Source organism: Zootoca vivipara, chromosome 5, assembly GCF_963506605.1.
Source record: "Zootoca vivipara chromosome 5, rZooViv1.1, whole genome shotgun sequence".
NCBI lineage: Eukaryota > Metazoa > Chordata > Lepidosauria > Squamata > Lacertidae > Zootoca > Zootoca vivipara.
Window position 1 is genome coordinate 61,971,103 of NC_083280.1, and position 144,179 is coordinate 62,115,281.

At 42.5% G+C, this 144,179-nt stretch overlaps 2 protein-coding genes across 7 annotated transcripts; one reads left to right on the forward strand and one right to left on the reverse strand.

Annotated features, from left to right (window-relative positions):
• Nucleotides 1-3,404: 3,404 nt before the first annotated feature.
• On the forward strand, nucleotides 3,405-9,716 carry LOC118096249 (vertebrate ancient opsin). Its single transcript, XM_035137803.2, has 5 exons — nucleotides 3,405-3,931; nucleotides 6,676-6,886; nucleotides 6,967-7,084; nucleotides 7,773-8,012; nucleotides 8,543-9,716. Exons 1-5 carry the CDS (start codon nucleotides 3,565-3,567, stop codon nucleotides 8,771-8,773), a joined length of 1,167 nt encoding a protein of 388 aa, XP_034993694.1. The 5' UTR covers nucleotides 3,405-3,564; the 3' UTR covers nucleotides 8,774-9,716.
• Nucleotides 9,717-23,659: 13,943 nt separating this feature from the next.
• On the reverse strand, nucleotides 23,660-107,725 carry CFAP46 (cilia and flagella associated protein 46). Of its 6 annotated transcripts, none has more exons than XM_060274836.1 (61): nucleotides 107,636-107,725; nucleotides 103,214-103,291; nucleotides 101,068-101,192; nucleotides 100,841-100,972; nucleotides 100,361-100,425; nucleotides 98,500-98,664; nucleotides 96,256-96,379; nucleotides 93,757-93,851; nucleotides 92,599-92,700; nucleotides 91,601-91,700; nucleotides 89,772-89,870; nucleotides 88,887-89,077; nucleotides 88,006-88,234; nucleotides 86,791-86,911; nucleotides 82,600-82,723; nucleotides 81,753-81,880; nucleotides 80,564-80,715; nucleotides 76,961-77,100; nucleotides 74,785-74,997; nucleotides 73,213-73,429; nucleotides 70,902-71,051; nucleotides 70,202-70,309; nucleotides 69,321-69,502; nucleotides 67,044-67,175; nucleotides 65,010-65,178; nucleotides 64,544-64,622; nucleotides 64,305-64,443; nucleotides 63,122-63,305; nucleotides 62,096-62,255; nucleotides 61,352-61,512; nucleotides 60,380-60,499; nucleotides 58,369-58,437; nucleotides 58,120-58,281; nucleotides 57,326-57,474; nucleotides 55,484-55,582; nucleotides 54,864-54,984; nucleotides 52,784-52,930; nucleotides 52,155-52,355; nucleotides 50,938-51,050; nucleotides 50,333-50,515; nucleotides 48,476-48,611; nucleotides 47,528-47,716; nucleotides 46,501-46,689; nucleotides 44,678-44,818; nucleotides 43,416-43,595; nucleotides 42,146-42,316; nucleotides 41,504-41,601; nucleotides 39,175-39,347; nucleotides 37,531-37,727; nucleotides 36,022-36,134; nucleotides 34,999-35,189; nucleotides 34,032-34,196; nucleotides 33,518-33,588; nucleotides 32,057-32,117; nucleotides 31,316-31,351; nucleotides 30,442-30,541; nucleotides 29,836-29,948; nucleotides 28,701-28,782; nucleotides 27,512-27,648; nucleotides 26,265-26,348; nucleotides 23,660-24,417 (listed from the first exon to the last, which is right to left on the reverse strand). In XM_060274836.1, the coding sequence occupies exons 2-61, from the start codon at nucleotides 103,260-103,262 to the stop codon at nucleotides 24,287-24,289; spliced, it is 8,157 nt and encodes a 2,718-aa protein (XP_060130819.1). In that variant the 5' UTR covers nucleotides 103,263-103,291; nucleotides 107,636-107,725; the 3' UTR covers nucleotides 23,660-24,286. The 6 variants fall into 6 exon arrangements, with proteins under 6 accessions (XP_060130819.1, XP_060130821.1, XP_060130820.1 ...); XM_060274838.1 differs by having other exon boundaries at nucleotides 103,214-103,294; XM_060274837.1 differs by having other exon boundaries at nucleotides 103,214-103,312.
• Nucleotides 107,726-144,179: the final 36,454 nt, after the last annotated feature.

The following is a 144,179-nucleotide window of genomic DNA, read 5'->3' on the forward strand; positions in this document are numbered from 1 at the left end:
AAGAAATCATAAAATGAAGGGTAGCAGAGCTGCAGTGGCGTTGCTGTCAAAGGTCTACTCACCCAACCCTCCTCCATTGTTTGAACAACAACAAAAACCAATGAGGAAACTCACTGACAATGTGAGCAAATGCTTTCCTCAGGTTTCACCTCCACCCGAGTCCTAGAGTCTTAAGTTCTCTGCAGAGCGAAGGCTTTCATAATGTAAAACTGATTGGCCCATGAGGTTTTTCAGGATATGTGGCCACACTTCAGAGTTTGCACCCCATCTCATTAGAGGCCATCACCTTGTGAGACCAATAGACTCGTCTCATTTATTCAATTTTAGCTTCATGGAGTAAATCCAAGAATAAGTCATATCTTGCTGATTTAATATCCTGTTTCCTCTAGCACCTCTCTCCAGGGACTAGTAAATTCAGTTCATGTTTTCAAACTGCCACATACAATTATGACATTGGATATCATTTAGCACAGTTCTCTCCTGTTGCATTTTGTTCTGCAGCTGTGTTGGGTAAAATGATGATATTCACACTCAAGTCTGCTGCCCTTTAGCTATAAGCTCAGGCTCAATGGATTTGTTGACTACAGACAGATCCCCACACCATAAATTTAAAGGCACATCTAATGCACATATAAAGCACATGACTTTCCCAACAGAACCCCGGAAGTGTCATTTCCCCCTCACAGAGCCAATTCTGAACTGTAGAACTGGAAGGGACCTTGAAGGTCATCTAGTCCAACCCCCTGCAATGCAGGAATATTTTCCCCAATGTGAGGCTCAGACCCATGCCCCTGAGATTAAGACCTTAACATGTTACAGTTCCCAGGGTTCTTTAGGGGAAACCATGTGCTATAAATGTGTGTGTTGGAACTGCTCTAAATTTACAAAATATTTGCAAAGTAATGCTGTTGATTGCAGAAGAGGTTAATCTTTCAAAGAACCTGCAGGCCAAACACTGAAAAGTGTTCTCTTTATGGCATGAATACTAAACCAGGATCACAACCAGGCAAGAAGATAGAGACTGGGCCAAAATGAACATGCAGGTTCTGAACCATTCTGGAATTTGCTGGGATCTATAAATTGTGACCAAATTGTTTGAAATGGCTGGGGAAAGAGGCATGTTGTTTCAGAGGCAGATTCTTCTGCTATCTTTCCAAAGAGCAATACTGTGCCTCGCTTTCAGAGACTGTGTTCAGTGAGGTTGTTTAAAAGTGCTAGGACAACTGTGCTTGAATAAATCGATCTATCCATTGACCAATTAAAGGTGGCCAAGAGGGGGCCTGGCATATGGCTGCAGGGAGGCTAGTTTAAAGTCTAGACAGAGAAGGCCCCAGCTGAAGATGGATTGGGATACAAAAGGCCTCTGGTGCAAAATTTAGATGGTGGGTGGTCCTCAGTGCTGCCTCTCTCTGCCTCTTCTGGGCTGTGCTCTTTCCAGTCAAGCTCCACTACAAGCAGGTAACTTTACCATCTACATTGCTTGCAATTCAATCATTTCAAATGCAGCAGTTACAGTAAAGGTAAAGAGACCCCTGACTGTTAGGTCGAGTCGCGGACGACTCTGGGGTTGCGGCGCTCATCTCGCTTTACTGGCTGAGGGAGCCAGCGTATAGCTTCCGGGTCATACGGCCAGCATGACGAAGCCACTTCTGGCAAACCAGAGCAGCGCACGGAAACACCATTTACCTTCCCGCCAGAGCGGTACCTATCTATCTACTTGATATCTATCTGATGAAGTGTGCATGCACACGAAAGCTCATACCAAAATAAAAACTTAGTTGGTCTTTAAGGTGCTACTGAAGGAATTTTTTTACTTGCACTTTGACGTGCTTTCGAACTGCTAGGTTGGCAGGAGCAGGGACCAAGCAACAGGAGCTCACCCCATTGTGGGGATTCGAACCACCGACCTTCTGATCGGTAAGCCCTAGGCTCAGTGGTTTAGACCGCAGCGCCATCATAGCTGCCAAGTTTTCCCTTTTCTCGCGAGGAAGCCTATTAACCATAAGGGAAAATCCCTTTAAAAAAAGGGATAACTTGGCAGCTATGAGCGCCACCCGCATCCCATAGCATTTACAGTAAGATAAAGGTAAAGGGACCCCTGACCATTAGGTCCAGTCATGACCGACTCTGGGGTTGCGCGCTCTTCTCGCATTATTGGCCGAGGGAGCCGGCGTATAGCTTCCAGGTCATGTGGCCAGCATGACAAAGCCACTTCTGGCGAACCAGAGCAGTACACGGAAACACCATTTACCTTCCCGCTGTAGTGGTTCCTATTTATCTACTTGCATTTTGACGTGCTTTCGAACTGCTAGGTTGGCAGGAGCTGGGACCGAGCAACGGGAGCTCACCCCGTCACAGGGATTTGAACCGCTGACCTTCTGATCAGCAAGCCCTAGGCTCAGTGGTTTAACCCACAGCGCCACCTGGGTCCCGAGCAGTTACAGTATCATCTCTAAAAGGAGTCTGGTTACACCTCTGTGTAGGACAATGCTCTGAGCTTTCAGTTCCCATCAGTTGTGACTAAAGGGATCACCAGCCTTTTGGAACCCATTTGCTAACCAGAGAAACTTGCAGACACTACGTACATACAATGCAGCAATCGTATGGCTATTGATATTCACCCTACGATATGAGATTCCAGTAATGCAGGGGGTCGACCTCAGGTCCCTTCCAACCTTACAATGCTATGAAGCTATGAGTCTATTGAAAAGGGGGGTGGGGTTTTATGATCACGAAAAGGTCCGAGGAGCATATTTGTTCCCTCTAGAAATCAGAAATCATTTTATTAAAACAAATTGATTGAATGCACTGCTGGAGGAAAAGGCAACAGACATTACAAAAAGTAATGTCAGTGTCACCTCTATGCAATGATTTACTTTAAAAATCAAATTTTGCCCAGAAATTGCCACAATTTAGTTGTAGGCATTCGGTGTCGCTGCCTTAATGGTGCCAAAGAGGTTTGTTGTGCCTCATTATCTACCTGCCCAGGTATCAATCCAATTGCCTTTGTGATGGTGTCTGGTCATCCTCCTTTCCAGCAGATCTGGCAGAAAGAAACCTCCACTCTGTTCCAATTACAGCTGTGAGAGAACAGGAGGAAGGCGTTTCTCCCCCCCCCCCCGGGCTAATGAAGAGAAGGTTCCTTCTCTCTAATTCTCGAGAGCAGGCAAGGCATGTCTGCCCGAGCCTCCTCATCTCTCCCCTGCTAGAGCAGCTGCAGCCAGGGCCATCCCTGCACTGCTGTTGGCTGCCTCACTGAAGAATCACAAGGAGGAAGCCCTTTGCTCCTTTAATCTTGCTGGCAGGGAGACGGTGGCAGCTGCAAAGAGAGAAAAAGGAGGAGACCAGATGGCTTGCCAGAGACTCCCTTGCTTGGGCATGATCCCACCACAAGCACCAAACTCCTTTCCATTCAGAACTTTAGTTTGCAAGACTGCAAGAGTGTTGTTCATTTGTTTTTAAAGAAACCATACTATAAAGAAGAAATTCCATTTTAAGAAGATGACCGTGGTTGATTAGGTGTGTTGTGGCACACTTTGTGTTCTTCTGTGTTGAAAGACAGAAATGGATGGTCTGATGGGAGAACCTGAAAATGGATCCTTTCTGATAGATCCCCCAGCAAGTTCCTCACCTTTTGATCCGTTCTTGCAACCCCTGGACTTCATCGAACCCTGGAACTTCCACCTTCTCTCTGCTCTGATGTTCTTGGTGACTTCCTTGTCCCTCTTCGAGAATTTTACCGTCATCTTGGTGACTCTGAAATTCAAACAGTTGAGGCAACCTCTAAACTATGTCATCGTGAACCTCTCTGTGGCCGATTTCCTGGTCTCCTTGATTGGGGGCACAATCAGCTTCTTGACTAATCTGAAGGGTTATTTTTTCATGGGCCACTGGGCATGTGTGCTGGAAGGATTTGCAGTCACGTTCTTTGGTAAGTGAAAAGGTTTCTGAACTTCCCAGCCCTCGATGTTACACTTGCAGATGCGTTTAAATAACAGTGCAATCCTATGCATGCTTATTCAGAAGTCAATCCCATTGAGTCTTACTCCCTCATAAGACTGCATTGTTAGAGCCTGCAGGCAAAAGGGACCTGCTCACAGACATGTTGTACCTTGGGACGATTGCCGAGTTCTTTTGCGCTTGCTGTTACTGAGCTTTTCATTCTGAAGATAACACAGCAAGGTTTGCTAGCAGCTATCCATTTATGAGATTTAGCAAAAGCGCCTTTGTGATTGCTAATAGGGATTTATCTCTTTGCATATATTGGAAGAAATCCTGTGTGCTACAGAACCCAAACTTCAGGGTCAGGGGGAGGTATGAGGCATGTTTTCTTGGGGGACCTTTTATAATTTCAAGAGATAATGTTGAAGCGTGTCTCCCTGAAAAATAACGGTATTGTAACTCAGGGCTATTAACCAATTAAAGTGCTCTTCGTTGATTAAGTGTGGTGCTTCATCTGGTTAATTGGTCAATTACTCTGCATCTCAGGTCACCCAAAGAGGGCTCCTTCTGCTAGCCAATGAATCCTCACAATCTTCATATTCTCTGAACACACTTGCACCTAGCCTGTCAAATAGGATTCCTAGGTGAAATCTAGCAGTTAATTGGTTCTATCTTTGTGCTGTCCACATGGCTACTTCAGGGCAATTACTGTATGCTGGATTGCAAACATAGGAAGCTGCCTGTTAAGTGAGTCAGACCACTAGTCCAGTACTGCTTATGTTCCCATTGGGATTAAATTTGGGACTGTCCCATTTTACATAGATATATGTATTTCCAGTTTCTTCTCATGGTAATGCCATGAAGTTGAGGACTAGCAACTTAAGGCCACCAAGGGAACTTCAGAGTTGTATGGGGGCCTTGAACCCAGAATTCCTTTGCCCAAATCTAATATACTACCCACTTTACAACAGCACACTGGGTCTTGGTGATGGTTGTTCCATAGGGACCTGTGCTTCAAATTGCCTTTGGAAAGGGTCCTCTGACAAGCTATTTCCATCTGCAGGTCAAGAGCAATAATGCTTTCCTAGGACAATCATCACATCCTTTTTCAAGCACCCTCAGGGGGATGGCAATGGGAGGTCATTGTCCCCGAATCTTCTAGCAATAATAACACTGTGACTGCTGGCAAAGAGTGAACTCTTCCACAGTGCAGTGGTCCTAACAGAAAGCAAAGAGGTAAACAGCCAATGTAAATATAGCACCTATATTCTGTAATGCACATTTCAAGAACAGGTAGGAGGGGTTAGGAGAAGGTGGCTTGTGACAGGCTGGACTAGCCAGTGCCCCTAGGCTATAACTCCTGCAGGATGTGTGACTTATAGGGAGAAGATACTGGACTGGGGTAAAGTTATTCTTCAATCACTTCTCTATTTTGCTCAGCAGGAACATCTGCCTTCCTCTACTGTCACTGGAGCATTTCAGTGGCATATTACTGTACCTCCCGAACCACAACCTACCCCCTCTCCTACCATTCCTAAAATGATTCCTTGTAAAGGCTGAGCAGCTTGTACATGCTGAAAGGAAGCTCTGCTAACTGGGTGCATGAGCGACATGTGGTTGGCAGTGCTTCTCGCAACGTAAGGTTAATCAGTGCACAACACACAGAGTTTATGTATCTAACTGTTATTGGCTGATTGCATTTATATCCCACTCCCCCCCCCCCCCAAGGAGCTCGAGGTGGCATACTTGGATTTCCTCTCCTCCTCATTTAATCCCCACAACGTCTCTGTGAGGTAGGTTGATCTGAGAAGCAGGGACTGGCCCGAGATCACACAGTGAGCTTCGTGGCCAAGTGGGGAGCTGAACCCTGGTCTCCCAGGTCCTAGCCCGACACTCTAACCACATCACTGCAATGACTCTTTTTGTACATGTGTCCAGTGTAGGTTTCCCATTAGATGTTACAGACCAGTGCAAGCAGCCCAGCTGATAAGTTACTCACACTTCTGCTTTCCCTGTAACATCCAACAACCTCTCCCCTTGCATATGTCATCACCATGCAACTGAACTTAAGTTCCTTCATGCCCCCTTTATTTCAGCAGCATCATAAAACACAGACAACTCTCCCCTTTAGAATTAATGGCATTTTAAATGGGCTGAACTGTGCCAAATGGCTTCCAATCCTGGAAAGTTCTGTGAATGCAGAATTCTAAGCATCCCATTTCTCTGGGCGCTCTGCCTCCAATTCAGATCAGATGCATTGCCTTAGTTTTTATAGCCCCAGAAGAAGACATTCCAAGCAGTATTTGGCCACCCCCTGGGCTGAAGAAAGCAGGCAGGTGTGGACTAGCTGATGGCAGACTGAGGTGGTGAGAGCAGTGCCTCATTTGTCCTAAGGGACCAACCTGCAGATGGTCCCTTGTCTCTCTAGAAAGGAGAGAGAAAACCCTTCTGCTTTAAGCCCTAGAGAACTGCTTCCTGGCCTGACTTGGTACAGGAATGTCCATTTGATTGGGGATTTGAACTCAGATCTCCCTGGTCAAAGTCCAGCACTCCATCCAGTGGGAAATCTGTAGCTTTCTAAATGTTGGACTCCCAACTCTCATCAGCATGGCCAGTGGTCAAGGATGCTGGTGTTTGAAGTGCATCATCATCTGGACAGCCACAGGTTCCCCATCCTTGCAATATGTTACACCAACTTCTTCTTCCCCCTAATTTAGCTCATTCTCATTGCAGGAATAGTTGCCCTCTGGTCCCTTGCTCTGCTTGCGTTTGAGCGCTACGTTGTGATTTGCCGCCCCCTGGGAAACATGCGCCTCAAGGGGAAGCATGCAGCTCTGGGAGTAGCCTTTGTGTGGGTTTTCTCCTTCATCTGGACCATCCCTCCTACAATGGGGTGGAGCAGCTACACTACCAGCAAGATCGGGACTACGTGTGAACCCAACTGGTAAGGCAGCTCGGGGATGTGGCACTTGTTTGATAAGCCCTAATCCGGCAGAACCTAAAAACCTCGTGTGGTTTTTATAGGTATTCTGGAGACTACAACAACCGTACTTTCATTATTACATTCTTCACCACCTGTTTTATCCTGCCCTTGTTGGTGATTTTGATATCCTATGGAAAACTGATGCGGAAACTTAGAAAGGTAGGTGAGAACATTTGCAAGAGATACGAATCCCTCTGAAGGAGTGCTTTGGCGCTGGTGGGCTTTTGTGTCAAAGGGTTAGATTTTGTATGGATCAAGTTTTCAAACTTTGGGATCTTAATTAGTCATGCATATTGTGCACATCTTAGGCTGCGATTTGATTAGTGCAGATTCCTAGGCCAGCAGCGTGTTGAATATGTCTAGATGCTCAGCTGAGCAGCAGAAATCTGAACAACGTCACCTGTGCAGCTGATTCAGGGGGCTATTCAGGGGGATGTTTATGAGTACTGCAGATCTGGTGATGGCATTTCCATCATGCCGAGGGTTGTGGTGCTGCAGTATCTCATGTCATGCCACTCCCTTTTGCAAACAGTGCAATTTGTTTCAGCTTGGTTCATCTTAACAACAGCATCTATACAGTTGCAAGAATTGGCTGGGTGCCTGCCTAGGTTCAAAACACAGAGCTTACAGCACTCTCCAGCAGCAAGGAGAGCACAGGCAAAATACTCTTGGGCTTCAAACATGTGCTCTAAACTTGGAGTTTGCTTAGATATGTCCTCCCTGAAAACAAATAAACTGGGTCTAAAAAAATCCTACTGGTATCCCTGCTTGCAGATGTCATCTAGGTAGAAAGCCCTTACTTTGCTCATGCTTTTGACGAGATCTCCCCCCGCTCTCTCTTTTCAAGGTTTCAGATACTCAAGGCAGACTGGGCTCTACAAGGAAGCCTGAAAGACAGGTGACCAGAATGGTTGTCATTATGATCCTTGCGTTTTTAATTTGCTGGTCTCCTTACGCAGCCTTTTCAATCTTGGTCACCACCTGTCCTTCCGTCGAACTGGACCCTCGCCTCGCTGCCATTCCAGCTTTCTTTTCAAAAACGGCCACGGTGTATAATCCAGTTATCTATGCCTTTATGAACAGTCAGGTACTGCACACCTCCTCTTTGGGTATTTAAACCAAATTGTTTCCTAGTCCATGGGGAACATTTCTGGTTTGTTTTTTTCCATTCCTGTTTTAACAAATTGTTTCTGTCCACTTACGTGTTAAATTATTGCTTCACTCCCATGATTTATAACATCTTTTATTCAGCTTGTTATATGCGCTATCGATTCTGGCTTGCATTCCAGAATATATTTACTTCAGAGTAACTCTATTAAAATCAGTTGCAGGGTTTTAGAAAATGTGGGATGAGGACTGTCCATGGATATTGGCCACCATTCCCCTTTCTGGGAGAATCCTCCGATTTAGGAGATGATTAGGCTTGGCCCGTTATGTTGTTTTAGTGGTTCATTTTAGGCATGCGTACCTTCCTCTTTGAACATGCAGCATAGAAACAAAGAACTGTAGAATTGGAAGGGACCCAAAGGTTAATCTACCCCAACTCCCTGCAATGCTTTCCCAGGGCACCTCACATAATTTCAGCACAACAATAATTATTTGTGATTTCATTCCTAGTTCCGGAAGTGTCTCGTCCAACTGTTTCGATGCAGAGGCCAAGATATTGCCGACTCCAACGTGAACCCGATTTCAGAAAGGGCAGTTGTCTCACACAGCAAAAATGGCGGAGAGATGTCCACAGCGGCACCACCTCTTACTGTCTTCAGCCGGAGAAGCGAAGATGAGCAAAGCAGCTGCCATTCTTTTGCCCAGCTGACCATTGCAGAAAATCAACTTTGTCCAATGTGAATGCAACTCTTCAAGATGATGAGCCAGGGCTATTAACTGGGGATGGGGAACTTGTGGCTCTGTAGATAATGTTCGATTATGATTCCCCCTCCCCAATCCTTGACCGCTGGCCACACTGGCTGAGGCTGATGGGAGATGAAATCCGACAACATCTGGAGGGCCACTGGTTCCCTGTCCCCACTGTAAACCATTCCATTGTTAGCATTCATTTTCACAAAATGGCAGCCAACAAGAATGTCAAGGCCAATTGCTTAGCATGCTCTATTAGCTGGCAGCGTTATGAATCCATTTAAGCTACAATAATATGCACACTTACCTGGGAATAACTTGTAAGTAGGTAAACATAAGACTGTGCTGTTAGTGCTTTTCCCTCAAACGATTCTAATGCACATGCTTTAGCATCAACGTAACATTTGGAAGATACCATCTATGTTATGGACCTTAAGAAAATAACAAAGAATTGTTCATGGAGAGAGTTTACTACTCCAGAGTCTTAACATCACTCTTTATATTTTCTGTATTTCTTGTTTCACTGAAATTGTTTGAAATTGTTGGAATGGCATTTTGCTTTCCTTCTTCATCTACAAATGAGGTGGATTGATATTTTCAGAGGAGAGGAGAGTCTGAGGTGTAACAGTTTAAGAAATTCTGTATGTAACATAAACATGCCGTATTTATTTTTGCAAATACTGTTTTGTCATTCTGCACATCTTCCAAGGAGCTCAGAGAAACAGACTGCTCCCAATTTATCCCCACAACAACCCTGTGACGCAGGCTCAGTGATAAGTGACCTGACCCAAGGTGAGTTTCATGGCTGAGTCAGGATCTAAATCAAGTAAATCAATAAAAACACTTAACTGAGGTTCTGCCTCCCTAACATAAAGCCTGTTCCTCTCTGTTCATTGTTTCCCCACTGATATCAGAATGGAGATTGACCCACCACCCCAGCGCTAGGAGCCTTTGGGCGGGGGGGGGGGGGAGTCCCCAGTAGTGCAACTTACAAAGTCATCACCAAGCCTTCAAAAACTGGTGAAGTGATTCAGCACTCAGGAAGGAGATGAAGGCATTGGGAGAACTAAGTTTCGTTAACTCAGTTGTTTCCCCAGGCCACCCCCAGTCTCCCAATCTGTCTGCTTTAGGAAAACAACTACTGTACAGTAATGGGATTTCCTTCTTGCAATTACATGGACCTAGAGCAAGTCAAATGGTGTAGTAATTATATGTTTTTACTTAATCAAAACAGGGGCAATTTTGTTTTTGAAAAGTTATTTGGAGCCGGTTTCCATCTTTCTCCATCTCCCTACCTTTCATCCCCCAAAGTCCATGATTTCATCAAGTTAGGTAGCTCGGAAAGCTACATCATCGCTCAGCAGGTTTCTGCCAGGAATGGCTGAGCCAGAAACGACAACTGGTTACAAATGATTCTGTCATCCATGCTGTGTCTACAGTGTGTGTTTGTGTACATGTACACACACACACACACACACACACACACACACACACACACACCCTCTCCCCGATGCCATAAACAATTTCCCAATCTTTGACCATATGTAATTTTGAAATCATTTGAACGCCTGGAATTCTTTTCAAAACAATCCAGTCTTTAAACCGAACAGTGTTCAAGATCACCCTCAAACATAAGCTGACTAGGAATAATTTCATCAGCGATTTGAGTCACACACAACAACTCAATTATGTCCTGTTATTTCCTCCCCATTGAAAGGTGTGCCTGCTTTGCTCTTTTTCTTTAGTTCAGGATATATGGATCATGCAGAGGACATGAAGGCCACATAATTTACAAAGTCTGGCAAGAATGTTAATTGCATCAAGGGATAATTGGGCTAAGTGGTATATCACGGATGATGCTCACTGTTTCCTGTTAATAAATGGCGTTTTCCAGGATAGCAGAACCAAACTCACTTTGAAGAACCCCGAATTGCCTTAAATTCGAAGAATCATAGAAGTGTGTGTGTGTAGTGTAATTTGAGACAAACTCTCACCTCCTCATCAATGCAAAGAAGCCTTTACCTTTTCTGATTGTTCATATTTGTCAGAGTTGAAAATCCCCATTCACAACGTTAACAGAGCTGTAGAAGAATAGCAAGGTGTGGATACTGTTTCCGGTTTTTAAATTTCCATACTGTACTATACTACACTACACTACACTGATATGTTTAAATGTTTCTTTGATTGTCCTTGAATCTTCCTGCCACACCTTTTGAGATTGTCCCCCCCCCCCCGTTTCCAATTAACTGTTTAAGAGCACATTCGGAAGGACTGCAGCCCCGTTGTAGAGCACCTGCTTTGCATGCAGGTCTCAGATTCAAACACCAGCATCTCCAGGTGGGGTGCAGAAATACCCCCTGCCTGAAACCCTGGAGAGCTGCTTCTAGCCATTACAGACCCATGGAATGACTCCTGTGTATAAGGCTGTACACACAACACACCATACATTTAAAGCACAATCCCCTCCCGCAAAGAATCCTGGGATTCTTTTTTTTGGGGGGGGGTATGTGCTTTAAATGTATGGTGTGTACAAAGTGTAAGGCACTTTCTTGTTTCCCTGTGTACCAGTATAACAAAACTCTAAGCTCAATGGAGAAGGCGAGGGAGCCCTCTTGTGGCCAATTCAATATTTGAGTGGGGGAATACATCTGTCTGTCTCTAGCTCACACATGCGCTCACACACACATTTTCCCTTGTGTTAAGAATAATTTTCTTCTACAGATATACTCCCTCGGGTCAGCCAGTCGCAAGAGTGATTAACTAAAAGAAATCATAAGATGCTGTAGCAAGGATTAATATTTAATTATCTTTTACCTCTAGAGAATATGTAGAGTGATTAGATTAATTGCTTGTGACGCTTATTAGAATTACAATAGCAAGGGCTTGCATGGGGTGAAAGCCGAAACATGAGTGCTCAGAGGGCTTGTGGATATTACAGACTGGAGAACAAAAGTCCACTTAAGTACAGTGTTCGCATAGAAACAAAGCAGACATTGTACCTCCGCTGTTTCACTTGATGGATGAACATCATCATTAATTGTTATGAATTATGAGAACAATTTGATTCGTGCATCGCCTACACCAAAGCCTCCAGGTGGCTCACGGAACTTACAAAATCACAAACGCAATATTTAAAATGCATAATTGCATTTCACAGACGACATGAACAAACAACCTTCTCTGTTATATAACTTACACATAAAGCTAAGAAAAAGATGTTAACCCTAAAACTGTTACCAGTAAAACTAACTGAACTACTAAAAATTATTGAAACTTAATGAAAGGCCTATGTGTGTGTGTTTAGTTTGGAGTAAATGGTTATCTTTGGAGGTTATGGCTGCATCCGCACAACAGTTTATTCCATTTACTTGATGTTTCCCTAACTGCTATTTCCACATTATAGTTGAGCTTCTCATGATGTAAAAGCCACTTCTGTAGACATAAGCAGAATATCACGCAAGTTTAGCACTCTTACTGGAAATGAGCACTAAACTTGCGCTATATTTCTCTTTATTTCCAGAAGTGGATTTTACATTGTGTGGAAATTAATGCTTAAGGAAATGACAGGAAAAAGGAATAAACTGCCATGTGAATGTTACTTAGTCCCACACCCCCTCCTGGAAGAGAATTTCAGGCCCCACTCCAAGCCATAGCTCCGTGACACAACATCTGGCTTGCAAGCAGAAAATCTCTGCTTCCATCCCCAGCATCTCCAGGTAGGATTATGAGAGAGACATGCCTGAAGTCCTGGAGAACTACTGCCAGTCAGTGCAGACAATATTGAGCTAGAGGGAACAATGGTCCGACTTGGCACAAGGCATCTTGCTAACTTCCTCCACCTCCAATTTCACAAAGGGTATGGAAAAACCTGGGCGGTCATTTTCATTCAGGCCTGTTGAAAATGTCTCCTGTTCACAGTCTGATGTGAGCGGGGTTTCTGCTCACCCTCATTCAGAAAGCCCTTGCTGCTGCAGTCTCCCACAAGGCTTCTCAGAAAGGCTTCTTCAGTCCCTGGCTGAAGTCCCAGCAGCATCAGGGGAAATACAATGTTGTGAGTGTTGTGTGCAGGCGGTTTTCTCACAGGGAATTATGGGACTTGTGTGAAAGAGATGCTCATGTATCCTTCGTACATGTGAGCATAACAACAAAATTGCTTATTCCTTCTGCAATATTTTCCAGCAGATACTGGGCAATGTGGAGGGAGATCTCTGCCCTGCACCAGATTTCCTTCTGATGAAAACAATTTATTTGGTGAAGCTTTTCAGCATGAAGTATGAAGCTGATTTTATTGTATCCAGCTATGCAGCTAAAATCCAGCTATGGATTTTATCATTCTGTTATGCCCTGTTTCTGAGTGTTATTGTAATGCATTTTTAAAAACATTGCTAGTTCCCCAGAGCATTTGTAAAATGAAAGACAGCATGTAGTAATTTTTAAAAACAAAATATCTGTGAAGATGTTTCTGATATACATCCACTTGTTTTGATGAGCTTGAGATAAATTAGATCATGATCAGTGAAACAACCTATTCACCAGACCCTCCAAGTGTCCCTATTTTCTAGAGGCGTCCCAGATTTAGAGAAGCCGTCCCGGTTTCTGATTTGATCCTGGAATGTCCCACTTTTCCTTAAGATGTCCCTATTTTAATTGGAGAAATGTTGGAGCCCTGAGCCATCTGAAGGCAATCCTGTATAGGAAAGGTGTTTTTTTTAAGTTTAATGTTTTATTATGTTTTTATATATGTTGGAAGTGGGTAGCTTCCAACGTGTATAAGATGTGGGGGGTATAAACAGTAAAATTATCATTATGGAATGGGACGTCCCTATTTTCATCAGAGAAATGTTTGAGGGTATGCTATTCACACAAGTCTTTGCAATCAATTCAATCATTCCTCAGTAGCTGTAGCAACTGGATGCTCATACAAACACATAGTAGGACTGACTCATATAAGGGAATTGCCTATCACCAAACTTGGAAACAAAGAAACTGATATGTAATGCTACATAATTTGGTTTCTATTAACTTTTTTAACCCAGTATAGTACACAGCCTAAAATTAGTCTCCAGCTTTGTGAATGTAAAACACTGCTATGATTCTCTTCACTTATGCCTTCTACTTAACCACTAGCTTGTGTGTTTCACTTAAGGTTGAAAACAGATCTGCAGAACTGATGGTATTTATATTTCTTAATGTAGGGAATAAACTCTGTGTATGACAGATATTCCCTCAGTATGGTATTTTAATACTAAGCAAACAAAAAATAGTATAAGATTTATAGCAGCAAGGTGCCTTATTCTTTTTCAAAAATTGGATGATGACCTAATATTATGACTTTAGCATGCTAAAAAGTTGTGCAGTGGAGTGGGAAAAGAGCTCATACAGGGATACCACCCCATACATGCATGGTAGTGCTAATAGTCACAAGTGATATTAGCTTACTATTTTTTTTTAATATTTCTGATTACCACCTCAGTCATGTGACAAAGCTATAGTCAGTAATGGAGTATTTGATATAGAGTTCTGCCACATGACGAAGATGGTGATCAGAAATTGCACTGATTTACCAAGGAACATTTCGTGGCATTATGCACAATTTGCTAAATTAGCATCCTGCAGCTACAACCTCTTTCTGTTTCTCAAGTCGGTTATTTCATTTTAATGATGCAGCCTAGACAAACCAACTGACCTCCTTATAAATCTACCATGACATTAGAGGATAATTACTTTGTGTTTGTCTTTAAAGAACATGTCAATGGTAATCCATCACACGGCTTGTTTACAAGGGAAATCGTGCTCTCATTTTGTAGGAACCATACGTAATTGCTATTAGCAGTACTCTGCACTTAGAAGTTTGCACTGAGCTTTTCTATCCAATACTCTGCTTTAAAGATTTTGGCTGCTTCCTTTCTCCCAGGCAGCCGGGTTCCATCTGAACAGTCTCCAAAATGACAAAATGCTATTTTTTGTCCCCGAGATCAGTCTCTCCTACCGCAATGACATGGACAAAGGCCATTTAGAAATGGACCAAGACCATTTAGCAATGACCTTTGCTGAGGTAGATATTCTTTGGCAATATGAGAGTAACACATTGACACAACCTTCATTCAATAAAGCTGCAGAAAGCTTGAGAAGCAGAGGTGAAAGCAATGGGTGAGATACCCCTAATCATTTATTAACTTTTTAACACTGGGACATAGGAAGCTGCTTTTTTATGAGTCAGACCATTGCAACTCTGTATTGTCTACATTGACAAGCAGTGACACTCCAGAATTTCAGACAGGGAACATTTCCAGCTCTACCTGGAAATGAGAGGGATTGAACATAGGACTCTTGGCGTGCAAAGTAGATGCTTTACTACTGAGCTATGGCCCTTCCCAAAGTCCGGGCACAGAGAGCCTATGGTTGTGCCCACAAAAACTTCCTGGAGAGTGAAGGCATTAGATTTTTGCCTAGAAAACAGGCACTTTGGGTTTTATGGCTTAAATACATAAGCTTAGTGCTGATCAACTTTTCCCCCATTGCATGTTATGGACACTTTTTCACATTTGTTGCAGAAATGGAAAAATAATGGATGCCGCACCAACATTTAATAATACCATGGTTCATATGCCAATTTTAAATATCAGGGGAATACAGAGAGGCACTCTCAGTGCTTGTCTTGCAACTCTGGAGACCCACAAAAAAATTGAGCCTAACCATTTTTCGGAACTGCCTTTTGGGGACTTTGGCACAGAGGGGGACAGTAATGTTTATAATTTGAGTGTAATTATGCTGATTTTTTTATTATAAAAAACTTAATTAATATAAGGATCAATGCTCCTGTTCCTAAATCCTTTGGGGATGTAGAAGCTAAAAATATAAATTCTCTAGGGAATCCTTGCTGCAATTATAACCCCGGATGTTTAAAAACCAACATTTCTAAGTAGTCAGAAAATAATGCCCCTTCAAAAAAAAACAAAACTCTACTACTGCTTATTTTAGTTCTCAGTAAGAGGGTTTTGCTGGGTTTTTTTTATGGTATTCACACTGAAACCTCACTTTGTGATAGTCACAAAGAGTTAAAGCCTGCAGGAGAATTTAAGGGCTCTTTGGTAATTTGGCACATCAGTTTCATACCAGCTATTACTAAACTGCATCAAGATATTAATGTAGTCATCTCTCTTTAGTCTCAATGAATTGCAATAAAAATGTCAAACAGTTAGATTATATATGCCATCACAGCCGTATTTGATTGAGTAGAGCTGCAGGCCACGTCCCTTGAATCATACTGATGAAGAATCGGAAAGGCCTGGAGAACTCCACTGTGAATTTATTTCAGTGGGTGAGGCCATTTTACATTCTCACTGCCAGTAATACTGGTATATAAAAAAGAAGGGGGGTGGGGGCGGAAAGCCAATTACACAGCTGGACCTAATGGTCAGGGGTCCCTTTACCTTTACTGAACCCATGTAAGAAAGGACATCCTTTGATGTTAATAAAGCAGAGTAACATGCAAGCTAAATACACATGGGGCAAATTATTCTGTTGAAAGAAAATATAAACATTTAAGTGGAGGGGTAAACTCAAGGGAGTGCAGCTACGTGACTTTTTTTCCAGAGCAGGAGTGATGATGTCCTTTGCTAGAGAAGCGGGGTAATCCCTTGCTCTGATTTATTAGGTCTATATATTGCTTTATATGAAACGAAGTCTCAACGTTATTTGCAATATATTTTTTAAAAATGAACTAAAAACTTCATGAGAACATATTAAAACAATGCACAATACCAGTACAATTGCAATTAAAAGCACACACTAAAAATCAGATTAGCAACACAGTCATTTAAGATGTCTGTATGTCTGAAAATTTTTTAAACATTCTGACCTGGTGCTGAAATCATAGTGCAGTTGGTGCCAGGTGGGCTTCCCCAGGGAGAGCGTTCCAAACACAAAGGGCTGTCACTCTTGTCTGCTCACTATGCTTGGCACTTGTTTTGGTGATGGTATCCAAAGAAGGGCCCAGATGATGAATGTAGTCTAGGCTCGTTCATATGGTAAGATGTGCTCCCTTAGGTTTCTGAGTCATATAGCGCTTTGAAGGTCAAAACCAGCACTTTGAATTGAGCCCGGAAACAAATTGGCAGCCATCACAGTCAGGCTAGAACCAGAGTAATATGTTCACACCTTCCTAGTTTGGCGGCTGCTGCATTTGGTTCTAGCTGAAGTTTCTGAACTGTCTTCAAATGCAGCCCCATGTACAACATATTGCAGTAATCCAGCCTGTAGGCTCTCAGAGCACAGACAAGAAGCAATCCTTCTCTCTTCCAGACAAAGTCACAGCAGGGCCACTTGAAGCTGATAGAAGACACTCCATGTCCTGCGTTGGATGTCACTTCCTCCCCACGGCGGAAGGCGGTCCCTGTACTTCACCACTGAATTATCACCTTGTCCAAAATGGCCCTGAAAAACTTCTATCTTATCATAATAAGGAAGCTCTTACCAATCAGGTTAGGATACAAAGACTAATTTGCAAAGTTCTCTTATTTTCACCCAGCAAGTTACTCCAGTATGGCACATTTACAACACTGCAATTTTGTAATATCTTCTCGGAAAACTACCCATCACACAAAATTAGGCTCTTGTCCTTTAATATTATTAATAAAATTCAATCACGGGCCCCCTTCATTCACTTTTTTGAAAGGTTAGATAGGTTTAAGCAGTGCAATTTTTTCTCCTGCCGAAATATATTATGAAATGCCATTACTGTTGTAAAACCTAATTGATAATGTGATTTGTTATGTTGCTGAGACATAATTCAGAAAGTTATTTTAAAGGCTTTGATACATGAACAGCACTAACTGTTTAATATTTCTTGTGTGAATAGACACAATGCATCAGGTTTGAAAAAATGTGTTGCTGTGTGAATGAAATATTTCTGGAAGCTTTTATTCTTGTTGTTTGGGTTTTTGCCAATGGCTTTCTAGTGGAAAGCTCGTATTTTTTAAACTGTTTCTGTTAGAATGTATCCATCAGTCTTAGTGGATTTGTGTGTGTGTGTAGATGTGTTAACAGAAAGGAATAAATAAAGGTTTAATAGGTAATTAAAATATAGTAGCACATTTTAAAGAGCTTCATTTCTTTAAAATAAAGCTAAATTTTATGAGCAATATACTTACTTGTGGTACATATTTCTGACTTCTGCACCGTATGACCATAGCTGCCAAGTTCTCCCTTTTTTTAAGGGAAATTCCCTTATGCTGAATAGGCTTCCTCACGAGAAAAGGGAAAACTTGGCAGCTATGCGTATGACCCTGCAAAATGGTTGGCTTTAAATTTACGTTCAGGGTATTTTTCAGAATAAGTGTTAACAATAGTTGTATCTATTATTTGGAGCACCTTAGCAAAATATTTCATTTTTTGTAGGTTTACAATATTCATGGGACTCTTAAGTAGAAGCATTGTTTGAGAAGTTATTTCTGAAAGCCTTATGTAGTGGCTATGATTTTGAAAACATTTACAGCTCAATCTCTTACTTGTCTGTTCAGAAGTAAGTCTAGACATAATTCAATTGGGCTTACTTCCTCCCAGATAAGTAGTTATAGAACTGCATCTTTACACAGTTATGATTCGAGTGATTTCATGTGCATTTACTGCAAGTCAATAGACATAGTGTCAGGTCTATTTATGTTAGTGGACTAATCAAAAGGAATGTTGAGCATTCCTATGTTGAGCATAGGCCTGGGCGATATATTAATATATCGCCCAGGTCCGGTATTGGGGGGAAAGGACCGTGATGACAGCTTCACTCAACGGTATATCGCTGGTGAAACCATCACCACTCTTGAGTCCCTCTGCCTTCATCGCCCAGAGCGCTGAGGGCACAAACTAACTGGGAGCTGGAGGCAGAGGAACTCAAGTGGTGGTGGTTTCAGCAGCAATAATACCGCTGGTGAAACTGCCACCACACTCTCTCTCATTGCTCTCCCGTCCCCAGTGGAGCCTGACCAAGGAGCCCCAAGTCCCCTGCTGGTCGTGCACAAGTGGCAGGGGACTCGGGGCTCCCTCAGCTGGGGGCAGGAGCCTTTCCACCCGCCAGGTGAGCAGCTGGCTGGGGTAAGCTGTATTGGCTTCAGCCTGCGAGGCGCTGGGGTGAAAGCACCTCAGCTCCCATGATGAGAGTTGCAGCAGTTTTCCCCGGCACCTTGCCAGCTGGGGCCAATGCAGCTTTTTTCAACACTGCAGTTTATTGCCAAACGACAATTTTTGGCTGGCAATACACAGCAATGTTGAAAACCCAACATTGCCCAGTCCTAGTGGAGCACCACTTGGGTGCTCCTTTTACAGAGACTTCACTGAAGACTTGAACTTCAGCACAGCAGGTTCCATAGTGATGGCCACCAGTTTGGATGGCTTTAAGAGATTCATGGAAGATGAGACCAAGGCTACTAGCTATGGTGACAATCTCCTACCTCCACTGCCAGAGGCAGTATGCCTTTGAATTCCAGTTGCTGGGTATCAGAAGTGGAAAGACTGCTATTGCACACAGGTCCAGCCTGCAGGCTTCCCATAGGCATATGGTGGACCATCATGAGAACAGGATGCTGGAACAGGTGAACCTTTGTCCTGATCCAGCACGATTCTTATGTTTTTAGGATGCTTTAGGGGAGATTCCTGAATTGCAGGAGGTTGGACTAGATCAGTGTTTCCCAACCTTGTGCCTCCAGCTGTTTTCAGACTACAATTCCCATTGTTCCTGACCACTGGTCTTGATGATGGGAGTTGTAGTCCCAAAACATCTGGAGGCACAAGGTTGGGAAACACTGGACTAGATAACCCTTGGGGTCTCACTTAACTCTACAATTCTATGTCATTTTGGGCTAAGACACAATCAATCTGTGTAGGGTAGGGTGTTTACTGAGAAGCCATAAAAAGGCTAGTAGATATATCACCGACAAGCAGCATTTCTCCATTTGCTCATCCCTGGGTAGTCTAATGAACTTAAATCAAATAATAAATAACATAGAGAGCTAAAAATGTGTAAGTCAGTGTTATACAATGGTTTTTTTTTTTGCAATGGTGGTGGCAGTACTTCTTGGCCCCATTCAATACTGGGCATTACTATCTGCAACTTTCTCAATTATGGATGTGCTAGTCCTTCTAGGATGGGATCCCAAAACTGATCTTTTGGCCCCATCTATGACAGAGACGGGACGCGGGTGGCACTGTGGGTTAAACCACAGAGCCTAGGGCTTGCCGATCAGAAGATCGGCGGTTCGAATCCCCGCGACTGGGTGTGTTCTCGTTGCTCGGTCCCAGCTCCTGCCAACCTAGCAGTTCGAAAGCACGTCAAAGTGCAAGTAGATAAATAGGTACCACCACAGCAGGAAGGTAAACGGTGTTTCTGTGCGCTGCTCTGGTTTGCCAGAAGCGGCTTTGTCATGCTGGCCACATGACCTGGAAGCTGTACGCCGGCTCCCTCGGCCAATAACGCGAGATGAGCACCGCAACCCCAGAGTCAGTCACGACTGAACCTAATGGTCAGGGGTCCCTTTACCTTTACCTTATGACAGAGACAAGGCAAAGGAGGGCATGTGCTTTCTATGGATTTGGTAACTACATAAAAAATTATATCACAACAGGACGCATAGCGAAGTATTATTCATATTCTTTCTTTCTTTTAAATTCTCAATGTGCATTTCTAGACATTACAAATCTGGGTCTTAGATGTTGCAGTAGTGGGGTACCTTTTAGCTGGCCTTTTTATCTATTCAAGATTTTCTAGATTGTGTGATACTATGTGTGCTTTCTACACTACCTTCACGAAATATAAATTCCAGGCATTTCTGCGTGTTCCCCTATTGTATTACTGACAAACATTTCCAGTATCTTGTGCTCAAGAAGTCAAGATTCTCAGTCTGTAGTTTCCTGGATCTGGACATTACTCTTTATCAGTGCTTTATGATAAAGTAGGGCTGTCAGGCCATGAAGAAATTTTTGGACTTACTCATCCATCTTTTTGACAGAGGATGCTGACGTAGTTGCCAAGGCCAAAGCATCTATTATACATGGGAACATTTTGGGGGAAAACACTTTGGAAGATTAAATATTTTGCACCAGCTGCATAAAGAAAACGAACATTTGCAACCTTTCAAATTAGCTCATTATACCTTGATGTTAGGCCGACGGACAATCACCCTTAATCTTTGCTTGCCTGATGCCTGTTTTCTTCATCACTGTAGCGTTTATTTTTTCCTTTTAAAAAAATACAAAAACCACTATAAGCAGCCAAGACACAAACCTCTCAGATGATGAGTACTGTCTGTAACCTGTTGCTGAAAACCTATATTCTTTTCCACCTTCTCATTCTGTGATGTTGCTTGGCAGCATGGGCATTTTTATTGGGCTCACCTACATTTTCAAGGAAGCTTATTGTTCATAGTTCTGGAAGTTGCTATTGTCTCTCTGTGCATGAAGAAGTAACATCTGCCTTCATTAGGAACACAAGGAGCTGCTATAGTCAAACTATTGGTCCCTCTAGGTTAGTATTGTCTACACTGAGTGGCACCAACTCTCCAGGGTTTTAGTGGTATTTTCCAGGCATTCCTGGAGATGCTGGGGACTCACTATGGGACCTTCTGCATGCAAACCATAAGCTGTACCTCTAAATTATGGTCCTTTCCAGGTTTTTATTTTGGGGGCAGAAACATTTGAACAGGAAACATTGCCAGGAAACGTTGTTTCTTCCTTTTCAGATGATAGCCACAATGTTCCTTTACAAATGATTGAAGCTATTTCCAAAAAACATTACATTGCAAAATAATTCAATTAACTTGAAAACAGAAACAAGGGAAAATATCAAAATGAAATGATAACATAGTGATGAGCAAAAGCATGCATGCTTCCAAGATACATTATTTTATAGTGGAAGTTCATTGGACTTCCCTCTTCTGATAAGCTGGCTTGTGGGGGGGGGGGGTCCTGTGGAAAAGTGAAAGTGCACTTATTTATATCCATGGATGAACTTTCAAAAAGGAATGCTACAGATGTCATGATTTCTTAATACTACGCCACAAATCCTTATCAGTTTCTAATTAACTTTAGCATAGCAGGAGAGCCAAGAATACTATTTTTCGGTGACATGTTAATGCCTTTAAAATGAACACAAATAATTTATCGTGGGGAACAGGCATGCCTGGATTGCTAAGAAAGAAATATTCAGAACTTTTGGGAGATTAAGTGGTAAATGGATTTTTGCAATTTCTCTTGATGTTATGTTTTTCCTATTAAACCCCAGGAAACAGAACAGTAAAGAAAATGCAGAATTTCCATAGGAGACTGTCTCTAAGATATATGTTGATTTAAAGTTAATTTCAAAACTTTGGCTGATATCACTGCAGTTCACAACGTGTGGTTTTATATTCTTTAAAGCATTACAAGAAAAATAATGAACAAGATTGCCAGTAAAACAGCACATTGGCTTGGATCCAGAGAAGACCAATAGGAGTTCCAGTCATACAACAGGGTTTGTCTACCTTTTTGCTGCAGCTATTCCTGACAGGAGAGATGGGGGAGAAATTAGATGCAGTTCAAATTTAAAGGAGAACCTACTCAATTAAAACCCACACTTCTCCACATTTTGTAATGCATTTGGCCAGGTAATGTGCATCTGGCCAGGCAATGTGTACAAAAATGCACACACTAGGGTAAAATGTGAATTAAAATGCATATGTTCATGAAAATAACATTTGAAATGCATTATATTAGGGGGAATTGCTGTGCAAAAAAGAGGTAATATTCCATACAAACATTAACAAAAATTTCAGAGTGATGGGGGAATGTAGAGAACAAAACTTAAGACTGGAATAATGAGAAAGTGAAACTGGCAGATTCATCTATCCTTACCTGGCAGTCAGGGACCCTTCAGAATGGTGCTTGATGCATTGCGAGAGTGCTGCAGTTTCAGGGGAGAATCAATGGAAATTCAGCACCCCCTTCTTGTGTCAGCAAAAGTGACTTGCACTTATACAAGTGGCTTTCTAGATCTCACAAATATCTTTAAGACCCTGACTGCGATGGAAACGCCATTGATTAGTTCACATTTCAAGTGGCAGCAGAACTTGGACCAAACACTTTAGATTCTGAGGCAGGTCTTTCCCAGTCCTGCAACCCGAGATCCTTTAACAGCAGATGCTCAGCTTCAAATCCGAGGCTATTTGTACATCCAAACACGCATTCTTCCACTGAACTGCAGAAGCACCCAAGTAATACAGCAGAGCAATGCTATGGCTTATCGACTGTATGTTACAGTGGTACCTTGGGTTACAGACACTTCAGGTTACAGACTCCGCTAACCCAGAAATAGTACCTCGGGTTAAGAACTTTGCTTCAGGATGAGAACAGAAATCATGCGGCGGCAGTGGCGTGGCGGCGGTGGGAGAAGAAGAAGAAGAGAAGAGTTTGGATTTGATATCCCACTTTATCACTACCCTAAGGAGTCTCAAAGTGGCTAACAATCTCCTTTCCCCTCCTCCCCCACAACAAACACTCTGTGAGGTGGGTGGGCCTGAGAGACTTCAGAGAAGTGTGACTAGCCCAAGGTCACCCAGCAGCTGCATGTGGAGGAGCGGAGACGCGAACCCGGTTCCCCAGATTATGAGTCTACCGCTCTTAACCACTATACCACACTGGCTCCATTAGCTAAAGTGGTACCTCAGGTTAAGAACAGTTTCAGGTTAAGAACGGAGCTCCAGAACAAATTAAGTTTTTAACTCGGGGTACCACTGTATTTGTAAGTTACAAAGTATACATCATTTTTGAAAAAGTATATGTATCCATCTATGCAAAGCAATGCTTCCAACAGCGACATGTCTTTGAAAGTACAATGACTGACATTTCCCCCAGAACTGGCCTTGTATTATTTTGGTTGAGAAACAAAGCCTTAAACTTGAATGCAGTGATTACTCAGATAAATGACCCACCACACATATGTCTAAACCCAACAAGCACACTTTATTTGTAACCTCACATACATGATATTTACACAGTTGGTCTGCTACTGTTGATATAGATGGTTGTACGAATGGTTACTGAAGCAGCATGCTTCTGTTTTATAGAAGCATACAAAACTGGAACAAACGGGTGCTTTCCCTCCTAGGTTAGCATACTAAACTTGTTTTGAAATATAGTGTTGCGACCGCTAGGTGTCAGTATAGTGCTATTTGTACAGCTAATAGTACTATGGCGGCATGTAGTAGTGTCACACACACAATTTAGCTTGTGAGTACACATAAAGGGGAAAACAGGCCTCAAAAATCTGCAGTGAAAAGTCCTGAGCAATTGGAAACGTTCAATAGCAAAAAAACATTTGATACATATTTAAATTGAAAAGAGCCACTAAGCACAGCTCAAACTTTTATAAACTCTTTTTTTATCAAACTACAGTAAAAATAGTTTTACTTCACAATCTATCCATATATAGATCCCCATATTTCCATACTTTCCATATTCCATAAAGAAATTGGTTGTGAATCACACAAACATCATGTTGGGCAACCCATACAGAACGGTATTACAAGCTGATGGCTGTGGGGCAGGATGCACTAGCCCACCGGGACTTTCTCTCTGGTCTTCTTTCTTGTCCCCAGCGGCATCCAACTCCGCTAGAAACACAGTTCAGAACAAATAATTAAAATTTTCTTTTAGCTATAGAGATATTTTAAAGAAACAGAGCACGATCCTGTTCAAGTTAAGCAGTTTTAAGCAAATGCTTTTAATGGAAGAGTTTTAAACATGCACCCAACTTTCCTATTGACATCAAATGGATTTAAAGGGGCTTAACATTGGCTGAATGGTGCCCAGAGTTTTAAGGTCTACTTGCTTAAATACCTGTCTCTTTAGGCCTGTTCAGGTGCTACATATAGTGGAGAAGGAGAACTCTTAACATAGTTTTAGTCCTGGACTATATATACATTACCATATATGGATATACACTTGCCTATCCATATATTCATTTTTCATATAACAGTGTTCAGAAATCCCTGAAATCCCCAAGAATGTAATCGGATCTAAAATTAGCCCATAAAATAACCCAGTGACCAGAAACTTTGCTAAAAATTAAAGAACTGTCTGAATTAAATGCCACAAAGCTAGATACTATCAAAGGGTAGCTAATCCTAATGTTAACTGTTGGGAAACCATCTCTTCTACCTGACAGAGGAAAATATTATTGGCTACATACATACTATAACTTTAAAGGCACTGTAGTTTACCCCTTACAGAGAAACTGTTACCAGCAACTCTTAACAAACTACAGTACTCAGAATTCTTTGGGAGGGGGGGGGGGGAGGAAATGTGCTTCCAACAACCTTTGACAGCAAAAGGCTTCCCCGTCTTGAACTTACAGAAACCTCTGGTTGCCGGTGACAAGTAAAAATTTCTGTTACAAATATCTAGTCATTTCCCCCAGGGCAGCAAATAAAGGTTTGGGCAGCAAATTTTAATTAGGAAAACAGAGAGCAGAGATGGCGTTAATCCCCCTTCCCTGGTGCCCAAGGACTGATTTGGGATCCCTATGTCTGTTATTAATTTCTTTTCAACTGTGACAGAATCTAATTCTGGATCTCCTGTATCACATTTAGCTTGGACCTTTGAGTCCTTTTTTGTAGTAAGTAAATCAGAAAAATGTTGGCATTACAGCTGCGTATAGAAATATAATTTGGTTATTTTGATGGCTCAGCACAAACCCAGTATTCAGAGGAGCAACTTTTCTTAGCACTGGAGCTATGTACAGATATGCTCCTTTGGGGAAAAACAATACCTTCCTTATGGGAGACATTTCACTCTCTCTTTTTCACACACACACACACACACACACACACTTTTAAATATATGCATCTTTCAGTATGTGTTTTTTTAAACCCTGCTTGGTGTCTTCAAGGGATGCAGGTGGCACTGTGGTCTAAACCACAGAGCCTAGGGCTTGCCAATCAGAAGGTCGGCGGTTTGAATCCCTGTGACGGGGTGAGCTCCCGTTGTTCGGTCCCTGCTCCTGCCCACCTAGCAGTTCAAAAGCACGTCAAAGTGCAAGTAGATAAATAGGTACCGCTCCGGTGGAAAGGTACACGGCGTTTCCGTGTGCTGCTATGGTTCGCCAGAAGCGGCTTAGTCATGCTGGCCACATGACCTGGAAGCTGTCTGCAGACAAACGCCGGCTCCCTCGGCCTATAGAGCGAGATGAGCGCCGCAACCCCAGAGTTGTCCGCGACTGGACCTAACGGTCAGGGGTATCTTTACCTTTACCTTGGTGTCTTCAATATGGGGTTAGCAAATTGCTTAGATGAGAGTGATACCATTTCTACTAGCAAGCTCAGCAGTTTTGGTGCTTGTAATATACAATATAATGGCATTTTAACCAACTAAGAAAATGGTGAGAAGAAAATGGTATAAGATTTTGATCTGTTCACACTTCAATCTGTGTACTTTTATTTTAAAAATGTTTAAATCTTACTTTTAGGAGGTTCATCCACAGCACTCTTACTCCTTTGAAGAAAACGAACAGCCTGTCCAGTTGTCTTGCCTACTCTGATAAAATCTGCAAAGAAACACAGTACAGTGGTACCTCGACTTACGAACAACTCAACAACCAAATTTTTCGACTTACGAATGGGGCAAATGGCCGCGCGCTTACCGAAAGGAAACCGCGGCGGTTTTAGATAGGGATTTTTCGACTTATGAATTTTTAGATAGGACTGCTTCGACTTATGAATTTTTCCGTTTCCAATGCATTCCTATGGGAAATCGCGTTTCCAATGGTGCTTTTCGACTTGCGAATTTTTCAACCTACGAAGGCGCCTTCGGAATGGATTAAATTCGTAAGTTGAGGCACCACTGTAGTTTTATAATTGAACACACTCAAAATAAAACATGGAAGCAGAACCTGCAGTTTTCTTCTACATTTGCAAATGTATTAACCAGAGTTAGGTGCATGTAAGTCCACTGAAGTCAATGGCTTTTTGAAATCCTGTGGACCAAGCTATACTTCAGATTATTTACACATTTAAGAAGTGAGGTTAAACTGGTCACATGCGTATTCAAGAAAAAGCAATACTGAATCCCTAATTGGAATGTGTTCCTTATCAGATCAAGGTCCTGCACTGCCTTCTTGCTAAAAGTTGTTCTCCAGCTACTATTTGCTGTAAACAGTAAGTACTATTTGGGACAAATAGCAGCTGGGGGAGTTTTGATAGGAAATCAGCCCAAGGCACAAATCTGGATTGGGAGCATGTTCCCACTGCTCTAGACCCCCAAATGTCCCTATTTCCCAGGGACAGTCCTGGATTTACAGGAGCAGTCCTGGTTTATGATCCAATCCCAGAATGTCCCACTTTTCCTTAGGACGTCCCTCTTTTCATTGGAGAAATGTTGGAGGGCATGGTAGGATATCCCTATTGTCATCAGTTAAGTGACCTGAACTAAGGAGATAAGTAAAACCTTTAGTATAAATCTGAAGGCAGCCCTGTATAGGGAAGTTTTAAAATGTTTTATTATGTTTTTATATATATTGGAAGCTGCCTAGAGTGGCTGGGGTAACCCAGTAGGGCAGGGTATAAATAATAAAATGATGATGATGAAATATCCCTATTTTCATCGGAGTATAGAAGCTTCATTTGTTCACATCTAAGCATGGTCACTAACGTCACCATTGAGAAGAAAAGCATTAGGCTCAGCTGTTTTATGAAGTTTGCTATTACACACTTTCACATAAGCTTTCCATTTTTGTTGCATTCTCTTCCAGGGACGTATACCATTGGTTAGCTATGACAGAGCGCACTCCAACAAGGCTCAGAGAGATTGTTGTCTCTGTTGGCTTTTCCAGAGAGAGGCGTGCAGAGCTAAAAAAATAAAATAAAAATATGCAATGAATGGCATTCTTGAATGACCTGAACAAAAGAGACAAAACCCGTTCATTCAAATTTCATCAGTTCACAAGAATATAATGTGAACGGCATTTTTCTTATTTTTTTCTCACCAGCATGTCTGGCATTAAATATTTTATTTATTTTCTACAGTATCTTTATAGAGTTCTCTGGGTGTCTTACAATAAATAAGTTTAAAAACAATTTAAATACAAATCACCACCACCACCACCACCATTTTATTTGTATGCTGCCTTTCCATAGTTAAATCAATGCTCAAGGCGGCTTACAACGTGGCAAGAATTGCATAATTACCAACATAACAAAAGTCATAAACAATAAATAAAACACATCAAAAGGTACACAACCAAATGGAAAACAATTTCCACATAAATAATAAAATCTAAAACTAAAAATGCAGCATTAATATCACAATTTAAAATGACATAGATAAAAAATAAAAGCAATTAAAAAACTAAACAAAACAAAAAACGGAGCCCTCTTTGCGCAGCAGCAGCAGCAGCAGCAGCAGCAGCAGCAGCAGCAGCAGCAGCAGCAGCAGCAGCACTCCTTTATGGAGCCTGTCAGGCCCCACCCCAAGCCAGGTGGAGAGAAGCAGGGCATAGAACATATAGGGACTGTGGTCCTGAGATTGGGTTTAGCTGGCGTTTAGGGGGCGGACAGAAGCAAAGCCTGCTCCACTCTGGTCTGCTCCCTTATCACACCCACGCAGACTGGCCGGTTTGAACTGTGTGGCGGGAAAGACCCACCACACCGGGGAGGCTGGCTGGCTAGCATGGCATTGCTCTCTGAGGCCCAGAGTCTGCCATGATGGGCTGCAATCATCGCCCACCCTGGGACTGTGTGAGCGGCCATTCTTGACAGCAAAGAATGAGGAATTTAGGATGCAATCCTATGCACTCTTTCCTGGGAGTAAGTTCCATTGAACTCAGTGGTGCTTACTTTGGAGTAGAGGATGTATAGGACTGCCTTGCACACAATGACTTTAAAACTTATGCCGATCTTACCTTTTAAACCCATCGAGGTTTATCACTCGTGCAGTACTTGGTTTTGAATGCACGAGGTCTGAAAGTATCACCAACTGACACTCTGTGGGAAGGGAAACAATAATATGAATGTTAGCGTTTTGAATCCAAAGATACATGAGCAGAAAATTGCTTGTCTAACAAGGCTTTAATATCCCACATTCCTCACTGCAAACCCCTGTGAAATTATCTAAAATGGTATGGTGTGGGCAGTGGAATTTAGGCGGAAATTGGGGGAGGCAGTGATGGACATTGGGAACCCCAAGTTTCAAGAAGTATTTTAAAAACCTTGATAAAAGACCTTAAGGGAACAACTCCCTAACAGTCAATAAGGACTGAGCGTGCTCAGTGGTTGCGGAATGCTGATCAACCAGGGGTAGATAACAGAAAAGCTGGTGTGGTGGCTGTGGAACAAAATGTAGCATGTTGAAGAAGCATGGCTGATGGACTGGAACAGTGAATGGGAACACTGCAAAGGGCCACATTTTGTTTCAGGTCACAGCCATTAACTGCTATGTTTGCCTTGCTAGTACTGCCATCAAGATGTAATAAAACTGTGCAGTGTTGAACAGTCAGTTGTTAAGGCACATCATCCCAAGACCACTCCATGGAACAGAAATTCGCTCCATTATTCAGAAAGTGCGCCTCAAGGGATGACCCCCCTCAATACAGGGTTGTAAGTACCCCATCTAATGTAAATCTCATGCTGTGGGAGATACTAGTGGCTCCTTTCTGACACCTTAAAATTCCCAGGCCACATGAGAGAGGCCCAATCTGTGCCTCCCTCCTCCCTACATCAGTGGTGCTCCTATTCCAGAAAGACAAAAGCTGACAAGGGGATGACGTGCAATTTGGGTGCCTTCCACCTTGCCCAAGCTTCTGATTTTACCTATACAGTACTATGTAAGAAGAAACCATGCTTACAGCAGCTTTTGTGTTAATAATGTAATTTACACAGGGACCACAAATTAAATCACCTTCAAATGACAACTTTTGCAGAAAGCTGATCTAACACTTGTAATAACATAACCAAATATTTCAATCTGAGTACTGTAAATAGAATTTTGTTATGATCTGCAAGGAAAGCAAACAGCCTTTTTCAGCTTCATAAAATCACCTGGGAGATTCATAGCAACTAATCTTTCAAGTAACGTATATAAGAGAAATCTTGCCAGTCCAGAGAAGATAAACGCACTGCAGTTATTCAGTAAGTGTTCCCAGTCTGCTTGACTAAAAGGGGAAGGTAAAAAAAAGAACAGTCAAATCTTTAATCTGCACTGTGTGCTATTAAATTGTATTAGCATGATGTTCTGCTACTTTAAGTAGCTCAGTTCAGCTCTAGAAAATATTACATTTAAAGAAATATGATCAGTTTTCATCAACTATGTGCCCTAGTGCCAGGAATACAGTCATACCTTGGAAGTCAAACGGAATAATAATAATAATAATAATAATAATAATAATAATAATAATTTATTATTTATACTCCGCCCATCTGGCTGGGTTTCCCCAGCTACTCTGAGCGGCTTCCAACTGAATATTAAAAACAATAGAGCATCAAACATTAAAAACTTCCCTAAACAGGGCCGCCTTCAGTTGTCTTTTAAAAGTAAAATAGTTGCTTATTGCCTTGACATCTGCTGGGAGATGCTATGTTCCACATATTAGGCACTTGTTTAGGTACTAAAAAATGTGCAAAATTAAGAGAAACAAGCTTACATACCTTGCAAATTGCGTGTTACCCATAATTCCATCCCAACGGAGTGTAAACGGCTCAAATTTCTCTAGGAGTGTCTTAAATTTTTGTGCAGGATTATCCGATTCTGAGCATACAATTTTTTGTCATTAGGAACATAGGGTTTTCCAGTGCTTACACACCCACCCACCCACCCACTCTGCATAATTTTAAGCAGCTGTAGCTTCTAAAAAGAGTATTATTGTAGCTTTGTAAAAAAGCCTACAAAGGTTAGTAGCCTACCAAAAAAAAAGTTACGAGCCTGCTAGCAGGGTAGTAGTCTGTGTTTTCATGCTGACCACAGAAGACTGGCAGACTGGAAATGCAGGCTTCTAGCAACTTAGGAGAGTAGGGTTTGTTTGTTTGTTTTCTAGTTTTTCTTTAAATGCCTTCTAGCCAGTGGAGGGCCTGGATTCTTCTCCGCTAGCCTGCTTTGTTTCCATGTTGGTTGCAGAGGAAGGATTTTTCTCTTTCCACAACTAGCACACTAACCAAGCAAGCTGAAGGAGTAGGCTCAGAGTGATCTGTTGTTCCTCTGCCAGCCTGCTCACTTGCCTATGGCAGCAGGATGATTTGTTCAGAGCAAGACTACAACACCAACTTTTTCAGATATTACAGTTATCACATGGAGCTTTCTGCATGCAAAAAAAAGGAACTTTAAAAAAGTGACTTTCTTTAATATATAAAATAAAACCAGGTCATTCTCTTTCAACCATAAACTAGCCACTTTTAAACCTACATATTAGGTGCATGGTGTTTGAAAATGGATTCACTGATGTTGAAAGAAAGGAAATAAGAGTTCTCGGTTGATTTCTACTACAGCTATTGTAACGGCAAACAAGTTATAATATACAAACTTTACCTCTGTCGGTTACATCATTATATGGATCCACAACATCTGAGACATACCATTAAGAACATGCAATGAGGGGCGTCAAATTTAAATATAATCAACTACATACGGTACAACTCCCCCCCCCTGCCTCCCCAGTTTCGATTGGGTGCAGGAACCAGAAATAAAGCCAGTGGCACCCTCAGCACCCAATCCTCATGTGCCACCTTTTGATATCTTCCCTGAAGAAATCACCACCAGCAGTTCCCTCCTTCTGCTTACCAGGCCCCCACCTTTGTACCTAAGCAAACTCTTTACCCTTCCTAAGCCAGTAGCATCCAAGCTCTCTTTCCCAAGAGGACCTCCATAGTCCTCTCACATGATGAAACCACTTTCCTTCCATCTTTGCAGCTTAAGTATTGTCTAAAAAGCAAGTATCTTTTTCTACTGTCTGAAGGTCTCTCTCACACCAATTCCACACCATTTCCTCTTGACTGTAAAGGTTAGCAAACTGAAAGCTAGACACTTTCCAAACACTTTGACACTTGCATTTCTGCAGAATTTGGTAGCAACAACAGTAGTAGTAGCTGGCATAGGGAAGTCAGTCCGATTGCCCTACAAGCTTTCCTAGCTCTGAAGACGATTCAGTAATTGACGCATGCAGTAGCAGTGATGTGGCTCGATTGCTGAGCTCAAGGAAACGGGCAGCTCAGATGTAAAACTCACGATTTAAGTATTCCATTTTCTAATCAATAACTTCTGAAAGGATACATTTAACATTATGTATATCAATTGGAAGGCAGTTGGGTGGCAGAACACGGTTAAGGTTAGGCTGTTGAATAAGAAACAGTCTTAGCTTTAGTATGAAAGAACACCCACAGCACAATTCTTAACTTTTTTTCTCAGAATGAAAGTCTAATAAGTTCCATTGGGACTTACTCTCTGGCAAGCATGCTCAGGACTGGAATCCTAAGTAGGACCCATCAGTACTGCATAACACTGTTTTTGTCATAATAACATGGAAAATGCTACTGTGTATAACTTTTGTGGAAGATCCCAGTGGCCACAAAAATCATGTCAGAGTGTGGGGAAGTAATATGAATAAATTTCCTGATCAACACTACTTCTCACACAGGGATTGCTCACACTATTTTGCTGTCCAAGGTAGAAATTAATTATATGCTACCGCCCCCCCCCATCTTTCTTAGGACTTTATTGATAGTATTCTCCTATTGTAGTCCCTTTCCTAAGATGACTTGGGAATAATGGGAATGCATAGGGGAGGGGAAGGAGGAAGAACACAAACAGCCTCCATGTCTCAGACCTTGCTGTTTAAAGTAGGGGTGGACAATCTGTGGTTCTACAGATGTGGGACAACAAGTCCTATCATCCCTGACTAAGGGTGATGGGAGCTGGAGTCCAACCAGAGCTGGCCAACCATTTGGATGCCTGAGCTGAAGGACTAGATTGTGCTTCCTCCATTACATGTTCTAGAACCTACTGGACTGATAGCCGAATCTTACTTCAGCACCAGTGATGGGTATTATTATTATTATTATTATTATTATTATTATTATTATTATTATTATTATTATTATTACCCCACCCATCCGGCTGCGTTTCCCCAGCCACTCCCAAGGATAGTAGTCTAGCTTAGGGTGTGAAGATCAGGCTGCCTAGCACACATAGCTCTATTTCCCAGCATCTCACTCCTGATGGCCGCCTGAGGTGTTTGTCTCACTGTGCCTAATGGTAGGACTGTCTCTGAGTCCAACAGAATCTAGAAGTCCACAGGTCCCCCACTCCTGGTTGAAAGGGTCTAGGATGGAGTGAAGAATTATATTCACCCTTGAAGAATTTCCCAAGATTTTTGACAACTGCCTATATTATCTATTGGGTTGGGACAGACTATTGATCCCCTTTTCAAGGCAACTTTATTACTAAAAGTATTCGCAAGGAATATCAACGTGTGCTGTTTCTCCAGAAGTGCAGCAGGAATTTATGATCAACAATGAGAAGTTGTGAAGTTTATAGGTCTTGTTTTGCAACAAAAGGTATAACAAGACGAAACAAGGATCCATGCAAACACAATGCATTATACAACTGCTTCACTAATATGCATAATAAAGTTAAAATAAAACTATTTGAAAGTTGCAGAGTTTTTGGATCTCTAACAGGGCATTATGATATAGCTTAGAAATGCATCAGATATTGTCAAAAATATATACTTACCACTTTCATACCCCTTTTCTGTTCACCTTTTAGCTTTGATTCTCTTCTACCACCCTTTCTGAACTCATTTTCTGAAAATGTTAAAAGCACAATCATCCTTAGAATAAGATATGACACCCTCTCCCCAATCCCTGCAATGTTTTCCAGAGATTGACATACTTCTCATGGCCATCAATATATGTGAATTACAGAGATGGTCTGAAGGCTTATTACAAGTAATTCTTCTGATAACCAACATTTGCATTCTAACATTAATTGTATACACAGGTTCAAACACCACAAGACTTTTTCACAGGAGTCTCTACATAAGAATAAGAATAATAGAATCATAAAACTGTAGAATTGTAGAACTGGAAGGGAAGCTGAGACAATTAGTGGTGGGGTACAAGGCTGCTCCCTAAGCAGAAATGTAAAATATTTTATCTTGATACCAACTATCATCAAAATTCAAAGGGATTCAAAGTCTATATCTATCTAAGATTATATTTTCAAATATATATCAACATGTCTGTACCTGATTCGTCTTTACGCAAGCGGTTGTAGAACATTTGGAGAGAAAAGTCTCTGGACACAGAACTTATTGTATTTTCTTGAAAGATATTCAGACCTTCCAAAGGAAATTCCAAAAGACATTTGTCCACCAGTAGTATTATGCATTCTCCTATATCTTCAATGCCAGCTGAATGTAGGAAAAATGGGGAAGACAAATAATCCTCAATGAAAGAATAACAACTGTTCTTAAATGGGAAGCATTTTTTTCTTCTGCTCAAATAAACTGACTCTGTTTTCATCCTCAATTAAGATGAAGAGATAAATGAAGTCTTTTTTTTCTTTCTTTTTCTTTTTAAAAAACACATTTGGGAAGCCCCTGGGAAAATCATGCAGAATATAGGACTTCTTGGTTTGGAGGGAGCCAGTGCCATATATTAATCAGAAGTCAACATTTCTTTCTACACCCAAATATAATGGCTACATACAAGCACAATAAACTGAGTCTTGGGTTTGCACACTTCCTCTCTTGCTTCTTGCACATGCAAAGAGAGGAGATTAGAAGTGTCTGCTCCTAGTTTGAGGCAAGCCATAGTTCGTTGCCTCATCCACACCTAGAAATCTGTCATTTGCTCAAACCATAGGATGAAACCATTATTTGGGGTTCTGGTTTGTGAGCAACCTATGGTTTGCATAAACCAGGAAATGAAATTTCTATTTTCCTCCCAACATGCATGGACTATTGGGAAAGGGGAAGAGGATTCACAAGCATGCAATGGTTTGTCATCATGGTTAAATATATCTACTGATGGGCTAGAAACAAAACAACCTGCCTTCGAAAGTGCATAATTACAAAAATCAGAGATAACTTATGCAAACCTGAGAATACAATACTTTATATTTTGAAATTTTGTAGCTAACTATTTATCAAGAAGATAACTTTATTGGATAATCTGACACTATATATATATGCTTTAGAGCTTAAGACATACCTGGAGCTGTACTGGCTTTCTCCTTTTTATTTTTTGCTTTCCCTGCCTCATTTCCTTTGCCTTTTCCTGAGCCATCTGCTTTAGTTTTTCCTGGACTACCTTTTTTGCCTTTTCCTGAGTCACCTGCCTTAGTTTTACCTGCATCACCTTTACCTTTTCCTGAATCAGCTGGAGAGACTGCTGGACTTGGCCTGAGGAGGCAAAGACCAGGTCTTAAAAATATTGTACAGCATATAATTTTTTAAAGAACAGTAACAGGAATCAAATACTTGCAGTTTGTTTCATGTTACCCGCAATAGGAAAATCAGTACTCACCTGGCTTTATCATACAAGAGAAACACACATTCTCATAGTTTTACTTAAGGTTAACATAGACATGCGTAGTTCTGATGGTTCTGATGACCTGAGTAAATTGGTATAAAATTACAGATGCTGCTTCTACCTCCAGGCAGCAGGTGCTACAGGGACCAAGATGAACCAAGCACATCACTGGCAGTAGTGGCTACTGGAACAAAGATACCTTACTGTGACACTGCCAAGGCCTGAAAAAATGAGGTTCCAAAGATTGTCTGACATGTGTCTTTTCAGAGGAAGCAGAAGGCCCCTTTTGGTGCAGATTTGCTCCTGCACTTCTATAAGAAATTTCTTTCATTAGGTTTGACAGGTTTTTCTTGTAATGGTCTATAAAATGGGGTACTGTTTGCAGTTCTATCTGTTCAGAATGAAAACAACTGTGCTTTTGTCAGCTTCCTTTACTGTGATATCAGAATTGCTTCAGAGGCTGGGAACAACATTTATTTATTAATTTTATATACCACCCTTCATCCAAGGGTCACAGGGTGGTTTATAGTATAAAAACACAAAAATACACATCATAACAACAAACAAAATACTAACCTCCCCACACTATTTAAAAGGACAGAGATTGTTTAATTAGCCAAAGACCTGGGAGAAGAGGAATGATTTTGCCTGGTGCCTAAAGATATGTAACAAATACTTAAGAGAAAACATTAAAAAAAATACCTCAGCTCAGAGAAATCAAATTGTGACAAAACAGGTTTCAGATATTCTTCTACTTCTCTCATTATACCCTGGAATTCTGATATAAAATGTTCTTCATCTTCCTTTTCTGTTTCCTATGATATAAAGTAAAACAGTGACTGATTAATTTATTTTAAAAAATAGTTAGAAGGCATAAGAATATCAAAGACAAAAAGGACAATTGAAAAGCCAAATAGAAATAGAACAGTCATGGAAGTTTAGTAACTTTTAAACTATCCCAGGTCGAAACTGGACAATCACCTTTAAACAACGTTACACCTTATTTTTTATGTATGTGTTATTTTATTTGATAATGTGTTCTCTAATGAAAACACTGATGCAATAGCTGTAATACTGTATTTATAAAAACATCCACTAGAATAGTAGCCATCAACCTGTTGGGAGCAGGGACCCATCTTTAGCCAAAGCATACTTTTGGATACACAATTTTTAATTGTTTGTCTTAATTAGGATTTAGGCAGTGCTGCCGTTATGACTTAATTTAGATCTGGCTGTCACCCAATGGTTGGTCCTGACTACAGGCAGTCCAAGCATTGTACTGGCCTGTAGTCTGCTTGGCTGCTCTCTTCGTGAAGCAGTCTTGCTTGCAGTGGATTTCCTTTTGACCAGTTTGTATTTACTTTTACTTCTGCCTCATTGAGTCCCATGCACGTATTTTTGTAATAACATTATAATAGTATTCATTAGGACGCCATTAATAACAACATTATTTTCTAAAAGTTAAAAGGCCAGATTCGGAGCACCGTAGTTAAAAATAGCAAAGTGGGAACTGAAGCAAAATGGTGCAGGTGATGAGTGCATCAAATTGGGATCCGAACCAGTGTGAAGAATCAGATGACATACCTAGTTCTGATTCTGTAATAAAAACCCTGGAGCCTAATTTGATCAGTAGAATGTTTGATATCTGGTGGGCGGGGCTCCGGAATTGGCCCCTCCCTTCATTGTGTTCCATTAAGTTTCAAATAAGAGGGACCAACTGTCTTTTCTTGTTTTCTTGCCTCAGACTTGCCTCCTGTTGTTGTATTTAGTTTCTCTCATTATAGTTATTTTGCTTATTATTTCTTTATTATATTCATAATAATAAAATATATTATATTATTATTATTTATTATTAAAGCTTAGTTTACATTTACGTGAGTGCCTTAATTTTCTCCAAGAAATAGAAACTCTGCTGAGGAGAGGTGTGGAATGTCCTAAACTGCGTGACTGAGGGGAAATTCCCAGATTGATTTTGTTAATCACTCCCCACCTCCACAACAGACTCCCCAGTTGAAGACCAATGCCCTAGGGATAATAAAAATAGTAATTTTATTATTTATACCCCGCTTATCTGTCTGGGTACTAGTTGACACTATTATGGACAACAACTTACGCTGTATTCACAAGAGGAAAAAGTAGTTATTAAATATTACTCTACTATCTCAGTACATCAGGTGTGAAAACACCAATATGAACAAATGCAGTTCTTACAGTATTTTTTCTTCCTGTTTCTACTTTGATGACTGATTCTTGCAGCTTTTGAAACTCAGTTTTGTCTTCATGGCTTCTCTCTGGTGATGTTTGTCTCCGAAGACGCCTCATCCTTTCAGCTTTCAAAACCTTTACCTTCTCCAGCAAATTCATCAAAGTATTAGAATTCACCTGGGATCGCACAATTTTTGCCTGCACTGAAGTAAATTAAAATACAAACCTATTAAAAGCATTTTGACACTTGCAATGCATTGTAATTTTTTTAAACATGCAATGCATCTTCATTTTCCATATCCAGGCATACAGAAAGGATCCAGGCACGAGAGAGCATGAATTATTGCAGCAGTGGTAGTGGTGTTAAGTAAATTAGGTGATGTTATAACCTTTGTGAACCAAGATAACTACAGTGGTACCTCGCAAGACGAAATTAATTCGTTCCACGAGTCGTTTCGTGTTGTGATAATTTCGTCTTGTGAAGCACGGTTCCCCATAGGAATGCATTGAAATTTAATTCATGCATTCCTATGGGGAAAAAAGAAGCGCAAAAAGAGAGAGGCGCCGACTAACCCGCCACGGCCAAAAGTCTTCAAGGCTCTGGGGAGGGGGAAGCAGGAGGAGGGCCAGGGGTCTGGAAGGAGTCCGGAAGCCATTTACAGAGATGGGAGAAAGCAAGGCCGGAGCCGCAAGGTCTCCTCCCGGCGCAGCCTCCGCTCCTTCAGGCGCTGCCGCTGTTTCTGCCAAGGGCCGCCTGGCGAGCCGCGCTGCTGCTCCTGCCGGAGCCGTAGAAGCCACCGAGGAGGGCAAGGCCGGAGCTGCGGAGGCCACCATGAGCACCACCGCAGGAGGCAGAAGTGGTGGCCGTGGACGTCACCGGCGGAGTCCTAAAGGTGGAGTCCTAAAGGTAAGTGGTGGCAGCGGCAGCAGCAGCCTCCCTTCCCCTTGCGAGGCTGCTTCATCTTGCGAAGCACGGCCATAGACGGCTTCATTTTGCGAGTTGTCCAAAAAAATCGCAAAACGCTTTCATTTTGCGATTTTTTCGTTGCGCGAGGCGTTCGTCTTGCAGGGTACCACTGTACTCATTGGGGAGGCATGAGTCATGGAGCTGGCATGATTCAATCCTAATCCTTCACTGTGGGTACCAACCTAACACTTCACTGGGAATTCAAATGGTTTAATTCCACAGGATGAGTTGTATTTCTACTCAAGACTACCTGTGGCTAAAGGTTTTTTGGCAGCCATGAAAAATATTTCCATGTTTCAGCAAGAAACTGAGGGGAGAGCAAGTGTCCTCACTCTGAATGGGTAGGTGGCACTGGGACTTCATCATGCTCATGACATGATCCTCCAGCTGGCTGAGAATACTGTTCCCAACTAGAAGGTGCACTTTAGAAAGTGGAGCTGGAGCTGCTGCCAATCACAAAGCAAATAAAGTTAAGTGGAAGAGGGCTCTTATAAGATATAAGATATCTTTATTGTCATTGTCCCCTTGCGGGAACAACGAAATTACTCGTTTAATTACTTAAGGGCATAATTTGGTTCCCTCAAAAACAGAACATTTTTGCCCCAAATATTCATGTGTGAAGTTTCAGTCCAGCCCAACAAAAGAGAACCATAATTGAATCTGCACTTCTTAGAAATGCTTACAAGTTGGTTGATTAGTTTTTCCTTTTTGTTGCCCACTCTTTTCCTTCTGCTGCCCACTCTTTTCCTTTTGCTGTCCACTCTTTTCCTTCTGCTTTTCCTTTTCCTTGTGGTCCTTTTGTTCCTTTGGACTGGTCAATTTCATTTTCTCAAGGAGTGCGCCATACAAGAAAGATCTAGTGAAGAAAACAATCAAATCAAATTTTCCAGAAGACCGTTTCCTCTCAGATAATGCCTTATTCCCTTCTTATCCAACATAAACTTATAACTGAATGTGATGCAAGTACCTAACCACCTCAATACTTCAAATGATAATAAGTTATATGTATGTGCACACCCCACTTTCTGAACACAATGCATTCCCACAAACTGTTCGTTTGGTGAGTGTTTACAGAATGAGCGTATGATTGCTATTATTTCCTATGGGAACATTTCTAATCTGTGATCTCTCTCTCCCCTCCCGCCATGGTTTCCTCCTAAAATGGCTGTAGCCAAACGGGAAAGAAGAGACAAAGGGATAACTGATTTGTCTGTTCCCTCCTGCTCCCTGATTTGTCCGGTCTCTCTACCCAGTTCCTCTATCCATGGCTCCTTCCCCAAAATGGCTGCCGCCATATTGCACAGGCAAACAAGGAAGTGGGCAAACTCTGAATCAGCCATGTATGTAGCAACGTTTGGTCATAGTTTTTATGTTTATGTGTCTGAAATTGCAGGTAGTGTTCTGATAGTGGGACCTGTGAAAAAGTCTGTGCTACATTTTTGAGATTCTTAACTCTACTTTCCCTGCATTTACTGGGGCAGAAAGGAGAATTCCTTGGAGAAACAATTAAAACTGGGAGAAGGTGCTCAAGTGAAATGGGTGGTGGATGGTTTCTGTCATGTTTTTTAAAACCCCTTTCTTCACATTCATAGCTAAATATAATAGATCGGAAATACTGTGACACGCTTCCCGGCTTTGAAATAAAAATGGAAACGAATGCAAATAAATAAATAGTGGTACCTTGGGTTACAGATGCTTCAGGTTACAGACTCTGCTAACCCAGAAATAGTATCCTGGGTTAAGAACTTTGCTTCAGGATGAGAACAGAAATCGGCAGACGGCGGCATGGCGGCAGCAGGAGTGGTACCTCAGGTTAAGAACAATCTCAGGTTAAGAATGGACCTCCAGAATATATTAAGTTCTTAACCCGAGGTACCACTGTAAAATGTGATGGTGGAAAGCCAGAGGACAAATACTATCCTCAAATACCATCACTGTTAACTGTAGTCATCCAACAGGGAGCACCTTATCTTTAAAACATGTGACAACAAATGCACCTTTCTTCAAACCCATCTTTTCAAAGTGGGAAAGGACATGAAGTGCAGGAGACAACCATATATACCGTAGTTAAAACTGCTGGTACACAGCAGCTGCTGGAAGCCGCTGAAGGAAAAGATGTCACAGGAGTGGCAAAGCGATATTGAAATGACATGAGTGCACAGAGGCAGCCAAGAAGCAGTTTGGGACGCAACAGACAGGTGTTCAGTGGTGGGTTTGATTCTAACAAAGGCTAAGCACAGCTATTTATCTTTGCTTACACTATAATCGCCATGTTTTACTGAAACAGAAGCTGAAGAGCATGGCCCTATAAAAATGAAATACTTAACCATGGTGTCTTTTCCTTTAAACATGAGTAAGATTTGGGTAACACTGCTATGGTGAAGGATTGGCTACAAACCAGAACCTAAAACCATGGTTTACCTCAACCTTCTCCCACCTGGTGCCACCCTGATGTTTTGCTGAACAACTTTCAGGAGCCCCAGTCAGGGATGATAGAAATTGTAATCCCAAACACCTGGATGGTACCAGGCTGAGAAAAGCTGATTTATGCCTTTGCTGGTGTCTTTCTATCAACAGCCTCAGAGAACAGGGCTTGACCAGTTAAAGCAAATTAGATATTTGAGATCGTAAACAGGATGAAGTAGCAAACTATGACTTGCACTAACCAGTCATGGTTACTTTTTATGCCTGTACCAAAGCAATGGCATATAGAATAGTTACTCTAACAGCAACGGCTGGTGGGGGACTGCTTTCCTGAAATTATCACCTCTGCTATTGCTCTGGTGTGTGAGAAGGAAGAGGAGTGAGGTGGCAGCGGTGCCAGCATGGTGTTAATGCAACAACAGAGCCAATCCGGCATTCCTGCTAGTACATTTACACCATGCTGGCATTACCCCTCACCCTCTTGGTAAGCCCAACAATGGTGGTGATTGGAGGCCAGGTAAGCACCGCCACTCCACTGACTGCAACTGTATTGCTAAAGAGTTCCAACATGAGAACCTATATTCATACCTGTCTTCTGAATGCTGGAGAATCATTACATGAAAATTTGGTGGTAATTCATTCATGATGTTAAAGTGTTGTGGAGAAATGGAAAGATTTCCCCACGCCTATGCAAAAAAAGGTAATAGTGAATAAATTTTCAGACCGTTTAAAACGTAGCTTTAATCTTTTCATGACAAAGTGTCAAAGTAGTAGCATGGCTGTGTTGTAGAATTCTTATAAGCCATATTTTTGTGAAATATACACCAGTGATTCAGTTCCCTCCTGCTCCTAACCATCTGATGGTGCTGCAGTAGGGCAGTAGCCCTGAGAGCCCAACTTGTCATAACACAGTACTCTGCAGTGCCACCTGTGAACTACAGTGCATTAGAAAACATACAATACAAAAAACAGAGCAGGTTGCAAAAATTATAACCAATTTTGCTCAGACAATCTACCACTGCTTTTTAATTCTTCCCTCCAACTTTTAATGCTCTCACCTGCTTTATATTCCAATATATACAACACACACAAACAATTTGTAAAGGCAAGAGAATAAATGATCATATATGCTCCAAACAGGTGTTCCATTACAGCTAGGGATCGTTCTCAGGTCCTATAGATCCCCAGCTAGATGAGAAATTGCAATTTTATTTTAACTGACCAAGTTACCTTTGAGATTGCAGCCAACCTGTGCTCCACATTTTTGAGAAGACTGCATGTAACATCTCCTTTTTGTTGCAAGTGGTGCTGCAGATGCAACATTGCTGCCAGCTGTGATTTGCTGGTGTTCAGTGTAGCTGCTAGCATGATATTTTTCATCATCAGTGATGCTGAACAACTCTGCAACATTTTAATACAAGTCTAGTTTGGCAAATGTTTTAAAACAGATTTCTAATGAAAATCCTTTCAAGAAAGCATGAAACAAAGTGGCCCCGATATGGTGATTATTTACATTCACAGTAAAGAAGCCCTGACATCAAAATATTAAGAATGGGTTTTCTCAACTATTCAGCTTCATTCTGTGGAATGATCTCTACATAAATGTGCTTCACTGAAATGCCCCCCCCCACGCATGTTTAAATGATATTTATATAGTTGACCAAGGAACTATTGGTGTAAAGAAGGGATAGTACTGGTGGTGATAAAGCTTCTGCCAGTGATTGGTTGAGCTAAATTAACATCACTAGGGTTGAAGGGTGAGGGTGGACAAATTAAAAAATGGGTGTCTGGCTACCACTGACTGATCTGCTTTGATCTTACAGAGAGGGGCAGGGTGGGCAGAAGTTAAGGGGAGACTGAAAGTAGGGGTCAAGTACCTGAGGTGGTGGCAGATTAAGGAGACGACAAAAAGAGACAAAACGCACAAAGCATTTATCGAAAAGTTGCTTAAACTGGAGATTTCAGCTAGTCATTTTTTATGGGAAAGGGCTTCAGGAAAAGTTTTAGGAAGACAGAAGGAATTTTTCACTAATTAATCATGTGGTCGGGGGCTATCTGAATGTCTCCTTTTCCCTCCTTCTCCTTGTCACCAAGCTGCCCTCCCCTTTTGACAGCCCTGGATCACTCCAGGTGGATCCAACCCAACTTTAGGGTGATCCAGGGATGCCCACACCCCACTTTGGTTGAATCCTGTGTTGACTTGAGTCAGCCTGATCTTAGGATCTGGCATTTGGTTGGATCTGGTGCACAGCCCCCAAAATACATGTTCCAAAACATTGAACCACTGATAGTCGATTGCAAGTGTTATGCACAAGGCTTAACTTATGTTTGCTACATATTTAAAGTAATAATTATATCACATGCGACTAGAAACCATCACGTAAAAGAAATGATTTTATTTAGTAACATCACCATCTGAATTCACATGTTCTTAATACTTTTAAGATTGATTTGGCTGATTATGGTACTAAAGAGCTAATTGAAGTAGTTGTTGCCTCACCTGATAAAGGGCCAAAAACTGGCTTGCTGAAACGGAGTCAAATCGTCCAAAGCACTCCACCATTTCCAAGCTAGCAGCAGCCAGGATATCAATCATGTTATTATTCATTGCAACATTAATGCTCTGCATCAAAACCTCCGTTGACTGAAACAGGTATCTTTGGGTCCAAGTCTGTTTCCTCTATATAGCAAAGATCAGAATCCTATGTATTCAATATTGCTAAAACTACATAAATCCAACATAAATAGTAGTTTATCACTTCAAAGAAGATTGAACATTCTGATCTCATATAATAGTTCTTAATGGAAAAGATTAAATGTTTCTAGAGAGGGCAAATGGGCATAAATTGAGTTTCAAACTGGGCTCCCAGTTATGCTGTTTTGTCCGTCAGAGCATCCTATTAGGGCTCTATTAGATTCTGTTTTCCATTTAGCTCAAAATAAATACATGTTCCTGTTGGGCTTCCTTTTTCTGACTCTTTATCCATGGAACAAAAATACAGGAACAAAACATTTTATAAATGAGGAAAGTGATGAAAAGGTGATGCAAAGTAATTTAAAATGATTAATATGAGAACTGCAAGATCAATATGAGCTTATATTCCTTTTTAAAAATTACTTTCCAAAAAAAGAAAGGAAAAGGTCCAGTTCTTATTTTCATCTCATTTTACAACAGACTTTTAGAAACCAACATACCAAGAAATCAAAGAAATAAAATACAAAAAATGGAAAATTATCAGCAAATAATTTTTCAGCTTTTTCCTCCACAGCTTGTTCAAATTCTTTACTATTTACTTTCTTAACTAAAATTCTACTTTATGCGTTATCTTATAAAAATATTCTACAGTGAAGTGGAAGTGTCCTAAACACTTTCCCTTCACCGTCTGTCTTTATAGCACTCACCTGGCATGCCCTAAACTTAGAATTTACTATATATATATATATATATGTATATACACATACATACACACAGTGGTACCTCGACTTACGAAGGCGATCCGTTCCGCGGCGATCTTCGGAAGTTGAATCCTTCGTAAGCTGAAGCGTCCATTTTGCGCATGTGCAAAGTGCAATTTTGCGCTTTGCGCATGCGCAGCTCACACGCACTGCTTCTGCGCAGCAAAAATACTTCCGTGTTAGCGGACTTTGGAAGTCGAAACCTTCGGAAGTCGAGGCATTTGTAAGTCGAGGTACCACTGTGTGTATATATGTGTGTGTGTGTGTGTGTGTGTGTAAAGTACATAGGTTATCACATAAATGTACCCTTAATTCACTTGCTTTCCTCCTGTATTCATCAAGCTGTCTTCTGGTAAGTAGCAAACACGGAGTTGGTGTTTCACTTTCATCACATTTTGCTTCCAATTCTGGTGAGGGGGATTTCTCAAGGACAGGTTTAGGTTCCTCCTGTCCATCCATCACAAAAGAATTAAACAAAGCATTGTCAAAATGTAATGCATGAAATGTGTGAATACACACACACAGCCCAGTCCTAATATAGTATGCAATAATATAGTATGACTACACACACAAGCTCCTCCTTTGTCTGATGTGGCACTCTAGTAACAACATGGTCCCTTTAATTAATGGGTAGTCAACCTGGTCCCTACCACCCACTAGTGGGCGTTTCAGGATTCCAGGTGGGCGGTAGGGGGTTCTACGGCACAAGCTGAATCTTCCTTCCATCAAGCACTGGTGGGTGGTACGGAAATGTTCACCATCAAGAAAGATGCATTAGTGGGCAGTAGGTATAAAAATGTTGACTACCCCTGCTTTAACTGGCATTTGAATGTGTGTCAAAATAACAACATGGCATTCAAAAGAACATCTGCCATGCCAAGAACCAGGACTGCTCATATATAAATGTTTTGCAAAGGGTTTCCTATTCTTAAATCTGCTATATCTCTTATTTTTATGCTGAATTGGGTTTTTTTTTTAAAAAAATAACCATTATTTCAAGTAGAACGAAAATTTGCAGTTCAGTTGGTAACTAAAGGAGGTCTATGCAGACTAGACCAGTGCAGTCACTTTTCCAATTTCTATCTTTGGTTTCCTGCTCAGTTTTAACACATGGCATAACCAGGAAAGGATTTAAACGTTTGCTTCAGCTTCCAACGATTGACCAATGTACTACCAAAACACAGAATTCGAATCTTACCCCAAATCCTTCTCCAGATCATGCATCTCTTGGACTTTGTTCTGGAGTAATTCCCAACCTGATGCCCTTGGATGTTGTTGGACCCCAACTCCCACAATCCCTGACCATTGACACTGGCTGAGGCTGATGGAAATTGTAGTCCAAAATATATGGAAGACCCAATGAGGACAAGCAATCTATTTCCCTTAAACATGAGGTTTCAAGCAAATTGAGCATGATCTTAATTACAGTACTTGAGAACTATGACACCAACATGCCTCTGTATTACTTTTTACTTCAGGGCAAGGTGTTGTTTGGTCTTGAGAGTCTCATGGACTGCAAGAAGATCAAACCTATCCATTCTGAAGGAAATCAGCCCTGAGTGCTCCCTGGAAGGACAGATCGTGAAGCTGAGGCTCCAATACTTTGGCCACCTCATGAGAAGAGAAGACTCCCTGGAAAAGTCCTTGATGCTGGGAAGGATTGAGGGCACAAGGAGAAGGGGACGACAGAGGATGAGATGGTTGGACAGTGTTCTCGAAGCTACCAACATGAGTCTGACCAAACTGCGGGAGGCAATGGAAGACAGGAGTGCTCTAGCGTGCTCTGGTCCATGGGGTCACAAAGAGTTGGACACGACTAAACGACTAAACAACAACAACACGGGTGGTTTCTCTTGTTGGCACCCAGCCACCTCCAACCCCATGCCCTCTTTATCACACACACAAAAATGATTATTTATTTTCAATATCTATATCCCACATCTCCACAAAACCCCCCACATTTATTCCAAAACTTATTCCAATTTGTAAAATCACGCGCACACAATCAACACAGGACACAATAATACACCAAATAAAAATGTGGAATAAGCAGAAAACAGATTCCTGAAGTTGTTCATTCCCCCTCTTCCATTAACGGTTTGATTAAATGTAGGAAAAGTATGCCGTACCGCTGCCTTTTCACTCCAATGAACATCTGTAAAGATGGGGTTTGTGTGATCAGCCATTAAACGCAAACACTTCCCAGTGAGATAGAGGTACTTGGCTCTGATATCAGGACAGCCAGCATAAAGACTCTGTAGGCTCGTTAGCTGAGCCTGGGCATTATGGCCAATTGTGAGGCTGAGTTTCATCCATGCCTGTCAGAATTCAGAAAACGTGAAATAAAACCAATATGCAGGAAACTGGTAACATTATGAACAACAAAAATGATTCAATGCTTCAGAAACTGAGCACAGTGGTACCTTGGTTCTCAAACGCCAAAAACCTGGAAGTGTTCCGGTTTTCAAACATTTTTCGGAAGCTGAACATCCAATGTGGCTGTCGGCCATTGTTTCTGGGGCACCTGCACCAATCAGAAGCTGCGCCTTGGTTTTCAAACTTTTAGGAAGTCAAACAGACTTCTGGAACGGATTAAGTTTGGCATTTTTGTTTTTGCTATTTATTTTGCATTTTTGTTTTTGAGGCATTTTCGGTTAATTTGTTTTTGTGACCGTGTGGAACCTAGCTGAGCTACTGATTGATTGATTGATTGTGTGACTGTGGAAATGGATAAAAGCCCCCCATCCAAACAATGACAATCATCAGCGCAGGTAAGAAAAATATTAATTTTAATTTTTATAATCTACAATACAGTACATTGATTATGGCTTTCATTTTATGGATCCATGGTATCGTTAGATAGTAAAATTAATGTTAAATTGTTGTTTTAGGGGTTGCTTTTAAAAGTCTGGAATGGATTAATTTGTTTTGCATTACTTTCTATGGGAAAGCGCACCTTGGTTTTGGAACACTTTGGTTTTGGAACGGACTTCCAGAACGGATTAAGGTACCACTGTACTGATGATTCTCTAAAATTTGCTTTGACAGAAGTCACAGCATAATCCTATGCTGAAGTAAGATCTATCATTGTCACATTCCCAAGTAAGTTCATATACGATTGTAGCCCAAATCACAGGAAAGCAATTAAACACAAACCTGCTCAACAGAAGCAACATCAGGCGTAAACCTCACAAAATCCTCGATAATCTGCTCAATCTGGTCTGCTTTGGCCTCTTTCCGTTTTTTCTCAATATTGATGAGAACAAAAATATCCAAAATGATCTCTATAAATGTCACTTTCATGCTAGCCAATTTTCTCATCAAGGGAGTGTTTATATTTTTAGTCTGAAATACAAAAATAAGACTGAGTTAAAAATAACACTTCAGATTCTAGGACTGTGGTGCATGGCAAGATGAAACACATCAGGGATAGAGTGAGAAGAGTGAAAATCTTGCACCTTGAAGATTAAAAGGCCACTGCTTTCTTGGGTGGGAAACACAGATCTGTTAAATAAAAAAATGAAGGAAAAAAAGAATAGAGAGGGGAGGATCATTTGTGGCTTTTCAAAGTGACACTTATTACTGCATGTAAAATTTACAAATGTGAAGGCTGCTGACAGCCACAAAGACCTGTCCAAAATTCCTGCCAATGCTTGTATTCAATGTACTGTAGCTGTTCTAGGGATTCACCCAACTCTCTGGAGCAGATTTGGGGAGGGCAGGGGCAGCATGCTGGGGCAGGAGAGGGAGCAAAGTCCTGATGCGTTAGCAGGAATCATTGAGCAGGCTTCCACTAGCACAACAATTTAGTTGAATATGACCAGAAATGTCCCCAATTTAGAGTTGCAATAAGGAATGCAGATAATGACCATTGAGTAACTGCCTCCATTGGTTTATCTCTGTATTTTCAGATGTTCACCAGGTTTGGACGGGACTTTGAACGCTCTCATTTGACTGTCAACAGTCTCTACATTTTGCAGTCTCCGCAGTGCAGTCTTATACATGTCCACTCAGAAACGAGCTTCACTGAGCTTAATGGGACTTACTCCCTATTAAATTTGCGCAAACTACAAGATGATTTTAAGACACAACTACCTTACCTACCTCATTAACTGGAATCACATTATTAATATATCGAAAAAGCTCTTCCATTTGTGATACTGCTGCTTGGGCTAACTTGTAAGCATCCAGGTAATGGCTCTGCTTGTCTACCTTGTATACTGCATGTTTTCCGAGAATCCTGTAAAAAAAACCCAACAACATTTAAAAAATTTCAAAAATGGTATTTAGTCCTTGATAATTTATCTATTTAGAAAGATAACCAGATAATGTTTTTTCTGCGGTTTTACCAGCATGTGCCAGTTCTGTGCTCAAAGAGATAACCACCATTCAGTAACGGCAACCAAGTAAATGATACAAGTATTTTATTTTTTCAAAAATGCCAAGTGTGTGTGTGCATGCATGCATGCACTCACACATGTAAGATGTTGATCGAAAGTGTCCACAAAGGAAAAGTTACTTCTGTGCTTTCGCATTTCCGGATATTGTACACCACTACTTTCAATCAATATTACTATTACTTCCATTTATTCAATAAGGAATGGTAAATATTAGAGCTGCTACATGCAGCTTGTGATCCAGCAAATACAGTGGTACCTCTGGTTAAGAACTTAATTCATTCTGGAGGTCCGTTCTTAACCTGAAACTGTTCTTAACCTGAGGAACCACTTTAGCTAATGGGGCCTTACACTGCCACTGCAGCGCAATTTCTCTTCTCATCCTGAAGCAAAGTTCTTAACCCAAGGTACTATTTCTGGGTTAGCGGAGTCTGTAACCTGAGGTACCATTGTAATATGAATGGAGCAGGTTTTTGAATCCAACAAAGCTTAAGAATCGTTTGTGCTCATGGCCTAGGTGGCAAACTGCTAAGTCACAACAAAGCTCCATGTGAACACAGCCACATTGTTCCTCCACTGGACCTGCTGCTGCCCGGCTACCTTGAGCTAAGCCAGGGGTCAGCAAACTTTTTCAGCAGGGGGCCAGTCCACTGTCCCTCAGACCTTGTGGGGGGCCGGACTATATTTTGGAAAGAAAAAAAAGAATGAATTCCTATGCCCCACAAATAACCCAGAGATGCATTTTACCAGTAAATAAAAGCACACATTCTACACATGTAAAAACACGTTGATTTAGAAGACGATTGGGCCGCATCCGGCCCCCGGGCCTTAGTTTGCCTACCCATGAGCAAAGCTATGACTTCCCTTAGCATTATGTGCAAAACTGTGGTTTGTTTCTCTCAAGCAAACCATGAGTAGTAAACCAAGAACAAAGCTTGATTACAGCTGGTAGTTTGTCTGGAGCGAGACAAACCATGAACCCAGCTTGCATATAATTGGCAGTGCAGCAGCAACAGGACTGGAGGAGGAGGAGGAAAGAGGTCACAATTTCCACTGTGAGGACCTGCACATTTGCATAAGCATGCTTAGCCATGATTTGGCTTCCCGTTGCATGTGAACCAGGCTAATGTGGGTTGGCTTCACACACATTTTGTTGCGTTGCAGCCACTGCTTGTGCAATTTGATTCAGATGCAATAAAGAAGTTCTATTTTTGTTGTAACTATTTAGACTCAATGTAGAAAAAGCAAGCCAGAAATAATCAGCATGTGGGTTTTTTTAAAATATGCATGGGCCAGTCTCCAAAGATCTGCTCATCATGTGCCAAAAATGCTTTAGATTTGTGTGTGTTCTTAACAGCACGCAGCTTCTTTCCTATACTGCAAGACAAAAGAACTTTGAAGCTGAAGGTAGTTGCAAGTGGTTCAAGAAGTGGCATGGATACCTGCTGCAGAGAGGGAGGAAATCTACTTTGTGACCGTAAGTTCTTGAGCTATCTTAAAATTGTCCTTTGGGTCTCTGCCTACTTACATTCAAATAAATAATCAAGGACTATTATGGACTTACCTGTGAATATTTGCACGTACCAGCAAAACCTCAGTACTACGATCTTTATACCGGTGAGAAAGGAAGTCCTTCTCAATGTGAATTAATTTGTCATAAGGCTCCAGCAACAATCTTGCTAAGTCATTCGCATGACTACTAGCATTGATGAAATCTTGACCAAACTCTACATGAATATATGCTTTCCTGCATAAAAGAGTATATTAATAGTATTGGGTAAAATATCTCAATAATGTATGAAATATTTGATCAAGTAAGTATGCTGTACTAATACACTTTTTTCTTTGTTTGTTTTTTAGATTTCTATGACTAATGCTAAGAGAAAAGCATAGTTTTATATTTATGCTTGGATTATGCTGTGTTTGCATTAAGAAAAGCACAGAGAGTTAAAAAAAATTACAGTGCAATCCTAAACATATTTATGCAAAAGTAAATCCCATGAAGATTTCAGTGGGGATTACTGTCTGGAAAGGGTATATAGGATCATATACCCAGGACTAAGTGGGTATATGAATGGAATTCATATACTGACTGAATGGAATTGCATTGTTAGTTAACAAACCATACACAAAACGTTATAATAAATGTTTTAACTTGTAATTAATTACCTGGCTTCAAGGATTGTGATTATAATACCCAACTCAGCTTCGCTGTTGGGTCTTCCCAGCAATAATGGTCTCAATGCATTTACAGTTCTCTGCAGAAAATGGCCAGACTGTACCTATGAGAAAGCAGAATTGTTCAAAATGTTTTAGGCCAGGTATTTATTCTATCCAGAGCAAATCCATTCAATGAAAACACAAGCTGTGTTTTACTGAAGAGCATATGGCTCACCAGGTATACCTTAATTAAATATAGCTACAAAAGGAGGATACTGTGATCTCTACATAAGAAAAAAAGGTTTTTAAAAACCAGAAGGTTCTACATTTAACTGATTGGGAACAGTGTTCATAGTGCTATCAAGTTCAATATATGCAGTGCTTTTTTCGGGGGGGGGGGGGAAATGCAGGGGTACGCATATCCCTAAACATTTCATGAATCTTTGTACTTTTGCCCATTTACTGTATTTATTTCCCCCGATTTGAACTGTAAAATGGTGATTTTTCTTGAGTCAAAATGAGAGTACCCCTAAACATTTTTTTTTTAGAAAAAAGCACTGAATATATGTCTTAGTGGAAAATTGCCAATGTGAAGCTCAATACAGTCACTTTTGACTTCAACTCAGGAACTTCTAAAAAAGGAGGGCGTTGCTTATAAAGGAAGTCGAAAGTAAAAGTCAAGAAGGCCAAATCTCTCCAAGGCCAGGGGGTGATGTTATTAAAAACTAGTAGAAGCTCAACTAGAATATATACTGCAAATCAGAAAAAAAGTATTACCAAGGCCAAAAAGAAAAATGAAAAGGTCAGGGTGGTTAACAGAGTCAAGCACGCTGTCAGAGGCAAGAAGGTACCTTTTAGAAAATGGGAGACTTTACCCAAATAAGAAGAAGAAAAGGGAACCGGAACTTTAGAAAATAAACGCAAGCTAACAATAAGAGATGCAGAAGAAGAAGAAGAGGATGAGGGAGGAGGAAAAAAATGTATTTCATGAACATACTGCTAAAAACATTAAAATACACACATCAAAAGTGTGTTAAAGGGCAGAGGGGGGGGGGAGAGAGACAGCAGAGAAGTTGAAGGAATTATTTGCATCTGCATTCATTGCAGAATACGTAGGACAGATCCCTGTGGTTGAACAAGGTTTCTCAGGAAAGGTGCCTGAAGTACTGAAGTAAACATCAGTGACAAAAGACAAAGTGAGATAAATATCCAGATCATTTCCTTACCATTTTCTCTTTTCTTTCCTCATCTTCCCCTAAAATTGCATCTGTGAGACACAAAGTGCTATTCAGCCAAAATTTCTCATTTCCACCTATCAATTGTGCCTTCTCGAGCAGTTCTTTAGCTTGTCCATGGTTTTGTTCCAAGTTAGCTAGCACAGCTAGAAGATAAAGGCACCGCGATACAGTACATAAATCATTCGTTTCCTAGAAAAAATGGTATTTCAGGTAAATGAAATTGTAAGTTCAGTCTTACCAAAGAGCCCAGTGTTATGTATTTAGAACAATGAAAAACAAACAAAATCGAGAACATGTAAAACGCACCTCCTAATTTCTACAGGAGTTTATTAGGAGAAACTCAGACTAAAATGACATTAATTCTCATGCTAATTTCTTTCTTTCTTTTTTTTTGCAAATTGCTGCAAAATATGGAGAACTGAAAAATGAGAAACTGAGAGAACGTTCCATCGCTACCTGGGAGTAAGCCGTAGGACTTCTCTAAGATTAAATTTGAATAAATAGTTCAAAAGAAGACAACTTGAAAGCTGGGAAGGAGCACTGAGAGAATCTTATGACGATGCCAGTGCATAGGGGACTGTATCACATTCCAGTTTGGGATCAATTTTCAAACTTACCTGAGTTGCATGGTGTGCTTCTGCAAGTAGTAGCCTTGCTGGCTGATATAAACCTAATTTCATGAGAACTTCAGCTTTGTCTATCCACAAGTAGGGGAAAGAAAGCCCACTTAATCCCTTTTCAGTCACAGGGTTCAGTTCCAAAATCTGTATTAAAAAAGAAGGAAAGAGTGATTCTAGAATTGCAATTCCATTTAAGTCAGCATTTAATTCTAAAATTGGCAAAAGGGATTATGTTTAGCATTCCAATTCCTTTTTTAAAAAATCTGAAATCTGTTGCAAAGCCCGATGAGAATTATTATTATTATTGTTTTATTATTTATACCCCGCCCCAGCCACTCTGGGCGGCTCCCAACAGAATATTAAAAACACGATAAAACATCAAACATTTAAAGCTTCCCTAAACAGGGTTGCCTTCAGATGTCTTTTAAAAGTCAGATAGTTGTTTATTTCCTTGACATCTGATGGGAGGGCATTCCACAGGGCGGGTGCCACCACCAAGAAGGCCCTCTGCCTGGCTCCCTGTAACTTGGCTTCTTGCAGCAAAGGAACTGCCAAAAGGCCCTCAGCACTGGACCTTAGTGTCTGGGCTGAATGATGGGGGTGGAGACGCTCCTTCAGGTATACTGGACTGGGGCCATTTAGGGCTTTAAAGGTCAGCACCAACACTTTGAATTGTGCTCGGAAACGTACTGGGAGCCAATGTAGGTCTTTCAAGACCGGTGTTATGTGGTCTCGGCGGCCACTCCCAGTCACCAGTCTAGCTGCCGCATTCTGAATTAGTTGTAGTTTCTGGGTCACCTTCAAAGGTAGCCCCACATAGAGCACATTGCAGCAGTCCAAGCGAGAGATAACTAGAGCATGCACCACTCTGGCGAGACAGTCAGTGGGCAAGTAGGGTCATAGCCTGCATACCAGATGGAGCTGGTAGACAGCCGGCCTGGACACAGGATTAACCTGTGCCTCCATGGACAGTTGTGAGTCCAAAATGACTCCCAGGCTGCACACCTGGTCCTTCAGGGGCACAGTTGCCCCATTCAGGACCAGGGTGTCCTCCACACCTGCCCACCTCCTGTCCCCCACAAACAGTATTTCCACCATAAGCCAGCCACCATAAGCCTGTGCTTAGGTACGTAGTGCAAACGCCTCTAAAATCTGCATAACAGGAGGCAGAAATAGGAGGTGCATGGTGATAGGAAATGCAGTTCTAAAATAATGAAACAAAGTATGGGGTAGGTGAGTGAACAGCTGAGGAAGAAGCAGCTGAGGAAACCAACAGAATGTCCTAACACCAGACAGGACAAGAGGCCCAGAGAGGGGATAGTGAAGATACTCGGCACTGTGACTCCAGAAAAATAGCTGATGGAGAGAAGGCCACCTGCAACAAGTTCCTGGAGAGGCAGATCTTAAGCAAGAGACCTGAATCATGGAAAATTCCAGCATAAAAATGGTATAGAATCTTGGGTTCAGTGGAGGACAAAGCAACAGGATTCTAGTTAAAGATGTGTGGTGTATCACCAATTACTCCCCTTTAACCAAATCAGCTACATTGGGAAATGCCCTTGTGAACATGTACTTTTCCTTAAGAGTTAATAATAAAAGGAAAAAACTCGGAAAAGCCTCAAACTTCCATCTCTACAAGAGCCACCCGTTTTCGCTCACTGGGCCCCGCAGCAATTAAGGGATATACTGCTAACAATGGAAGCCATAGTTTACTGCAGGGGTCAGCAAACTTTTTCAGCAGGGGGCCGGTCCACTGTCCCTCAGACTTTGTGGGGGGCCAGACTATATTTTGAAAAAAAATATGAACAAATTCCTATACCCCACAAATAACCCAGAGATGCATTTTAAATAAAAGGACACATTTTACTCATGTAAAAACATGCTGATTCCTGGACTGTCTGCGGGCTGGATTGAGAAGGTGATTGGGCCGCATCCGGCCCCTAGGCCTTAGTTTGGGAACCCCTGGTTTACTGCATGGCATTCATTCAATTGACCTTGTTTCTAAAAGCCATAAAGAGTTTAAAGGCATCAAAATGCCTTCTCACTTTGATCTATTTGCAAAGTGAAAGTAAATTACCTTATCTTTTGCAATAAGCAATTTTTTACTACTATCAGATGGCTTTAAACTGGCAAGTCTGGTATCCTTCAGCATGTTCTGTATGGCATTCTCCTTTTTAAATGCTATATCTTGTCTAAACCTGAATCAGAGAAAAGAGAAGGGAAAACAATTTTGCAAACAATAACAAGCAAAACAACAATGAGGATCAACATGTTAACATGGAAAGTCATTACTGAGATGTCCATGGGGCCACGTTAATCATTTTGTTAATGGGCGTAGAATAACTTAAATTCAGTTATGCCAGCACAGTGCAAAAAGCTGCTGCTCTTAGAGGAAACAACTGTTATGCTTACACTGTAATACATCCAAATCCAGGGAACGATGAATCCATCTATAGAACCCTCTCAAAAAGGTTAAAATTCCACTCAGCCACTAAGGGGGGTGACTGGGGAGCTGGATACAATCCCCATGCATCCCTAATCCCCTTCCCTATTAAATAGCTGACTGGTGGACTCTTAAGCTTTTTGAAAGGCTGCATGCAAATAGTCCCAGCTGCTCCACTGGAAATGGGGTGTTAGGTACGTACAGAATCCATGATGAACTTTTCAGATTACACACTTTGCTTCAGAAGATCATACCTTCCTTGTTCCATTTCATTAATGTATACTTCACCCACTGCCTTCTCATGATTAAATGATGCTTGGCACAATTTTAAATCTAAACACATCCTGGAGAGTCTGTGAAAACAAAGGACACAATCTATACAAAATACAAATTACCTGCTGACAAGATATGGTACTTTTGCACAATGAAGACTTGGCCCTAGTTCATTTGAAAATGTAATTGATTTCATGCAATGTGCATTCTGGAAATATGTGGCAAGAAGGGGACCTGCATAAAGCTAGAACCCAATGAAACTGAAGGGAAGCTACAGGATCAGTTAGGGATGCCTGAATCAGGAGTGGCTTGCTGCTAGGTATATTTAAAATCCCATTTCCATCAACAGAATTTTGAGGACTTAAAGAGCAAAACAGAACAGTCTATCTGTCTGCATTGTCAATTAAACACAGCTTTAAAACAGACATTTTAAAACTTGCACTTTCTGGTACGGAAAGATGTTCTGCAGAAAGCAGTGTTGTTATAGTTAATCTATGTACACTTTGGCTCAAGTAATGCAGTATAGTTTCAAAGAAAAAGGCAAAAACTGTATATTCAGAGGCCACTGCAGGCCTGGAAAACCCAGCTGTCTTGTCTCCAAGACAAACAGTGGTGGCAGTGAGTGGAATTCAAAGGGGAGAAATGATGGGTGGAAGAAAAGTATTTTGCTCCATGCTGGAGTTCCCAGATCCCTTTGCTACATCAAGTGGTGAAAGGCAGTAAGGGGGGGGGGAGTGGAGAGTTAAGCAATACTTCCTAGTTCCTCACCTATAAATCAATCCCCACAAGATCACTTTGCCTAAGAGCAACAAAGGCTAGGATTCCTAGTCATGCTATGAGTATTAATGAAGAGAAAATACTTGTCATTAACAGTCTCAGATATCACTTCTTCTGAAATAGCAAGTTAATTAGATGGGTGGAATATTAAATACACATATTTAAAAAGTTCTGAAAATGCATTTTTTTAAAAAAAGCGTTTTAAAAAATACATTGAATACATTGAATTTTACAAAAGGTTCACTATCACAATCTAGTGTCACATTGTATATTGGACTTAAAACACACTTAAAACGTTTTATTTGCAGCTGTATAGCTGTGTTGTAACAGTGCTATCAGACAAAAAACCCAAATTCAAGGAGACTTGCATACATACACACACACACACACACACACTCGTACTTTTATGTTTTTGATAGCAAAATGCTTGGAATCTGAAACACTGAAATGTAGACTACATCAAAATATAAACGCTAAAACTTTCATTTTCAGACACAAACATGACAAAGCACAGCCAATGAAAGTTCAAACTGCCTAGACTTATTTTTTTGTTTAACGTCTAAGATTTTTTAATGCTCAAGCAATTATGCATACAAGCAATTTTTAGGCTTACTGGGGGTGCCATTTAGAAGGTGCAAGGGGCACTTGCCTCTCCCTATGTTTCAGACCACATATGATCACCTACATCAATATGAACACACATTATTCTGGTCCAGCACACTTGTTCTGCTGATCAACCAGGCATGGGAAACCAGTGGTCATACAGACGACAGGTCTTGACAACAGACTATAATGGCTAAGACTGATGGGAGTTGTAGTCATGACCGTGCTCTGTTAGTAATGGGTGAGAATCAACCTCCCTGAGATTCAGCTCATGCAGGGAACTTTGTGGGAATACCTTCTGGAACCATAAATCCATAATTTGTGGCACATCATAAAGTACAGAAAGGGATTAACTTACACACCACAACCAAAAACAGATTTGAATTTATGAAGGGCAGGGAAGTGAAATGTTTTATAGTGACTGCAGAATAATGAATACAAACCGAAGGTGGTAGAGATCTGACAGACTTTTGCTTTCTACGATATCACGAGAAATGATCTCAGCCAGATGAAGAACCGGAACAGTCAAGTGAGTACATAAAATTGTCTGTAGCTCCTTAACCAAAAGGTCTAGGTAGTATATGGTACGTGTCTGAAAATTAAAAGAATGGATGATGGAAACGTTGTCAATACTTCTGTCTCAATTCTGCATTTTTAACTCTGAAAGTGGGGCAATGAAGCAATGTTCTCCAATTTTATACATCAGGGACTTGCTATACACAAATGTATACTTCGGACACATTGTCCCACCTTTTGAACCACTAAATATGCCATCTTTGTGGCAACCTGAAAATCAGCGTGAAAAGAAACTTTCAACATTCTCATTAAAAATGGTTTTATCAGAAAGCCAAATACGTAGGACATTTATACTCAGATAAAACTCAGGATCCACAAAAAATACTATCTTTTCTTTTATGGGCATGTGGAACTGAGAGATACGGTTCCTGTGGAAGTGGTTTGCTCACACAAACAACCCCTCTCTAGAATCAAGCTCAGGGAAAACTGGTTTTGCCTTCTTTGAAACACAAGCTGGTCACATGCAGCATTGAACATTTGGCAGATGTTATATCTCCAACTGAATCCACCGTGGTGTTCAGTTAGGTCACTCATCTCTACCCAATATATGTTGCCATAGCAAATCTGTTCCCTCCGACTCCAACAAGTCTTTCAAATTCATACAGATCTAAGAAGATAAGATAGCAGCCCCTACAAACCAAAATCTGGAAATGTTACTCACAGGTGCCAAAATGGTTTCCCTGTTCAGAGCATAGCCACTTAAGTCCTGTTTAAATGCATCTCTAATTTCATCAGGACATTCATAGCTAGCCCACTCCTCCACATTCGCGGGCAAGGCTTCACTTGGCCCTTTCTTCTTTGCTTTGTCTTTGGCTGACTGTGCCTGAAAAACAAGACTCTGCATTAAGGAAGTCTATTCCCCCCCCCCCCGCCCCCATGAACATTAAAATAATATTAAAAGAAAATGAACCTGTTTAGCATCTTTTGAAGATTTGTCTTTTTTAGGAGGGCTTGTTGGTGAAGTCTGATTAGCAGAAGGCTTTGGGAAAAAGAGGGAGGAAAGGAATTTTTTATTACACCATAGAATAAAAGTATTAATACAATATTCAGTGTTTTACACAGCTTATATACATACATACAGTTCTGCAACTGAAGCTATGTCTCACTCCACTGGATTTCACAAAGATCTGGATCATGGGCTCACATGGGCACTTGTGAATTCTACAGGTCAACCGCCATTAGTAGCATGGCATTGTCATGTCCCGCTGCACTTGCAGCCACTTTTAGCTGGGTCCCCTGGGCAGTGGGAGATGTTAGATCCTCTCCTGTTGGCCAGGGGAAAAGTTGAATTGGGTTCAGCTGCAGATTGGCCAATAGCAGCCAGACCAAGGGGTGGGCACTCATAAGGGTTGGGCATGACTGAGTCCATCATAGGACTTCACTCAGGTCCACTCCCAGAGTATTTAAGGAAAGCCAGCCCCAAACTTGGCACTTTGGTCTTTTGGATCCCCCACCCTCCCTATAATTAAGCTGCTATCTACCCATCATGGAGCAGTGTGTATTTATGACCTTGGTATGGATTATGATTGGTCACTGTCTTTGGGAGCGGGGAGGAATTTGTCCTTCAGGTCAACTGGCTGACCTGGGGTTTTTGCCTACCTCGTAGCAATTGTCACAACTATTGTGGATGTGGCGTTAAGTCTTAGTCATGGGTTAGAGGGGAGGTTGTAAGCCTCTGCCTGCCCTTCTAAGGGAATGCATTATCCCATTAAAGTGTTCCTGGAGCAGGTGCTCCTTCTAGATGCCCAGTTTGCGGCTAGGACCATAGCACTCCTCAAACGCATTCTCAGTGGGGCAGTAGCTATTTGATGTATGCCATAGGACCCCCTCACCAACAGTTTGACTCCTGGGGAGATTCAACCAACAGGTGGGTTGGTTGATATAGGTTATACCCGATGTCTGAGCCAATGCCATTTACAGTGGTACCTCGGTTTACGAACACCTCGGTTTACGAACTTTCGGTTTACGAACTATCCTAACCCGGAAGTTAGTAAACCGAGGTGCCGGAGGTCTACTGAGCGTCCAATGCCTTCGGGGAGGCCAGGCCTTCGCTCCGATGCCTCCTGGAGGCCCGCAGCGAAGGCCCGGCCTCCCCGAAGGCATCGGAGCAAAGGCCAAACCTCCCCAAAGGCATCGGAGCGTCGGATACCTTTGGGGAGGCTGGGGCTTCGCTCCGATGCCTTTGCGGAGGCCGGGGAGCGTTTCCGCGACTGGGCTGTGCAGCCGCGAAAGCGGTCCCCGGCTTCCGGTTGCCGGGGACTGCTTTCGCGGCTGCACAGCCCAGTCGCGGAAACGCTCCCCGGCCTCCGGAAGGCATCGGAGCCGGGACTTCGCTCCGATGCCTTTGCGGAGTTTCTAGCTTCTAGCGAAGTCCCGGCTCCGATGCCTTCTGGAGGCTGGGGCTTCGCTCCGATGCCTTTGCGGAGGCCGGGGACTGCTTTTGCGGCTGCACAGCCCAGTCGTGGAAACGCTCCCCGGCCTCCGCGAAGGCATCGGAGCAAAGCGGTTAATCCGTTCTAGGGGGTGTTTTTCCTCGTCTAGAACGGATTAATCAACTTCCCATTACTTTCAATGGGAAAGCTCACTTCGGTTTACGAACACTTCGGTTTATGAACAGACTTCTGGAACCAATTGTGTTCGTAAACCGAGGTTCCACTGTACATCTGTAATCAATAAAGTTATGGCCTAATTTAAACCAAAAACGTATGTTGTCATGAGTGGTCATTTAACGGGGGGTGGGGGCGGGTCAGTCACAACGCCTGGACATGCAACCTGCTTCATTGGATTGGGATGCATAGGGAGTTAAAGAAAAGGAGATTTACAGAACTGTTACTTAATAATTTATTACAGCGATAGCTGTTCAGAACTAAAACATTTTCTTTGGGGGGAAAGCATGTTTTTTATATAGAAGAGTGCCTTACTGGTTTTGCATCTTTGTTTTGTTTTGCATCTTTTTTGCCTTTCGATTTGGGACTCGTTTGCTGAGTTGGTGAAAGTTTACCCATTGTCTTTAAAAAGGTTCCCGCCGCTGCCAGTGACACCTGAGCAAAAACAATTGCATTTGTTTTTAGTCCGGGAAGGAAACCTACAAAAGGCTGAGTTATTTACAGCCAACCAAATGCAGAAAATGAAAGAATTAGGACAACTGAGTAGGATTGATCTCCTTTACTTTTATAAAGAGCAAACCTATACAGATGCAAGTTAATAGCCTTGATTCTAAAACCGGTTAACTTACAGAAATTCATAGAAGAGTTTTTTGTCCTACTCAACCCTCACTCTATATCTGCAGCAACCTCCTGAACCATGAGGGATGGAGAACAAGGGGAATATACTGCAGAGAGGAGAGCATGGGAAACACACAATATATTTTCATCAAAACCTATATTGTAATAATCTTACTTCTTTTTTGCAAATAACCCTTTCATTACATTCTTGAAGGAAAAATACAGCATCAAAGCGCCATGATTTACACATATAGTGGTACCTTGGTTCTCAAACTTAATCCGCTCAAGAAGTCAGTTTGACTTCCGAAATGTTCAAAAACCAAGGCGCAGCTTCTGATTGGTGCAGGTGCCCTGGAAACAATAGCTGACAGCTGCATCAGACATTCCACTTCTGAAAAATGTTCGGAAACCGGAACACTTACTTCTGGGTTTTCGGCGTATGAGAACCAAGGCATTTGAGTACCAAGGTGTTTGAGAGCCAAGGTACCACTGTATATGGATGAGCATCCTTTGAGAATTATACAGAATAAGGATAGAAAAATGAAGTCAAAAGTTGTTGTAATAATCTTACTTTTCATACAATCTATGTGATTGAGGGGAACAGTTTATAGGAAAGCTGGCATATTGACACAGTACATCAACTCACCATACTTTTTATTATTTTCTTACCTGCCAAATGCGCATCACAAAAGCATATGCCATCAAACAGTGCTGCTCATGAAAAGGCGAACTATGTCCGGAAATGACTGCCATTACCGTGTGAGCTCTAAACAAAGCTTCTAACTGCTTTATACTTCTTATATCCTCAATGGCAATTTGGTCATTAAAATCTGTGGTAAGAAATAACTATAAAGTTACTATAAAGTCACCACGTTCTCTCATACAAACAAAATCCAAAATCCACACTAGGTCAATACTTTTACCAGGCAACCAAAGTGTCACAAACTTGTGAACAAGCTTCAGAACTCATAATCAGGATATTAAGCAAAATAGGGGTATGGTGAGGAGCTGGCTTGGGGTGGAAGCGTTAAGTTTGTATTTAGCCACAATTTTAATATGGATTATGTTCTCCTAGGTAGGGGTTGTTGTTGTTTTTACGTCTAGTGACGCTAGGATGAAGAAACACATCTCCTTCGCCATTATTTTAAAATAAAAAATGTAGCAGTTCTCTAGATATTCATGGTAGAGAGTTTGTATTTATCTTCATTTTAAAAGGAGAAGTCATGCAAGCTAAAATCTTGACATTGCAGAATCTATAAATTTAATATAAAAAGTACTGTTCAGAAAGGAGAACAATAAACAGAAGCCTAAACTAAAATATGTCCTCAGGGTCAAAGAGAAAGTTATACAGGTTACTAATATATCAGAATACACTGGAAAGAAAACAAACTCTGAAATAACTTATTCAAATACCTTCTTCTTCAGGGCTTTTTCGGTGAGGTTTCAGGTACAGTAATATATATACTGCCCAGTCCAGGTGTTTAATAGCTTCACTAAGAGGAAACTGATTGCAGTACAGCCATTCTGCAAATGCTATTAGATTATCAACTTTCTTTAACGCATTTTCTTTTTTCTGTATAAAAACAGGGAATGCATTCTTAACCTAGTTGTTCTTGATAATGGATGAATGAATCTTTATTGCTAAAAGCTATTAAGCCGTCACAATTGGTCACAATGTGCAGAATACAAATAATTGATTTTAAACTGAACAACATCAGCTAAGCAAACATACAAAAATGTAAAAATCACTCTTGCCTAGGTTAAGCATGTCACACATCTCACACTCCCCCTTATGATACCGGTACTTGTCTTGGTGCCTAGCTCACAACTTACTTGCAGCCAAGGCAAATTTTGCAACCAGTGCAGAGGAATGCATTGATCTCAGACAAACTATGGAACTTGTATGTCCACAGCTGTTAGGAATCCAAACATCTCAAGTTAACCGACAACATTATTTGCAAACATACTAGCAAAGCAATATTTTAAACATCTACTGATGACTCCTCATCAGTGAAAAAAAGAATGCATAAAGTCAACCAGAATACTACAATAAATGTTTATGCATAGTGTCTCAAGCCACACATCCCAGGTATATACAGCATATAGGAGTGCCAATAGGATTTTCTGGGCTCAAAAGATTGGGCCCATGACCTACTCACAAAAGAGGACACAGATTTGCATAAACTGGTGTTATATACAAATTTATGTCCTCTTTTGCAGTTGGAGTGGATAGCCCCAAAATAAATTCATGGCCACACACATAAAATGGCTGATAGAATGTGAACAGCAGAAAATTTTCCCATAATTGCATTTTCATACTAGAAATGGCTTAACCTGTTTGATTTTTGCCTGCCATACAGCTGTTACAATCTTTACAATTCAGAAACACCTAGCAGTAATATTTTAAAAGAATATTTTAAAAAGAAGGCAGATACAGACCTGTAAAACTTCAATTGCATTTTGGTAGCAAGACAACTGTCCCACAAGATCTGACGACACAGATGCCAGACAATGCCACAAATCTGACATGTAGTCTTCACTTTCATCTCTGAATTTCTGAATTTCCATTATATAGTTACGCCCAAGTCTTGCCTTCACCATTACCATCTGTTTAAATATTGGGCTAGGAAAAACAATTTGACAAAATCAATGCACAGTACTGATTTAATGTAAGTTATTTTTAAGTGATATCTTACGGCTTTTATTGTGCGTTTTGGAATCAGAAGTCAACATATATGTGTGACAAGTACTTCTGTCTCCAACAATCTACAGCAATTAATCTTAGCCCAGAGTTCAGCCTGAAAAATGCATACTGGATATGAGACTTAAGAGGGATTCACCTAATGCATCTCAGCAATGGAAGCTCTGCACAAGGACTTCCACCCATGCAACGGGGCTTCTTCCTTCTCCTCTCCTCCCTAAACTGGCTCAGAAGGGAAGTGTTGGGGGAACCCACCCCAAAATGGAGCATGGGGGGAGGAGGGGGGGAATCGTTCCGTCCAGCAAGCTGAAACGCTTGAGCTGATGAATGTTCAACATAGCACGTTTAATTCCTCCCACAGTGTCTACTTCTTGAGACTTGATAATGAACACTTAGTTTTAATCATCACCGTTATTAATTAGTTTACACACCACTTAATGCCAAAATAGGTTTCTCAGAATATAACAGACCCCAGAAGCTTCTTCAAATCTGAGCAGTGATTTTTGCCTTCAATTGCTAGGGAAGTTCAACTCCCGCCTGTTGTCATCTTACAAGCACGAGAGAAAAAGCACCAAATGTGGGGCAGCTGTGCTGCCAGCGGGTGCTCAGCCAAACAGTGCAGCAGAGCACAACATTAGCCTCCTGGAATGCGTGTCACTGTTGCTTGCCAGAGGAAGGGCGATGGGGTGGTACAGTGGTTGACAAGGTGCAACACACACCAGCAGACCTCTGCAGAACTCCTTTGCGTGTGCTTCACTTTCAACCTACTCTCCTTCTCCCATTCTTCTATCTCTCTTCCACACGTCCTCCTACAGTTCCACACCCTCTCCAGATCTTGGATCAGCTCTATTTCTAGATTGGTAAATAACAACAAGCACCAGCAACCCCCACAACTTCCTAAGAACAATCCAAACAACTTACAGTCTGTGCTTAGTTCGAGGGAGCATCTGATTAGCTTCCTCTAAGACTTTGAGGCCTGCCTCCCAGTCAAATTTATCAGCATATACTTGGAACAGTAATATATATAAGAATGTCCTTAAGGTCAAATCCTCATCAGCACCTTTGAAACAGATTAAAAGCGATATTTTAGATATTGCAAAGCCAATACAGCCAACTCACAAAAACCAAGCAAACTTCATGATCAAAGGATGAGAACTTACCTGAATGCCCATCTGAGAAACTACTGCTTTGAAAGTCTGATGTAGCCCACTGATGCAAGTGTAACATATGCTCCATTTCCTAAATAATGGAGTAGGGGTGGGGGGAATGCTCATGAACATTTTAATACAGTTTTGACAAAGCATACTTCTCTGAAGGAAGGTCTATTTGGTTGGCAAAACAGCTCGAATAAGGTGTGCCTTCAATGGCAGTAGACTGTGGGCATGTAAGAGAGATTTGGCAGTTCGTGGTCTAAGAAGCCAAGAGGATGGGGAAGTGAAGGGCTGTTGATTAGTTGTAGTTATTTTAAAGTCCCAACCAGCAAATTCAGGACCTCTTGGCAAATGTCACGTAAGGATATGAGTGAACTAGCCCCAATTTAGTTTTAAGTTGCTCATTCCGTTTTAAATTGAAGGGAAAACATTCCCATAAAAGGTATTAGATATAGAAGGTACTGCTATTTATTACCTGCTTATGTTTGGCTTCTGATGCTTTATTGATGCTCTTGATAATGATTTCAGTGGGCTTCTTGAGCTGCTGTCTATCCGCTGAGGAACCAATGAAGGGTAAGCAGCCATTCCAGAAGTGTCTAGCTGCTATCATAGCAAGAGCAATATCCCCAGCTTCTCCTGCATACCTAGGAAGGTGGAAAACACAATACAGTCAGCTGGCAAGATGTAGTAAAAACTTGATCCAATTACAGTGCAGCAAGCCTAGTATCCTTTTGCAAGGATTAGATATCACATTTCCTAAATGTATTAAGGGATTCACTCTATAACAAAAGGGTATGTTTTCTGTAAATGAAAAAAAAGTCTGTGGAAAATGTACATCCTTTCACACTCAAAAATATATGTATATCTTTGCACATTGTAAAGGGGGGGAAATGGTGTAATTGTGAATGGAACTCCAAGTTATTTAACAGATTCCTATGGATTTGTTGAAAATAGTTTCCCATTGCCACACTTTAAAAAAAATAGCCACAGTTACATTTGCAATAGAGAGAATCCTCCGTGCCCATAATTATAATTTTTGAGGAATTATATACCATCTGGTAATCACTTCATAGCAGTTTTCCCTCAGGTTAGTACAAGGTGAAAAAAATAATGCAACATGTCCAGATGTTTCCTCAAATGTCAGAACTTACTAGATGACCTAAATATTGCATCCAGTTTATCATTAAATTTTAAACAAGCAGTGTGTTGCTTAACAGAACCTAACAGTATTTTATAGATGTTTCTTATCACCAATTGGTATATATATTTTTTTCTAAATGCAGTCTGTTCCTGCAGTCTGGAAATGTTGCACTCATACTTCCTTACATAAATTTTTATCTGCAGATATTCAGACCATCTGTCCATAGCATTTCTAACCTCAGAGGTACAGATTATTAGGTGATGTTATTTTCATAAATGACATTTTTCTAATGCTCCATTAAGATTGAAATCCAAATAATGGAGCTATTTAGCCCTTAAGCAGCTTCAAGCTACTTTCATATCTATCCTGAACACATTTCCCATTATGAGATGCCAATTTAAATACATCAGAGTATATAATAATTTCACAGGGTGCGGGAGTTGCAATGTGAGATGGTTTGATGTCATGCCTGGAGAGCAAACAAGAGGGAGAAGCCATGGCTGTTTTCCCTCCCCCACAAAAATGGAAAGTGCAAATATATCTATTGCCCATGTGGCAACTCATCCAAAGAACTGAAAAAACACGTGGCACAATAATTAGTAACTTCAAGTCTCCGCTAAAATTATTCTATAATTTGTAAGCCATACTGCTGAGAACTTTTAAAAAAATGTCTGCTAGATCTCTGGGAGACACAGCCCCTTTCCAAGTCCCAGGTGAGGGTGGTCAACGTTCTTGTCCCTGGTTGCTTAGCAACAGTGATGAAGCATCCTTAGTGCCTCTGCACCTGCAGCTTTAGAACAGCGGCTCCATATTTCACTGTTTTACTTTTTTGAAAAAATGAAAGTGAAGGGTCTTGGGGCCTTATACATGTGTATTTCCTGTCGGTCACCCTAGACCCAGTAGGCCAGGCTTCCCCAAATTGTGGCCCTCCAGATGTTTTGGCCTACAACTCCCATGATCCCTAGCTAACAGGACCAGTGGTTGGGGAAGATGGAAATTGTAGTCCAAAACATCTGGAGGGCCGAAGTTTGGGGACGCCTGCAGTAAGCCATAATTGGGTACCATGACGTTTGAAGAAATCAGTAGTATGCTAGGATAGCTCAATCAGCAGACCATGAGATTCTTAATCTTAGGGTTTCGAGCCCCATGTTGGGCAAAAGATTCCTGCACTAGATAACCTTCATGGTCTCTTCCAAATATACAATTCTATAACTCTATGCTGTAAGGAGAATATGAATGTTCTGTGTGGGTAAAAATTCTGATTTTGTCAATACTCTTCATTGCATAGGTTTTGCATATGTATGGCGTATATACATTTCTTATTTTAAGGGAAAGGAAACTTAATATGGTCCAAAACGTGCAACATACCTTGCACTTTCAACAAAGAGTTTTGATGCCGCCAAACGCATATGTTTCTTCCCAGCCAAATTTTCCATCATACTCTTCCCTTGTGTACAAGCAGCAATGCTTAGCATGCTCTGTCTCTCTGCATAATCGCTCCTGTAAAAAAACAAGCCATTGCCAACTGGAGTTTTAACATTACAGTACAGTACAATATAGGTAAAAAACTAGGCTTTAAACACATCTGCGAGCACAAGGATGTTTGTGTCCCCTGGTGGGCAGCTTCTTCCTGTGGAACACTATGAAAATCAGATTGTGGCAAAATCTGAAGCATCTGAGTTCACAGGGAAATTTCCTGTCCATTTGCATAAATGTCTGTGGTCGTTTCCTTGGCAGAAACAGCACATGGCCATTCTGTGCACCATCTGCAAAAGCCCATAGTACCAGCCTGAAGTGCCAGCAAATTTAGGCTCGGCAGCCTCTTTGTCCTGGTATGAATGTTTTCATTTCCAGGATGTAGTCTACAACTTGAGAGACTGGCTCTTGCTACAGCAATGGTGTTCAGAGCAAGATTTATTTAAACGAATTCCATTGCAAAGAGGGGAATTGTACCTTTAAAATCAAAGTCTCCAAGCAAAATGTTATGCCTCCACACAGTTCTGAGAGGCCGTTTCAGCTCTTCTTCAGTATTTTTATAGTATCATTATTATAATGTTACAATATAACGTTACATGATATTATCTCAATGTTGAAAACCACCTTGGGTACCATTTTTGAGAGAAAGAAAAACCACAACAAATCTTATAAACTGAAATGGTCTGGGCGACATGCAAAAGGCATTTGGATAATATGCAGTTCAAAACAACCTATGCTGTTAAACCTGAATGAAAATGAATAGGAGTTTGGGAAGGCTTCTCATATCAAGCTGAAATGCTAAAAATCATTTACAAGAAATAATCTGGACAGCTGGGATTTACAAATTATTCATGTACAAATAACAGATATTGGAAACTGGGAGGATTCAGCATAAAAATGGACCAAGGAGAAAGAAGAAGCATTTCTTCTCTACCTCCTGGTTTTCTGCTTAAGACTTCATCCTCCTGTGGTTGATTCTCTCTCTTTCTCTTTTTTTTTTAAAGGGTCAATGTTACATGCAACTGTATACCATGTTTAGTTTGGCCCTATTTACTTTTACCCTTATGACCATCCTGAACATAGATTGGTACAACATAGGGCAAATAGTATAATGCAATAATTTTTATATCCATTAGAGGTCAGCAAAGTTCTATTGTACACATTCTGAAGGAAGCTGTAAAAGCATTCTCCCAACCCCTGCTATGCCGTATTTATCTTTCAGTTCTAATATTCATAATGAACTGTATTTATCAACAGCATGAAAATTTTCAGGTTAAAGTTGGCTAAAAGACACTGATAAAAGATGGGATGCTATTTCCATTTATTAGATATGGTAATGGAATGGAAACCCCTACAGAGTTTTTCAAACTCAGGAATGCTTGAGAACAAAATATTTCATATACAGCTTTGTAGTTCACGAGACAGATGTGGATAAAGTAAATTCATCCACAAAACCATTATTCAACAGTCAATACTGCAGAGACAGAAGAGCAAGAGAATGATCACCCAAGAGCCCATACAGATGTAACAGGAAATATCTTAACAGAGGTAATGAGACGCAGGATTGCATGGCCTCTTCCCCAGAGTAATTTCAATCATCCCACCACAAACAATGTGGTTGAATATAACAAGCATCTTATACCAGCTTCAAAGCCTAGTTAAGAGAACTTGGAACCTTCTAGCTTTAACTAACAGTTAATGATGCCAAAATATTACTTAGCTGAGGCAAAGATGGAATGGGGAAATTCCTCTTGGAAGGGTCTGTGCTGTTAAGAGATCAGCTCTGTTAAATCTGCACCAGCTTCTGCACCAGTGAATACTCTGCACAATGGGGCTCCCCCCCTCCCAAAACTGGTGGGGGGGAGGATTGGGAGAACCCCCAGAACAGGGCATAGAAGGAGAGAGGGGGAGATCACTTTGCCTGGTAAGCTAATAAGCATGCATAGATGGAACGTTTGTAATAATACAATGTTGAATTCCAACCCATGTTTAAATATGATTAATGGGGTGGTATTAAATTAAGTTTTACTCAGAATGGATCCACTGAAATTAATGAGCGTGATGAAATTCGGTCCATTAATTTTAACAGGTCTACTCTGGATAAAACGTAGTTGAATATCACCCAATGTTTCTTAGAAGTCGAGATTTGCAAGTCATGCATCTACTTACATTGCCTTTTTCTTTGCATCAGTGTTGTATGCTGCTTTATCATCTAATTCCAAAGCCTTCTGAGAGCAAGTCAATACCATTTCATGATCATGGATGGTGTGTGCAAAATGTGCAAGTCTGGTCATTGTCTGAAGTTCCACCAGTGAGTCTGACCAACTGCACTCCAATGCCATTTTCACCAACTGCAGATGATAGTCAGATAATAATAATAATTTCCTGTGTTCACAATGCCAACATCTAATATTGTCAGTCTAAGATATTTCACAGAATGAGATATTGCACCCTGTTGTACAGAATGGTCTGGGAGCATCTGATGCTGCAGTGCTGCACAAGTGTGGATCTATTTGGGAACAGAGATGGCAAAATACTGAGAGTGCCATGTAGAAGTGGGATATAATGCACGAGCAAATATAATTAAGGAAAACTCTTTGAAGAATTCAAAGAAACCTATCTCCTTTGCATTGGAATTGAAATCATAAAGGCAACCATGTTCTCAGTGTCTGTTTTTTTAGAGCACAACGGCATTGTAGTGTTTCTCAAGAGGCTCAGAATGTAGATAGAATCAAACACTTTGGATCACTTGGGCAGAAGAAAGAGAATAATTGAATCTCCTCCGAATGAGAACATTAGCAAAGGGGTAGCAGCCCTGGCCAGAGTTAGTCCAGGACATTTCTAGGTTGAGTTGACTTGCATGTAAGCCGAAAGGTGACTTGGCATGAACACACAATTACGTGAGCTCCCAGAGAAGAAATGGCGTTGGCAGCTGTGCTCATGTGAGTGAGCTAAACCATGGTTTGGCTCGGTGTGCCATTGTTTGCCTCACTTAAAGCAAGCTACTAGCTGTAATTGCACACATACAGTCAAAAGAACAACATACGTACATTAGAGAGGTTTGGAAGCGAAAACTCCATGAGACCCAAACCATTGCATGAGTACATTTCCAGACCAATAAAAACTTTTGCCATGGGATTGAACCCCTCTTCATTACCCTGAATAGAAAGAGACATCAATATTCAGGGTGTTTGCAGATAACAAGGCATATTATTGAATAGTTAAGGACCGATACTTTACACTACTTACTAATCCACATGGATTACTCTATAATGACTTTGGCCATAGCTGCCAAGTTTTCCCTTTTCTCGCGAGGAAGCCTATTCAGCATAAGGGAAAATCCCTTAAAAAAGGGATAACTTGGCAGCTATGGACTTTGGCTTGTATCTAATGGTGGTTTTGCTTTAGTGTAAACAACTGCTGCTTGGGCGAGTGAGGGCACGTGATTTGTTCCCTCAATCTACTTAAGTTGCCTGCCTCTCCTGAGAAGTTGGTGCTGAAAGTCAAGGATTTGCTGGGACACAATGGGATACAGTTTGGAGGATTGCAGCAGAAGGGGGTAGACCTGCAAAAACAGGGTGCCCTGACTTCCACAAGCAAAAGTTAACTGCCTGCTTTCCTGTATGAGAATGGGAGAGGAGGGAATGAGCTCTCTTTGCAGTAGTGACTCTATCCCGCCCCTGAAACGAAGTATTTATAATGAAGGGCCCAACAGCGACCTTTAATTTTTCAAACAATTAGGCTTGCTACCTCGTCATCGACTCCAAGCCACTTCCCAATCTGATGCTGAACTAGCTGTTTGGCTTTCACCCAGGTAGCAACGACCTGTTGACGCATAGCAGCAGGCACCGGCTCATCAGGTACACTCCCATTTGGCAAATGCATAGCAAATTCACAAACCTAAAGAAGAATATTTTGCAAATGTGAAAGAAGAAAAAGTTAGTGCATGCACGCAATTAACAAAGATTCTGTTTTATCCAGCTGTTGAACTGAGATTACTACACTTGGTAAATTTTCTCCCTAAAAATCAATGGTGAGATTCATAATCTTGGCTTGCTTGCTTATTTATTTACTTATTTATAATATTTCTATACCCTCTTTTATAAGTTGTCAAGGCAGCATACATAAAACACACACAACAGAACCACATATACAAAAACAGCATAATATTGTTCTTTGATCTTTGAGATGAGGCACATAAAAAAATCAAAATCAATGCATAATTATGAATTGATCACACCACTGTTGAGTTAAATATGCTAAAGGGCCTGCCATTAATGCTAAAATAATATTTTCTTATTAGAGATGGCAGAGCTTTCAAGGGACAGCTTGGAATGACTGGTTTTCTTGGGGGAGGGAAGTGGGAAGGATAAATCAGGAAACCTTCCCCAAATTCCCAGACTAATCTCAGGTGTTCCCACCACAAATCTCCAACACTTTACTTTTTCTCCAAATCTACCAACCCCCAGAACACACTCTCCATTTCCCTTCCCTCCCCTTGGTGGTGGAATGGTACCAGCAGTAGCAGGAAGCAAGACAGCTGAAAATTGTGCCTCTTTCCCTCTCCTCCTTCCCCTCTGCCTTGTTGCTATGAAGGGACAGAGTAGACTGTAGTAGCTGTACTTCTTTCAAGGGCTCCTGGCATTGTCCAGCTCACCATTATTCTTTAAACCCTAGTGTGAGCACCTTGAATTGTACCCAGAAACAAACTGGCAGCCAAAAAACCTGTTGTAGAATAAGTGTTCATGTGAGTTCTAGAGGCAACGCCAGCAAGCAATCTTGGACAAGCTGAAGTTTCCAAGCCATCTTCAAGGGCAGCCCACATAGAACACATTGCAGTATTCTAAGCTGGAAGTTACCAGAGCATAGAGTGCTGTGGCCCAAAGAGGGCCATAGCAGACAAGCCAGTTGGAGCTGGAAATACAGTGGAACCTTGGTTGTCGAACGTAATTCATTCTGGAAGACCATTCGACTTCTGAAACGTTCGACAAGCGAGGCGCAATGGGCGGTCGGCAATTTCAATGGAGAAAATGGAGAAATGCACACTGGAAGTTGTTTGACTTTCGAGGCGCATTTGAAAACGGAAGCATTCCCTTCCGGGTTTTCGGTGCTCGGGTTCAGAGACGCTCAAAAATCGAGGTTCCGTAGTAGTAGTAGTAGTAGTAATAATAATAATAATAATAATATACCCTGCCCATCTGGCTGGGTTTCCCCAGGCACTCTGGGCAGCTCCAAACAAATAGGCACTCCTAGCCACCGAGGCTCCCTGAGCTTCAAGTGACCGTGTTGGATCCCGAAGCTGCAAACTTGCTCTTTCCAGGAGAGTGCAACTCCATGCAAAACAAGTTGTCTTCCCACCTCCTGGACTCAAGAACGTAGAGCACATAATGCCATTGTCTCTTTGGGATTCAGTTTCAATTTGTTGGCCCACATCAACCCATTGCTGTTTCAAGCACCAATCCTCCATGCAGTTAACCAAGAAGCATTATGCTAGTTCAAGGATATATTTCAGAAAGGGGGAAAAAGGAGTTGGGGGGGGGGCACAGAGCAGAGCCAGTAAGGAGTGCAGTGTCTCAAGGGACAGAGAGGCTTGGGGGGGGCACATTCAGATCCCAGGCCTGAGGTTACCCACCCATGGTTTAGGCCAGGGGTAGTCAACCTTTTATACCTACTGCCCACTAATGCACCTTTCTTGATAGTAAAATTTCCTTACCATCTACCGGTGCTCGATGGAAGGAGGATTCAGCTTGTGCCATAGAATCCCCTACCGCCCACCTAGAATGCGGAAATGCCCACTAGTGGGTGGTAGGGACCAGGTTGACAATCCCTGGTTTAGGCCATACTGAACTAGATGGACTAATGATCTAACTTTCTCATGCAGCTTTCCATGCTGCTAATATGAATAAATATTCTCCAACAGTCTTTTACACCCAAGGCCCTGGACAACTGGGAGCAAACAGCACCTTCTCGCCCAGGCTTAACAAGCTGGCCAGCCCAGTTCTACATAGCCTGTCCTCCATACAGAAGACAAATGAGATGAAAAAAAAAGGTGTACTGGTACCTCTATGGCTGCTTTAATATCAGGGATCCCAGCTGAATCCACGGGTAACACTGGCGCGGAAGATAACGTTAGTACTTTTGGAGCAGTCCTTCTACGTTTGGGGGGCCCTTCTTCCGGAACTTTCTTTTCATCAGGTTTGGAAATAGGCTTTGGGATCCAAGGAAGAATTAGGCCCCGAGCCAGAGCATTACATAATGTCACCAAAATAGTAGTATTCCTGAACAAGAAACAAAACGAAGGACCTAAACCACTCACAAAGATAGTGTTAGAAACAGAGTATGGAAGCACCTTTCATCACCTATGTAAATCAATAAAAATATAAGTGAAGATTAAAATGCATGAAGCTTGTGCACTCTATATAACATACCTGAAAATTAGGGTAAGAATATACACATATGGTAACATTTAAGTAAGAAATATAAGCTCAGTGACCGAAATGGGGTCCTCCATTCACTCCTTGCCATCTCTGAGTGTTTGTAACAATCTCTTTTTAGCTAGTTGTTGTATGACCGAGGGCCTCTTTCATCCATTCTCCTTTCCAAATAATGCTCACAAAGTGTAAGATTCTGTATTTTAATAGCACTGACACTATATTCCTGTCCTGACATGATAAAAGGGGAATAGCCTGTTTCCCTCTACATATTGTGGGAGAAATATGTGCAAGTCCTGGAATGTGGGACTGCACTGCCTCCTAGGAAATACCTTTTTTGGGGGTATTGTCAGCAGCTCCACTGAGGGAGATTGTACCACAACTCAGTAGGGACCGTGTGGAAGTGTCAGTTGTAAGAATCATTGCCTCTACATGGGGTCTATATCTATGGCTGCCACAAGCTGTAAGATGACAGTGGCCTGAAAAATGGATTTCGCAAACCGTGGTGGCTGCCAATGTAAGACGCCTATAGCATACATTCGACACCTTTGCGTGATCCCTGCTGGCAGAACTGCATAGCCCCTCTTGACTAACATGTAGTAGGGATGCCAATAGTCTGAACTGGTTAAAAAACATCATCCAGATTTTTTCAACAGGAAAAAATGAAAATTATAAACCAGTAATTTGTTCATAATAGTTTACATACTAGTTATATTTGAAATTCAGCTGGCCTGCAAGCCATATCACATAGCCTGTCTTCATTTTAAAAAATAAAACAATGAAACTTTTAAAAACTCAAACCAGGTTGATTTTAATTGTTAATATTTACAATAAACCCTATGCATTAAATCTGAATGCACCTAACAGAATCTGTCTAAATGCCAAGCTATTCTGAATTAAGGAAATGGTGCATGCACACATTTTCCTTTTGACTATGCACAGCACAGTTTCATTGCTATTGGCCACTCTGCTGTCACTTATAAAAACTGTGTTTAATCACTATTTCAGTTGGATGAGATTTGGGTAGGTAAAGCATATAGAGTATGAAAATCAGCTGAGACATGCTACTAATTACCACAATAAAATCCTTCCAAACCAATGTGTTTTAGTGATGCTGAGGCACAGCATGGTAAAAATAAAAGTTATGGCATTAGTAAAATAATTCTGCATAAAACATCCCATCGAACTTTTATAGAACTTACCCAAAATGTCCAATATTCCTAACTGCACTGAAAAGAGTATGCAGGGATTCCACAAGTTCTCTTTGTCTTTTTGCAGCAATAAGGTGTTTATTGTGATTTAAGACATACACAACAGTGTTATGTACAATCCATGCTTCATTTAACTGTTCTCCAATTTTGGCAGCCCGTAGAAAGTTTTCCATAGCGTACTGAGACAAGCGGTCGATCCAGGAGCTATGAAATTAAGAGTAAGCAAGGATTTTTATATTGCTCCCCCTGCTCAGAATAAAATAAAACCGCAAAATGCATACACTAAGGAGTACCAGCCCTCAAGTCTCCCAAACACTATTATTGCCAAATGCTACCATTAAAATATAGTTCAATCCTCAGACTTTCTCTTTGCTTTTCTGTTTTACTAAGACCAAAGTAATCCAGGGTCATGAATACACTCATGCCCCTTAAATGCACATATTCATATATACATGCATAATTGCCAACACAACCTTCATATAGAAATACAAAGAGTATTCTGACTTCCCAAGGATTGAAAAGGCAGAGTTGTGTCAAAATGTGGAAACCTATGGTTTTCCCAGATCCAACCGCTGCCTTAATTTTCTAAAAGTCCATTCCATCCACACATCCCACAACTGAAGTTATATTCCGCCCTACATGAGAAAGGTTTTCTCTAAGGAGCAAAGAGTAGTCTTGGTGGATTTTCAATAGGAAACAAGATTGGGGCAAGCATGTGATTACCCTTATTACCAAAGTGCAGTCCCATTGGCCTTTTACAAAAATGGGAAGAGATGAGAACTTGATCAAACTATATTCCCCCATCCTAAATGTTACATATTCTAGGAAAGTCTAGTCTAAACTGGCCCAAGTTAATGTGCAGTAAAATAGATATTTGACCACAGTCCCCTTGCATATATTTTCACCAACCATTCTGACCAGGAGGAGTTGTGCATTTGGTCTGGAAATTTTGGAGCCCCAAGCTTAATGCAGCATCAGCTTTTACAGTTTGATAGTAGAACCATGAGGCAACAAGGTATGTATGAGAAATAAAACAACGGAACAACCATTGTCAAAGGGAATGAAGATGGAAATAATTAAGGATGAATAATTCCCCACTAGATACTTCATTGGTGCAATGCTTTCTTAAGCCACATACAGATTTCTAATTATTTTAATGCGGGCCTGCTGCTTTTCAGCTGCAGGATTCTGTCTAACTTATCTACAGTGACAGGGTCCCTCCAGGACATGAAAGATCAGTGAACCACTCTGCCTCGCTTTTCTGGAAAGCTGAAATATGCAGCCATGTAGCTTCAAGCAGCATTTCCAGTAGCAGCAGCAGTTCATATTGTCATGCCCCATGCATCATATGTCATGCTTATTTAACAAATTTATGTCTTCTTGCCTCCAAGTTGGACTGAAGCCTTTGCCTCTTTTTTTTTTAAATTAAACATGAGATATCTGTTTCAAGCGTCTGTTTCAAGTATTTATTTGGCACTGCATATAAAACCAGCTGACCCCAATCGCCTAATATTTTTTAATCCCAGGCAGTTGTGGTGTCCATTTATTCATATACCCTAGTTAGCCAGGCTCCGTGGGGAGGGGGACTCTGTGGCTGGGCATGCAATATACATTTTTGTACACATTACTTGGCTGGACAAGTGCACCTCAAATTTCAAAGTATGGCTATGTTTCATAGAATCATAGAATTGTAGAGTTGGAAGGGGCCATGAGGGTCATCACGTCCCACGCCCTGCAATGCAGAGTTTTTTTGTCCGACGTGGGGCTCGAACCCACAACCCTGGGATTAAGAGCTGTACTTATAAATATAATTATGGTAAATCTACTGGAGAGTCAACTTTTACTGGACAGATTTGGGTGTCAACAATAAGCTGAGAGATGTGCTACCCTCAAAGTATATTCTTGCCAATATTCTTGCCAATATTAATTACTGTGAAAAATGCAGGGGTGGAAGAATGACTTCACAGACATTTCGTTAGATGCCAAAATTCAAATTTTGCATTTCAGAGTTTAGTCAACTGCACAAAAATTTAAAAGATGAGCACTAGAGAGTCACTTAAAGATCACATTCGCAATTCAAAAATTTGTTTACGTATTTAACTGCTCTAAGGGTTAATTGCAGTGAGAGCATGAGAAAAGCAGGTATCAGTTCTTCAGATCAAACCACCTGTACGTCTTCCATTCGGATTCATGCTCAGTTTGTGCTTTGTGCATAGCATGTCCTGCAGAGTGCAAGCTTGTATCTACAGGGACAACTGCGTGATCATTCAGCTGGACACCTTCCATTCTTAATAACTGAATAGTAGCCTAAAAGAGGAGGCACAAGAGGAAAAACAGAAAACAAGGCATTGATAAGCATATGCGGCATCAAAATTATACATCTTCTAAAACATAAGTTACTGTGGCTTGGAGGGCAAAGGCGTCTGGTCCATCTAGCTCAGTATTGTCTTCTTTACTGACCAGCAGTACCTCTCCATAATCAAGGACAAAAGTGGTAAGGACCTAACAGAAGCAGAAGACATCAAGAAGAGGTGGCAAGAATACACAGAGGAATTATACCAGAAAGATATGGAGGTCTCGTACACCCCAGGTAGTGTGGTTGCTGACCTTGAGCCAGACATCTTGGAGAGTGAAGTCAAATGGGCCTTAGAAAGCACTGCTAATAACAAAGCCAGTGGAAGTGATGATATTCCAGCTGAACTATTTAAAATTTTAAAAGATGATGCTGTTAAGGTGCTACACCCAATATGCCAGCAAGTTTGGAAAACTCAGCAATGGCCAGAGGATTGGAGAAGATCAGTCTACATCCCAATTCCAAAGAAGGGCAGTGCCAAAGAATGCTCCAACTACCGCACAATTGCGCTCATTTCACACGCTAGCAAGGTTATGCTTAAAATTCTACAAGGCAGGCTTAGGCAGTATGTGGACCGAGAACTCCCAGAAGTGCAAGCTGGATTTCGAAAGGGCAGAGGAACCAGAGACCAAATAGCAAACATGCACTGGATTATGGAGAAAGCTAGAGAGTTCCAGAAAAACGTCTACTTCTGCTTCATTGACTATGCAAAAGCCTTTGACTGTGTCGACCACAGCAAACTATGGCAAGTTCTTAAAGAAATGGGAGTGCCTGATCACCTAATCTGTCTCCTGAGAAATCTCTATGTGGGACAAGAAGCTACAGTTAGAACTGGATATGGAACAACTGATTGGTTCAAAATTGGGAAAGGAGTACGACAAGGTTGTATATTGTCTCCCTGCTTATTTAACTTATATGCAGAATTCATCATGCGAAAGGCTGGACTAGATGAATCCCAAGCAGGAATTAAGATTGCCGGAAGAAATATCAACAACCTCAGATATGCAGATGACACAACCTTGATGGCAGAAAGTGAGGAGGAATTAAAGAACCTTTTAATGAGGGTGAAAGAGGAGAGCGCAAAATATGGTCTGAAGCTCAACATCAAAAAAACCAAGATCATGGCCACTGGTCCCATCACCTCCTGGCAAATAGAAGGGGAAGAAATGGAGGCAGTGAGAGATTTTACTTTCTTGGGCTCCTTGATCACTGCAGATGGTGACAGCAGTCACGAAATTAAAAGACGCCTGCTTCTTGGGAGAAAAGCAATGACAAACCTAGACAGCATCTTAAAAAGCAGAGACATCACCTTGCCGACAAAGGTCCGTATAGTTAAAGCTATGGTTTTCCCAGTAGTGATGTATGGAAGTGAGAGCTGGACCATAAAGAAGGCTGATCGCCGAAGAATTGATGCTTTTGAATTATGGTGCTGGAGGAGACTCTTGAGAGTCCCATGGACTGCTAGAAGATCAAACCTATCCATTCTTAAGGAAATCAGCCCTGAGTGCTCCCTGGAAGGACAGATCGTGAAGCTGAGGCTCCAATACTTTGGCCACCTCATGAGAAGAGAAGAATCCTTGGAAAAGACCCTGATGTTGGGAAAGATTGAGGGCACTAGGAGAAGGGGACGACAGAAGACAAGATGGTTGGACAGTGTTCTCGAAGCTACGAACATGAGTTTGACCAAACTACGGGAGGCAGTGCAAGACAGGAGTGCCTGGCGTGCTATGGTCCATGGGGTCATGAAGAGTCGGACACGACTAAACGACTAAACAACAACAAGTACCTCTCCAGGGTTCAAGTGCCAGCTTGCCCCTGTGACCCTGGGTGCTCGGGGCTGTGGGTGCCATGCAGTGGGCATGGCCTTGGCATTGAAATTTGTGGGTGCCCAGCCCCTTCATGGGGAATTTTGTGGGTGCTCGGGCACCCCGGGAGTTGCCACCTATGCTCCACGTTTTCAGGGGATTGAACCTGGGCAAAGTAGATGCTTTGCCCCTGAGCTACAGTTATTCTCCTTACAGGAGAGGGAAGAAAGGGACCATGCCAGCCAAACACTAATATGCAGGTTTCTCCACATGTCAAGCAATCCGTCTTTCAATAATCCATCACACTGGGAAAAAAAGGCAAAGCTTATCTGAGGAGGAAGAGGAGGAGAGCCGGGAGAAACATTCTGCTGTGTCAGGCGGGAGGAAAAAACTGAGGGGAGCGTGCCTGCCTCCCACAATTCTTCGCTCCTATCTGCGATCATGTGATGAGAATAAACCCACACCATTGGCCCGACATCCCACGAGGTAAATTATCAAACTCTGAAGAACAATATTTAGTACAGTGGTACCTCGCAAGACGAATGCCCTGCAAGACGATTTTTTCGCAAGACGAATGCGTCTTGCGAATCGTGGTTTCCCATAGGAAAGCATTGAAATTTAATTAATGCGTTCCTATGGGCAAAAAAAGAAATTTCAATGCATTCCTATGGGAAACTGCGATTCGCAAGACGATTTTTTCACAAAATGAATTAAATTCGTCTTGCGAGGCACCACTGTAGTTGTAGCATCCTTTTAACCCTGTACTTTTAGAGAAATTCCATCCTCTGGATCTTTTAATGTGGTAGCACCCACACTTTGGAAATCCCTGCCTAATGACACAGTGCAGGTGCCTTCATTGTATTCTTTTAAGTGTCTGCTAAAAGCATTTTTGTGTTGGCAAGCCTATCCAGACATGTAGACTGTTGACATATGTTTTAATCTAATTTTTACCGTATCATTAATTTAATTATTTTAAAATCTTTTAAATAGCTGCTTTTAACATTGTGGTGTGGTTGTTGTTGTTGTTTTAACTGATAATTGTTTTGTGCTATTCTTTTTGTAAACCACTTTGATGTTTTATTACAATTAAGTGGTATATAAATCTTTTGAAACAAATGAAACAAAAGATATAAATATAGGCATTTCCTTTTTGCGGTCAAATCAATGATAATACTATTGGTACTGCTTACATAAAGTTGAAAAGGAATCTTTCAATATACCAGTACTCATCAGAAGACGTGTGGAGGAGCCAATATTCCCACTAAAAATTATTAATATCGCTGAGCCTGCATTAAGCATACCAACATACATATTCTGACATTCCATGTTTCCAGAGAAGGCGAGAATAGTGATTAGAAGAAACCCTGTGACAGTTTAAGTGCAAGAAACCCAATTAAATAGTGTGTGGATTTCAGAGCTCTACTCATATAAGAGATAAACAGCATAAGCACTTGCATTAGACAACATTTTTATGGCCCTTTCTCTCGTAAATAAGCAGCTATCAGTAGCAAGCTTGCATAAGTGGATATCACTGCCTTATTAGCATTGCATATCTGAAACCAAGGGCAGAAAGAGAGAGATAATTATTTTGATCACTGTGCAATTTACTAACCTCTGCATTAATGAATCTTACTTCTGCTATAGTTCTTAATAAATCTCTTTCTAAAGAGAAGCATTTGGTGGGTGAAGCTACCGGTAATTCTTTTTGCACACTTGCTTCCTGTTCCTCATCTGCCATAATAATACTTGCTCTTTTCTTGAATACTAAGAAAAAGAAATAATGTGCATTATTTTAACAACTTTTGTATGCAGGCATGTGTTTATGTAAACTTTTAAAATGATAAAGCCCTCCTTTCCAGTTATAAATTTGTTGTTGTTTTTTCAATTAACCATGCAATTCAAATTTCCTTTGAATTCTTTGTTGTTAGAAATACTATGCTGACATACACTATTATTACATTACATTTTGTATCTGTTGGGGTATATAATTTAAGTACAGATACAGATTACAATATGGTAGCTATGACCTGAAATGGCAAATTCTGGTATCTGAGGCATGGGAGCAGATACGTCTGGCTCAGGGTGCAGGGTCCAAAGCAAGCATGCAGGTGAAGGGAGAAGCTGAACTTCAAGAGGTTATTTTGGAGCTGATCTGGCCCTCAATTCCCCCGCCCCCCCGACACCAAGACCCCACTAATGTTGACAGCATCAGCAAATTAAAAATGACACAGCTCTGGGGTAGAAGAAGCCCAGTGCCCTGACTGGGTTGCAAATTGCCCCCTCCCTCCTCATCAATCATTTGATGAGCAAAGGTGATAATCCCCTTTCCAGATTATCTACATTTGGACCTTGAGCCAAAAAAAAATGTTAGCCATTCTGCTCATTCTGGCTTACTGTTACATCACATGTGGGTATTGACTTGCGCAAATGCCCTTCTATGTTGCTTTGAGAATTTGAACAGGTCAGAAACAGGTCTCTGCTTAAAAAAAGAAAGAAAACGCATTTGCATTTTCTTGATGCCACCTAATAAAATACTATACATACCCCGTTTCCCCTATTTTAAGACGTAGTCATAAAATAAGCCATAGCAGGATCTTTAAGCATTCAAGGAATATAAGCCATACCCCGAAAATAAGACATAGTGATAGGCACAGCAGCAATGCCGGCCGCGGCAGGAGGAGGAGGAGGAAAAAAAACAAGACATCCCCTGAAAATAAGCCATAGTGGTTTTTTTTTTTGAGGAAAAATAAATATAAGACAGTGTCTTATTTTCGGAGAAACATGGTAATACAATGACTTACACTTCTTGCGTTTTGACACCTTCGCTTGATTGTCATCATACAAGAGGCAGAATCTACATGCAGCCCGACACACATCCCACACACATTGTTTCCGTGCTGTTTTTGCAATTTCTGACCACAGTCTGATTCTGCACCAATTAAAAGATCCGAAGAAGAAGAAGAAGAAGAAGAAGAAGAAGAAGAAGAAGAAGAAGAAGAAGAAGAAGAAGAAGAAGAAGAAGAGTAGTAGTTTGGATTTGATATCCTGCTTTATCACTACCCTAAGGAGTCTCAAAGCGACTAACAATCTCCTTTCTCTTCCTCCCCCACAACAAACACTCTGTGAGGTGGGTGGGGCTGAGAGACTTCAGAGAAGTGTGACTAGCCCAAGGTCACCCAGCAGCTGCATGTGGAGGAGCGGAGATGCAAACCCTGTCCCCCAGATTACGAGTCTACCGCTCTTAACCACTACACCACACTGTAGTTTTGTTCAATAACACAACACAACACAAAAACAAAACAAAACCCTAGGAAAAAAAGACTGCACAAGCAAATCCAGGAATACATACTCATTTATAGGATGCGGAAACTTAGTCCTAAAAAAGATGAAAAGGTGTTCCCCTAGCCACAATGACATTAGAACACAATCCATCCCAAACTATGCGCTACTGTTTTCAAGCGGAGAATTAAGCATGATAATGATCAAATCAGGATAGTCTGTCCTTATTAGAATGCAGGAGTTTTGTGTATTCTGATACAGAATTTCCTGATTTGATTACTGACTGGTGGCTGTAGTGAGCAGGGACACAGTCCCCAATTCAAAGACTTTACTATAAAAAAATCAAACAGAAAACCTTTTCATTGTTACCTCTCTTTTTCATTTTCGCGTCCTATTCTCTTCAAATGCCCATCTGCTTTCTCCACATTTCTGGAGTGGTGCTCTGCTTTTGCACAGAGATAGCCAATTGGACCCTTACTTTTACTTGAAGCAACTAATAGAAAAGGAGAAAAATGCAGACAGGTTTGTACTATACTCATGATATTACTACCACAGCAATTTCAAAATCTGATTGCTAGGATGATTTAGTCACTGAATGAACAACTGCAGGATAAACATACTATAAATGCTATCAGGCTAATTCAACAACAGCAAACCAGTTCAGACATGACCCCAATGGCTGAAAGATAAAGATTCCTATGAAAGATATTAAAGCATCTTCAAGTCTTCGACATGCTACTGTTGACTTGAGGAAATATAAACCTGGACGGAAAATATTTTATAACACATCCTAGCCGCATAATGTATGCAAATGTAACATTAACACTGTTTTTCCATAGAAGCTGACACTGCAGTGTGTTAAATCAAACAAACCCTGGGTTTTAAACTAACAAAAGACAGACAAATAGGAAAAGAGGAGGGGAAGTAGTTACAATCCCCCCAAAAATTGACAAAGAAAGGAAGTTATACTGACAGAGACAAGATACAACAGGAAAATGAACTGAGCCCTCAGGTATAAAATGACTCCAGCAATACCAATATGTCAAACAAGGATTATTTCAGTAGTGTAATGACAAAGTAATCATGGTTTTATAAGCATACTACATAAGGCTTTCCTACAAATATAACAAGGTTGGCAATGAATAACATCCCATTATCGTCCTTGACATAATCACGACAGAAAAAGCTTTAATATGGCCCTCAAGCAATAACTCTAAACATGAACATAGAAATTTTATTTTTAAAACATTTATGGACCAGGAGGCATCATGGAACTGATAGTATTTACTAGAGCTCTTTTAACACAATCCTACACTCACCTTCTGAGAAGAAATTCCACTTTAGTCACTGAGCTTCACTCTCAGACAAGTGAACATAGAATTGTATCCCTTACTAATAATCTTTGAAAAGTTTAATATGTTTTTGCATCAATGGACACACAAGATCACATCATATCATATCATATCTTAAGTACCCATTCTTAGTGCAGAAATTCTAATTGCAAAACAAACGTATCGTCTCCTTTCAATTGATATTTTATGAAAAGTGCCTAAGCATTTGTTTGTTTATTTATTAAAGTTAAAGCCTAATTCCCGCTATTTGAGGAGTACTGAAAATAATGCTATGTGAGCGCTTTACTTAGCATACATATGCCGAGTGGGGGAAAAACCTTGCAGGATCAGACCAAGAGTTTGTCTAGTCCAACAGTGGCCATGGGAAACTGCATGTTGCATCACACAGAATTACTCTCCCAATGTAAAATATACAGCCCTCTGGATATTTGGGGTTGTGCAGGTGCTCTACAAAAGATCCCAAGTGTTTCCTCCAGCACCAGCATTGATATGAATGTTCACAAAGAAGGCCTTGGTTATGAGACAACTAGAGGCAGAAAATTTCCAGAATGTTTTTCTTGAGAAAGTAGCTCAAGGAACTTACGGAGGTAGGAACCTATGTTAACTCTAAACTGACTTCTTCTCAGACACCCGTAATCTCTATTTGCTGATTATTGTGAACAACTCAATGGGAGCACAGAGAAATCCTAGCAAGTCAAAAGTCTGGCCTACCCAAACAAAACATCCTTATAGGGAAAAGACCCACTGCTTTCAGTAAGATTTATTCAAATAAATTGTCTCACATTGATGTACTTTTGATTTAAATCTACTTAACGGTGGCTGTCTGGCACTGAATATGAAGAGGCTCTGTTTTGCCTTGGTCAGGCCACTCCTGGAGTACTGTGTCCAGTTCTGGGCACCACAATTTAAGGAGGATATTGATAAGCTGGAATGTGAGCAGAAGACAGTGACCAATATGATCAAGGATCTGGAAACCAAGCCTTATAAGGACTGGTTGAGAGATATGGATATGTTTAGCCTGGAGAAGAGCAAACTGAGCGGGGATATAACAGCCATCTTTGAATATCTGAAGGGTTATATAACATGGAAGATGGAACACACTTGTTTTCTGCTGCTCCAGATGGTAGGACCAAAACCAATGGATCCAAATTACAAGAAGGGAGATTCCAACTAAACATCAGGAAGAACCTTCTGATGGTAAGAGCTGTTTGACAGTAGAACAGACTACCTCAGAAGGGTGTGGACTTGCCTTCATTGGATATTTTGAAAGAGAAGATGGCTGGCCATCTGTCAGGGATTCTTTAGCTGTGAATCCTGCATTGCAGGGGGCTTCAACAAGATGACCCCTGGGGTCCCTTCCAACTCTACAATTCTATGTATCTATGAAAGAGCAAGAAGTCAGGCAGGTCACCCATAAGGTATACAACACTTAAACTTATATGTTTTAAAGGAAACTGATTGTTTAGAAAGGCAGTAAGTGTTCTGCTATGTGATGTCGAAAGTCTTGAGAACCGACATTTCACTGGGAACTGGTGTTTACTTCAATTAAAACTTATCTTTAATTTATGTCAAAAGCCTATTAAATGTTAACTGGAAAGCTTTTGATCACTCAAGACTTTGTCTGAGGGATCACAGTTTTTGCTTCAGGACTGATTTACTAAAAACAGTTTCTAGGGATTATTTTTTTAAAAAAACAGACTTGATCCAACATCCAAATTTGGCTGGTGTCAGTCTTAAGATATTTTCATATCTAAGTAGAAAAATTAAAATGTAGTTTCCTTACTCTGGGCTAGAGCTGATTTGTTCAATCAATGACAGGTTGGAGGCAGGAGAATGGCAACCACTCCGGGATCTGTCACCCAAAATGGAGTGCCTCACATTGTTTTAAAGCACATTTCCCCTAAAGATGGAGATGTGAAGACTATTAAAGTCACATTTTCCCAGCAGCTCAAGGTTAGGCCTTTGCCCTTGTTATCCTTACAAGAACATAATTTAGGCTAAGAGCGTGACTGGCCCAGGGTCATGTTTGACTAGAGTTTGAACTCAAGTTTCTTTGGTCCTAACAATCTATCTCCTACAGGATTTCCCAAACTTGGGTTCTCAGCAGTTTTTGGACTACAACTCTCATCACCCTGAGCTAGCAGGACCAATAGTTAGGGATGATGAGAATTGTAGTCCAAAAACAGCTGGAGACCCAAGTTTGGGAAACCCTGATCTACTACATCATGCAACACAACACACCTGTTAAGATGGTATGAGTATCATCATATTATGCACTGCACTTTTACCTTGTATTTCCCCCTAACATTCACGTTAAATAATAATCACATTGAATGCACACCCCAGCCCAGCAGAAGGTGAAGCCAAGTAGGATTTGTGGACAGTAAGCCAAATAATGTCCTTTTCTATATAGGGGTGAAGCTGTCGGCATCCTCAGGGGTCAAGATGCCAGCTGGCTAGCCCCCAGCTGGATCATGCCCTTCCAGCCAGCACACTGGACAATCCCCCGACCCCTGGTGCGACATAAATCAGCGACCCAGACTTCAAAGCCTGGGCACACTGTATTAACAGAGCCAACGGCACAAACAGAAGGGTGTGAGGCTTGTGGAAAACATACTAGCAAGCTACATATTTATTACTCATAAATCAAAACAGAGAAACATGTCGTCTCTCTCTTTCCGTCTCCTCCGAGAGAGAGTCAAAAGCAAAACAATACACGACGGAAGTTCCCAGCAGACTGTGCTGGAATGTAAACAGACATGTGACATGTAACAATCTCACACACCTGCTCCTTAAGGTGGAATGGAAAATTCCAACAGAAGCATGGCCAACAGTATGAAATGTAGTCAACTGGTAAATATGGCTACTGTACTTTGTACTTATTGCTAAAGCTAAGGAGCTACTGGATTTTCATTTTGAAGTTCACTAGAAACCTTCTCAATGTGAGTTGAGCTGCAGCACTTAAAATGAAACGTGTGCTAGTTACACACTTTGCTAGCCAGAGGCAAGGACCTGCCATGAATAAAGGGTAGGAAGGGTAGGAAACAGCCACTACAATGAACGGAGCGCTTATAGACGCAGAATCCACGAAGTTTACACATTTCATTAAACTCTACTCCTCCCGGCTCTGTATTTGACCGCTGAAATCCAATTCTGTAGGTTAGGAAAAATATCATCAACACAAGCTTCATCAGATAGATTATAATACCTTTAACTTCATTTTCACTATCAAGGATGATCTGAAATGCATCAGGAGCTAGTGCATGGCCAGCATTCACCAACAGAGACCGTTTTTTCCTCACACTAGCCTTTTGAGTCCCCTTTTTAGCCTAAATAAAGGAAATCATTTGTTATTACACAGGTAGGAGCAACGAAAAAATGTGGCGGCCTATCCCCGTCCCCTGAGAGAAGTCAGCCACCCTCTCCTCCAAAATACATCGTTCCATTGTCCCTTCCCTCAGTTTTCTTTTCTGGCTGACACTGAAATTTCTGTGGCTACTATATATGCTCACTCCTCAGTAAATTGTTTGTGGGTAGGAATGCGGATTTCCCCTTAGGATTACTTTAAAACAATTTTTTAATGTCTGCAAAATTTAGCATTCCCCTCAGCATACTGATACCTCCCATCTTGGCATTCACCACCTCAGCAATTCGACAGAGGCTCACAAACCCCTATTTTATAAATGCAACTGCTAAATTTATTATGTATGCTTTTTCTGGGGCCTCTTTTAAACAATATCTCTCTTCACACCCATTCTCACTCCGGAATTGCTGCCAGAGAGACTGCATTAGTGTCTTATGTAGCTTTGGATATAACGATTTTCTATATTATTTTGCATTTCAGTTGCATTTTTCTCATTTATTGTAAGCCACCCAGAGTACATTAATGTTATGTGAAAACATACAAATGGATAAAATAAAATAATCATGGCTCTTTACTATTAATTAGTATTTCTGGAAAATCCTAAAAAGTGTTGAAATTATAATAATTGATGGGAGTGAGGAAATACAAACCAAATTTATTCATTTAGCATCTATCTCCCAACATTGAGCATAACCCTTTATTTTAATAAAAAAATTCCTTCAGTAGCACCTTAAAGACCAACTAGAGTATCTGACGAAGTGTGCATGCACACGAAAGCTCATACCAAAATAAAAACTTAGTTGGTCTTTAAGGTGCTACTGAAGGAATTTTTTTATTTTGCTTCGACTCAGACCAACACGGCTACCTACCTTTATTTTAATATACCCTAGATTTTCAATAGGTTGCTTTGTTATGAAGAAAAATCAACTACTTATTCTCAGTCAAATCTGCACCTGCTTTTTATTTGTTTTAGAGACACACACACAGAGGCATGAGTATTTAGTTTATAGATAGATTATATTAATACTGATATACTTGAATAACTTCACCATCAGTTACCTGTTCAATCATCAAGCTTGCTTGGTCTTCTAGACGCTCCAGGGGCTGGTATAACATTGTATTTACGCTAAGCCGTTTGAAAGCCATTTTAAGGTATTCATGATACAGCCCCTTGTTATCAAGATAAATCGCCTTCTGCAAATGTTCCATGGCAGCCTCTATTCTGTCTCCATTTTCTTCAATGTGGGCAATTTCCATATGAACTTGGCAACGTAACAAAATCAACATGCTAGAAAACATAACCATATTCAATAAAACTATGAAGAGGTGCTTTCTTCTTATGTGGTGCATCTGTATTACAATAATGATTTATTTGGATGAAAAAAACCTTTTCCTTTTCCACTTGCAGTAAATCTGGCAAAGAGAGAGTCATATAAATATGTATAATGATCATAACTGGCTGTTGAAGGGCAATGACAGAACAATTTTCAAAGGATTCATGTATATGACTTAATCTACAGCATAAAATATTATCTTACAGTGAAGCACCTGTGGCGTTATTACAGTCACATAGGAAGACTAGAACACTGAGAAGCTTTAGCTCAGTAGTAAAGCCATGGGTTGTTTGGATATGCGCCAGATATCTGGTTAAAAGGATCTCTATAGAAAGACTGGGAAAAACTGCTGCCTGGAGAGCTAATGTCTGAATCAGTAAAAGGCAGCTCCTTGATACATCAGATGTTGATACAAAAGGTATCAGATCCCGTAAAACAGGTTTCCTTAAACTCGGCCCTCAAGATGTTTTTGGCCTACAACTCCCATGATCCCTAGCTAGCAGGACCAGGGGTCAGGGATGATGGGCATTGTAGTCTCAAAATATCTGTAGGGCTGAGTTTGAGGAAGCGTAAAACAACAAACAACACATATCAAAACCCATTTACCTGTCAATTTTCTCTAGGATTTCAGCAATAGCTAGCAATGGTCTTCGGACATGCTGTTGCAAGTTGTGCTGCAGTAATGGTAAGCAGGTATTCCACAGGGTAGCACATACTGCCTGAATAACGTTAGGGTCCTTCAGCCGAATGGCACGATTCAAAATTAGGTCAAGTTTCTGTATTGTTTTCAGCTGAGCCTACAAGTATAAACATACATTTTGCATTGATTATAGAAACAATGTTTCCTGAACTTAATCGGCAGACTAGAGGAAAGCCTGGACAGCATGTTGATAGCATCTCCCAAGAACACAAAACTGTTTTCCCATTCATAATTTGTACCATCTTATTGGTAGTGGATGCTTACTCCTTTCTGAGTGGGTGCCTGTCAAGGTCCCTTGCGCTCGGCCGCCATCCCTGGGCAGTGAGAAGAGAGTGAACATGGTCAGGCAGCCATTAGGGGATTTCCCCCTGGCCGCCGGGACATCTGGCTCGAGTTCCCGCTGGCTGCTGCATCTCAAATGGGCCAATCGGTGGCCTCTCCTGGCAGGGTGTGTGTGTGCCTCACAGGCTGAAAGTGCATTGGCTACATGTGTGTCCTTGCAGCCGACAAGGCATAAAAGCCAGCAGCACTGTCCTGCAGTAGTCATATACTGATTATGAGGCATAGCACATGAGTTACAGAAATTTGTCTTGCAATTTTCTACGACAACAGTTATTGACCGGCAGGCCACTCTCTTCCCTCCAGCTTAGGGCACACTTCCCTATCTTTCCTCTGTACTATGTTTAATGATTTGGGGAAATGACACAGAAGGAAAGGGGGGGGAAACCCAAATCCTATGTGGAAGGGGCAGATTTCTCTTCAAAGCAGTGTCAATTAAAGAACAAACATACCTCAACAACACTTTTAGCATAAGTTGCAATTTTAGGCCCAAGCTTCTGGACTTTGCAATCACATTCCAAGCAGTCCAATTCAATTTCTCTTGCTGGATCCTATTAATATAAGCATATTTTTCACCCAGAAATGCACATGCCCGTGATTAATCTCTGATGCAGCCGGACGTTTCATTACAGTGTTGCGCATTTGTGCTTGTTGACCAAGGGTGCTACAAGCACTCGGCAGTGTCACGCGACTTCTAGAAGCACAGCTGTGTTTGTCTACTGCAGTAAATGCCACAACGAGCCTTATGGCACCTTAAAAACAAACTGATCCATTATGGCATAAGCTTTCATGGACTAGAATCCACTTTATCAGAAGCACAAAGCGTTATCTTCAGTTGGAATTGTTTCTGCCTTATACTGTACACACAATTATAGTACAGTACATGCATTGTGGCGAAGCCATCCTCCTAACATCGGCATTCTTGCTTTTTACCTGGTCAGGGCAAGGGAAGCTACGAACATGAGTTTGAACCAAACATGTTCTCGAAGCTACGAACATGAGTTTGACCAAACTGCGGGAGGCAGTGCAAGACAGGAGTGCCTGGCGTGCTATGGTCCATGGGGTCACGAAGAGTCGGACACGACTAAACGACTAAACAACAACAAGGGCAAGGGAAGGTGAGGTTCGAGTGGCAGAGGACACTTGGGTTGGACTATTGTGCAGATAGATAATTTTAGACTGCCATCTAACCTGCTGCTACATCCCTGAAATCTCAAAGAGCCTTTGATCTGTGCTGATGTAATAATAATAATAATAATAATAATAATAATAATAATAATAATAATATATTACTTATACCCCACCCATCTGGCTGGACTTCCCCTGCTTCCAACAAACATTAAAATACATCAAATATCACAGATTAAAAACTTCCCTAAACAAGGCTGCCTTTAGGTATTTTCTAAATGTCAGGTAGTTGTCAGGTATCTCTCTGACCTCTGATGGGAGGGTGTTCCACAGGGCGGGTACCACTACCGTTTGTATGATAACAAGGATGTGGGAAACTCCCTGTGCTGATATGCATTATTGGTGTATCAATACTTAACATTTAATATAAACAGTACAAAGGGGATAGATTAAGAATCTACAAAAACAAGTGGATGTCCCTCTTTCCACCCTGTATAATATCAGCACCATTGGCTTTGCGGGGAGGTAGGAACATACTGTTTGTTGTGGCTAAATAGAATTATTTTGTATGACAGGAGTTGTGAAAATTAACCACATTGGAATGTATCCAGCTAAGTTATTTCAGAGCTGTTGTTTAGTCGTTTAGTCGTGTCTGACTTTTCGTGACCCCATGGACCAGAGCATGCCAGGCACTCCTGTCTTCCACTGCCTCCCGCAGTTTGGTCAAACTCATGTTAGTAACTTTGAGAACACTGTCCAACCATCTCATGTTCAGAGTAGACTCACGGAAATTAACAAGTATCACCCACTTAAGTCCATTAATTTGGTCTACTCAGAGCATAACTTAGTTGGAAACAACCCATCATTTCCATCACAAACACAGCTGAGGATAATGGCCCACTGGGCCAAACAGGATAGCCAGCTTTTGCGAAACCTTCTCAATTTTAAATGTATATATACAGCAAAGTACTAATTTATTTCCAATGATACATTCTCTCCTTACTTTTTTGTGATTAATTGTTTTTTAGGGAACAATGACTTTAATTGTCTCTGATAATAGCTATAGGACTGGAATCTTTTCCTCTTTGTTCAGCTTGACACTCATACATGTATAAAAAAGAATGATAGAACAAAGTAATTTCCTGACACTCACGGTAATCTTATATTTGAACAGGTCACTTAAACATAAAGACGCAATAGGTATACAATTTAGTTTCAAGCAAAGTCGAGCCAATTCCAGCAGCAAGGAAATTCTGGAAAAGTAGAAAATAAAACCAATTAGGATAGAAGTAGTGTTGGTAAAGAAATCACTTATTGCTTATTTATTACTATAAACCTAAAATGGCAGTGTGTGAAAATCTGGCATTAAATCCCCAGCCCCCTTCATGAATATGGAAGTTTGAGCGTGCTCCGGGAAATCTCTTAATCTTAAAAAAAAGCACAATTCCACCTCCAAACAAATTATGAGAGAAACGGAGAAAATGGGCATGTAGCCCAGCAAGCCAGTTACCAGAGTCAGCTGTTTAAAAGGGAGTGGATGGATGCTGCTATGTGAAACAAGAGGTTAAGAAGAGAGCCATGGATAAAACAGCAAACCCCCATCCCCACCCCAAATACAGTGGAAGGAACATAAAGGGAAATGTAATGAATTACTTAAGAAGACGGAACATTTTCTGAAATACAGTAATGGGAGCAGAGTACTCTATTGGGTTCTACTGTGATCTCTCAATGCACATATGGTTATGCGCATGGGAAACTCTGCACTTGTTGTTTCCATATTCAATTCTCCCTCCCAACCCAGGACTCCAGCTGTGACTTTGTTTGAGCTTGAAGTAAACTCCAAGGTTGGACTTGAGTTGGGCAGGGAAGGGAGGAAAACACAAGCACACAGGCCTTCTGCTCTGGGTAATGGCTAGCATATGCCAAGGAGGGAGAGAGTTGCATGAACCCTCATCACAACAACTTCATTGGTGCTGGGAGGGATTGTGTCCCAAGGACAAATCACAAAAAATCTTTGGACCAATAGAGCTTTAATGTAGCATGGGAGACATTCTGTCAACTCTTATCTTCTTGGCATGGATATAAGATAAATAGCAAATGCTTACGTTTTTAAAAAGGGCTTCTAGAGTGTTGCTAACACATGGAACTTACCTATCTATGCGGATTAATTTCCTTCTAGATCCTTTCAAAATTCCGTATATTGTTTTCAACTCTGTATCAACGTCTTGAGGAATCTCATTTTTATCTAACTGCCTGCAATTATTTTATAATGCAATGATTACTAACAGAAGAACATCTCAAAACCTATTAAACAATCAACATTTCCCCCTCTAACACAAGCAGGATTTGTGAATACAGTACAGTATTGGGTGTTTTTTAAAAAATATATACCTAAAATAAATCAAAAGTTGATTGACCTGTCTTCCTCTAAGACAATAGGCCTTGGCAAGCAAAGCTACACTCCAAGCAATCTCATTTTTCACAAGAGCATGCAAAATTCCATTCCATTCAGGAAACAAGAAGAACTGAGTGTGGAGGGAAGGCTCTGAGTGCTTTATTCTTATACTGAGGATCATCACAGCAGCTATCTCAGCAAACATTTATGACTGACCCTCTATAAGACAGATCTGCAGTATGTCACTCATCTGCTCACCTAAGTTGAGTAACAATTCAGGCCAACACCTGAATAACATGCTACCCAGGACACTGCTGCTGGATGTGCCTGCAACTATTTCACAGAGAGAAAAAGGGATGGGGTTAATCCTGCAAGGCAACTGTTCCATACTTCTATGTTGAACTGCACTAGCAGTTTTTCTTCCAAACATGGCTTTCTGGATTGCAGCCCACCTCTAGAATTTGGGTGGTATCCAATGCACTTGCTACATTAGCACAAAGATTTCCATTTGAGCAGCTGAACTCCCCACCTCCTCTCCCCAGATCTTTTCTGGAAGGTTGAGAGAAAATCTGTAAGAGATTTAGGGAGCAAGCAGGAAAAAGAGAGGGGGGCAAAATTCCACTGTGTGTCCAAAATTTCCTGTGCTGATGGAATGAGTGCACTGAATATTGCCCATATGGTTTAAACCAGAGCTTTCCAAACTGTGTGTTGCGACACATCAGTGTGTAGGTGCGTCGTGTGAAAACTCCCCACGCTCCTCCTGGGTCTGGAAAAGGGCTGGTTTAACCTCCAGTTTGCTAGTAAAACTGTGTCGTGAAAAGATGCATGTCTCAAAAGTATGCCACCATCATAAAAAGTTTGGAAAGCTCTGGTTTAAACAATTGAGATTCTCATCTACATTAACTGATACTTACAACTTGATTGTTTGGATTTTATAAATAATGTTCAGATTGGCAGAACTTTCCACTTCGTCTTCTATATCTAAAGCGTCCATTAGTTTGTAACGCACCTAGAAGCAATTACAAAAGTTATACCAGCATTTAAAGCAAGGAGTAAGTCAAGAAAGATTTAAATCCTTCACAACATTTTCCTGCATGTTTAAGTTTGCAAATGATGCCATTGTCTGACATCACCACAGCAGGATCCTTAGTCTCACCAAAGACCTGAGCAACCTCAGTGGTCATGGAAGAAGAGGAGAGAAACAGGAAGCAGATCGTAGGAATAAATGGACAAGCCTCAACAGAGGGTTGTAGAAAATGGATTCCCCAAGGACCAGTATTGGGACCTGTGCTTTTTCACTTCCTCACAAATGATTTAGAGTTCAGGGTTAACTGTGAGATAACAAAGTTTGATGAAGATACCAAACTGCTCAGGGTGCTTAAAACAAAAAGGCATGTGAAGAGCTTTGAAAGGATTTCTCCAAACTGGGAGAACGGGCAGTAGAATGGCAAATGCAGTGCAAGAAAGTGTAAAGTGATGCATGTTGGCCATGGGCTGTGGGGCTGATGCAGAAAAAGCTTCTTATGTTTGAACATTAAGTCCTATACATTTATAAAGGCTTCACTTAGCACACAAAGCTCCCTTCCAGCTGGGCTCCCAAAGTGTAGGATGCTTCTCTCCACTAAAATGAGCAAGATGAATGACCCCAATTCTGGAATGTGACACTAGCAACTAAATATTAAACAATGGGTGCAAATGTGAACTTACTGAATAATCTGCTATGCTACAGAGTTTTAATTCAATCTTTCTTCTGCTTATTTTGTCTATTCCAAATTGAAGCTTTATAGCAACAAACTTTCCAACTTCCCTTTCTCATGGACTGCAGGTGTACTGGAATGCTCACTTATTATGTGGTTATTACAGAAATGATTGGTGGCACTTCTGAGAGGTATAGCTCACGAGCCATTTTAAAATTGCTTTAGTAGTTTAAGACCACTGCTAGGTTGCTTTTCTCAAAGGTACCTTTGAGCAGTGTATAATGCAAAACCTGATTTAGTTTTATCTTATGGCTTTATTAATATTACATCAGTGGGAAATTCAGTACATTTTTCATTTCATGAAATGTTATGCAAAATCCATTCCCCATTACCCCAAGATTGATCATGTGGAAAGAAACAAAAAGATGAAAAGAAATGGAACAGAAGGGTGGGGAGAATCACTGATCTTATTAGGCATCAAACGCATACATATTTGATAATGCTCGGTGATCAGATTTAGCTAGTCATTTTTCCTAGGGTGTATGCAGGGCAGAACAAACAACTGCAACAGAATTCTACCAGGCTGGTTTACTTTTAGTTGCAGAATTGAACAAAGTTTTCTAGAAAGTTGGGTAACCTGAAATGGCCTTCAGTTAAAAAAATATGGAGGGGGGAAGCGACAGCATTCAACTCATTGTTTTAAACTAATCAAGTTTATCATTAAATGCCATTTTAAAGAAATTCTATCTTGCCTCGCAAGACAGTAGGCCAGGGGTGGAGAACCTGTCGGGGTCTGACTGAAGCCCTCAAACCCTCTCCAGCTGGCCCTCAAAACTCTCTTAGGCCGCACTCCTGACTAGCCTTGCTCTGTGTACTCTTTGCATGCTTTGCCTGCCTGAAATGTGTGTCTGAATTGTGATAACGCCTCTTGATTGCCTGGATAGAGATGGGTGTCTCTGTGTTACAAAAGTAACCTATGCTTCTGACTCGATAACCACCGTTAGCATGTGTGACGGGCAGCAGAGTCAGACCAGAGTCTGGTGATGCAGTTCCTCTGAAACTCCACCAGAGCGCCGGAGCCTCTCACCGATTGGCTACAGTGTCAGTATAGCCATGGGGGGTGGGGTGGGGTGGGGTGGAAATAGCACTTTTTTTTAGGGGGGAGAATAAAAAGAGAAGTGACAGAAACTGAGTTGGGCATTTCCCCATCTATACTGGAAACCTGAATATTTATCTACCTGAAGTGCACCAACTGATTAAAAGGAGCTGTGCCTATAGTGTTGTGTTTAAGCCCGAGACATCTTAAAGTTAGTCAAAGTAAACAAGTTAACTTCTACCTCAAAGAAATCATTTCCTGACCCACTTTGTTTCATAAACCTCTTTTGTCCAATAAACTTTTCTTGTTTGTTTGTTCGACTCTGGCCTGAGACTCTAATTCATTGTTTTCTCTCACACGTCCCCACTAGATAATCCGTGGTAAATTGTAGAAATTTGTGCAATGGGTGTACCATGAGGTGGGTGCACTATATTTAATAGGGAGCAGTTAGTGGGAGTGGACTCACCACCTTATTAACTGGTGGTATTAAGTGGTGGGTCCACTACAACATGTGGTCCCCAGAAGTTTCCCCAAAGGTAATGAACCCTTGGACTGAAAAAACGTTCCCCACTGCTACAATAGGAAACCATATGATTCCTTTGTTGATTAACAGAAGTTACCATTATTGAAAATATTTGTTTATATCTCCCTGGAACATGTTCTTTAATGAACGCTGCTGCAGTTGATGAAAATTCTATAGCTTCGTGCATTCTGGAAGCATCCAGGTAACACTCAAGCAACTCTCTGCAACACAAACAAAATAATGTTTATTGTAAACACAATTGTGCAAGTCTGAGCAAGAAAGCTAACAAGCAGCCTTGATGCACTCCTCCTGTCATCGCAAATTCCCTCAATACTCCAATTTGCTTGCTGATTCTGAAATTATTCCAGCAGAATATTACATTAACAATTTATTGTAAATTAAACCCTTTGTTTAATCAATGTTGACAGTAAGGGTGAAAGTCCAATGAATGCAGACAGACTTAAGTTTAGAAACCTGAGCCAGCATTTGATTGGCTGGAACTTTTTAGCCAGTTCCATTTCTTTTCTCTTTTATTTCCCTCCAGAGGAAATGTTTTGAGCCTATGAAGAGCCATTACAATCATCTCAGAAATACCATCAGTTTTCTTTCCCTTCCATCAGTCAACACCATGTCCTCCAGTAGTTTCATTTGAAAGAGACAGTAATCTGATTGGCAATAAAAGACCAACAAGTCTCATCCGTTTAGTTCAATGAAAACTGACAAGGACAAAGGCTCCAGTGTGCAGTTGGCATCTCTGCCAAGGCAAAGCATATGTGTGTCAAGAGAAAAAGGAAGCGATGCTACAATCTAGGCATATGGAAGGAAGGAAAAGAAGCCAGAAATCAATATGAAGTTTGCAAATACACAATGAACCATGATCTCCTGCAATATGATGGACTGCTAGGATTTCCCTAAATTAAAGTAGGAAAGACCATTCTGTAATTTTCCCCAAGACTGGCTACTTCTGGATCAGCAAAAAGCAAGGGGGGGGGGACTTTAGCTGCTTGTGATCCTTAGGCGCACAAAATGAAAATGCATTAAAGCATGATCAATATACTTATTTGTTATTTATTTTGTTATTTATTACATTTGTATTTCGCAAACACCCCAATGCTACAACAATACAATTAAAACATCTAAAATACTGCGTTATGCCAATGGTGGGTGGCGTTGAGGAACGGCGGCATCCTGCCAGTCCCCCAGTCTCTCCAGTTGGGACTCCAACTGATGGGAAACATTACTGGAGTGTTTGAATCGGGTCTGGCTGCAAATTAGTCAACAGCGGCTAGGTCAAGGGGCAGGCATTCCTGGGAGTGGGCCTGATTGATCCATTGAGGACTTCACTCAGGTCCACTCCCAGAGTATCTAAAGAGTGCCGGTCCTCATACCTGGCACTTTGAATCTCCCTCCCACCCTTGCTAGAGTTAGGCTGGTTCCTGCCCATCATGGAGATAGTGTTCGTTTTCTGACTTTACTATGGGTTACGATTGTTGGCTGCATTTGATGCTCAGGAGGGATTTGTTCTTTGGGTCAATTGGCTGACCTGGGATTTTTGCCTACCTTATCGTAACAACATTAGTGGGTAAGGCATTGGGTAAAAGTCATGGTTGGAGGTTAGGTTGTAAGGCTTTGCCTGCCCTCCAAGGGAATGGGGTCCTGGTGGAGGTGCTGCTCTCTGGACATCTAGACGGGGGCTAGGGCCATAGCTCTCCTCAAAGGTGATTTTTGTGGGGAGTCCCAATTTGATGTATGTCATAGGAGTCCCTGGAAGAATCAACCAGCAGGCGGGCAGGTTGAAATGGTTATACCCAAAGCCTAAGCCTAAGCCATGTACATCTTTAACCAAAAAAGTTGTGGCCTAATTTGAACCAAATAATGTTGTCATGAGTGGTCATTTAATGGATGGGGGGGGCAGTGGGTTATGGCGTCTGGGCATGTGAGCAACGAAAAGCAAACTTCCAAAACCAACCAGCTACTCTCGCAGCTAAGAATCCCAGAGTTTCCAAGAACAATATCTTTCAGCCATCAATCATCTGGGTAAAAATGAATGTTTTTAAATTCCCATGCTGTGGGGATACCCTTCCAGCATAAATTTAGCCAGAATACTTGCTACTAATTTTCAAGAGTCACTTGAAGACCATTTGATGCTAGCAGGCCTATTCAGTTGTTTAAATTTCCTTTAGATGAGCTACTTATTTCTACAATTGTTTTGTATTGCTTTAATGGCATTTTATGTTCTTACTGTATCTGCACACGTTGCTATATACCAGCTTGGTATTATATACAAATGAGAGGTTTAGAAGCATTTTATACAGAAAGAAAGAAATAAACTTCAACTTACATCATCAGTTCTGCAGTCCAGTCCTTGTCTTGCTCAGTGGGATGTTTCAGCGCAGGCACAATCTGATAGAGGCTTGGAATAAGATAGTGGCGGAACCCAGGCTTAAGAAATGGCCTTACAATCCTCCAGTACATAACCGAAGCATTATGTATCAAAAAATAGTACCTGGAATAAAATAGAGTACACATCAGTAGGAGTTAGAAGCACTAGACATTCTATGTTTGACTCAATACCAGACATACTGGTATTATGGTGCTGGAGGAGACTCTTGAGAGTCCCATGGACTGCAAGAAGATCAAACCTATCCATTATGAAGGAAATCAGCCCTGAGTGCTCACTGGAAGGACAGATCCTGAAGCTGAAGCTCCAATACTTTGGCCACCTCATGAGAAGAGAAGACTCCCTGGAAAAGACCCTGATGTTGGGAAAGATTGAGGGCACAAGGATAAGGGGACGACAGAGGACGAGTTGGTTGGACAGTGTTCTCGAAGCCACCAACATGAGTCTGACTAAACTGCGGGAGGCAGTGGAAGACAGGAGTGCCTGGCGTGCTCTTGTCCATGGGGTCATGAAGAGTCGGACACGACTAAACGACTAAACAACAACAACAACACATTATGATTTTGTGCAGGGATGAAACGGGCTCAGGGCTTCTTTGCCCCACCAAGATTTTGTTGTCAACTTCACTGCATCGTCTATTTAATGGGTGGCCAACCTGAGGCAAGTGGCCTATGCAAGGTGGTCTGCGTGGCAGACCTGAAAGGAATATAAGGCTGGGCGGCTTCCAGCAAACTATTAAAATAAAATAATTCATAAAATATTAAAAGCTTCCGTAAACATGGCTGCCTTCAGATGTCTTCTAAAAGTTGGATAGTTGTTTATTTCTTTGACATCTGGTGGGAGGGCATTCCACAGGGAAGGCACCACTACTGAGAAGGCCGCTCTGCCTGGTTTCCTGTAACCTCAGATCTCGCACTGAGGGAACCACCAGAAGGCCCTCAAAGCTGGAACTCAGCGTCCGGATTGAATGATGGGGATGGAGACGCTCCTTCAGGTATACTGGACCAAGGCCGTTTAGGGCTTTAAAGGTCATCACCAACACTTTGAATTGTGCTTGGAAACGTACTGGGAGCCAATGTAGGTATTTCAGGACTGGTGTTATGTGGTCTCAGCAGCCACTCCCAGTCACCAGTCTAGCTGTCACATTCTGGATTAGTTGTAGTTTCCGGGTCACCTTCAAAGGTAGCCCCACCTTGATTTACAATGTTTACTCTCTAGGTCAGGCATCCCCAAACTTCGGCCCTCCAGATGTTTTGGACTACAATTCCCATCATCGCTGACCACTGGTCCTCTTAGCTAGGGATCATGGGAGTTGTAGGCCAAAACATCTGGAGGGCCGCAGTTTGGGGATCCCTTCTCTAGGTATTAAATGCTGCCGGTGGCTGTCATGAGGCTTTATTTTCACATAAGCTTCTAATTTCTGCAATTTTCAAGTGACTGAAATCCTCCTTGCTACTCATTTGTATCCTATAGTCATTGACTATTATGTTTAATATAAAAGTAAGGACTAGGAAATGTATCTTAATTTGGGAGGATGGAGCCCATTTGATCGAATACAGACATGATCTTCATTGTTTTGCTGCAACACATCAGCTCTGAACTAAAACAGCAAATATATTGATCACTGTTTTGGGTGCATTTTTAAAAACTGTGATACAATGATTCAATGCAATCTTCCGCACTGTGATATACTGTACTGTAATTGTTCTAGTCTAGAACCATAGTTCAGAAATATTGCATGATGGAAACAGACAAACCGACAAAGAGTGCCCCAAATGGAAACCAAATATAGAGGACTTACCTTGCGTTACCTAATGCAAAGTCTACTACTTTCAGCAAATGTACAGTGAATCTGTCAAATTGTTCCTAAAACAAAACAAAATATTTTTTTTATATATATAAAAAACTGGGAATGACTCAAAGCTTTTATTACTGACTTAGTATGACTTGTAACTTCTATACACTCTATTTTTTTAAATTTTAAAAACCCCAACATATATGTTGTGCATATTAGCTCTTGAGCCAGCTCCAACTCCCTCCCCTCCTCTCTGCTTCAGTACCCCCCCCACCTATGTCCTATCCAACAACATCGTTTTCTGTATCCTTCAGAAAGACTTTTCATGGGTGTAGGGGGGGATGGAAAATAACTGGTTCCATAGCTTTATCTTTTCTTAGAAGGCAAGTCATACTGTTTACTATATAACATGGAATTTTGCCTTCACCTGATCATTACCAAAGGACAGCCTTAAAATCAACACCCAAACTCACAGTACATGCTCACCAAATTATCAGTAGACACAGGGGTATATAATTGGCTCTTGCACAAATATGCTCTACCCAAAAACTGGTTAATTGGAGGTTTTCCTTTAAAATACATTCGTAGACAGTCATTGCTCATGTCCGGAAAACCCATCTAAAATTAAACAGATTTCAGTTTTAAATTAAGATGAACAAACACCTCACAAAGTAAAAAGGGGCGTATTGTTACAAAAAGGGGCGTATTGTTACCTTATAAGCCTGTTCTGCACACATGACATACAAGTCAAAAGAGAAACTCTCCAAGGCGTCAAGGGCTGATTTCCCATCATTAGCTGATTTGATCAATTTGTAAGCACTCTTCAGTGCTTCAACATCTTGAAAATAAAATTTAAATTAGGCAGAAAATAATGTAACCATTTTGAACAAATACCTGTTTTTATTTTCATAATGTAAACAATCAAACATTGCCAGGCAAAATGCAATCCTATACTCCTCAGTCTCATTAAGTCCAATGGGACTTACTCCCAAGTAAGTGTGTATAGGATTGCATCCTAACACAGTAAACTGTTTTGGACTATCAATATGTATCAGGGCAAATTTGCATGATCATTAACAAAGTTTTTTTTTATCTTGCAATTATCATGAATTATTTATTTATTATTATTATTATTATTATTATTATTATTATTATTTTAATTTATTTTTATTAAAGGTTTTCTTGGTTTACAAAGATAAGTGCAATGTCTCTCTTAGCATTTTTTTACAAATCAGTTTCATTTGTTGAGACAATGGTGAGGAGAGGGGAAGGAAAGTAGATGGGGGGAAGGTGGGGTGGGGTGACAATGTTTCTATTATGCTTAATAAGTGTGTGTTGGGGGGGTTATCAGCGACGCTTGTGTAGGTTCTCTGTTGTTCACTTGTTTTCCTTTGATGGTGAAAGATGTTGGGGTTGGCCTAGGATATGGTTGTTCCTTTGTGGTTAGCTGTGGTGGTCTTTGTTTTGTGTGTGAGTGGGGTGGGTGAGTGTTTTGGGTCAGGTTAACCATATTGATTCGTTTGCTGTTGGGGGATCTTTGTCATTGTCATGTTGGGCTGTGTATGTGATAAAGGGGGACCATACTGGGGTGAAGCCGTCTTCTTCTATTTGTCCCCATGTCAGTTTCAACTTATTGGTTAATTTTTCTAGTAGGGCTGTTTCCCATACTATTTGGTACCATTGGTCCATGTTTACTCCTGATAGGTCTTTCCAGTGTCTGGTTATGGTGCTTCTGGTTAACAAGGATTTGTTTTGATCTGATGTTTTCTATTTGGTCAGTTCCAGCAAAATATAAATGTGATAAAGCAGTTTCCTGAGCAGTTCTCCACAAGCCTTGACTTGAACCAGTGCTATTTTTCTAGAAAATTAGATGCTGGAACTCATCATAAACCCTTGTTCTCTTATAATGGCAATGGCAGCCACCTGAGATGTGCCGGAACTGAGTTCTGGCTGGGGAAAAAAAGCCCATATGATTTGCATGCAATAAGTCCCAGTTCCAACTCCTCACATCTCCTATTAAAATATTTCCGAAAGCAGCTCTGTGAAAGATCCTTGCCTGAGACAGTTACTGCCAGTCGGAGTAGACAATGCTGGCTGGAAGGATCAATTGCCTGTTGCAGCATAAGATGCAGCTGCACAGATCAGCTGTGACTTTCAATGCACCATCTATTGTGATGTTGCCAATCGTCTAAGGTGTGGCAAATCATTCAGACCACACCACATGCAAGCCACCAGAAAACACGAGCCAAAACAAAATAAGAAATATTTTTGATTGTGGAAACTGGGGGTCAGTTCCCTACAAGGAGCAACTGTAACATACCACCCTTAAGACTTGCTATTTCTATGCTGCCAGTGGGGGTATACCATAGCTCAGCATGCCTGAAATTGGTTTCAGCATACTACGATATCAGGATATTCTGAAATATGTATGCACCCTTTATGTAAGATAAATAGACATAAGGCTATATAGGGTAAAGCACAGTTAGAATAATGGAATCATAGAATCATAGAGTTGGAAGGGAACCGAGGGTCATCTAGTCCAACCCCCTGCAATGTAGGAATCCTGCCCACAGCTGTCCCTAGGTGGGCTCAAGCTATCAACTTTCTGGTTAACATCGCTCTCTCTCCCCCCACACCCCCCGTGGCTTTTTATCTAAACAGAAAGAATTGTATTATACATGGGATTTTATTACACAATGATAGCAGCAATCCTATGCACATTTACCTAGGAATGCCCCAATCTGTATCTAGGAGTATCTGTATCTATGGGGAGAATACCTAGTCTATTTGAGTATGTGGAAAAGGAAGAGTCAACATTATACATCTTTTAAAAAGAGAAAGACGGTTAGTAACATTTACCTTGATGTCTCTCAGCATCTGACAGGTGCTGCCTGATTGCTATCTCCATACCTTCTTAGTTGTAACTTTGCCCTAAATCTGCTGGCAGGAAAGTAATAACTTGCAAATTAAACAAAACAATATTAAATATAAACAAGTTTTTAAAATGCTGAAAGCAGCAAAAATCCTACATACACTTATATGGAAGTAAATCGCATTATAGTGCAATGCTATACATGCTTACCCAAAAGTAAGTCCTACTTAGTGCAATGGGTCTTACTCCCAAGTGAGTGGTTTTTGGATTGCAGCCTTTGTGGTTTACATGAGACCAGGCCACAAGGTTGCACATTCACAGTTATTCAAGAGGAAGCCCCACTAATGGGACACGGGTGATGCTGTGGTCTAAACCACTGAGCCTCTTGGGCTTGCCGATCAGAAGGTCGGCGGTTTGAATCCCCGTGACGGGGTGAGCTCCCGTTGCTTGGTCCCAGCTCCTGCCAACCTAACAGTTCGAAAGCACACATGCAAGTAGATAAATAGGTACTGCTCTGGCGGGACGGTAAACAGCGTTTCCGTGCTCTGGTTTCGGTGTTCCGTTTTGCCAGAAGTGGCTTAGTCATGCTAGCCACATGACCCAGAAAAACTGTATGCTGACAAACACCGGCTCCCTTGGCCTGTAAAGCGAGATAAGCGCTGCAACACCAGAGTCGTCTGTGACTGGACTTAACTGTCTTGGGTCCTTTACCTTTACCTTTTTAAGCCCACTGATAGATGCAAAGGGCTAGGTCTGCTTTGAAAGCTTGCAAAAACGGAACTGCCATGGTAATGAAGACATTTGCAAGCTTCCTAAACTCAAAGCTGTTTACATTGTTGGTGTCATTTTTTCATTAAAAAAGCACAACTGCAACCATTCATAATTCAAAAAAAGCAACTTAGCAATTAAAAAACAAACAAAAAGCTACTACACCCCTTGCCCATCCTCATCATCTCAAATGCAAACACCACGTGATGTAGGTGAATTTTGCAAAGCCTCCAGAATGCCGTCAACAAAGACACCCTGTTCCACTCATTCATTTGTTCATTTCATTTTTAATAGAGACAGAAAAGAAAAAAACACATCCCACATCCCCTTCCCTCCCCATCCCAGCTGTACAACTTTCATATCAATCTCAACATACAACTAAATACCTGGTGGCTCCCCTTCCACCCTTTACCTGGTTTCTTTATTTTATTTTTCTATTAAATTTTTACTCTTCAGATTTCTTCCTCTGTTAAATTCTATTCACTTCTATTCTGCCAGATTGACTCAAGATCTGCTAGGTTCTTTACCTTGTTTATACTGGTTCTTAAAAACACTCGATAGACACTTTCCAATCCTCCTTATATGCTTTATCCTCCTTTTCTCTTAACCTATCCGTTATACCTGCCAATCCAGCATATGTATTCAAACATTTTTAGGCACTGTTCCTTTGAGGAGAATGCACATATTCCATAACCATTCTGGGTCTTGTCTGTTTTTCTACGACTTTTTTTTTTACACAGTTCTGAACACCAAGCAGGTGTGTGTGTGGACACACACACAAAAATTATAGATATAGATATATAGTTAGATATATAGATAGAGATGTATAGATAGACAGAATGATCTCGATACGAATCCAAGGCAGACCTTTTAACATCACAGTAATCCAAGTTTATGCACCAACTACCGGTGCTGAAGAAAGTGAAATTGACCAATTCTATGAAAACCTACAATACCTTCTAGAAATGACACCAAAGAAGGATGTTCTTCTCATTACAGGGGATTGGAATGCTAAAGTAGGGAATCAAGAGATAAAAGGAATAACTGGCAAGTTTGGCCTTGGAGTTCAAAATGAAGCAGGGCAAAGGCTAATAGAGTTCTGTCAAGAGAACAAGCTGGTCACCACAAACACTCTCTTCCAACAACACAAGAGACGACTCTACACATGGATATCACCAAATGGGCAGCATCGAAATCAGATTGATTATATTCTCTGCAGCCAAAGATGGAGAAGCTCTATACAGTCAGCAAAAACAAGACCTGGAGCTGACTGTAACTCAGATCATCAGCTTCTTATAGCAAAATTCCAGCTTAAACTGAAGAAAGTAGGAAAAACCACTGGGCCAGTAAGATACAATCTGAATCAAATCCCTTATGAATACACAGTGGAAGTGAGGAACAGGTTTAAGGATTTAGATTTGGTGGACAGAGTGCCTGAAGAACTATGGATGGAGGCTCGTAACATTATACAGGAGGCAGCAACGAAAACCATCCCAAGGAAAAGGAAATGCAAGAAAGCAAAATGGCTGTCCAATGAGGCCTTACAAATAGTGGAGGAGAGGAGGCAAGCAAAATGCAAGGGAGATAGGGAAAGATACAGGAAACTGAATGCAGATTTCCAAAAAGCAGCAAGGAGAGACAAGAGGGTCTTCTTAAATGAGCAATGCAAAGAAATAGAGGAAAACAATAGAATGGGGAAAACCAGAGATCTGTTCAAGAAAATTGGAGATATGAAAGGAACATTTCGTACAAAGATTACCATAATCAAGGACAAAAGTGGTAAGGACCTAACAGAAGCAGAAGACATCAAGAAGAGGTGGCAAGAATACACAGAGGAATTATACCAGAAAGATATGGAGGTCTCGTACACCCCAGGTAGTGTGGTTGCTGACCTTGAGCCAGACATCTTGGAGAGTGAAGTCAAATGGGCCTTAGAAAGCACTGCTAATAACAAGGCCAGTGGAAGTGATGATATTCCAGCTGAACTATTTAAAATTTTAAAAGATGATGCTGTTAAGGTGCTACACCCAATATGCCAGCAAGTTTGGAAAACTCAGCAATGGCCAGAGGATTGGAGAAGATCAGTCTACATCCCAATTCCAAAGAAGGGGAGTGCCAAAGAATGCTCCAACTACCGCACAATTGCGCTCATTTCACACGCTAGCAAGGTTATGCTCAAAATTCTACAAGGCAGGCTTAGGCAGTATGTGGACCGAGAACTCCCAGAAGTGCAAGCTGGATTTCGAAAGGGCAGAGGAACCAGAGACCAAATAGCAAACATGCGCTGGATTATGGAGAAAGCTAGAGAGTTCCAGAAAAACGTCTACTTCTGCTTCATTGACTATGCAAAAGCCTTTGACTGTGTCGACCACAGCAAACTATGGCAAGTTCTTAAAGAAATAGGAGTGCCTGATCACCTCATCTGTCTCCTGAGAAATCTCTATGTGGGACAAGAAGCTACAGTTAGAACTGGATATGGAACAACTGATTGGTTCAAAATTGGGAAAGGAGTACGACAAGGTTGTATATTGTCTCCCTGCTTATTTAACTTATATGCAGAATTCATCATGCGAAAGGCTGGACTAGATGAATCCCAAGCCGGAATTAAGATTGCCGGAAGAAATATCAACAACCTCAGATATGCAGATGACACAACCTTGATGGCAGAAAGCGAGGAGGAATTAAAGAACCTTTTAATGAGGGTGAAAGAGGAGAGCGCAAAATATGGCCTGAAGCTCAACATCAAAAAAACCAAGATCATGGCCACCGGTCCCATCACCTCCTGGCAAATAGAAGGGGAAGAAATGGAGGCAGTGAGAGATTTTACTTTCTTGGGCTCCTTGATCACTGCAGATGGTGACAGCAGTCACGAAATTAAAAGACGCCTGCTTCTTGGGAGAAAAGCAATGACAAACCTAGACAGCATCTTAAAAAGCAGAGACATCACCTTGCCGACAAAGGTCCGTATAGTTAAAGCTATGGTTTTCCCAGTAGTGATGTATGGAAGTGAGAGCTGGACCATAAAGAAGGCTGATCGCCGAAGAATTGATGCTTTTGAATTATGGTGCTGGAGGAGACTCTTGAGAGTCCCATGGACTGCTAGAAGATCAAACCTATCCATTCTTAAGGAAATCAGCCCTGAGTGCTCCCTGGAAGGACAGATCGTGAAGCTGAGGCTCCAATACTTTGGCCACCTCATGAGAAGAGAAGAATCCTTGGAAAAGACCCTGATGTTGGGAAAGATGGAGGGCACTAGGAGAAGGGAACGACAGAGGACAAGATGGTTGGACAGTGTTCTCGAAGCTACGAACATGAGTTTGACCAAACTGGGGGAGGCAGTGCAAGACAGGAGTGCCTGGCGTGCTCTGGTCCATGGGGTCACGAAGAGTCGGACACGACTAAACGACTAAACAACAACAACATATAGATAGAGATATAGATACACACACACACACACATATATATATACACATATTGCAATATATAATACATGTATGTGTGTGTGTGTGTGTGTGTGTGTGTGTGTGTGTGTGTGTGTGTGTGTATACAGTATGTGTGTGTGTGTGTGTATACAAATGCTATACACACATAAACTTATATATATATATGGACGATTCGTTCCCCCCGGTTTCACTACCAACCTGGTTTCCTTCCTGGCCCCCTGCCTGCTAACATGCTATTGCCCCTCTGGAATCCCAGGAGCAACTTCAAGCCCGCCGCTCTTCCGCGTCCCTCGGTCTCCTAGCAACGCGCCACCGGCAACCGAGTCGCGCGCAGCCTCTTTCTCACGCCCGCCCACCGCCCTACGGGTCCCTGCGCAAGTCACAATTCCCTCGCAAGCGCAACGTTTTCCCCGCCGTGGCCCGCGACGCTAGTAGGCAGAGCCGTGCGTCTTCTGTTGTCTGAATGGGAAGCTGCCGCGTTCTCATAGAATAAACCAGAGCTGGAAGCGGGGGAAGAGGAGCAGGAAGGAGGAAGAAAACAAAACAAAAATAACGGGGAGTCCCCGCACTTCCCAAATTAAGCTTATTTCGTGTGAAACGCTCTTGAGTTTGTTGTAGCGCTGCCTGTGCAAATTCGAATTTGTGTGTGATGTGTCCATATTGCAGGTTGGAGGATCGCACGGATGCGGGTGGTGGGAGTCGGACTGGTGTCACAGTCCCTGCGTAATCTGCTGCTGCACCTTTATTTATTCATCCAGTGTTGCCCCTTTATTATGTAATCCAGTGTTGCTCGGGGTCAGGCAAAGGCTGAGAGAAAGAAGCAAAGAACAAACTAGGAAGGTGGTCCAGTGCTAGCACTGTGTTATAGGCTAGAGCAGGGGTGTCAAACTCAAATTCATCGGGGGCCGCATCAGCAGTTTGGTCACCCTCAAAGGGCCGGTTGTATCTGTAGGACTATGTGTCCACTCTTTATTATCATAAATTATTGTCACTGCATTCAATTATTACTGTTTTTTTGTAATAATGTAAGTAATAACTAGCTCTGAAAGCAGAAACATAGTCAGAATAATGGCAAGTAGATATTCAAATGTACAATTATTGTACAATTTATTGAAAAATGATTTTTGGTAACTGCACTGGGTGGTGGAGGCTCGCTAGGGTTTCATGCAGGAGCTTTGCAGAGCTATTGGTACCTGGAGATGCTGGGGTCCTTCTGCATGCAGGACAGATGTTCTGCCAGTAAGCCACCACCCTTCACCAAAGGGACTGGCTGAGGTTGACTCACTGGAGCTGCTCTCCTGGTTCCAGGGTTTAAGGGCCAGAAGTATAAAGCAGCATCCTATGTTTCTGAGGAGAGGGAGAGGGAGGGGAGGGAAGGGGAGAGGAGGGGAGGGAGGGAGGAAGGAAGAAAAGAGGGAGTGGGAGGGAAAGAGGAAGGAAGGAAAGAGGGGAGAGAAAGAAGAGTAGGAAAAGGAAGGGAATAAAGAAGGAAAGAAAAAGAAAGAGGGAGAAAAGACGGAAAGGGAGAAAGAAGGAAGGAAGTAGAGAGGGAAAGAAAGAATAAGAATGAGGGAGAGGAAGAAAGATGGGAAGGACGGAAGGAAGGAAGGAAGGAAGGAGGGAGGGAGCAGGAGGGAGAGAGGAAGGAAAGAGGGGAGAGAAAGAAGAGTAGGAAAGAAGGAAGGGAATAAAGAAGGAAAGAAAAAAAGAAGGAAAGAAAAAGAAAGACGGAGAGAAGACAGAGATAAAGAAGGAAGGAAGGAGAGGGAAAGAAAGAATAAGAACGAGAGAGAGGAAGAAAGAAAGGGAAGGGGGGGGTCGCCGCCTTGATTCAGCGGCAGAAAAGAGCGCGAAGGGACCCAGGGGCAAAAAGTATTTCCCATGCAGCATGAGGCAGCGGGTGTCCGTCTTAGCAGACGTGCGTAAAGCCTCAGAGTTGCACGTCCATGAGGCTGAGCCGCTGCTGAGCTCACGTTCATGAGGCTGAGCCGCAGCAGGAGGAGGAGGAGGTGAGGCAAGAGGAGGAGGAGGCGGTTTGTCGGTCGGTGCCCGGCAGCACCATACGGAGTGCCGAGCCTCTGGGACGCAGCAGTGCTCTGTAGCACTTTGAATCCTCCTCCTCCTCCATGCGGCGCTGCTGGGTGCTTTGTCTGTGCTTCAGCAGCAGCAGCAGCAGCCGTTTCCAGGCGCCGAGCCGTGGCAGGAGGAGGAGGATTCAAAGTGCTACAGAGCACTGCTGCGTCGCAGAGGCTCGGGACTCTCCGTGCGGCGCTGCTGGGCGCTGACCTGGCAAGCTGCCTCTTCCTTCTCCTGCTGTGGCTTGGGGCGCTCCACGCAGCGCTGCTCCGGCCGCCTTTCTACCCCCCCAGGCCCCAGCTGTTTGTCGGCGCTTTGTCAGTGTGGCACTTCAGCAGCAAGGTCCTGCTGCTGGGTCCCGCTGGCTGGGGCGCTCGGCGGGCCACATGACAAGGTCTGGCGGGCCGGATTTGGCCCCCGGGCCTTGAGTTTGACACCCGTGGGCTAGAGGGTAGCTTGCGATTTCCAGCCCGTAAACGCTGCTCAGGTTTCAGTCTGCTTAACTTGCGACCTCGGAATCCTGTCCAGCCCAATCCAGAAGTCTTGAGGTCCCCTTGAGCGGCGGGCAACTGGCATTCAAGGACATACTGCCATCGCGGCCAGTAGTCGTTGACAGCTTTATTCTTCATGAATTTGTCTAAATCCTCATTTAAAGGCTATCCCAAGTTAATGGTCATCGCTACCTCTTGTGAGAGCGAGTTGTACAGTTTAGCTGTGCCCTGCGAGAAGAAGGGAAGAAGATTCATCTCCCCTGAGTCTTCCAACATTCAACTTCATTGGATGGTCCCAATTTCTCCTATTTTAAGAGAGGGAGAAAAACTTTCCTCTGTCCACTTTCTCCGCTCCATGCATCCTTTATGCAAATAACTCTACTGTATCATATCTCCTCTCATTTGCCTCTTTTCTAAACTAAAAAGCCCCATATATTTTAGGCTTTTCTCATTGGGGGGCGTTGCTCCATCCCTTTTATTGTTTTGGTTATCCTTTTCTCAACCATTTCCAGCTTCTTTATTTTTTATTTTATGAAAATAAAAAGTGCATACAAAATACAGAACTCCAAATAATAACAAGATAGGTACCATGCAAGTATTTTTTGGAGAGGGAGTTGCACAACCAGAATGGCGCTTCCCCCAAAAAAGCTCTTTCTTCCATAAGCTGCCAGAGAAGGCAATTGGGACAATTATATTCTTATGGCTAAAGGAATGACATTTCCTTTTGTTAGGTAGGTGGCTGGTTAATAACTGGAAGACGTAGCAATTCTATCTGTTTGAAATGCTGGTATATTTGAAAATATTGCAGATGTTACAAAAAAAACCCCTCAATCTCTAGTGCCAGGGGCGTAGCCAGGATCAAAACTAGGGGGGGGCAAGCCATAGTCGTTCAGGGGCGGGGCCACAAAGTGGGAATGTGGGCGGGGCTACAGGGCCAGCTGGCCTGACGACATCGTGGTGGCGGCGGCGGCAGCGGCCACCTTGTGCTTCTGGGGCTGGCAGCGGTGGCGGCTACCCTGCTTGGCTGGAGAGCACGGGAGGATCGGGCAGGTGAGAGGGGGTGACAGGGTGGGCAAGGGCAAGGCAAGGCACGGCCGCAGTCACGACGGCTCCGAGGCGTTGCTGCATATCAGCATAATATTTCAACCATGTTGTGGGTTCAAGCCCCACCTTAGGAAAAAATTCCTGCATTGCAGGGGGTTGGACTAGATGACCCTTGTGGTCCCTTCCGACTACAATTCTATGATTCTATTGATGCATTGCCATAGCATATGCATCATTCTGCTTTCTTGAATTCTCCTACTCCTAGGCATAGCAGCCAACTCCTAGAGGCCTAGGTGCCCCCCCCAATTACTAGTAAATACCGTATTTGAAAGAGTCACCCCCCCATTTTGATGGGCTTTCTATGTGGGGCTTATCTGCCCCCCCCCCCAGTATTTTATTAAGGATGGAAGAGGGAGGGAGGGAAGGAAGAATAGAGAGAGGGATACCTCATATTTGTGGGTGCATCTGGGTGATGCTCTGATGCTGGAACTCTGCAGCAAGAGGACGGGAGGGTCGGGCAGGCGAGAGGGGGTGGCAGGGCGGGCGAGGGTGAGGGAAGGCACAGCCGCAGTCACGATGGCTCCGCGGCGTTGCTGCATATCAGCATAATATTTCAACCATGTCGTGGGTTCAAGCCCCACCTTAGGAAAAAATTCCTGCATTGCAGGGGGTTGGACTAGATGACCCTTGTGGTCCCTTCCGACTACAATTCCATGATTCTATTGATATATTACCATAGCATATGCATCATTCTGCTTTCTTGAATTGTCCTAGGCATAGCAGCCAACTCCTAGAGGCCTATGTGCCTCCCCCCCCCCATTACTGGTAAATACTGTATTTTAAAGAGTCATTCCCCCCCCCATGTTGATGGGCTTTCTATGTGGGGCTTATCTGCCCCCCCCCCCAAGTATTTTATTGAGGATGGAAGAGGGAGGAAAGGAAGGAATAATAGAGAGAGGGATAACTCACACTTGTGGGTGCCTCTGGGTGACGCTGTGATGCTACACCTGTACAGGAGCCTCGTAAGCAGCTTTCTCTCTGCTTGATTTACAGCAGGCATGTCCAACAGGTAGATTGTGATCTACCAGTAGATCACTGGATATCTGTGGTAGATCACTGCTAGATCACTGGCACCCCTAAAAAAAGCTCACCCAAAATTTTCCTCCTCCCTAAAAAAAGCTGAACTATGACCTGAAGCCCTAAACAAAAATGGGCCCCCCTCCCTCCTAAAAGAAGCTCAACAAGTTTGACCTAAACCCCCCAAAACAGGGCTTCCCTTTCTTAAAAAAACTCAACAGCTTTGACCTGAACCCCCCAAAAGGGGGTAGATCACTCCCAGTTTTTAACTCTGAGTAGATCAAAGTCTCTTGGGAGGTGGCCACAACTGATTTACAGTATACAGATGCAGGAGGAGGGGCAGACTGGAACACCACTGCTTTTTATAAACATCACTGTGTCTATCAAAGCTACAGCCCCCCCTCTTCTTATTCACTTCCTTTTAGCCTTGCAGGGCCACCTTAGTCAAATTGAATCCTCTGCACCCTCATTAAATCGCCAATAGAACTGTTAATGCGATCCCTGAATGCTCATTAACAACTTCCACTGAAGAGCAATAGGGTGAATAGGGTGAACCTTGCCTGAAGGGATATTCTTAACTGCTTAAGTACCGGTAGCCACTTTGCTTTATTTATTTGATGTGTTTTTGTTACAGCTGTGTTCCGCCCGCCCCCCCCCCCGCCCCCAGCAAGTGGAGAGCTGCTCTTGCTAAAGCAAAGCCCTTTCCACTTCAGTTTTTGGAGGGGGAAAGTGCTGGTTATGGTCTGTAAAATACTTTTTTTTTTGCTTCTGCCCCCCCTGTCTACACCCATGTCTAGTGCTCATTTCTCAAGAAGACACCAGAATCTGGGTTACAGTGTCTTGGAACTTCTCAGCCCTTGGGAGAACTTGGAGCACATGCCGAATTGCATCCCTAAAAAGTAAAAATAGGTATTTATAATAGAAGCAGATTCTCTCACAGCCAGACCTGCTTACTGAAGAAATACATTCCAGATGGGTGGGGTATAAATAATAAAATTGTTGTTGTTGTTGTTGTTGTTGTTAATAATGACAGTGACTGGGTGGGGCCATTGGTTATTAAATCATTACAGTAACCAAGTCCCACAGCACAGATAATTCCCTTGGAGAAACCTTTTGATAGATAGAAACTCTGTTTGAAAAAATTCAAAAAAATATTGTATTATTCAAGTAATTTAGTCCACAGCATTATTTTTATGCAGTACTGCAATATGCGGACTACATGTATTTCCCTAAAATAAATGTCGCAGTAACGAGCACATAATAAATACATAGTCTTAATTTTGAAAAAGCTATTTGTTAGCGAAAGCTGTGATCGATAGTTTCCTATGACTGAGAGGATCACGGCAGGGCATTATCAACATTGACATGCATCTGTGCTTTGGTACTAGCTCTATGATAAAATTATTTGAGATGAAAGCAATGCCACCAGTGACTACAGCTATGGGCTGAGATCACTTGTAATTGCAAAAGACATCTGGATCATATCTACCGATAGAGACAACAGCCACTGGGTATGAATGATCATCTTTTGAATCATAAACCATTGGTATATCTAGGCTCCTTTCACAGTATATCAGCCAAGCATGCTGCAGAGATGGAAAAATATTTCACAGAAGAGAGGTACTGAGCAGAGATACTGTCAGAGTTAGATTGCATCCTGTAGAACTCCTCTGACCCTGGTGTCATCAATTCCAAAGGGATGCAAAATGAAATGTAGGTTTGGGCTATTCCTCTAGCTGCACTACAGGAATGGCTTGTTGGGATTTATAATGCGGAGATCATTGTGTAAGCAAGCTCAGAATAAATGCTGAAGCTGGAGGGAATTTAACAAGTTCAATTTTCCAACCAGCTTTATCTCTCATATACAAGAAAGGCAGGAATTCAGCAAAGGATGTTACAATAGCATCATAAATGATGGTGGTTTATGACACCATCATGATATATGGTGTCCTGAAAGAGTCCTGCAAGCAAAAAACACGCCCCTCCCCTAATGTCTCCTTGGACAGTCAAGATAAATAGGAAGGGGGCAAGAAAAAGACCACAAGATTGGCAAGATGGGGGTCAAATTAAAGAGGAAAAAGGAGTTATCCAGGCTCTGGTTACCTCCAAAGCAGACTACAGAAATATACTGTAGGTCTGCCTCTGAAGAAGGTGCAGCAGGTAAACTAGTGCAAAATGTGAGTGCCCAGATAAAAGTGAAGCACAGAAAATCTGAACATGTTCATAGAATCATATAGTTAGAGGGGACCTCAAGGATCATGTACTCAAACTGGCTACCATGCAAGAATATGCAGGTGCCCCTTACAGGAATTGAACCCGCAACCTTGGTGTTATCAGCACCACGCTGTAACCATCTGATTTCGTCAGTCACTTTCTGGGCCCAATTCAAAATGCTGGTTTAGAGTAAGCATGAAAACCTTAAGCCACTTGTGCCCATACATCCGGATTTTCCCATTTTGTCGATTTCCGCCTGGACACTGCTGCCGACTACAGTATTCCAGATATGTCTGGGAGATTCTGGACGTATGGCAACCATATGCTAAGAACTACCTCGGTGATCCTTCTTGAATGCTGCCTGTTAATATCAGTCAGGTTGTCATGAACAAAAGAAAGGGCCTTCTTGGTGGCAGCTCTAAAACTATGCCCCTCTCTTCCAGTGGATCAAACTCTGTCATTTAGTGGGCCTTGGAGACCTTACTCTTCACAACTGCCTTAAATTGGGACCATAAATAGCTTGAGGCTCCAAATCAGTTTCTCTGTATGCTTGACCTGTTATTCTATCCTTGTCTCTCACTCCTTTGCACAGGTAGGTAGCCGTGTTGGTCTGAGTCGAAGCAAAATAAAAAAATTCCTTCAGTAGCACCTTAAAGACCAACTAAGTTTATATTTTGGTATGAGCTTTCGTGTGCATGCACACTTCTTCAGATATCTGAAGAAGTGTGCATGCATACGAAAGCTCATACCAAAATATAAACTTAGTTGGTCTTTAAGGTGCTACTGAAGGAATTTTTTTATTTTACTCCTTTGCACGTCACTTTATGCGAGGGTGCTTCCGAAAAGCAGCTTAGAATATTTAAAATAAATAAGAATAGCAAAAGAAAGTGGTTGGAGTCATTTAAAAAAGCAGCAGACCCTTGAACCAACCATCCCAGGGCAAACTATATTTTCTGGACTTTATCATTTATATTAATTATATTATATTATTATATATTTCTGCCATGTTCTATCTCCCAAAAAAAGCTCACGGCCTTTAAAAGGGGTGTGCATGTGCAGCAAAACAACATATTTAAAACATTTTTAAAAATCCAAAAATATTTAGAAATATTATTAGCAACATATAAAAACAAATTTAATCTTACACTAAAAGCTGCAACAAAATTTCTTGGCCTGGCCTTGCCAGTTAAGACATTTTTAAATGTTGAAGAGCTCAATGCCATGGTGTATACTATTGCAGTGATTCTTCATTCTGTGATACGCATTATATTCTTAAAGAGGTACTTTAATGCTATAGCACAGTAACTCTTCAAATTACCCATTTCTTTCAACAGAAACAAAAGTTAAAGTGCCCTAAGGGTCTAAGCATGAAGGTAAGTGATGTGGAAGCTGCAGCTTGAACTATCTATTACTGGAATTAAATATGAATGAAACACTGCTTCTTTATTTTCAAAGTTCGGTACAAGGCAGTTTCAGCTTTAATGTTTATTACATAAAAATGTATGTAATAAACATGCTTTTTATTTTATTGATTGACCTTTCCTTGCTGTCAAACCACAGCTAAAAGCCTTTGAGCAAAATATTTGTTACTAAAGAAATATGCAACATCCCTGAACTATAATTCTGATAGCAGAGGATGGGGAAGTGGGTCTAAATTGCTCCAGCCTCATGAACAAATGATTGATACTGTTGAAGTTCACATTACCAAGTATCCATTTCATTCTCCACTCGCGGCTGCACATCCAACAAACAGGAATTGTGTATGAAGCGACAGTTACTTGTTGCAAGTAACCTACTCGAGGATTTTCCCTACAAAATATCCTGTTAGGATGGATCACCAATGAAGCCTGCTTCTTTGCTGAACCCAGGTACCTGGGTTTCAAATTCTGATCACTTTAAGTAAAAAGGGGGGCACAGTACATACTAACAATACTAACAAGTAGGAACCTACAACAAAATGTTGCAGCATGAGTCTTCTATATAGCCAGCCACGCCACCCATGCCATCGTTCCAGGATACATCGTTCTACTTCACTCTTGCTTTTCAGTCCAGTTGGCACTCCGCAGCTGAGCTTGCCATTAGAGTCTGCCTGGAAAGATTTACCCGCATGTTGAAATTGCATTTAAATGTAGACATGAAGAAAAGCTGGAAAGGAAAATAGTCGATTGGAATGAAAATAGTATTATTTTTTCGTATGTCAACTTCTGACAATTACAATTGACTGCTAAAAGAAATGAATAAAATTAATTTGAAAAAGAAAATAGTTATTTTAATGGGAAATGCTATTCTATCCTAGTAGATATAATCACGTCGTTTACCACCAAGGTGGGAAACGGTTTAACAACAAACAACAACAACAACAACATTTATACCCTGCCCATCTGGCTGGGTTTCCCCATCACTCCAAGTGGCTCACACCAGAATATTAAAAACACAATCAAACATCAAACATTAAAAACTTCCCTAAACAGGGCCGCCTTCAGGTGTCTTCTAAAAGTCAGATAGTTGTTTATTTACTTGACATCTGATGGAAAGGCGTTCCACAGGGCGGATGCCACTACTGAGAAGGCCCTCTGCTTGGTTCCCTGTCACCTCACTTCTCGCAGTGAGGGAACAGCCAGAAGGCCCTCGGAGCTGGACCTCAGTGTCCAGGCTGAACAATGGAGGTGGAGACGGTCCTTCACGTATACTGGGTCTAAGGCCCACATTCCCTTGCAGGAACCTTCTGGAGGCCAGCTGAATGATGCTCCAGGACCAGTGGTAATCCATGGGCCACAGTTTGGGAGCCTATGTTCTATGGATTAGACCCTACCCCAGTGAAAATAGACAGCAATAACTTTAACTAATATGAGGGAGCAGAGAAGTTCCATAGCCTTAGCTGATTGATACAGGACACGACAGAGCACTTGCGTGCAAAAAATTCCCAGGTTTAGTCCTCAGCATCTCCAAACAAGGATTGAGAAAGATCCTTCTCTGAATCCTGAACAGCAACTGTTTCCTCCCAGTGTAGAAGAGCCCATCCCCTACACTACTGAGCGAAATGGAACAATGGTATGGTGAGGAATAAGGATATTTCTGATGTTCCATTTATGTTGCTCTTCTATATTGTTTAGATGGGCTCGTCTATTAAAGCACAAGATACGCCTAAGGGGTAACATTGCCAGTCACAAACAATCAAGGAAGCAAGTGGATTAGTCACCATTTGGCTGATCCTTCACATTGCTTTAATTTACCATGGAAGGAAATCAATTGATCCTTTTTGGGGGGTTAAGTATAAGCTTGAAAAGAAACATCAGGCATAACTCATGTTGATTCTGAACACTGCTGCATTGTCAAATTTCCAAAGCCTGGATATCTGGGGCAGGGTGGGTAGATGGGGGGACCAGGCGAAAGGAAGATGGTAGTGAAATGTTAAGCAAATATTACACAAGTGTACAAGTGCCACTGGGACAATTTATCCTGGTTTTTATGTGATCTGTCATGCAGCACCACAGGACAAATATAGATGCTGAGCATCTCTATCCTTGGGAAAAATTATATGATACACTCCTGGATTAATCTCTCCCAGCTTTAACGGAAGAGTCATTTTGGTGTCTATTTATGATCACACATCTACTAGCCCCTTAGGAAAGATCCTCTCATATTGGAGAATCTGTTCCCTCACAGTGGAGAAGAAAAGCATGACTAGAGCATCTTCTGCACTATGCAAAGCCGGAGCAAAAAACATATACAGTCAAATTAGAGCAGACATTTATTCTTAGACTCTTTTGGGGGGGGCATAGAAACAAGCAAGCCCTCACCCTAAAATCTTACTAACTAGGTCCCATCTGCACTATACATTTGAAGCAGTATCGTGCCACTTTAAACATTGCCCTTACAAAGCTACAATTTTCAGAGTGGTTTAACAATCAATCCCTCTTCCCAGAGAATTCTGGGAATCATAGTTCTGTGAGGGGACGACGGGGTCTCCTAAACAACTCTCCGCACTCTTAACAAACTACAACTCCTAGGATTCCTTGGGGAAAGCCGTGACTGTTTGAAGTGGTACAACACTGTTTTAGATGTACAGTGGTACCTCGGTTTAAGTACACAATTGGTTCCGGAAGTCTGTACTTAACCTGAAGCATACTTAACCTGAAGCGAACTTTCCCATTGAAAGTAATGGAAAGTGGATTAATCCGTTCCAGAAGAAGAAGAAGAAGAAGAAGAAGAAGAAGAAGAAGAAGAAGAAGAAGAAGAAGAAGAGTTTGGATTTGATATCCCGCTTTATCACTACCCGAAGGAGTCTCAAAGTGGCTAACAATCTCCTTTCCCCTCCTCCCCAACAACAGACACCCTGTGGAGATGGGTCCACGGAGTACTTAAACTGAAAGTACTCAAACCGGAGCATACTGAAACCGAGGTATGACTGTATAGCACAGATCGGGTCAGATTCTCTCATTATGGCAGGGGTGTTAAACTTTTCTGGGCCTGAGGGCCAAAATCCTCTGGGAACCAGTGGTGGTTGTGGCCAACCCAGATTGTTGTGTGTACACTCTGATATGTATACACACAGGAGAGATGCATACAAGACATATGTACAAACCTCTCCACCTGCCCTGTGTCTCTCTTGTTTTCTTTTTGCCATCAAGGCCAAAAAGTGGGTCTGATTGGGGGCAGGAGCAGATCAGGTGCTCTATGTGGGGCTGCCTTTAAGATTGGTCTGGAATGCTACAGCTAGTAGCAGCACCCTAACCTAGCCCTACCACAAATATGCAACAAATATGCAACACTTTTGTTAGAGTCAATTGCACTGGCTTCCAATATGGTGCTGAGCCAAGATCAAGGTTTTATTGTTAGTGTATAAGGCAGTGATGGGCAACCTTTTGACCTTATATAGCTGTGTGTCAAAATTCACCAAAAAAACCATGCATAACTCGGGTGGTGTGTCACTTCAAGAAAAAAACCCATAATTTCACGATATTTATAGTTTAAATAATAAAAATGTATAATTGTTATAACTGTATTTAATAAACCAAAAACTAATTATTTAACCAAACAAAACTAAAAACCCCTTATTTATCACAAAGTGCCCAGAGTTGTTGAGTTTTTTTTGGGGGGGCTGCTAACCCAAGTTTTGGAGGTTTTTTGGGGGTGCAAAAGTTGCTTTGCTTTTTTGGGGGGGAAAGAGAACAGAAATAAATGACGAATAATACCTTCGCTGGAACACACAGCACCGACATAGTATATACAATCCTAAATAGATATGTAAAATAACACACACTTATCTGGAAGCCTTTCTGAACTCAGTAGGACCCACTTCTGAGCAGACTTAGACTTCAGACACCAGCATGCACAGAACTGACCTGAATTTGCTCTAAGGCAAATTGGCAAGTCAGCAGGTGCAGAGTACAACTCATTGAGAAAGAAAATTTATAAGTATGATTGGTTCCAGATGACCTATCTGTTGAGTATTCATCCTGATTTGCTTGTGGGGGTATTAGACAACATCAGCTATAGGTTGAGCATCAATTCTGATTTGCTTGCAAGACAGTCAACTGATGCCACATCACACAAATGTTATTCCACACTTCCAGTGCATTTCCCAATCACTTTCTGTCACAGTGGCCGGAGTGGACTACTTCAGAGTAACGACGCTACGCAGCTCTGCATTTTATTCTTTTATTGGTGCTGCGTATTTACAGTGCTCAAGTCATTGCTATTTACACGGAGCGATGTTGTCAGTCGGTTTCAGAACCTCCTAATGGCTTTTGGCGCGTCTTTCTCCAACACAAAAGCTTTGGCAGACCCATCCTCTTGCCCCTCCTCTTCCTGCGTAATTCTGGAGTTGGGGGGATGGGTCTTCCCCCCTTACTTGCCCCTTCCTGTCCCACCTGGGACCCTGGCTCCTCTACCTTGCCTGAGCCTCGGACACGACTTCCTGCTTCCCCACTGGAATCGGAACTCTCCCTGCTTTCCCCTTTGCTCGGGGACGGGCTTGAACTCAGGAGGGGAGGGACTTCGCGATATCCCCTGTCCCTCACATCCACCCCCCTCCCAAGCTCTCCTTCACCCCTCCCCAGGCCCCCCCCATGTGTCGGTGACGACTGGAAGCCTAAAAACTCGGTGCTCTCCGAGCCCGTTGGTGTGAACACCTCCCCCCAGTCCTGCGAGCCCCCCCCTTCCGCCTGGGAGGACGGGAATCCCAAAAAGTCCGTGGCGTCAGAGCTGGTGGGGGTAAAAATGTTTTGCCAATCTGCTCCTTCCTCTGACTGGGTGGATCTTGGCGACACCCATACCTCATCCTCTGGTTCCTCAAACTCCGCTTCCCAGCGCCATGGTGAGCTGTTCTCCCGTGCCTCCTCCTCCTCCCCCTCCCTTTCCATGTGCCAGGGCTTGGGTCTGTGGGGAAAGAGGGCGTGAAATTCTTCCACCAAGAATTCCTCCTGTATCTGAGTGGCGGGAACCCATTCATTCTGGGACGGTGGAGCATCCTCCCATGCCATGAGGTACTCCAGGCCCCCCACCCCCCACCTTGAATCCAGGATGGCCGTGGCCTCATTGAGTTGCTCCCTGCTTTCCCTCTCCCCCCCTCCCTCGGGGGTTTGTTCGCTGTCTCTGAGCCTGCTGCTTTCCCTGTACGGCGACAGCAGCGATCTATGAAACACTGGATGCACCCTCATGTCCTCTGGCAGTGCCAGCCTGTATGCCACCGGGTTGACCTGTTGCGTGACAGTGAAGGGGCCCAGCCATTTGGGTGCCAGCTTTTTGCACCTCCCTCTGGTGGGAAGGCCCTCCGAGGACAACCACACCTTGTCCCCCACCCTGATGACCTCCCCTTGTCGCCTGTGGCGATCTGCCCCCTTTTTGTACGCTTCCTTGGCCCTCTCCAAGTGTTCTCTGAGCTGCTGGTGCACCGTCTCCAGTTCCTCTGCCCAATCCTCAGCCTGTGGGCCCTCCTCCTCCTCCTCCCTCTCCCTCTCTGGGAAAGATCTGAGGTCGCGCCCGTAATTGGCCTTAAAGGGCGACACCCCTGTGGAGACGTGCACTGCATTGTTGTAGGCAAATTCTGCTAGTGGCAAGCGATCCACCCAGTCCGTTTGCCGCTGGCTGACGTAGCATCTCAGGTACTGCTGCAGAATGGCGTTGACCCTCTCCGCTTGTCCGTTGGTCTGCGGGTGTCTAGCCGTCGACAAGCTGACCTCCACCTGCAGGAGGTTCATGAGCCGCCGCCAGAACCTGGAAACAAATTGGCGGCCACGATCCGAAATAACCCTTAAAGGTAATCCATGCAGTCTGAAAATGTGATCAACAAACAGTTTGGCTGTCTCTTCTGCCGAGACTGCCCTGGCACACGGTATAAAGTGACACATTTTGGACATGAGGTCCACCACCACCAACACTGCAGTCTTACCCCTGGACGAAGGCAGATCTGTGATGAAGTCCATGGACACCACTTCCCACGGCCTGTGTGGTGTGGCTAAGGGCTCCAGCAACCCTGGTGGCGCTGCTCTGACCACCTTCGCCCGCTGGCAGGTGGTACAGCCCCTTACATAGTCTCGAACATCTTCCCTCACCCCTGGCCACCAGAAGTGTCTCATGACTAGGTGAGTGGTCTTGTCCCTTCCAAAATGCCCCGCTGTAGGGTTGTCGTGCATCTGCTTGAGGACCGTACGTCGAAGCTGGGTGGTGGGTAGGTACAGCGCACCCTTGTAGAAAAGCAGCCCTCTGCGTTCTGCAAAGTCTTTTGCCTGCTCCCTCCCCCCTCTCAGTTCTCTGAAGATGCGGTTGGCAAATTCATCCGCTGCCGTCAGTGCTGTGAGTTCTGCCTCGCTCACCACTGCTGCTCCGCAGGACCATGCCGACGGGGGGAAAATGTGCCTTGGGGCTGGTGGCGCCTCCTCCTCCATGTACTCTGGCTTGCGGGAGAGGGCATCCGCCCTGACATTCTGCTCTCCTGGGATGTAGTGTATGGAGAAGTTGAAGTTCGAGAAGAACTCCGCCCACCGTATCTGCCGCTGGTTGAGCACCCTGGCAGTTCTCCAGAACTCCAGGTTCTTGTGGTCTGTGCACACCTGGATGGGGTGCTTGGCGCCCACCAGGAAGTGTCTCCAGTGCTGGAACGCCGCGTGGATCGCAAGAAGTTCCCGATCAAAAACTGTGTAGTTTCGCTCGGGCTGGGTCAACTTCCTGGAGAAGAAGGCACAGGGTCTCCACTCTCTGTTGGCGTCCAGTTGCAACAAAATGGCGCCCACAGCCTTATCAGAAGCATCGGTTTCAATGCGTAGGGGCGCGTCCTGAACCACGTGGAACAGGTTCTGGTCTGAGGCGAACACCCTCTTGAGGCTTTCGAACGCTGCTTGCGCCTCTGGTGTCCACCTGAACTTCTGCTTGCCTCTCAGGCAGTCAGTGATGGGAGCCGTAACTCGAGAGAAGTTCTTGATGAACTTCCTGTAGAAGTTGGCAAAGCCTAGTAGGCGTTGGGCATCTTTGCGCGTCCTGGGGCTGTGCCAGTCCAGGATGGTCTGCACCTTGTCCTTGTCCATTGCCAGCCCCTTGTCTGACAGCTTGTAGCCCAGGAAGTCCACCTCCTTGGTGTGAAACTTGCACTTCTCCAGCTTCACATACAGGTGGTTCTCCTTCAGGCGCTGTAACACCTCCCTGACGTCCTTCACGTGCTGCACTGGGTCGTTGGAGTAAATAAGGATGTCATCCAGAAAGACCAAGCATTTCCTGAAGAGTAGGGACCCCAGGACGTGGTGCATGAAGGCCTGGAAGCATGCTGAGCCCCCTTGCAACCCGAAGGGCATCACCAGATATTCAAAAGAGCCCAGAGGCGTGAACATCGTGGTTTTCCACTCATCGCCTTCCCGGATCCTGATCAAGTTGTACGCCCCCCTCAGGTCTAGCTTGGTGAAAATCTTGCCTCTGCGTGCCGCTGTCAGGAGATCATCCACTCTGGGCATGGGGAAAGCCACTGGCTCTGTCACCGAATTCAGCCGTCTAAAATCCACCACAAGACGGCGCTGTTGCGTGTCTTTCTTGTCCACCCAGAAGACCGGGCTGCCCCCTGCTGCCTTGCTTTCTCTGATGAACCCCCGCTTGAGGTTCTTGTCGATAAAAGCGCGCAGATCCTCCAGTTCCTGGTCTGACATGGCGTACAGCTTGGCTGGGGGTATAGTTGCCCCAGGCACCAGGTTGATCTGGCAGTCAAAAGGCCTGTGTGGGGGCAGGTGGTCGGACTCCGCTTCACTGAAGACCTCCTGCAGGTCCCAGTATGGTTTGGGTATCGCCTCACCCCCTTTGACGTGCATGGTGGCCACCGTGGCTATCGGAGGCCCCTCCCCTGGATGGTGCTGCATGCAATGTTCCAGGCAAAAGTCCGATCCAAAAGTGATGCACCTCTGATGCCAACTTATGGAGGGGTCGTGGCGCGCCAGCCAGCTCATGCCCAAAACGATTGGGGGGTCTGAGATGGTGGTGACGTTGAATGCCAGTGTCTCTGAGTGCCTTCCAACCGTCATTCTCATGGGGGGGGTTTGATGAGTGATGGCCCCTCCCAGCAGCTCTCTGCCGTCAATGGTTGCCACGTGCAGAGGAAAATCCAGCTGCAGAAGCTGGATCTGGTGCTCTTCTGCAAAGTTTCTCGAGAAGAAGTTGGCTGAGGCACCACTGTCAATTAGGGCGAGGACCGTCAATGGATAGCCATTTGGGAGCGTGAGCGTCACTTCTAGAACCACTCCTGCTCTGGGAGGGGTGGGCTGGCTCTGCTCCTCTCTGTGCGGGTGGGTGGGCTGGGGCTGTTGTCTGCTGACTGTGCCTGGCTGCCGCCCCTTGTCTCCTGCAGCCAGGCTTTCCCGTTTCCCTGCTGTGGTGCTGCGTCAGTGGGGGAGGGCACAACCGTTCCCGCCTTTCCTTGCCACTCCCTGCGATGTGGGCAGTCTCTGACGAGATGCTGGGGGGAGTTGCAGAGAAAGCAATTCCCACCCCTTCCCTCCTTGCGTCTTGGCGCCGCTGGGGTTTGAAAAGCCCGCGCGCGCGCGCTATCAATCTGCATGGGTTCCTGGTCCTGACTGGCCCCAGGCGTGGCTTGAAAGGGTTGTTGAGGGAGTGGCTTCTCCTGCGACCGTGGGAACCAAGCCCGCTTTGCGCGCGTTGCTTGCTTGTCGCTCCATCTGGATTCCTGCCTCACCCCCACCGCCAGAGCCGCTTTGCTCAGTTGATCCATATTACTGGGCTTTGGACCTCTCGAGAGCTCATCCTTCACCTCCTCATGCAACCCCAAGTAAAACGCCGCTTGCATTGGGGCAGACTCCAGATCCCACCCCAATCTGTGCACCAGCATGGTGAATTTCGCCCAATACGCGCGAACTGTCATATTTCCTTGGCGTAAATTATGAAGTTCCTCCTTAGTCTGGTCCATATGACTATCGGACGAATACATCGTTTTCAAACCTTCTAGAAATAGTTTGACATTCTTCATGCAAGGATTCCTTGTTGCAATTAACGGTCTTAGCCACTCCCTGGCCGCCCCTGTAAGGTGCTCCACAATAAACGCTACTCTGTGCTCATCATCAGGGAACTCATCGTGGTGCAGCTCAAGAGCATACACAATCTCAGTCTCAAAGCCCTGAAACTCCTTCGGGTCTCCATTGAACTTGCTTACTAGGGTCCCGGCTCTCCTTCCTGGCAGCACTTGGACTTGGGGTGCCCCTCCCGCCTTGTTTTTCTCTGCATCCAGCTTGTTTTGGAGGTCTACCGCCACCGCCCTTAAATGCTGCTCTTTTTCCTGGAGCTCTCTCACCTGTTCCGCAAGTTGTAGCCGGTCGTCCTGGACCTTCTTAGTCTCCTCTTTAGCTGCCTTCAATTCTCCCTGCGCCTGCAGCGACAGCTGTTGCAGTTCTAGCTGGGCTTGCTCAGCGATCTGCCGCCACTTCTCCGCCTCTGACACGCTCATCCCGGCAACTCCAAAGTAGCCCAAAAATGATTAGGAGGTTGCTGTCACAGTGGCCGGAGTGGACTACTTCAGAGTAACGACGCTACGCAGCTCTGCATTTTATTCTTTTATTGGTGCTGCGTATTTACAGTGCTCAAGTCATTGCTATTTACACGGAGCGATGTTGTCAGTCGGTTTCAGAACCTCCTAATGGCTTTTGGCGCGTCTTTCTCCAACACAAAAGCTTTGGCAGACCCATCCTCTTGCCCCTCCTCTTCCTGCGTAATTCTGGAGTTGGGGGGATGGGTCTTCCCCCCTTACTTGCCCCTTCCTGTCCCACCTGGGACCCTGGCTCCTCTACCTTGCCTGAGCCTCGGACACGACTTCCTGCTTCCCCACTGGAATCGGAACTCTCCCTGCTTTCCCCTTTGCTCGGGGACGGGCTTGAACTCAGGAGGGGAGGGACTTCGCGATATCCCCTGTCCCTCACACTTTCCTTGTTGCAAAAGGGCAAATTTCTTTGGCAGAGGGTGGGGGGTGGGGAGCAGATTTGTTGTGCAAGAGCTACAAATCAACTTTGATTTTGCAACCTGAATTTTCTGATATGTGATTGAATCCTACCCCCAAATAGCGGCAGTCTTGAAATGCCCTGTTCATCCTCTTACTGAGGGCTTGTCCACACTGCAGCAAAATGTGGATTCACACTCCCACTAATGTAGAGGCAGCTACATGATTTCCTTCCTATCCCATTGTTGCCCCAGACCTGACGGAGGATTATTTTTAAAAATCGTTTAAAATACTTTTCTTACAAAATGTTCCAAAGGACAGATTCATGCATTTACCCATGCAGGAGAACACAGGCAGAATATTTTGGGTAGAAAATACACAAAGCAAGCTTCGAAAATGTGCTCTTAGCTTGGAGCAAAGCTTAGACGTGACTTCCTTGGTGGGTTACATGGTGTGGTACAAAGAGAGGGAACACAAAAAGAAGGCTTCACTTCCTCCCTAATCAAAGATGAAGAGACGTGACCTAGCTGAGTCTAGGAACACAGCTCTATGATCGCAACCCCTTCATGTACTAACTATGCTACTAACTAGCATTCATGCATAGTTATGTTTGACTGAAATTTCCCCCATACATTTTGCTCCAGTGTGGTCAAGCCTGTAGTCCACTAACACCAGGATACAGACCTCAGAAGAACACCTTCGTGGTTTCACCTTTATGTTATGGTGAAATGGTTTTAGGTTTGAACAACAGTATTATGCTTCACATTCCTTCGTCATCAGATGCAAAGCATGCCAGGGACAAATTTTGTTAGGAAAATGACAGATATCTAGATAAGAATGACAATAAGCACCTGAACACACCTCTATGCACACAAGAGGCATTTTGGCAAAGGTATATTCTCCACCCATTCCCACTACAGATTATATAATCTATGGTACATACATGCAAAGAAATTATGGAAAATTGCAGTTTAAGTCAGATTGAGATAGCAAGGAGCCAGGAAGCTTTGGGAGGTATTTTGTTGGGAGAGGGGTGCCTATGATGCCTCTGTGAGGTGTTGGTGTGGTGCAGCAATTTGCTCATTGTGGAAGTGCTTAAGCTATATCCCTCCACCTCCATCACTGGCTACTGGCCACAATGGCAATGTTCTACCTTCATTGTAAGTCTCTGAATGCTGGGAATCGCAGGTGGGCAGAGTACAGTTGCACTCATGTCCAGCTTACAGGCTTCCCACAGGTATCTGGTTGGCCAGATTTATATTATATTACTGTCTCTGTGCCACTTTGCTACCCTTAGGCTGTATATATGTATTTGTGTGTGTGTGTCCCTTTATTTTATCAAAAGGTAACTCAAAGCAAGTTACAATAAAATAAAATGATAAAATGCGCAGGTTAATTCTTCTGTTACTAAAAAAACCGCAGAACCTTTTGTACCGGCCGAACAAAACGAATATTTCAGAACAACATGCCATTAATGAAAATCCATCTGCTAACTATTCTGTCCTGTTTTACAGACTTCTAAACTTGATGCCTGTTATCTGCAAAGATAGACGTTTCCGGGCTGAGCGGGGACTATTTTATAGTAAACGTAATTAAATGTAATGACTTCATTTCAGCTTAAGTTTCCCTCCCCACTAACACACAGCTATATATAACCAAATAAGAGTCTTATTTAGTTGCAGCATCGATACAGACCATTGAGCAGGCTCTTGCTAGTAAATACCTCCCTAGCTGATGGCTCTAGATTTGTTTCTGTATAAAAAGGATGTGCTCTATGGGGAGCTGGCTTTATATACCAAGCCTGTCGGCAGACCAACTCTGCATTACAAAAATGTCTGCAAACGTGACTAGAAGGTGGCAACATTAACCATGCCATGTGGGAATCCCTTGCAGATGATGGCAGTGCCTGGAGACAGAAAGTCAGGTTGTGTATCCCTAGCAGTGACCAGAGGAGAAATAACCGCTGGAAGGAGCGCAGAAAGAAGAAATATCATGGTGCACCTGCAGCAGCACAACTGGATACCTTCCTCTGCCCCAGCTGCAGCAAAACATGTCTATCCTGTATTGGTTTATACAGCCATATCTGATACTGTAACTTTCCAATAGTTTGACTTCACCAATGAACGCACCACCCCATTATTCACAAGTGGTCTGAGATTTCAGGGGTTGTAGGCGCACTATACCTGTGTTTCCTTTGGAAAATGAGGCACAGCAGAGACTGTGGTGTCTGTATGATATATGGTTTGTTTGCACATATACACAACACAGTATATTCCAAGAGTGTCACTTACTTCTTGCAGAGGCATAACAAGTTTGGGTTTAAGAACAGAGAAATCAGCCATGCTCCCTGTCTCTTTGTTACAGCCTGTCACAGCCAGCCCACATGGTGCTCTTTGCCCTCCTTCCTTTTCCTTGTCTACACTAAAGCCAGTGAAACTATTCCCGTCCAGCCTACCTCATCCAAACTGAAATCCTAAACCCTTTCAGCCTTTGTCCACTGACACAAAATTGGAGGAGCTCTTCTACCAGAGGAAAATTTAGGGCAGGGCAAAGCAGTGCAGTCGAGCTGGGCACATAGCTGAGGAGGGTGCCTTCTCAAAGCCCAATAAACATTTGCCTGACTTCAGGAAGGAGCCACGAGAAAGAAAAACAAAGGAGGCCTGAGGGCTCTGACAGGCTCCTGGAGTCCTCCTTTCTCCTTCCCAAAGCTGGGCAAGCACTTACTGGGCTTTGGGAAGGAGGTGGGATGGCTCCAGGACCCTGCCAGAGCCTCACACCTCCTTCCCAAAGCCCAGCGCCTTGTTTACCAGGCTTAAGCCAGGGTTGGAAGGGCATCAAATAGCCTCACACAGGACGACATGTTACCAAGGTCGGCCCCTGCTTCTACCAAGCAGTGTTTTCAAACATGCATGCATTAGGGGGAATGTGCATGAAAATGGATATATTAGTGAAAATGCCATAGGAAAAGGCATTGCTTGCAAAATCTGTACATTAGTCAAGACTGCACAATAAAAAGTGTGCTTATTGGAATAAATTTGCCCTAAAATACTGGTTGATTTTCATAAGGATTTTCATTCTGCGTAGTGTATGGTACAGAACATTGCCAATACATCCAGCTCTACAGGCATATTTTTTTTAAAAAATTCAGGACTGTCAGTTTGGACCTAATCTTTGCTTGCGTAACAGAAATTGTTCAAGCAAACATCTATGAAAGCACCCTAATTATATATTTATAGCTCTTGGCCACCACAGGAATGTTGGCAGGGCAAGATTTTTAGCAATTTCATCTTGGCAACCACCATGCTTTTAATTGACAGGCATTGTAGACATAAAATGTTAACTTTTCTGGTTAAAAATAAATAAAACACTTGTAATTTTCTGGGCACTTTGAAGCATTTGCAGTACTCTGGGGGCCTTTCGATTGCATCCAGAATCCTATATATGTGGCTAGTAGAGACACTGTACAAGCAATGTGTTTCAAGCTGCTCTTCCCATGCACTATATAAGGCACACAGCACATACCACAAGATGTAGTGATTACCACCAGCTTGGATGGCTTTAAAAGTGCCAGTTGCTTGTTAGTCAACTTCAACAACAACTTCTTCTTCAGCATCTTCAGCATCTTTGGACACATGCGTCTTCAAGCAGAGGTGGTTTTAGGGTAGCAAGACCGGTTCAGCCGTACTGGGCATCATGTTGCAGGGGCACCACAACAATGCTGTAGAGCGGAAAACAACAGGTGGGGCGGGACCATCTTTTAGGGTGCCACTGAAATTTGAGAGCCCAAAGTCCACCACTGCCTCAGGTTCTCTCCAGCATTCTCTGTTGTTATAAGCCCTCCTGTTAGTCTTCAATCATCCATGCATCACATGGGTGGTCATTTATTTTCTCAGCCTGAGTCACCTCTTGCTGCATGGTCTGCGTATGTCCATTTTAACTTAGCAGCCTTTTCCCACTGCATCCATAACTTTTGATCTTTGTTGTCTCCAATGATTCATTTTTCTATCTTTTCAGGGTATTCCTAACATTCATTAATTAAATTCCTTCCAGCAGCACCTTAGAGACCAACTAAGTTTGTCATTGGTATGAGCTTTCGTGTGCATGCACACTTTTCCAGATGCACACTTCTTCGTGTGCATGCACACGAAAGCTCATACCAATGACAAACTTAGTTGGTCTCTAAGGTGCTGCTGGAAGGAATTTTTTTATTTTGTTTCGACTACGTCAGATCAACACGGCTACCTACCTGTAATTAATTAATTAGTTAACCAGAGACAAATTAATAGAGAATAAATCTATCAAGGGCTTGCTGTCATGACAGCTATATTACCTCCAATATCACTGTTAGTGTGCCTCTGAATACTGGTTGCTGGGGAAACACAGACTGTTATAGGCCTCAGCCCTGGCCTTTGGGCTCCCCATAGGCATTGATTTGACCACTATGAGAACAGAAGTTTGGACTAGATGGGCCTTTCGTCTGTTGCAGCAGGACTCTTCTCATGTTTTTAAGGCTCTTTTCAGGCAAGTATGTGTTTGCTTGATTTATTTTCAGAAGCTCAAGGCGCTAGAACAAAGTTGCAATTACTTTCTTTCTCCTCAGTAGTCATATTACCGTTTGTACACATACTTCAAAATCAGCAAGATAAATATTTTCTGCTCAGGCTGGCTGCATTCATCTCTCTTCAGAGTTCTCCCTTTGAAATTTGTAGCCTTCAGCAAGAGAGCTCTTTGCTTTTGCAACACTCCTGGTCTCAACAATAAATGGTCCGTTCCTAAAGTGAAACATAACTCAGGACTATAATTCTACCCAAAGCGAAAGAAGTGGGAGGTTTATGAAAACAAGTCAGCAGGAATGCAATCCCGTACACACTTACTTGAGAGTAAATTCCATGACAATAGGGTTTATATATCTGAGGGGGCATGTATACGATTGCCCTATAGAAAACCCTGGTCTTATATAGTATATGCAGGTACCCCTGACTGTTAGGTTCAGTCGCGGAGGACTCTGGGGTTGCGGTGCTCATCTCGCTCTATAGGCCGAGGGATCCGGCGTTTGTCTGCAGACAGCTTCCGGGTCATGTGGCCAGCATGACTAAGCCGCTTCTGCTGAACCAGAGCAAGCAAGGTGTATATTCTATATAGCTACAAGTGCAAATCAAATGTTCTAGCAGTGTGCGGAAGAGAGATGAGTGCAGTGCCTTTATTTTTAATGAATGCTGGGGAGAAAAAGTCTGCTTTGTTTTGAATTAATTACCAAGAATCAAGGTCCCATACAATGTAGGAATTGGGTCTTTAGGTTGTCGTCTCTTCAGCACCTATTGAAGACTTTCCTCTTTCAACAAGCCTTTGATGTCAAGATCTTTCCCAGTTTGCATCTGTTCTGGAATTGTTTTTAAGAAGTTCATTTAGAAGCCTTTCCAGACTGGTGATTTATTTTATTTTTTGCAGATGTTTTCTGCAACATGTAATTGACACAATCATTGTGCACCAGTAGTGGATTTATACTTGACTGTCCATATACCATTCCACTTTATTACTGTTCTGCTACACTTCCTCAATGTTAGTGTATCAATGCCACCTGGAGGAGCACAACAAAAGCAGGACAAGTTACTACCACTCCCCATGTTTGTATAAAAGTTACAGGATTTCAGCAGAAAGCTATGGGCCACGTGCAGATTGGAAACAAAGCATTATGCTCACCCCAAAGTTTTTGCAGGTACAAAAAGTGTTGAAAGTCTGATTCATGACCACAAGTCAAATGCGCGCGCGTGCACACACACACACACACACACACCTGGAGGGATTCTTAGTGAAACACTGCACCAAGTGTTTTATGTGAGTAAGTGCCTTGATTTCAGTAGAAATGAAATATGACTAACTGGGTGCAGAATTACAACCACAATTAAGAATTCTTCACTCCTCAAGTAGCAACTGACAGATAATTACTCTGTGGGCATTGTTCACCCAGTGAGTGAGAATTCCTTACATATTTCATTCAGACAGACACTGAAGATAATACATTTTATTTCATCAGTTATTATGTGACTACAAATCAGCATGGCATTGAAGACCACTGCAGACAATGATTTGCATTAACTTTTATTTAGGACTTTGGAAACTGGCTGTATCTATATCCAATCCTCCAGGTGCCTTTGGGCATCTTGTGTTTGGAGGATTATTTTTTCTCTCTTTATACCCTTGATACTTTTTCTGGATTGATATTAAATAAGATTTCAGAATAATGGCGTATTTTAAACAAAGCCAAACAAAAATATGAAGCCTCTTGGATTAATGCAATGAGCTCTACGTGGGGCTACCTTTGAAAGTGACCTGGAAACTACAACTAATTCAGAATGCGGCAGCTAGACTGGTGACTGGGAGCAGCCGCCGAGACCACATAACACCGGTCTTGAAAGACCTACATTGGCTCCCAGTACTTTTCCGAGCACAATTCAAAGTGTTGGTGCTGACCTTTAAAGCCCTAAATAGCCTCAGCCCAGTATACCTGAAGGAGCGTCTCCACCCCCATCGTTCTGCCCGGACACTGAGGTCCAGTGCCGAGGGCCTTCTGGTGGTTTCCTTGCTGCGAGTAGCCAAGTTACAGGTAACGAGGCAGAGGGCCTTCTCGGTGGTGGCACCCGCCCTGTGGAATGCCCTCCCATCAGATGGCAAGGAAATAAACAATATCTGACTTTTAGAAGACATCTGAAGGCAAACCTGTTTAGGGAAGTTTTTAATGTTTGATGTTTTATCATGTTTTTAATCTGTTGGGAGCTGCCCAGGGAAAACCCATCCAGATGGGTAGGGTATAAATAAATCATCATCATCATCATCATATGGTATATGATGTGATGGCCAAATTATATCTGCACACATTCTAGGTGCCCTTTGTGACTGTCTGAAATTTGCTAATCACTAGGAACAAAGAAAGCTGCCTTATAGTCAGACTATTAATAGTGGGATAGGAGAGCTGAAAATAATGCCAATATATTTCACATCTGGCAACCAATGCACCCCTTGGGTTTCAGATGGGTAGATGAGTCTAAAAAGCCCAGGACATAAATTTTCATGCCCTTCTGTTGGCTATTGTGGCTCATTTACCAGAAATAATGTATTTAGCATTAACTCTGGAAGTGTAGACTCAATTCTGACCAAACTAAGCCTTGTGGGGCAAAATATACATCATAAGATTCTGTATGGTTCAATTCCAAGGTAAGTAGGATTCAGGTAGCAACTTCCCAACATCTCGTATGTTCTCATTCCTCAGGAAGCTATTCAAGAAGGTGATTATTTCAGAAATTTTTATTGTCTATTTTGATAATATTTCTGGTTAAGTATCCTACAGATTGTTACTGAAGGATGTAGCTTTCAGGCTACTGAATATTGTAATCATTCTCCAAAAGCAACTAATAATATAGTCTAAGACTGTGTCACATATAAGAAAAAGAGTATAGTTCAAGGATGAACAATCATATTGGAATATAAATCTTGTTAAATACTGTACAAGAGCCTTCAGGAACTAGACTTTCATTTCCCTTATAATCTGCCATAACTTAAAATGAGGCTATACCTGCTTATTCTTTTTGGCAGAAGTCTAAAAACTCAGCACACCTCTTCAGGGCTGGGTTAGTTACGGTGGTGAAAGCTGGTAAGTGATTGGTATAAGAATTCAAGAGTGGCTTATAAGAGCCATGTGGTCTGAGCTGCAGCAACCATTTCAGACCTCCTCACGCATTGTGTTTCTCTGGTAGACGGGAGGGTGAACAAAGGCTTGATTTACTTAGTTCCTCTCAAGGTAAGGTGAGCCTGGCAGGACAGCTTACTCCATGGTCTTAACCCCATCATGCATTAATTAGACTTGAGCATGTTGGCTATATGAGGCACGCTATGCCACAAGCTGTCTAGCAATGATCCAGTAAACACCAGTATCAGAATGGCTCCACCAACTCACACTTTCTAATTCTCTCTCTCTCTCATATCTCCTGCCCCAGTATATCTGTGATACATAGATGGATTAGGGAGTCAAAGGAACAGGTGAAGCTCCCCACCTCTATAACCCCCCCCCCGAGGGCTAAAGAAGCCATATTTCAAATGTTGTTGAGCCTTTCTCCTCTCCTGCAACCAACCTTTGTGAGGTTCCAAGAGAAAAAAAGAGGCAAACACAGAATCATATATAATCCATTGATAAACAAGTTAATCCATCCAGGACTGCAAGTGGGTCAGTGAGGGGATGTTAGTTGGTAATGCATTTTTTAAAATGCTACTTTTGAAAAATTACATGACACACAGCTTTGCTCTATTTTGCTGGTAGCCGAGACAAGCTCAATATCACGGGAGGGCTTTCTCACCCCACTCCGAACAATTGGGTGCCACAGCTGTCTTTTTCCTTGATGAATGACATGAACTTAGAGAGAGAGGAAAAGAGACTGTGCTGCAAGAACAAGTGCTTCCCTGCACAGATAGAGCGTACAATGTTTCATTCTGTTTATAATCGGATCAGCTGCAGCACGTGTGGGATTTTACAGTTCTTTAATTTCTTCTGTTCACAGATGCAGCAGCAACAAGAAGGGTTTAGGCCAGCCTTCTCCAACCTGGTGCCTTCCAGATGTTTAGGACTACAATTCCCATGAGCCTCAGCAGACACAATCATGGTCAGGATGGTGGGAGTTGTAGTCAAAAATATCTGGAGGGCACCACGTTGGGAAAGCAGTTCTAGGCAGTGAAACCTAACATCATGTACAACAAGGGTACAGAACCTGTCACCCCAGGTGTTCTTGGACTTTTATCAGGGTACATTGATTTGCATGTGGTGAATATTGCATTACTTTCCCGGATTATAATGCTAGAATGTCTGCCACATTTTCTAACATTACTTTCACAGTACCTGTTGCAGTGGCTCTTTCACTGATGCCATTCACACCAGAGAGTGTGGCACGCCACCACAATGAACATCACTGGACAACGTCACTAATCCCCCACCTTTTCTGCACGTGTGAGCTTCTGTTTCCCCACAAATCACCCACAAAAATGGCAGGAAAGAACTGTGGGCTAACATGCGGTAGTTCCCAAAATTTTGTCACTTTCATGATTTCCTGAGTTGGTAGGGTTGCAGATGTATTATTTCTAGAACCAATTAACATGGAAATGAGCCCTAAACTTGCACTAGATTTTCAAAAGTGGCTTTTGCACCATGTGAGAGCTCAAATATAATACGGATATTAACAGTGAGAGGAACACTGGGGAAATGAAATAAACTGCTATGTGAATTGAGCCTTAGTCTAACCAGCAAGGCTAATGGTGAGGGAAGACAGGATTTGGGAGAGCAGCAAAAAACATCTTGAAGGTCACAGCTGGTACAAAAAGAAGAATGCAAAAAAGCAGTGAATGAAATCTGTTCTGGAGAACCATTGAAGGGAAGGAGGAACCAATGGGAGTTACTACCTCTATAGATCTGCATATGGGAGTAACTGGCATGCTGAATAGGGCTGCAATCAGCACCCAGCATCCATGGACAGCTCCCAGGGTCTCAGCAGGGTTCATTATTAATACCTGCCCTGGGCTCTCCTTACAAGCATTTTCTTCCAGCAGAGGGATCCACATCCAAACCCTCCTCCCTACCCTTGGAGTAAAGGTAAAGGTAAAGGAACCCCTGACCATTAGGTCCAGTCGCAGACAACTCTGGGGTTGCGACGCTCATCTCGCTTTATTGGCCGAGGGAGCCGACATACAGCTTCCAGGTCATGTGGACAGCATGACTAAGCCGCTTCTGGCGAACCAGAGCAGCGCATGGAAACGCCGTTTACCTTCCCGCCAGAGCGGTACCTATTTATCTACTTGCACTTTGACATGCTTTCAACTGCTAGGTTGGCAGGATCTGGGACCGAGCAACAGGAGCTCACCCCGTCGCAGGGATTCGAACCGCCAACCTTCCGATCGGCAAGCCCAAGAGGCTCAGGGGTTTAGACCACAGCACGCCCTTGGAATACAGGCGTCCAAATTGTGGAGGGTTTTTTTTGGGGGGGGGGGTTCCCACAAATCATTGTTTGATTGCTCCCCATAGGTCCCCAATGCGGTTTATTTATTTTAAAACATTTATAAACCGCCTAAAATGTTTCAAATATCTAAGCGGTGTGCAACGTAAAAGCAACAAACAATACATTTAAATCTAAACACAGCATAAAACTAGCAGCATATAAAAAAGCAGGGATTCAGGGAGTTCATTAGGGGTTTTAAAAAATGGTACGGTGTTGTGGGACAGTGGTACAAATATGTCTTTACAAGAGGTTTGATGGTCACTGCTTGAGGTCTGGCAGAGAGAAGGCTCCTCCACGAACACGGGCAATTGCGGGAAATGCCCACTCTTTTATTTGATATTGTAGGGTGCGCTACGATGCCAACGCTTTGCCCCTTCTTTTTCTCGCAGGGCTCCATGGGGCTCCTTCCGGGCGCTCAGGGGGGAGACCAAAGGACAAGGGCTGCAAGGGGGAGACGCCCTCCACACTGAGGGGACCGGCCCCGGCCTGATCCCCCCAAAAAAGAGAGAGGGGGACTATAGCACGGAGAACCACCAGCGAACTCCACGTCGTGCGCCTGTGCCCGTTCGCCGCTTGGCCGTCGGAGCACCCCGACTCCCCAAGTCTCTGCGCCTCTGTCCTCCGTCAGCTCCCAAGAGCTTGTGGCGCTGCTGCTGCTGCTGCTTCCCAGCGGCGAGGTGGGACGGACGGAGCAGATGGACGGCGCGGTGTCCGTCCTCCTGCCTGGACGGCGCGGTGCCGCCCCTTGCCCGCCCCTTCCGCCATCTCCGCTCGCTCGCCGCGCGCACAGCGACACGAGGCGCTGGCCAGAGGCAGATCCCCGCGCGCGCAGCGGGCGCCGCTCTGTTGGAAAGTCGAAAGCGAAGCATCTGGAGCCGGATTCTCACGGGCTGTTATTGTCCTGACTGTCCTTGCGGCAACAGCGCCAAGATGCCCAGGGCGTCCCTTCTGTAGGTGAGTGTGTCTCCCCCTCAATTTATATGTTCTTATCTTATCTTCTTATCTTATCAACAGCGCAGTCCTGCTGATGTTTGATTGGGTTGCTTGCCCCACTATGCCATTGAGTCCCCAATAAGTGCAGCCTAAATGCAACCTAAAAATACTTTCTGAACGCTCTGGACTTCCAGAGTTTGGAATTGTTTGCATGTTTCCTTTGGGCTCCCTCTCTTTGGTGGGGAAGGGAAAGAAGCGGGTTATGAAATAGGATCGCAACCTGATCCAGTGCATGAAGCCCCACTGATTTCGGTGGGTAGGAATTGTAGCCTTACTTTCAAGTAAGCGCAGGCAGAACTCCATCCGCAGTAAGTTTGTAATTACCACGTTGCAGTTTTGTGATGGGGGTTATATTTTCAGAAGCATAAAACAGCCAATTTAGGGAATGTGCTTTAAAAAATATATAACAACATGAAGCACTAGTGACTCTCCTTTTGAAAATGGTGTAAGAAGGAATCCTTCTTCCCGAAATGCCCAATTGCTTTTTAAAACATAAATGCAGGTAGAAATTAGTGGCATGACAGTAGATCTAAAGAATAAGCCAAAGATATAAAATTATAAAACATGACTATGAAGGTACAATAATTGCCTTTAAAAAAGATTTTAGGTACTTTGAAAGAGGGGGAAAGTGGTGTCAATGTTCATAGAGATCTTTAAATTTAAAAAATACTGTTAATGTATGTAGACATTATAAGCATTATACTACAATTAGAATTATTGCAGTTTTGTTGTAGCATTAACATAAGAATTTCGGCAAAGTTTGAAATCTGCAGCAGGAATTTTGTCACTGATGTTGGATGAACTGTGACTTACACAACACCCAAAAGCTAACATTCACAGCATCGTTCTATTACTCTCAAATACTCCAGGTGAGAGAAACCTAACCGAAATGTAGAATGAATAGATACATTTACTTTTCTTTCTTTTTTTAAGAAAGAAGATACAATGTAGGAGTTTTGTTACACAAATACGACATAGTTTAAATGCAGTTCTGATGCTGGTGAAACATTTGTTTTTGTATTTTATGTTTTTATGTTTTTTCCTGCTAGAGTAGTTGTTGTGGCTTTGATGGAAACAGTCACACATGTTGGCCAGGCATATAGAACCCTTTCCCGTATTTAAAAGTTATCTTTTGCAACAAAAGTGTATGCATGCCTACTGAGAAGTAAGCCCCACTGACTTCAGGGGATCACTTCAATGTGCATACCTTGCCTTCAATCTTTTGTTTATTTTTGGATGCTGCAGCATGTGTATTCCAGTTCTTCCTTTTTATTCCAATGTACATAAAGTGTCCTTGTTGATAATAAATAGCAGCCGCTTGTGCTGCGTAGAGAAAGTAGAATCACACAGCTTAAAAAGTGGGTTGGAGCCACTGTCCTCTGTCATATTGAGTAAATTAGCCCCTCGCCCCAAATAAATGATCTACATGCAGTAATGCTGCTTTCCTAACCAGGCCTGAAAACAGCATATAGGATGGTGCAGTAAAGCAGTACAGAGACAAGGCTGAGGATACTCTGCATGCAAATAATATAATGAAACAAACCTGTGCCAAAGTAGCCTCTAAACTCTTTAGTCTAACTATGTTATCTAAATAATAAAGTGCACCTGTAACCTTTTTTAGGTGTTCAAAACAAGCACTGATAACTGTGAGAAGGAGGGGGGAGGACCCTCATTAGCTCCCCCACTTTTGTTGTGCTCTGTGCTGGCCCCTCCCTGAGACTGCCAACAAATTGAGAGCTTGTTAACATTGCATGCCTGCTCTAGACGGTGCTGTGAGGTAGTCTTGCTTCAGAGATAGCGACAGATCTGAGTACCAGCTTCCTTAGGTGACAGGCACAACCACCAGCTTGCAAACCAGATGCAGCCTACCAAGACCTTCCCATTCTGTTACCAGCCTCTTCTAACATCCTAGACCCTCTGCCTCACCCCATAGTCCTTGCTTCCCAGCTGTTTCTTATAGATCAGCTGAACAGTGTTTGTGTGTAAGAGAGAGAGATTGCAAGGAAGTGTGGTTCCATACACATGCATACATCCACTGTGTGCTGTGATTGGTCAGATTGGTCTTGCCCTGCTTTCCACCCACTGTGGATGTATGGGTGTGTGTGAATGAATCTTTATGAATGAGCAGTGTGGGGGATGTATGTGAATGGAAAGTTTATGTAGTAGGGTAGGAGAAATGGAAAAACCCAACACACATCTGCCAATCAATGTGCTGCTTTGGTTTCAGATAGTATATGGGTAGATGAACCTAGAAAGCCCAGACACAAATTTCCACGGCCCTCTAGCAGCTATGGTGACTCATTTACCAGACGTAATGTATTTAGAGTTAACTCTGGTTGTTGCTTCTGGGAGTTGATTCTGACCAAACTAAGCCTCCTTAGTTTGGTCAGAAGGTGGAGGATCCGGATGACAGGATCCTCCAGGTCCTCCACCTTCGACCTGCTTAGAACTTTTTTTAAAAAATCAAGATGAGTAGGGATACAAAGTAATGATTTACACATTGATATATGATCCATATAAATAAATATGAAAAAAACAAGCCATTTGTGATTTTGCAATAGACTAAATTAATAATAATAATAATAATAATAATAATAATAATAATAATTTATACCCTGCCATCTGGCTGGGTTTCCCCAGCCACTCTGGGTGGCTTCCAACAAAAGATTTAAAATACATTACTTATTAAAACATTACTTATTAAAAACTTCCCTAAAGTAAAATAACTGCAAACAACATGCAGTAGCATGCTGGCTATATAAAGATTGTGATCTAAAGCAGATGTCCCCAGTCTTTTTGTGCCCAGGGACACATTGGTATAATGAAGAGACTGTTGTAGGCAACACAGAATACCCATTTTATAGCAGAAAAACTGGTGATGCTCAGAACCTCTCCCCACAAACCAGAAAAAAACACCTGCAACTCCCTCCACCAGATAAAGCACAGGAAAAATAATAATCAGGTAGCACTCCTTCCACTAACAGACAAATCTTTCCAACCAACAACTCCCTGCCCAAATCCACAAAAATATCAATTTTAAAATAAAATATTTGTACAGGGGGACCTTGGCTGGGCCCCAAATCAGGTATTAATGGGCGCTGTAGTGCCCAGAGATGCCACACTGGGGACCATAGAACTAAATAATGGTTAGATTACTACCAGCAGTAGAGCAACTAATTCTATATGTCTCTACTTCAAGCTATCTCCAAATAATACAGTCAATCCATCAGATCCATCTCAGGACAGAATAGGGGTGCACTATGCTATGTAAGGGGATGCGGGTAGTGCTGTGGGTTAAACCACAGAGCCCAGGGCTTGCTGATCAGAAGGTCGGCGGTTCAAATTCCCATGATGGGGTGAGCTCCCGTTGCTCAGTCCCAGCTCCTGCCAACCTAGCAGTTCGAAAGCATGTCAAAGTGCAAGTAGATAAATAGGTACCGCTACAGCGGGAAGGTAAACGGCGTTTCCGTGTGCTGCTCTGGTTCACCAGAAGTGGCTTTGTCATGCTGGCCACATGACCTGGAAGCTATACACCGGCTCCCTCGGCCAATAACACAAGGTGAGCACCGCAACCCCAGAGTCGGTCACGACTGGACCTAATGGTCAGGGGTGCCTTTACCTTTACTATGCTATGTATTCTATCATGGAATGGATATGATGCATCATTCTAATATTGAGGAAGAAAGCTGAATTTCTCATTAAATGCCTCCTTTTTCAAACTCTTTTCTTTACGCTCCTTTCTTAAGCCCCACCCCTTAAAGATTTTTCCCCCTGCAAACCTTGGGATTTCTCCCCAAACCCTGTTGATACCTCTCTCATGTGTGGGGATGGTGCCATTTTGCCTACTGGCATTTGGAGAATGAGTTTGCTGTTGATATAGATGTAAAGATGTGAAGCTATCCTAACCATGAGGGCTTAAAATATTCCAATTAATAAGGTTGTAAACAGAAATGCATCATTGCTGTGTTGCTACACCGATCAGCTGGTGTGTGCTAGCGGATAGACAGAATGTCGGTCTTTGAGACTTTCGCCGGGGAGGTTTCCACTCAAATTGTACCTCACCCATGAAAACACACTGGCAGGCCCTGGGCAAGTTATGTCTCTCAACAACAGCTCCTCATCTTCTCTTTCAGGCTGTCAAACATCTGTTTTGGAGATACATTTATGACACAGCTTAGCCAAGCCTTCATCTGGCTTCTGGCACATATCAGTACGAGTCATTGTTTTACAATATACAAGTATACAAACGTACACAAGATTTCCTTAAAATTACTCTTTGATTGAGAATGTAAGATTTTATTAATAGATGCAAGCTGAACGTGAGGCTGCTTAAAAAAAAAAAAGATTCATTAGGATTTGCAGTATGAAGCTAAAACCTATTGCCCAAAATGCTAATCCACCTTACAAATACCTCTCCATTTTCTCTTCTGTCAGCTACAGTCAGGTGTTAACATAAATAGTGTAGGCGTTTGAAAGCAATTTATGCTTCTTAAGTGGAAAATGCCAACACAGTGGCTGCATGTCCATGACACAGTAAACCACAAACCATGGTTTACAAGCAATTCACACCCACTTCGCTCCTCCTTCCTGGGTCAAGCCAGCATCCAGTTTTCACAGTGGCAGACCGGATGCCTATGGGAAACAGTCTTCATTGCAAAAAAAAAATTTTTTTTTAATGAAAAAAGATGGCCCACTGATTGCAAAATTAAGGCACCCCACACCCAAATACCTCCACTGACCCCTATTGGACTTCCTTCTGAATAGGCATGCATTGGACTGCAGAGCGTGAACCACAGACACCCAAAGTACTGCACAGAGACATCAAGGAAATAGGAGGAAACCAGGTTAAGAATTGCAACTTAGACCACAAAGGGTTGCACCAGTCTCTGCTTTCCCTGGCTGGACCAAAAAAGTGCATGATTTGCTTTGTATTGTTTGGATGGTTTTCTGAAATGTCATAGGGTTATTATCTCTCTAGGACCTAGCTTCTAGGTAATGTTGCATACAACACAGCACTGGAGTGTGCTTAAAACCTGGTAAAAAAATAAAACAAAACCCCTTTATCTTATTCATTTATTTATTATTATACCACCCTTCATCCAAGGATCACAAGGTGGTTTACAGTATTAAAGCACAAAAATATATAACATAGTAACAGACAAAAACAATACCCCCCACCCCCGTTTTTAAAAAGCCATAGATTATTTAATTAGCTAAAGGACTGGGGGAAGAGGAATGTTTTTCCCCGGGTGCCTAAGATATGTAATGAAGGTGCCAGGCGAGCCTTCCTGGGGAGAGCATTCCACAAATGAGGAGCCACCACAGAAAATGCCCATTCTTCTGTTGCCACCCTCTGGATCTCTCATGGAGGAGGCACACAAAGGAGGGCCACAGGTGATGATTGCAGGGGCCAGGTCTGTTCATTTTAAGAAGAAATATTACAAGTAGTAGTGAAACATAGTGCCTGGTGCTCTAGTAATACATGCAAGCTTTTGAAGGCTTAGGAAGCAATCAAATCCCATGATCCATCACACTGAGCAGAGTTTTGAATAGGTGGATCTCCAGTGGAGATGGGGCTCTGTTGGCGCATGCCCTCCATCCCAGCTAAGGCAGCTGAGGCAAAGGTGGCTGAGCCAAGGCCATTATAAGTCCCCAAAATGTAGTGTTCCAGAGGAGTAGTGACACCAGGATGGGACAGAGGGAAACTTACCTCTATTCCAAACTCCATCCAGTGACAGCTTGCGACCTAGCAACCCAATGGAAGTTACAATGACAAAAATGGTGGTGGAAGTCAGATTCTATTGCAAAGCCTTGTTTTTTCTCTGCCAGGCTAGCAGTAGCTAGCCCCACTCCTGAACAGAGTTTGGAATAGGGATAAATTACATAATTTAGCCCAGGCACCCCCAAACTTCGGCCCTCCAGATGTTTTGGACTACAATTCCCATATTCCCCGACCACTGGTCCTGTTAGCTAGGGATCATGGGAGTTGTAGGCCAAAAAATCTGGAAGGCCGCAGTTTGGGGATGCCTGATTTAGCCCATCATAAATTAGTGGCTTCCTGTAGTTTAGATTGCTGTGTTAACTACGCATTATTTACAAAAACCTGTAACAAAGGTTTGATGGTTCCATATGTGTGCGAAGGAGCCATCAAACCTTTGTGTGGGTGGGTTCCATCTTTGCCTCTGGATTCAAAAAGCCGTGTGCCACACACACACACACACACACACACACACACACACTTCCATTCTATGTTATGTTGAACTGCAGGCAGAAGCATCCATTTAAGTCCAATAACTTCATATTTCTTCAGAGGGAAGCATGGATATTTTTGTTCTCTGGAAATAGCACAGTGACTGTTGCTGAGGACAGACATTCCTTTCTAAAGGACCATCCGATATTTTGAATTCATCACACATTCAGCAGGCTCTAGCCTAGATCCTTGTGGTCAAGCGGGCAGGTCACAAGGGATAGCATTCTATCCCAGAGGAGATGCTGAAGGATGGCAAACGCTCTCTGGACATAACAAGGAATTATACAAGCTGGGCCCCCATCTAAACAGAACTGCCCCCCCCCATTTATGTCTCAGCTGTCTTCCTGTGCTGTGCTTTTGATAGGCAAGATCTCAAATGCTGTTGGAAATTAGAAGTTGGCTGAGTGGCATGCCAGGAGCAAACTTGTCAGCCAAATGAAGGCAGGAAAACTACAGCTACCGTGTTTCCCCTTTTTTAAGACACCGTCTTATAACTTTTTTTCCTCAAAAAAACACACGGTGGCTTATTTTCAGGGGGTGTCTTTTTTTTTAAGTGCTGGTACAACTGGGTCCCACTGGCTCAGGACACTCGGTGCTCTCTTCCGCGCACATTATAAACACCACACTCTAGCCTACTGTGCTATCCAGGTTTTACTGTCAACCAGGCTGGCAGCAGCTCTCCAGAATTTCAAACTTGGGGGTACCTGGGGGTTAAACCTGGGATCCTTCTGCTCCCCGGGCTCTCTCACGCCGGCCGAGGAATAAGGAGGGAGGCCGTGACCCGTCCCGCTCTGAGATGCTTGTGAGGGAAGCGCGAGGGGGACGAGGCTTGGGCCCATGCCCCTGGCGCGCACGCGCAGCTGAATGACGAGCCGAAGCGGAACCTTTTCTCTGTGGGGGGGGGGAGACGCGCGCGCGCAAACACACACACACACACACAGAGAGAGAGAGACACGCACAGGGAGAGAAAGAAAGAGACGCGCGCACACACACACACACACACACAGAGACGCACGGGGGAGAGAGAGAAAGAGACGCGCGCGCACACACACAGAGAGAGACGGACGCACGGGGAGAGAAAGAAAGAGACGCGCACAAACACACACAGAGAGAGACGCACGGGGGGGAGAGAGAGAGAGAC

Excerpts from the sequence above, each read along its gene's own strand:
- LOC118096249 (XM_035137803.2), top strand. The coding sequence starts at position 3,565 with ATGGATGGTCTGATGGGAGAACCTGAAAATGGATCCTTTCTGATAGAT. Across the intron at positions 3,932-6,675 it reads ATTTGCAGTCACGTTCTTTG|GAATAGTTGCCCTCTGGTCC; the intron begins GTAAGTGAAAAG and ends TTCTCATTGCAG. Across the intron at positions 7,085-7,772 it reads TGATGCGGAAACTTAGAAAG|GTTTCAGATACTCAAGGCAG; the intron begins GTAGGTGAGAAC and ends TCTCTTTTCAAG.
- CFAP46 (XM_060274836.1), bottom strand. The coding sequence starts at position 103,262 with ATGGAGATAGCAATCAGGCAGCACCTGTCAGATGCTGAGAGACATCAA. Across the intron at positions 62,256-63,121 it reads ATGCAATTGAAGTTTTACAG|AAAAAAGAAAATGCGTTAAA; the intron begins GTCTGTATCTGC and ends GTTTTTATACAG. Across the intron at positions 51,051-52,154 it reads AGGAAAGAAAAGAGAAAATG|GTACAGTCTGGCCATTTTCT; the intron begins GTAAGGAAATGA and ends GCTTTCTCATAG.